This window comes from Panthera pardus, unplaced genomic scaffold (genome assembly GCF_024362965.1).
Source record: "Panthera pardus isolate Hobbes unplaced genomic scaffold, ASM2436296v1 HiC_scaffold_3, whole genome shotgun sequence".
Classification (NCBI taxonomy): Eukaryota; Metazoa; Chordata; class Mammalia; order Carnivora; family Felidae; genus Panthera; species Panthera pardus.
In genome coordinates this window covers 38,752,313-38,874,208 of record NW_026526876.1, presented here as the reverse complement: position 1 = coordinate 38,874,208, position 121,896 = coordinate 38,752,313, and the positions used below count along the sequence as shown (strand labels likewise).

Here is a 121,896-nt window from a genome sequence, read left to right as displayed (position 1 = left end):
GTGGCTTGTCCTCCCCTTTGGTGTTCGTGTGCTCCCAGTAAGGGGTAGGTGAGGTGTGTGAAAAGATGACAACTCAAATCTCGATTTGGAGGAGGAGGAGAACCCCTCTGATGGCTGAGCCACGGAAGGCCTAGGCTGCAGAGGGAAGGGCCCCACTCCACTTTGTCCCGTCGACAAGTACCCGTGTCCCCCCCTTGTTCCTCCTGACTCCAGCCTCTCAGGATGGAAGGCACGAGATGCCAGGGCTTCCCAAACTGGCCTGATCGTTTCAAAAGCGAGCTTCCTGGGCTCCACCTCCCAGAGATTCTGATTCACCTGGTGAGGGTGGGACCAGGCTGAGTCACCGAAGGTGATCTGTGCCACCCCCACCTGGTCCTGGTTCCCGTCCAGGCCCTCTGCATGGGCCTCGTGAGGTGCCCCAGCAAGGCAGGGCCCAGACATCTCAGGTGGCAGGAGCCCTGGCAGCTGGGAGAAACCCGAGTGCACCCAGGTTATCTGATGGCTCACCTGCTCCGGCCCTGTGTTCACTTCTTGAATATCAAGATCAGGGGAAGGCTCTGGAAGACAGGCTTCCCCCCACCCCTCGCACAGGTCACCCCGCAAGCTGCCCCAGGGCCAGAGGAGGTAGTGAAAAAACATATTCCCCCTTCCTGCTCCCAGCCCTTCAGAACCAAATGCACTGTAGGCTTCCACAGCCTGCTGGCACATCTTTACAGATAACCCGGGGATTTATCTCTTGACACATCTATCAACAGGCCAGTGAGTTCCTCGAGGGCTGGGACAGGTCTCACTCCTCCCTGCGTGCCCTGCACAGGGCCAAGGGCCCCATTAGCGCGTGCTGAATATTTCACGAATAAAGGAGAGGTAGTAACACTAACCATGTTACCACAGGGTCACAGAAGGACTGATATTCACACCCACTGGGCACCCAGGGAATGCACGTGCTCACCTCTGAGGGGTGGAGGGAACCCCAACCTTAGTGCCCCAGCTGGAGGCTGAGCTTCCCCTGCCCAGATCTGCAGCAGTAGCTAAATTACTTTTGACATCACAGTACCCTTTGATGTGATAAGGTATGAAAGTTACAGAGCCTCTGTACAGGAAAATGCCCCTTTCTCTCTCTCCCTGTCCCCCACCCCTCTCTGCCTGTCTGTCACAGGCGCACACGCGCACACACACACCCTGCATACAATTTCTAGGTGAAGAGTTTCAACCCTTCAAAAACAGGGAAAGCTGGGACGCCTGGGAGATCAGGTCATGATCTCGTGATTTGTGGGTTCGAGCCCCGTGTCGGGCTCTGTGCTGACAGCTCAGAGCCTGGACCCTGCTTCGGATTCTGTGTCTCCCTCTCTCTCTGCTCCTCCCCCGCTCACACTTTGTGTCTTTCGCGCGCGCTCTCTCTCTCTCTCTCTCAAAAATAAACATTAAAAAGAGAGAGAGAGAGAAAGCTCTTTTTTTAAAATAGATGAATGCCAGTTAATGAATGTCGATAGAATGTTAGAGTCAAAAATGAACACTTTGCATCTCCTACTCTAGTCACTGATTTAGGCAAAGGGTCATTAATGAATGCTAAAATCATTGGGACAATGATTGTCAGAGAACAGGGCATTCATTTGTCTCAAGGTATCACGCTACTGATAAACTATTAACTTCCAAGGTGGGGGGAAATATACTATGGACAGATTGGACATCTGCCACTTTAATCAAGTGGTCAAAATTAGTATTATCGATAGGGGCCTGACCTGGCATTATGTACCTTGAGCTACACAATATCTGTATGTATTCTTGCCAAAAATATTTCACCTAAATCCAATCATTAGCAAAGAGATACACTCAGAATGTGGGACATTCTACAAGACAAGCAGCTTTGATTCTGAAAAACCCAGTGTCATAAAAATAAGCAAAAAGGAAGGGGGCTTTAAAAAAAAAAAAAAAGGAGAAGAAGAACGAGGAGACATAACAGCGAAAGGAAAGCATAAAACTTTATTGGAGTCTGTGTTCTCGACACCCGCCCCCCCCCCCCCCCCCCCCCCCCCCCCCCCCCCCCCCCCCCCGGGCTCCAAAGAGAGTTACAACGTTTTGGAGACATTCGGGAACATTTGAAAATGGACCACACAGTATTGCACGAACATACACTTTCTTAGATTGGTGATATTGCTGTGGCTATATTGGACAATGTTCTTTTTCTTAGGAGATACAAGCTAAAACGTTTGATGTCTACACCCTTCTTTCAAATGGTGCAGCAAAGAAAAAGAAAGAAAGAAAGAGCTAGCTAGCTATTCAAAGGTAAAGTAAATGTGGCCAAAATGTAGGGTGAGCACAAAGTCTGGAAACATGGCTATTTTATTTTTTTACAGGTTGAAGATGTCCTTGATGACATTATGAATCCTTCCTCTTTCCAGACTGTACAGGCACCCTGCAACGAAGGCTATGTAGTTTACATTGAACTACCCTTTTAACTTTCCTGTAGGTTTGAAATCTTTTAAAATGGAATGTACAGTGGGGGAAGGAATCTCGGCTCTAGACTAAGCCTCGAGCCCACCAAATCAGGATTCTACTCTCCAGGGAAGGAACCTAGAAAAAGGAGCTGACGAAGGTCAAGGCGGGCTCCCCTCCCTGGGCTTGTTGGGCTGTTTAAATAAAACCAGGCAATGGTTTGTGCAGGTAAAAGGCCAGGGGAAAATTACCAGGCTCTGGGTTCTTTCCTGAATTCTTTTCCCCTCCCCTTTCCCTGCTTAGCTCCCTGCGACCTTCACTCTGGTGAGAGAAGGGGAGGGGAGGGGAGCCGGGGACGCAGAAGGGTCTGTGTGGCTCTGGGACCCCAGAAATAACCCGGTTGCCAAAAGAGAAAGGGTAAGGCTTGCTCTGATCTTTCCCACTGTCCTCAGAGACCAGCAGGTGGCTGTACTGGGTATGGGCACGGGTCCAGCCGCACAGGTCGGGCGCCCTCTAAGTCCTGCCCTATGTTGGAGGGGCTAGAAGCCTGAGAGCTAGATTTCTCAGAATCTTCTGCCAGCCAGGATTTCCTTTGAAGCCCACTAATGAGAGGCACTTGCAGAAACCATTACTCCTTCTCTGGCAGCGGAAGGCAAACTCAATGCCAGTTTGCAAACCAGCAATGTCCTCTCATGCACCTCATGGTAGCCATACCCCCTGGGGATACCAAGGAAGGGCACTGACTGGAACTGGGACGGCACCTGGCCAGTGGAGAGCGTCAGTCCGGCCCCCAGAGCCCACCTGGCACTGTCCTGGGATCACAGAAACATCTGGTCATCCCCCTTGCCCAGGGGAGGGGCTCTCTGCAGCCAGGCCTCTTGGAGTCGGGGCAGGAGGGTCAGCAACAGAGAGTCTAGTACAGCCAGACCCTCCCAGGAACACCGGAGACCCCTGGAAAACCAAGAAGTCTGGATGTGACTGCCTCAGTTTACCAACTTCAATCTTCACCATCCACCGGTACGAACCCCCCAGCCCCCACAGGCCCCTCCTCATGGGTCTTTTGCGTTTTTCCTGGGGCTATGGATCTGTAGTCAGGGCTCCCGGGGACTCCTGACATGCCCCCCCCCCCCCCCAACATACCTGTGATCCAGCAGCAACAGGCCCTGAACCAGCAAGGCCTTCACCTCCTGGCTTGATCCAAACACGTCCCATAGGCTCAGCTGGGATGCAAACCGCTGCCAGTGCTGGGAAACCAGAAGGGTGAGAGGGACAGGGACCGCAGGGTGGGTGGCTGGCTAGTCTGGGCACATGTCTGGGGGTGTGGTGAAGGGCAAGGGAAGGTCCCGTCCGCACAGGGGTCTCTGCAACGGACTCACGCACACCTAGAGCTGGGGTGGGGGTGGGGGTGCCTGCGGCCCTCATCCAGGGTTCTCACCCACTGCCCCACACTGCCCGCCGCTTCTGCCCATCAGGGCTCGGCTGGGCCAAGGCCAACCTCCAGCTGCCAGCCCCAGAGGAACAGATGTGCGTATGTGTGTCTATGTGTGAGCACAGAAGAGACAGTGATTCCGAAAGACCCAGGAGAAGGAAGTGATGTGCCACAGCCCCCCCCAGCCCTTACCCTGGTGAGTGATCCCCACGTCTGTACGTAGCCCCATGGCCAAAACTTCCTCTAGCCTGGGAGAAAAACCATCAAGGTGTCTTGGAGAGGAGACCTGGCCGGACCCCCATTCTTCAAACCCTATGCTGGGATGTGTGTACGGGGGCTCGTGAGGCCATGCAGGACGGGGAGGGAGGGGGCAAGGCAAGGCAGGAAATTAAGTTGTGCCGGTAGGGATGGCTCTGGGGGTGCAGGCAGAGCCGGGGTGAACAGCCCTGTGCTCTCAGATGCTCACAGCTCCAGCTCCCCCAAGGGAACGCGCTTCCGGGTGCCGTGGCCAAACAGCGTCACCTCCTTCATCCAGTTGTCGGGCTCCAGGGTCTGGATCCGAGCCTCCCGGGTGTGGCCCCCGGCCCCCTGGGGCACAAATCGCCCGTGGGCCCCTGACGACATCAGCAACCTTTAGTGGCAGCTTATTGCTGTGTGTGCTTGCCAGATGTTAAATCGGTGGCTCTCAAAATGCGGTCCCTGGACAATTAGCCTCTAATAGGTTGGAAACGTAAATTCTTGGGCCCTACCCCAACCCACCCTGCCCCACCAAACTCTGGATGCGGGGCTCAGCAATCCGAGTTTTAATTCTGATACACACTAACGAGTGAGCCCTACAGTGCCACAGCCACGATTTCAAGCATCTTGAAATACAAATTCATTAGCTCTACAAAAGTAGTATTTTTTGCTGCACTTCACGTATAAAGAAACAGAGGCTTTGAGAGGTTAATAAGTGGCCCGAGATCACACAGCCGTGACATTCTGCCTCCTGAGTCATCCCTTCTATGGTTCTCGGGGGACTCACCTGGCCCAACGCCAAGGTACTGACCGCACTGCCAGTAAGTCCAATTGTGGGTACTAAGCGCCCCCTGTGGGGAAGGAGGGAATAGCCCGCTCAGCGAGAAAGAAGGTGGGCCCCGCATCTGCTCAGGTAAGGGGCACCTGGCTAGAATGTCCCCTGTCTCAGGCCTCAAGAGCACCTGGCAGCAACCCTCCCACCCCACAATTCTCCACTCCCCGGCTTAGGCTGCCCATCCCCCCACTTCAGCCAGGCAGCCCAAGACTTACATTGCGGGCGAAGTTGGAGACCTCATACTGGCGGAAGCCTGCCTCCCGGAGCACCGCCCGTCCCTCCTGATACATCTCAGCAGCCACCTCGGGGTCAGGGGCGGGAAGGGTGCCCCGCTGCACCTGGGTGAAGAGTGCGGTGCCACCGCTCCAGGGTCAGCTGGTAGAGGGAGATGTGGTCGTCACAGTAGCCCAGCAGTTCCCGCAGCTGCCGGAGCCACGGCCCCGACTTCTGTGCCGGAAGCCCCAACATCAGGTCCACGGATACACGTCCGGGAAAGAGACGTCGGGCCTCTGCCAGTGTCTGAAGCGCATCGCTGGCCGAGTGTGTCCGCCCCAGCAGCTGGAGCTCCTTGTCATCCAGGGACTGAGGAGAGAGGGCCAGGTATAACACGGAGGCCAGCTCAGAGGCAGACGGGAAACAGGTGACCGACCCTTACTGTGGACAGATACACAGGACACAGCAGGGAGCCGCAAGCCAAGGGTACCCACGGGCTCCGCCTCACTATGGTTCGCTATGTGCAAAGCATTTTTAAGTACTATCTAATGCATCCTTATAATCCTCCAACATTAGCTCCATTCTACAGATAAGAAAAACGGAGGTTCAGATATGTTACATAACTTGCTCAAGGCCATACAATGGCAAAGTCAGACCTGGAATTTAGGACTGTCTGACTCCAAAGGCAAGAGTGTTTTTGTTTATTTATCTATTTATATATATTATTTTAAAAGTTTTTTAATAAATGTATTTTATTTTGAAAGAGAGAGATCGAGAGGGTGGGCGGGGGAAGGAGCAGAGAGAGAGGCAGAGGGGGAATCCTAAGCGGGCTCCACGCTGTCAGCGCAGAGCCCGTGTGGGGTTCAGTCTCACGAACCCAACGTGAGATCGTGACCTGAGCCGAAATCAAGAGTTGGGACGCTTAACCGACGGAGCCGCCCAGGTGCCCCCGAGAGTATTTTTCAATTTTACTTTTTTTTTTTAACGTTTTTATTTATTTTTGAGACAGAGAGAGACAGAGCATGAACGGGGGAGGGTCAGAGAGAGGGAGACACAGAATCTGAAACAGGCTCCAGGCTCTGACCTGTCAGCACAGAGCCCGACGCGGGGCTTGAACCCACGGACAGTGAGATCGTGACCTGAGCCGAAGTCGGCCCGCTCCACCGACTGAGCCACCCAGGCGCCCCTAAATTTTACTTTTAAAGATACTTCAAACTCACAGACCGTTTGAAAGCCAAGTACAATAAAACACCTTCATTTAGATTCACCGAAAAACATTTCACCACATCTGCTTTGTCTCTAAATATACGTGTATGTGATTACAATGCTGAGCCACTTGACGGTAAGTTACAGAACAGCACCGACCAAAAGAATTTTCTGGGATGACAGAAATGTTCTCTGTGTGCACTGTCCAATGCGGTAGACACTAGCCACATGTGGCTACTTAATTTCAAGTTAGTTACATTTAAATAATCACATTCCAAGTGTTTACTGACATGTGGTCAGTGGCTACTGTATTATTGGTCACTGCAGATATAGAACGTTTTAGGAGAATATGGTAGCCACTGACCACATGCTAGAGGGCACTCGCGATGTGGTTGCTTAAATGTAATTAACTTAAACGTTATCCCTCAGTATCCCTAAATACTTAAGTGTGCATTTCCTAAGAACAAGGACATTCTCTTACATAACCACAATCCAATTACAGAGTTCAGGAAATGTAACATTGACACAATGCCATTATCTAATACACAGTCAGAGTCAAACTTGTCCCCATAATATCTGTTGGAGTAATTTCCTCTCCCCAGCCAAATCCAGGATCCAACTGGGTCACCCATTACATTCAGCCCTCGTTGTCTCTTTCGTCTCTTAGGCTAGATACACAGCCTTTGTCTTTCAGGCCATGACGTTTTTGATGAATACCGGCTGGTTGTTCTTAAAATGTCTCTTAATAAATTCTAGAGACCTGTCGTACAACACTGTGCATATAGTTACCAACACGGTTCTGTACACTAAAAAATATGTTAAGAGGGTAAACGGATCTCAGGTTATCTGTTCTTACCACACACACAAAAATTGTTTTTTAAGTTTATTTAGTTATTTCAGTAATCTCTACACTCAAGGTGGGGCCTGAACTCACAACCCCGAGACCAAGAGTTGCACGCTCCACCGACTGAGGCAGCCAGGCACCCCCAAAAAGTCTTTAAAAAAGTTTTTTTTTATGTTTATTCATTTTTGAAAGACAGAGAGAGAGAGAGAGCGCACAAGCAGGGGTGGGGCAGAGAGAGAAAGGGACACAGAATCTGAAGCAGGCTCCAGGCTCCGAGCTGTCAGCACAGAGCCCGACACGGGACTCGAAGTCACAAACTGTGAGATCATGACCTGAGCCGAAGTCAGACGCTCAACTGACTGAGCCACCCAGGCGCCCTCCCCCCCCCAACCAAAAGTCTTTTAATTTAGATTTTCGTGATGGTTCCTCACAAGTAGATTTAAGATATACATCTGGGGCCAGAATATCTCAGAAATGATGTGTCTCTTTTGGTATATCCCATCGGGACAAAGCCCCAACCCCAAACTGTATGGTTAAGTGGCAGATGTATTAGAAGGATGGACAATACTGGGTATGGAAGTACCAGGAGTCAACCGGAAAAGAATATGTTTCTCCCCTACCTAAAAACCTTCAACAAGTCCCTTATCACCACCAGGCAAAACCCCAAACTCCCTTGTGTGATGCTCAAGGCTTTGGGGCCCTATCTTGCAGCCTGGCCTCCAGCCTCTCCAATGGCAAGTGACTCACAGCTCTCCAGAACATACAAGGCTCTCCCATTCCTGTGTCTTTTCCTCTCACACCCTCTCTCCTGTGGAACTCCTCCTCCTCAAAGATCACCTCCTCCAGGAAGGTTTCCAGGATTTCATCAGACTGAGACACCCTTCAGGCTGTACTCTGAAAGCTTTTTGCTGAGACTCCCTTTACTGGCAGCCTTTACCATGGTGCAAAGATCTGATGAGCCTTCTGCCTCCTCCTATGTCTCCAATCATGTAACAAAAAATTTTTCTGAGCATCTGCTATGTGCCACGCACTATGGTGGGTGCTTGGAATACTGTGATTAAAAAAAAAAAAAAAAAAAAAAAAAAGGTAGGCATGATCCCTGCCTCATGGAGCTTCTGGTCTAGCACAGCAGCAGACATGCCTCCTGGGCCCTGGCACCCAGAGGAGCCCAGTTAATGAATGTGACCAGAGGAGAGACCGCACGGAGGGTCTGGGTGCCCTGGGATGCGGTGGGTGAGATGGGTTACCTGGAGACCAATGGACAACCTGTTGATCCCTGCTGCCCCAAAAGCTGCCAGCCTAGAGCCTGGGGCCGAAGTGGGGTTGGCCTCCAACGTGACTTCGGAGTCTGCAGGCAGGTGGGCTGCCTGGTCCACCGCCTCCAGGACAGCAGCCACAGTGTTGGGACTGGCCAGACTGGGGGTGCCCCCACCAAAGAACACAGAGTCCACCCTGGGGAGAGAAGATGGAGGAGATGAGACTTGGGGGGAGCCCTCCCGGACGTCTGCACCGGTCCTAGCCGCTCGCCCAATTTCCAAGACCCCGCCTACAGCCCCAGCACCCACCGCCGCACGCCGCTGAGCCCCAGCAGCGTCTGCGCCTCAGTCACCAGACAGCTCCGCATGGCAGCCTCCTCCACGCCGCGGGGGACGTACTTGTTGAAATTGCAGTAGCTACAGCGCTTCTCGCAGTACGGCCACTGGGGGCAGGGGTGGAAGGGCCGGACGAGGTGTGACCCCAGCGGCTCCAGCCACTTGCAGGGTTCCGTCGCACGCATCCCCAACCCAAGGTCGTCAACAGCGGCTCAGCCATCTAAGCCACACAACTCCCCAAGGAAGGTGGGATGGGGGATATTATGCCCCCTTCGTTAGGAGAAAACTGGGGCTCAGCGGGAAATCACTCGGTCAAGGTCACCGAACTGGTGAGCGCACCAAGAGACTTCAGGACTCCGGACCAGGACATTTCCTTGCCAGGGCACCGCGTCCCGTCCCAGACCTCGCCTGGGGGCGGGGAGGGACGGCAGGTGGCTTCACGGCGTGACCAGCCGCCACGTGGACCCAGCCCCGCCGCCGCCACGCCCCGCGAGCCCCGCCCCCGCCCCCGCCCCACTCACGTGCACGTAAAGCGCCGCGCGCGAGCTCGGGGGCGCAGTACTCGGGAATCCCTTGGCGTCCTCCGCATGGCGGCGCCTCTGGGCCATTTTGGTCGCCGCCGCCCAGCCGCGGGCCCGGGCCCCGGGGAGCGCCATGGCGCCCGCTACGGCGGGGAGCGGCCTGGTGCGCCGAGAGATCGGCAGACACGCTCCGGGACGCACGGGAGTGCGCAGAGCCGCGCCAGCCGGGCCGTCCGGGCCGCCCCGGCAGGAGGAAGAGGGACTGCGTGACCGCGCGCCGCGTCCCCGGACGGGCTGGGAGGGCCCCGGGCCTCGCCTCTGCGGCGCCACCTGCTGGGCCCGGACGCGCTCACCGCGCCCGCCCGTCCGTCCTTTCCGGGAGAGGGTTGTGGGCTGAGCCGCCTCGCCTGCCCTTTGGCCCCCTGTCCGAGGCCGAGTTCCCCGCCCCATGCAGGAGCTCTTGGTCCGTTCAGTCCTTCACATTGTATGTGCCTGACTCAAAGCTGGGGACTGGGGACATCTAGATACATAAGATCAGGTCGCAGTACAGGTGCGACAGGAGAGAGACAAACCAACAAGAGACAGCAGGCAATAGATACTAACTCAAAACCTGCTGGATATCAGGGCAGTGTCCTCTGTGCTGTGTGGCTGGTCTGTTTCAAGTGCCGTGGAGTCAGTGGGGAAGGAGAGGGCACCTTGGGCTGGAGTTGAAGGAGCAGAGATTCCCAAGGACAATTAGCTTGGCCAGCAGAGTAAGCTGTCATCTCCTGGGTCAGGCCCGCCTGGGCATCTGCTGGGAGGAAAGTCACAGACGGTGTACTTGGGAGGGACGGGGTGCAGGTGAAGGGCTGGGAAAGCAGGCATCTGAAGAACTCTTTGATAAAGTGGAAAGATCACGGGCTTTGGAGCCAGATATCTGGGTTTTAATTCCAGCTGTGTGGCCTTGGGTAAGACTCTGAACTTCTCTGAGTTTGTTTCACCATTTGTGAAATGGGGCAAGTGCCTATTTGGGAGGGTTGGTGGGAAAATTCCAAGAGAAAATACATATGAAAGCACCTAGCCTAGGGCTGGGCACCCAGAGCACGCTAAACTTAAGTTCGTTTTCTAAAAAGAGGACGCCTCTGCTGCAGGGAGGTAGGTATTCAAAACAGCAGGAAAGTTTCCGCCTCTGTGAACTGGAAAGTGATGTGCCTTTTGGAACACAGCTGTTTTTATTTCTTGGGTCAAGCTACAGCGGCTTGAACTGGCCCAGCCCCTCAAGGAAGCCCCAGCTTCATCTTTTTTTTTGAAATCAAAATTGGGTTGGTTTTGGGGGGGGGGGGTGGGGAACACAGGATGTGGGATGATCCCTAAAGGGTATGGAGTTTCTTTTTAAGGTGATGAAAATGTTTAAAACTGACTTTGGAAAACTCATGTAGCATTTGTGTGTCAACTATATACTTCAATTTAAAAAATAGACTTCAGGGATGACCGCACGTATCTGTGAATATACTGTAAACCATCGATAGGATACTTTAAGTGGGTGAATTGGATGGTATGTGAAATTATATACTAGTAAATCTGTTATCGTTTTAATTTTTTTAAGTATTTTTATTTATTTCAAGGGAGAGAAAGTGCGTGCATGCAAGTCGTGAAGGGGCAGAGAGAGGGAGAGAGAATCCCAAGCAGGCTCTGTACCACCAGTGCAAAGCCTGATATGGGGCTCAAACTCAAGAACTGCAAGATCATGACCTGAGCGGAAGTCGGATGTGTAACTGACTGAGCCACCCAGGCGCCCCAAGCTGTTACTGTTTAAAAAAAAAAAAAATTAACATTTATTTTTTGAGTGACAGACACAGAGCATGAGTGGGAGAGGGGCAGAGAGAGAGAGAGGCAGTCACAGATTCTGAAGCAGGCTCCTGGCTCCAGGGTGTCGGCACAGAACCCGACGTAGGGCTCGAACTCACGAACCTCGAGTTCGTGACCTGAGCCAAAGCCGGGTGCTTAACCGACTGAGCCACCCAGGCGCCCCAAGCTGTTATTGTTTTAAAAAAGGATACTTCTTGCTGGACTAATCTGACAACAAAGTGAAAAAGCAATGATCTGGGTTCATGTCTCAAAGGGATCAAGTGAGGATTAAATGAAATAGATAATGCACACCAAAGTCAGCACCTTCGTGACAAGGAACCGGAGGGTCTGAAAGTGCCCCTCCCTTCTCCATCCCATAGCAGCTGTCAAGAGAGCACACCAGCAAGAGACCAACCAAAGAAAACAGAAGCGCTTTATGCCAAATCACAAAGACCGACAGGGGAATGTGGGAGGAGGGCAGCGAGGGCCTGGGAGGATCCCCCCCCACCCCCCGCCCTTATTCACAGGTTTAGATGTTGTTCCATCTGCTGTCGAAGTTTGAATTTCTGGATCTAGAGGAAAAAGAAAAGAGTGAGAGCCAGGCTCAGGGCCTCTGCCAACCATGGTTCCCAGCTGGCTTGGTTTGCCTGGGACTGAGGTGGTTCTTAGGGTAAAGTCGGGAAAGTTTGTGGCAAGCCAGACTCTTTTGCCCATCACGGAGGGAGGCATAGGTCGAGCCACCTGGCCTTCTGTACCTAGGACCCCAGGCCACCCTGCCCCTCTCTGGTCTCCTTTACTCACCTTTCCTGAGACAGTGAGGGGGTAGTTTGTGACAAACACGACGTATCGGGGAATCTTGAAGTGGGAGATCTGCAGACCAGAGGGAGATAAAGCGTGAGGATGGCGGGGGGGGGGGGGGGCGGGGGGGGAGGAGGAGGGGGCAGTGGGCTGCCTGGCTGGCTGGCAGGGAGAAGGGGTTAAAGCACAAAGCAACATGAGCATGGGGCGGGTTGAGGTTCCCACCTTCCCTTTGCAGAAAGCCTTGATCTCCTCCGCTGTAGTCTTCTCCCCCTTTTTCAGGCGAATGCAGGCACAGATTTCCTCCCCCATCCGGTCGTCCTTCACCCCCACCACCTTGCAGTGCCAGAGACAGATGTCAGACATTGCCATGCCCATCCCTGTTTCCTGCTCCTGGGGGCTCACCTGGGCTCGCCTGGGCTGGGTGCCTCACCTGCACTTCCTGCACCTGCGGGTGTGTGTGAAAGAAATCTTCAAGCTCGGCGGGGTAGATGTTCTCACCGCCCCGGATGATCATATCCTTGGAGCGGCCCACGATCTTGCAGAAGCCCTGATTGTCCATCACGGCGATGTCTCTGTGAGGAAAGCCCAGGGATGACCTCTCACCTCTGCCACTTCTGACTGGCTTAGTCATCAAACATTTATTGAGCACCTATTGTGTGCCTCACACTGCCCTAGACTCTGGGGGATATGGCATAAATAAGACGTTCTGGATATATGCTTTGCGTGGCTAGCTTTTTTTTTCTTTTCTTTTCTTTTTTTTTTTTTTTTTTATCATTCGGGGGTCAGTTTTTTTTTTTAATTTTTTTTTTCAACGTTTTTTATTTATTTTTGGGACAGAGAGAGACAGAGCATGAACGGGGGAGGGTCAGAGAGAGAGGGAGACACAGAATCGGAAACAGGCTCCAGGCTCTGAGCCATCAGCCCAGAGCCTGACGCGGGGCTCGAACTCACGGACCGCGAGATCGTGACCTGGCTGAAGTCAGACGCTTAACCGACTGCACCACCCAGGCGCCCCATCGGGGGTCAGTTTAAACACGTCCACCTTAAAGAAGTTTTCTCTGACCCCCCCAATCTAAGAGAAGCTCCTGTCCCCACCACTGCTGCTTTCTTTTCTCTGACCCTGTTTTACTGTCTTCCTGGCGTTTATCAATGTCTGAACTGATCTCTTTCGTATCTGTCTTCCTCCCCAAGACGTGTGGAAAGTCAGGGCAGGACCCTGTTCATCTTGCCTTCCCTTGGACCACCAGTGTCCAGAACAGTGCTGGCACATCGGAGGTGCACGATAAGAATTTGTTCACTCGAGGGGCGCCCGGGGGGCTCAGTCGGGTAAGGGTCCGATTTCAGCTCAGGTCATGATCTCGCGGTTCAGGAGTTTAAGCCCCACATAGGGCTCTCCGCTGTCAGCATGGAGCCCGCTTCGGATCCCCTGTTCCCTTCTCTCTCTGCCCCTCCCCAAGCTTGTGCTGTCTCTCTCTCTCTCTCTCTCTCTCTCCCCCTCTCAAAAATAAATAAAACGCTAAAAGAAGAAGAAGGAAAAAAAGCTTTGAGAAAAAATTGTTTTTCTCAATTGACAGATGACTCTTGGCTCAGGTTTTACAGACACCCGTATAACGCCCTGTCCTAGGCGCTCTCACCCACGCTGTGTTTGATCTTTTTGGGTGCTCTGTGCAGGGAGCACGATCATCCTCATCTGACACATTTTGGAAATGAAGTCTCCAAGATGTGAAGGAGCCCTCTTGACAAACAAGTTCTCTTTGTGTTAGTTTGATGTTTCCAGCTAAGACTCAGGCCCTCCCCCCACCCCCTCCCCCCACCCCCCCCAGCCTCTCCTCGGCCCCCAGCTGCCTCCTCACCCTGTGTGATACCACTTGTCCTGTCCAATCGCTTCCTCGGTCTTCTGGGGCTCGCCCCAGTAGCCCAGCATGACGCAGTACCCTCGGATGCACAGCTCCCCGGACGTGTTCAGCTCGGCCAGCGTCCCCGTCTTCATGTCCACAATCTGGGCCTGGGACCGGGCAACTTCAGGCTGGGGCCTCCTGCCCTCTCGCCTCAGGATGGGGGGGGGGGGCGCCTCGGGATGGGGGTAGGGGGGAGCTTCGCCTTTCCAGCCCCTGGCTCTGCCCAGCCCAATCAGTGAGAGCTGCTCTGGGTCAGCCCTCAAGGTGCAAGGGGCCCTCAAAGGGACAGGCTGCCTGGGAAACTAAGTGTTTATGCCAAGCAAAAAGACGGGCTCTGTAGAAGGCAGGGGCCGGGGGTATGGGAGAGAAAAAAAACTGTGTAGGAAAAATCTCTGTGCTCTGGCTCCTCTTTGAGGCCATCCTGGCTGCCCCTGAAACAGACAGTGGGGCTTGGCAAAAACACACCTCAGACAGGAAGGGAGGCTGCGGGAGTTCAGCTGGCGGCTGCTCAAGGCCACTGTTCCAGCTCTTTCCTCTCAGGCCTTAGCCTCAGGCTCAGAAAAAGCCCTAGGCCAGGCCTGGGGAGGACCTTGCTGCTGGGGGCTCGGGGTGCTCTTGGCACCTTGAGTGAGCTGTGTGGCTGTCTGATAGAAAGAAATGGGGGTGCCCGGGTGGCTCAGTCAGTTAAGCGTCCGACTTCAGCTCAGGTCATGATCTCACAGCTCGTGGGTTCGAGCCCCGTGTCAGGCTCTGTGCTGACAGCTCAGAGCCCGGAGCCTGCTTCCGATTCTGTGTCTCCCTCCTTCTCTGCCCCTCCCCTGCTCACACTCTGTCTCCCTCTCTCAAAAATAAAGATGAAAAAAAATTTAAGAAAAGAAAAGAAAGAAAGCAATAAACGTCCCCAAGGAATGCGTCCCAGTGGAGTGATAGGAGGTGGGGTCCAAAGGTCTCCGTCTGGGGCTAACCTCTGTGTGAGGCATAATTCTGCCCACACTTTCTGCCTTCTGTTCCACAGTGTCCTCGGCGAAGTTCATGAAGGTCACGGGACTGTTCTCTGTTGTTCCGTAAGCCACCTAGAGGGTTGGGGGAAGGTGTTTGGAGGGAGCACTGGAGCTGCAGTGTGAAGGGTGAGCTACCCGGGGGGGATGTGAAGGAACCCAGGAGAAAGTGGAGGGCAGTGGGGTGATGGGAAAAGAGGCACCTCGGCAGAGGAGACTAGCTCAACTAGCAGGGGCCCCAGGTCTGAAATAAAATTGAGATCAAGGAACATTCTTTTCTAGCCAGGGCTCTCTGTTTCTTGCTTCCTGGAGCAGCCATGTGCCTGAGCCCATGGTTCCCTGCGTTCCCGACGCCCCAGCCTTCTCTCCTTCCTCCCCAGGCTGTCTCAGCACCCCCTCCCTGATTTCAGGCCGCAACATCCCCTCTCCCTCCCTTCCAAACTGAAGGTCCCATAAACTTGATGAGAAAGCCAGCCTGCATTGGCCCAGCTGGAAACTGCACAGACACAACCCACCCACCCACCTGAAACCCCGAGATCAATGCCTGGCCTTGTGGTGGGTGACCCCAAAGCTTTGGAGAGTTTCCTGTAAATGTATTTCCATCACAATTAAAATATAGCCAGAGCAGGGTTTAAAAGCCAGTCACACACACACACACACACACACACACACACACACCCCACTCCCACCCAATACTTCCAGTGGTTGGAACATCCTGAGCAACAGAAAACCAGAAGCCAACCTTGGAGGAACCTAAATACCATCAGGGAATGTTCTGAGCCAACTATGACCCCCGTCTAAGGCAACGGGTGAAAGGGGCTTAGGAGAGGGGCTAGGTACCCTGTAATCTAGGCTCCTGATCAACACAGACAACAGACCTTTGTCCATCCTCCACCCCACCCCACCCCACTCCCCACTTCCTCTGTGGTAGCTGGCACACCGCTGGGGCCCCTCCCCTCCCCCTCTCAAACCCAGACAACAGCCTCTACCAGGCAGCCCAGGGCTCCTACCCTGCCTACCTACCCTCCCCTTTCCGCAGGAATCCGGACACCATGGCTGGCAAATGGACACACAGAGATCTGGTCGGCTGGGGGACGGCTGCCCACAGGACCTAAGCTGTCCAGAGCTGATCGCTGGTAGCCAGGACCTGACCCCCCTCCCCCCCACCTCGCCATAGTCCTGGGGCCACTGCCCAGGTGTGGCCTCTGCCAAGTACACCTTGGCGCCACTCTGGCCGCCACCCTGAGAGACCCCTCAGGCGCAGGTCCTGACCGCCGGCGGTGGGGATGAGGAGATGGAGATATTTTAGGGAAATGAAGGAGGGGGTCGGGGAGAGATGGTGTGACTATGCTGGTTCAGTTGTCCCCGCTCCGCGACTGTGGTCTTCAGGTGTGTTTGCGAGTTCTACGGGTCACCCCCCCTCCCCCACTCCCCGCCCCTGTTCCCACATTTCTGGTTAGCCTTCAGCAGTGGAAAAACGGGATGGGAGTGCAGGGGACAGAAACTCAAGCCCGGGACTGGGCGAGAGGGGACAGAGACCACACCCCAAGGGTGGGGAAGGAGCGCCCGTCGCCTTGGGGTTGGCCGGCCGGAAGGGGGAGCCCGACGCCAGCGCGGCTCGCACGCTCGGCCGGCGCCGCACAAGAGTGCTATTAAAGCGCCGCCGGCCGGCCTGCCGACCGCGGCGAGACTCGCGTCCGGCTGTCCGGCCCCGCTTCCTCCCTCCCCAGGGCCAGGGCTCTGCGCCGAGCGTGTATTGGGGGGGGGGGGGGGCGGCTTTCAGGCGCAAACTTGAGCAAACAAATACGTTCGGGAACGCCTCCACTCTCCGGTGTGAACTTGGGGCTCTGGATGCACTCGTATCCCCCAACCCCCCCAAAGGATGGGGAAAGGAGATGCGGGGCGGGGCGGGGCGGGGGGGGGGGGTGGGCGGGAAGGGTCGGGAGAGAGGCAGGATCTGAGAGAGCAGGGAGAAAGGGGCCAGGGGCCAGGACGAGGCTCTGGGGTCACGGTCCCAGCCCCCGCCCCCCCCCCAACCTCGCACGGTCGCCAGCTGGGGGCAGGGCCCCGCCCCTCCCCGTCGAGGGCGGGGGCGCATCCCTGGGCGGGAGGGAGTTAAGCCCGGTGGCCTGGATGCTCCACGTAGAAGCTGGCTCCGGCTGCAGGCTGCGGTCAGGGCCACCGTATAAATAGGGCGGGAGACCGGAGTGCCCAGGACTTGCCGCTGCCCGCGCCCCGCCGCCGCCGCCGCTGCCCCCCGGCCCCCCGGCCCCCCGGCGTCCGGCCATGGCCCGTCCGTTGCTCTTGCTCAGCCTCGGCCTCCTGGCCGGCCTGCTGCCGGCGCTGGCCGCCTGCCCCCAGAACTGCCATTGCCACGGAGACCTGCAGCACGTCATCTGTGACAAGGTGGGGCTGCAGAAGATCCCCAAGGTGTCAGAGAAGACCAAGCTGCTCAACCTACAACGCAACAACTTCCCGGTGCTGGCCGCCAACTCGTTCCGGGCCATGCCCAACCTCGTGTCGCTGCACCTGCAGCACTGCCAGATCCGCGAGGTGGCCGCCGGCGCCTTCCGAGGCCTCAAGCAGCTCATCTACCTGTACCTGTCCCACAACGACATCCGTGTGCTGCGCGCCGGCGCCTTCGACGACCTGACGGAGCTCACCTACCTCTACCTGGACCACAACAAGGTGACCGAGCTGCCCCGGGGGCTGCTCTCCCCGCTGGTCAACCTCTTCATCCTGCAGCTCAACAACAACAAGATCCGCGAGCTGCGCGCTGGCGCCTTCCAGGGCGCCAAGGACCTGCGCTGGCTCTACCTGTCGGAAAATGCGCTCACTTCGCTGCAGCCCGGCGCTCTGGACGACGTGGAGAACCTCGCCAAGTTCTACCTGGACAGGAACCAGCTGTCCGGCTACCCCTCAGCCGCCCTCAGCAAGCTGCGGGTGGTGGAGGAGCTGAAGCTGTCCCACAACCCCCTGAAAAGCATTCCCGACAATGCCTTCCAGTCTTTCGGCAGATACCTGGAGACCCTCTGGCTGGACAACACCAACCTGGAGAAGGTGAGCTGCCAGCTGCGGAGCTCTGCCCGGGCTCCTTTTCTGCCTCGAGGCCCAGGGATCCAGGGCCACAGCCGGGCACCGTCCCTTCTCCCCTAAAATTGCTTCTGTCTCTCTGGCTGTCTCCAAGGTGAGGAGCTTTGCCACCTCTGTCCCTCATCTTGTCACATCCTCACCCCTGTCCCTAGTCTCAGCCACCGCCCTCCTAGGATTCCTACTTACGGACAGAGTTGGGGCTGCCCTGGCCCCTCGGTTGGCCCCTGGGAGGCACATCCAGTGCTCCCCAACCCCCTGCTGTGGGCAGGAGCCACCTCTTCCTGTTGGGCCCTTCCATCCCTCCTCTGCTGTTTTTTTCCTGTCTCCAGCAGGCCTACCACCCCATAAAGGAAGGTTTGTTTATTGAGAAGGTTTCCAGAGGAGCTGGGCAAATCAGGCCCACAAAGAGACCCTGTTCTTGGTGGGGGGGGGGGGGGGGGGCGGGGGGATTGCATGTGTGCAAAAGTGGGGTGGGGGGCTGGGGGGTGAAGGGAAAGCAAGTAGCTGAGGAAGAAGACCTCCTCCATGCCCCCCAGAGGCCCTGGCGAATGTCCCCCCCCCACCCCGCCCCACCTCCCAGTTCACACACAGACACACTCCGCTGCGTTCTCAGGTTCATTTCAACGGAGGGGGCCCAGGAACTAGGGGTATCCCCAGGTTGCAGGGATGGCCCCATGCGCTCTGCCAAGGGACAGAGGCAAGAGCCCCATGACACTGTCAGCCTTTGGCACAGGACTCCGGGTGTCTCCATACAGGGAAGACTGGCTGGGCCGCACTGTCCCCCAGACCACTGACTGCCCTTTGCCCACCGCAGTCACCAGACCCGTCTCCTGGCTGCATCCTTGCTCAGCCCGTCCTCCCCCGTGATACCCAGGTGGGGTTGCCTTGGGTGGCGGTGGAATCTCTCCGTGGGACTGGAAAATCACTCTGGTACAGGGGCTTCGGCCAGGAGGTTTGGGCAAGGACCAAGGCAAGGTGTAGAAGACCGTCATCAGAACAGTCTGGTTACCAGGGAACTCCGCACCCCTCCCTGAGCCACAGAGATGAGGGCAGAATCATACCTGGATGGCAGCCAACTTTGTCTGGGTGGATGCGGCCCGCCCTTCTTCAGCCCCGGCCCCTGCACACATGAAGTCGGATTTCCCTGTGGGCCACCGGTGCCAGAGTGGCCTTTTAGTGGGTCGCAGAGCAGGGCAGTAGGGGCTGATCTGGGGCGGGGGCGGGGGGGGGGAGGGGGCGGTGCGGCCAGGCAGGACTGTGATGCCTGGGCCAAGATGCGGGCACCAATAGAATGTTTCCTCTGGAGCCGTCCAGCCTGGCCAAAGGCTCCACCAAAGAGGCTCCACAAATAGCATCTGGCAAGCAGTGAGGGAGCAGTGAGGACAGAGCTGGGGGAAGTCCCAGGACCCTGGGGCTGCGGGGAGCCTGGGCCCACTGCCCATCCCACCAAACACTGACCAGCTTCACCGTGTGCCAACGCAGGCCGCTGGAGCCAAACTCTGGCTGCCTCCCCAGGCCCAGTGTTTGTGCAGGGAGTGCGATGCCAGGGGAAGAGGAGCTGGGTGTGGTCCTGCAGCTACTGTTTACTCTCTAGTGTGACCCTGGGCAAGAGGCTTGCCCTCCCCCCCCCCCCCAGGCACGCCCAAACCCGCCCCCCATCTGCATTTTGGAAATAACACCACCTATCTCAATCGGTGGCTGTATGGCTTAGGTCATCTGAGACAGTTTAGCCTCAGGAGCCACCGCTGGGGGACCTTAGAGCTGGGAGAGGCTGGACACCGGGGCTGGGGTCCTCACTCACGTCCACCTCACTCCCCAGTTCTCGGACGGTGCTTTCCTGGGTGTGACCACGCTGAAACACATCCACCTGGAGAACAACCGCCTGAACCAGCTGCCCTCCAACTTCCCCTTTGACAGCCTAGAGACCCTCACCCTCACCAACAACCCCTGGAAGTGCACCTGCCAGCTCCGGGGTCTTCGGAGGTGAGAACACCCCCACGCTACCCGCTGTGACCTGCCCTCATGGGATAGAGTGGAGGCACACTGGCCCTGCAGTACGACGTCTGGGGCACATGTCCTAGATCTGCTACCTAACAGGTGTGGGCCCTAGGCGTTTGTAAAATGAAGATGACAGTTCCAGGCTATCCTAGAGATAAGTTGATCTTGGCCCCCTGGCTCATTGTCCCCTCCCCCCGCACCCCCCCCCCCCGCCCCCTGCCATCTCTCCCCCAATCCCAGCGACTCTCTGTCTCTCTAGGTGGCTGGAAGCCAAGGCTTCCCGCCCTGATGCCACTTGCGCCTCACCCGCCAAGTTCAAAGGCCAGCATATCCGTGACACCGATGCCTTCCGCGGCTGCAAGTTCCCCACTAAGAGGTCCAAGAAAGCCGGCCGCCATTGAACAGGTGGGGCACGGGTGGGCAGCTCCCCTATTCCCCTCTCCGGAGATTCTAGCAAGTGAGGAGGGGGGGTCCCAGGATACTCTGTGCCCACAGAGGGGCATGCATACTCTCCATTTGTGCAGGGAGAGGAGGGGAGGACTGAGGCTCCCCTCTAGAGGAGAAAATGACGCTGCCTGGGACTCCCACCATTCTCTGCAAGCTTTGTCAAGGCTATCGGGCTTCTGACGCTGAACCTTGCCTCACTGCAGGTCCTGACTCAGCCGGTCCTGGTGACTGGCCTCTGCCTCCAGCTGGAGAAACTACTGACCTTCCCATCTCTGATCCCCACCTCTCCCCACAGCCTCTGCTGATGCACAGAGCTGTTCACACCTAGACACGTCCTGGCAGGGGGACTCGGGCACTCCAGCACGAACCCAGCTCCCCCTGACGGTGAGAGCTCCGTCACGCCTGGCCCCACCGCCACGGCTCCTCTCAGAGAAGCTATTGCCAAGACCCCAAGTCCTTCAGAACCAGAACCCGAATCCTCCTTCCCTTTGCTCCCCTGGCCTTGCCCTTTGGAAACGAATACCAGATCTTTGCCCTACTCCTTTCTTCCAGAAAGGGTCTTGAGCCCATACCCCAACTCCGCCAGCCCCCTGCCTGCCAGGACACTCTAGCGGGATAATGGTGCTTTGCCGCATACCCTCCCATGCTGCCCTTCTCTTCCAGATTTCCATAAATATAAATTTATGTATGTGTAATATTTACTCCCCTGTCACCTGTTTCTATGACTCGTCAGCTGCTGATGAGGTCAGACTGCACTTTCTCACATCTGCTTTCTGGAAGGAGGGCCAACCGAGAGGGTCTTCCTTGGAGATCTGGCCCGAGCTCATCCCTACAGACACCAGTCTGTTCTCACCCCGGGCCTGGCCTGCCCCCTGCCCGCAGCCCCAGCCCAGCTGCCACTCACCACCAGCTCCTTCATGTTTAGCTTGTCGATGATGGCTCGGATCAGCTCTGGGGGTGCGGGGGACCCAGCAATCACACCTGAATCAGAGAGAAGACTGACACAGCTCCCTGCTTCTCCAGGCCCTGTGGACCCCCTCACCTACAGCTCCTTCTAGAGCAGAACATTCCCCTCTTGCCCTTGACCCTGGACTTGTTCCTACACCTGGCACTTGGCCTTGGGCTGGTGTCCAAGGACACTGGGGATTTGCCTCCCTCCCACCCGCTTTTCTGCAATGTCTTGTTGCCTCCTAAATAAGAGATTGGGCACATATCTAGCTCATCAGGTCAATCTTGGCTTGGCTACCCTTGGCCCTACCCCACCTCCACACATGGACGAGATGTCGTAACTGGAGAAGTCTGGCTGGTTCAGAATGTCCACGAACATTGTGGGGGTGCCGTACAGGATGGTGCCTCTGTATAAGGTGGGGGGAGTCTCAGAATCAGGCTTGGAAGTAGAAGGGAGCTCCCTCTTCTTACCCACCCCACCCTGAACCCCCCCTCCGCCAGAAAGGGCCAAGGCTGTATATGTGGGAAACAGGAAGGAGAAGCTCTTTGGAGGCAGGAACTCGTCCTCCCCTGGGAGTCCCCCACTACCCCTGTCTCCATTTCTCTGGGCTGAAGCGGGCACACATCTCAGAAAGGGATCAGAGCCCCGGAGTGAGGAATCGGAGGGTCTCATCGGCCCCTGGGGGGCTACCCACTGATGCCCACCTCTCTTTGCTGATGGCCTCCAGCGCCTTCTTGCCATCAAAGGTCGGACAGGGTAGGATGAGGGTAGCACCATACATTAGGCTCACCATCGTGCCCCCCACAGAACCCAGGCAGTGGTACAGGGGGCTGGGCAGGATGATCCGTAACTCCTCTGATGTCTGGAAATGGAGGCAGAAAACTGGTTCTACCCCGGAGCCACAAGTGCCCCCCCAAACCCCACCCCCAGCCAGTTCCACTAGCCAGCAGGGGGAGCCCAACAACCCCACCCCCTGCAGGGCCTGGGCTAGCCCCCTCACCTTTAGGTGCAGCCTCAGCCGATCCCCTATCATGTTGGAGTTGTTGACAATGTTGTAGTGGGAGAGTGTGGCCCCCTTGGGGCTGCCTGTCGTCCCCTGATAAGACAAGCAGGTGACGCTTGGCTCCTGCTCCCCATGTCCTTCCCACCCTGGGCCACCATATGGGAGAGCGCCGGACCAGGAGTCAGGAGACCGGGACCAGTGTCCCTGATCCATCCATTCATTGAACGTGTGTTCACAAAGGTATACCATGTGCCCGCACGGTGCCGGGTGTGATGATCCAGAAATGTGGAAGATAAGGTCTCTGTTCTTATGCCACTCATCAAGTGGCTCAGAGAACTCTGGCCCAGCGGCAGATTCCCTCTCTGGGCCTCAGTTTCCTCATCTACTAAATGAGGAGGCACATCGGTCAGCTCTGGCCTGACGTGGCCCAGTGCACCTGCCTCCGTGCTGAGGAAGAGAGGGCCGGGGTGGGGGCGGGGGGGCATGTGACAAGGACGCCAGTTGGCGATGTTTCCCGGGGCCGAGAGGACAGCTAGGGCCGGCCCCAGAAGAGTGTCCGCGCCCTGGGCCTCTTCTGTCATCTCCTCATTCTTGGGGAAGGGTCACAGGGGCGGGCAGGGGTTAGCAGGCCAGCCGGGGCTTGGGGCCTGGAGACCGCTGCCCTACCGAGGTGAACTGGATGTTGATGGGGTCGTGGCAGGACAGGAACTGCTGGGTGTACCGCAGCCGGGCCAGATGCTGCTCTGTGCTTCCAGCTGCCACCACCTCATCAAGGAGCAGGGTCCCCGGCAGAGGGTCGTCCACCGAGATGACTGTGGTCAGGTCTGGGAGCCTGCGGGGAGGGAGGGTAGTGAGAATCAGGGGCTGAGGGAAGGCCCAGGGAGACACCAGCCTCATCCCTGGGGGGTGGGAGGGGATCAGGGGGCCAGGGGGCCACACCACGCGCCCCCTTCGCAGTGTGGGAAAGCCCCACCTCTGACTCTTCAAGGCCCCCGGCTGGGCCTTCTCCAACTCTGGGCAGATCTGCTTCAGGATGTTGTAGTATTGCTGGGTCTTGAACTGCTTGGGGAATGTGACGGCTTTGCAGCCTACCTGTGGAGGGGGAGCCCCCCGCCCCCCTGGTCAGCTGGGAGCTCCAGGCGGGGGCTCCGGGCTAGTTCTCACTAACAGTGACTCCTTCTCACACACACACGCCACCACCCCGACACACGCAGGTGCCACACACACGCCAGCTCACATGCCTATTGCCTCCAACACACCTGTGCTGACCCCGGGACACACACGCCGGCCTTGGGTCTGACCGACCACCCTCTCCTCCCCCCGCTGCAGACCTGAGGACGGATAGACTCTGGGTGTCGCACACCTGTGCGTGGCCTCTCTGACCGCCCCCGCCCCCCCCCCCCATCATCCCCCTGGTTGGCTGGCTGGCCAGCCCCCTCCCCCAGGAGCGGGTTCTACCTTCTTGAGGGCATACTCCAACTCCATAGCCTGGTAAGCTGGGTTCACAGACACCTAGTGGAGACAGTGAGGGTATGTCAGTGAGTGTCTCAGCCAGACCCTGTCCCTCCCGCTGCCTCTCCACTCTCGGGAGGCACAGAAACACCATGCCGTCAGAGGCAGTGCCCTGCCCGTCCAGGCCTCCTTGGGGGGCTTCGGAAGAAAGCACTACGCGGTCTGAAACCAGTCAGGCACCGGTTCGGTTTGGGGGCCAAGGAGCTGGGGGACTCCCCGTGAATTCTGCACCCCCTACATACCCAGTTGTTCCCGCTCACCAGAATGATGCCTGCCTGAGCGGTGGCCAGCTGCATGAGCACCCACGCATAGGAGTTGGGTCCCCACATGCCCAGCCGGTCGCCCTTGCGGAGGCCGATACTCAGGAGCCCAGAAGCAGCTTTGTCCACCTGGTGTAAATAGAGCACAAGGGGTGAGACGTGGGCGAGCCGGAAGGGGCCCTGACTCCCACCTCAGCCCTTGGCCCGGGGGTTGTCACCGGAACCACCTGGGAGCAAGGGACAGGCAGATTCCCAGGCCTCAGTGGGCCTGGATGGGGCCTGGGAATGTGCACCGTGAACAAGCAGCCCAGGAGTGAGTGATGCAGGTGACCTCGGGCCCCTTCTGCCTCAGCCCTGTCCCCTTCTCCTGCCATCCCTTGGGGTTCTCAGGCAGCCCCCTCACCCTGCCCCATAGCCAGGTGCTGCCCTGAGGGCTCCACCCAGCCAGTGCAGCCTGGGGGGCTAGCACCTGCTGACTTCGAGGGTTCAAGATCAGGACCCACCTCCTCCTTGAGCTGGGCAAAGGTCAGCCTGATGTTCTCCTGCGGGACGACCAAGGCCTCCCGGTCGGGGACCCTCTGTGCTATGGCTTCCAGGCACTGCCCCACAGTCTTGTTGATAAGACGCTGTCTTGTGAGGCCCTGGATGTAGCTGAGGCCTCCGACGGGCAGGGGGACGGTGCGATCTGCCCCTGCGGAGCTGTGGGGAGAGAGGCGATGGGCTCCGCTGTGCCAGGCCAGGCCGCTCTGGCAACAGGGGCTGGCACACCCGGCCGGGAGGTAGGCTGCTCACAGCGTGCACAAGTGCCCGCCCCTGCCCCATCCCCGACCCGATAGAAAGGCTCAGTTATTCTGCAACTCTAAAGCTGTACTCAAAAAAACTCTGAGCGCCTGGGTGGTTCAGTCGGTTAAATGTGGGAGTGTAACAGGTCTCAGACCCTGTTCCCATCAGAGAGGGTGTGGTGTGGGGCCTGAGGGCCGATGTTGGCCAGTTCGGTGCTGCAGGTGCTATGCTAAAAGGACCACGTGTCCCTTTTGTTGATTGACTGCTTGGGTCTTGTAGGGGAGAGTCTGGGGCAAGAACAAGGTATGCAGGATAGAGGGGAGCCACACTGGATTTCCCCATAAATGGGAGAGGAAGTCGCTGCCACCTTGCACGAGGGTGGGTCACGAGGCAGGCGGACTGGGAAGCTGAGGGGACCCGCTGCAGCTCTGTGGGGAGCAAGGGAGCACTAGGCTGGGATCGGGGGTCTGAGGGCTCCTCCCGAGTACGCTGCTGGCTGGGTGGGCAACCGACACAGTCACCTTTGGTGTCCCATGTCACCTCCACGGAGCATCTCTGCTTTCAGCTACTGGGACAGTTCCTTGGGATCCTGTCTGCTCAGGGACTTCAGTTCTCTCCCGTTCTGCAGCTGGACAGAGCTGGGAGGCATCTGTACCTTCTCAGAGGTCCTGGTGGGTAAAGCCCTTGTTGCCTTGGCTGTGACTTGAATAAAACACTCTATGCCAGCTTCTCTTCCTGCCTCTTTCTCCTGCCTCCTGCCTCCTAGCATTACAAACCACCTGCAGCCTTGTTCTCAGGGGCATCAGGAAAAGACGCAGGATTTATCCTCTCTAGGCCTCAGCTTCCCCACCCTAGGAGTAGTCTGAGGCCTGGATCGGTGGTTATTCTCAAGTGAAAGGGGATACTATGTAAATGACCCAGTTAATCTTATCAAAGGATTGTGGCCAGCCACGTAGGCCAAGTGGTTCCTGCAGGTGTACTGGGGGCAGAAAACAGCCCAGACAGCAGGGCTATAAAATCCTATGAGGCCCCACACCCTACTATCCCTAGGTTGACCAACCTAAAATACTGTTGAGCGGGCTCCCAGTGGCCACTATGACACCCCTCAAAAGGGATTACACGCCCCAAATCCCTACGTCACAGGCAAGCGGCGGAGGGCATGCATTTTTGCCCACTGGGAAACAAGTGTGCCTTCTTCCTTTGGGTTTGCCAAAAGTGATAGTTGCAAGAACAAGCATGTGGAGAACTTGCTTAAGAAGAAAACGAACACAGGGTTACTAAGTAGGAAGAGAGAGACAGAGACAGGGAGGCACAGTAACAAACTTCATCTTGAGGTTCTGAATCCCTAGGCCCGGCCACAGGTGATGTCTGCCTTCCTCTGGACTTTCCACTGTCAAAGGGCAATAAATTCCCTCTTTAAATTTAAGCCAGTTTCCGGAAGGGGGGGGGGGGCGGGTAGGGAATGCCAAATTCCATTTGCAACAAGGAGGAAGCTGGAGGACATCATGCTAAGTGAAATAAGCCACACTCAGAAAGACAAACATTGCCCGATCTCACTTATTCGTGGACTCTAATAAATCAGCAAACAAACCAAAATAAACTTAAGCCAGTCTGAGTTGTGTTTCTGTTGCTTATAACGGATACATCCTAATATACCTACAGTTTTCAGGTTCAGTGGATAACCAGTGCCCTTGAAGGCCTGGCAGGCAGCCTCCCACAGCCCAGCATCGGGTTCAGGAGGCAGCCAAGGGAAAATCTCAGGCACTTTAAAGGTTTTGTTGTCAACAAAACATAACAGGTTTCCTCTTATCCTCAAAGTTGACCACTGTCCTTGGTTCGGAACCCGGGTTTCTACTCATTCAACCATAGATTTCAGACCAGAGAGTGGCCTCCTGGAAATTCTAGTTGGCAGATCAACAGGTTGGTTTATGTGCAAAAAATTCCCCCCAAAACTAGGGCTCCTGGGTGGCTCAGCCGGTTAAGTGGCCGACTTCAGCTCAGGTCATGATCTCACGGTCTGTGTGTTCAAGCCCTGCGTCAGACTCTGTGCTGACAGCTCAGAGCTTGGAGCCTGCTTCAGATTCTGTGTCTCCCTCTCTCTCTGCCCCTCCCTCACTTGCACTCTGTCTCTCTCTCAAAAGTAAATCAACATTAAAAAATTAAAAAAAAAAAAAACCCAGAAAAATCCATTTCAATTGTCACATATGTTATATCCTTTATCTTCATAGCAGTGCTGATAAGTGCAAAGGCCCCCAATAGGTCCTTGTCCTTAAGAAACCACCCTCGGGGAGTTTAGTTGGCCATGGCCATGTGGAATAGAAACCACATTCCCAAGTTTCCCTTGCAGGTGGTCTGGCCCAAAGGTGAAGGTGTGGATTTAAAGAGAGGTACTAGGTACAACTTCCCTTAAAGGAAAGGGGCATCTTCTCTTTTCCTTTCCCACCAGCTGGAGTGCCATCTGCAACAGGAAGGGAATGGCAGAGACAAAGAGGCTGGAGCCTTGACAGGGGGGCGTACTGTGCCGCCGAGCCTCCACAAGGTGGCTGTCACACAGGACGCAGAAAAAGAAACTCCCATCTCCTCAAAGCCACAGTGAGAGTGGGTTTCTCTGACATATGCTAAGCAAATCCTAATACGTACAGGTGGGAAGCATGAACTGCCATCCTATAGGTAAAGAGAGTGAAATGCACAGAGCCCAAGTAGCTGAGTCTGCAGCCGGTAAGTCAGCGAAACCGCCCCTGGAACACACATCGGGGAGGAAGGAGTGGGTGGGCAATTCTGTTCTTTAGGCTTTGCATGTGTCCCCCCAGACTGTCTAATCTCCATTTTGTTTTTTTCCACCACTGTTTACTCATTGAACTCAGGAACCTGGGACGGGAGCAGGGCAGAACAGAGGTGGGAACAGGTGCTCCTCCAGAGGACTTAAGAATTCTAGAAACTCGTATGAATGCAGTTTGCTCATAAAGGTAAGAACCACCCAACCTTTCGAAACTCCAAGCGCAAACAATTGATTCTACTCTCCTCCTTCCTCGAACACACCCCAAGGGCCTTGGGCAAAAAGGGGCAGCCACTTCTTTTTCTTTTATTGTTTCTTCTTTAAGTAGGCTCCACACCCCAGCAGAGTCCAACCCAGGGCTTGAATTCACAAACCTGAGATCAAGACCTGAGCTGAGATCAAGAGTAGGACACTTAACTAAATGAACCCCCAGGCACTCCGTCTTTTTCTGTTCTTCTTCTTCTTTTTTTTTTAATGTTTATTTATTCTTGAGAAGGAGACAGAGCATGAGTGGGGAGGGCAGAGAGAGAGAGAGAGAGAGAGAGACAGAATCTGAAGCAGGCTCCAGGCTCTGAGCCGTCAGCACAGAGCCTGACGCAGGGCTCAAACTCAAGAGCCAGGAAATCAAGACCTGAGCCGAAGTTGGACGCTTAACCGACTGAGCCACCCAGGCCCCCCTTTCTTTTTTTGTTCTTTTTTTTTTTTTTAATGTTTATTTATTTCTGAGAGAGAGAGACAGAGCATGGGCAGGGGAGGGGCAAAGAAAGAGCGAGACACAGAATCCGAAGCAGGCTCCAGGCTCCGAGCTGTCAGCACAGAGCCCAACGCAGGGCTAGAACCCACAGACAGTGAGATCATGATCTGAGCCAAAGTCAGACACTCAACCGACTGAGCCACCCAGGTGTCCCTCTTTTTCTGTTCTTAAACAGAGTGGCAGACACACCATCTAAACCTGAAAAAGACAATAGAGATTTGGTTTGAGAAGTTGTGGCTTTTGTTTGTTATTATTATTATTATTTTAAACATTTTTATTTATTTTTGAGAGCCCAAGAGAGACAGAGTGCGAGCGGGGGAGGGGCAGAGAGAGCGGGAGACACAGAATCCGCAGCAGGCTCCAGGCTCCAAGCTGTCAGCACAGAGCCCGATGCGGGGCTCGAACCCACAGACAGTGAGATCATGATCTGAGCCGAAGTCAGACGCTTAACCAACTGAGCCACCCAGACGCCTCTGTTATTAATATTGTTAACGTTTGGGTGGGAAGCTAATGAGTCAGAGGAGGAGAGCCAGCAGTTCCTGTGGCTTCCAACTCAAAGAACTAAAGTCGAATGGTCTCCCCACCATCAGCAGTTACCCATGGCTAAGCAGAGGATCCCCCTTCTGACATATTGTCAGAAGGTCAGTAGTAGTGTCTCATATTTACATCCTTTTACATCATTTTACCATGTCTCATCATCACAAGAATGGTGAGTACAATACAGGGAGATATTTTGAGAGAGACCATCCACGTAATTTTTATTACAGTATATTGTTATAATTGTTCTTTTATTATTATTGTTGTTAATCTCATACATGACTAACTTATAAATTAAACCTTACCATAGGTATGTCTCCATAGGAAAAAAACGTTGTATATATATTTTGGTGCTAGCTGTGGTTTTAGGTGTCCACTGCGGGTCTTGGAACATATCCCCCATGGATAAGGAGAAACTACCGTAAATATTTAGTGAGGCCTTCAGCTACTTGGGTTGGGCGTCCTAAAACACATAAATGAGGCAGGTGGGAGCCGTGAAAAACCGGAGACAAAGCCCCACCTAAAGGTGTCCTTGGAGAGTTGCACTTGAGAATTCAGGTGAGAAATCAGGAAATGAGGATTTTTCTTTTATTCTCTTGACCTTTTATTGTTGGCAACGAACGTGTTCACTGTTTTATCCCCAAGTGCCTCACAGTGCCTGGAATGTAAGAGGTGTTCAACGGAATGACCAAATGAGTGAATTATAAATAATGCTCCTAACAACCCAACGGAAAAAAAAAATGAGTGAAGGACTTGAATGGACGTTTTTCCAAAGAAGATATTTGGCCCACAAGCATGTGAAATGCGAACGAAAAGTGACACACCCTAGGGAGGCGAGAATCAAACAACGCAAAATAACAAGTGATGGCCACATGTGGAGACCCTGGAGGCCTTGTGCACAGCTGGTGGGAATGCAAAATGGTGCAGCCAAGGTGCAAGCCAGCTGGGTGCTTCTCCAAAAAGTTAAACACAGAATTAGCAGATGACCCAGCAATTCCAGTCCTAAGTATCTACCCGGAAGAATTAAAAACGGGGACGCAAACAAACACTTGTACCTAAATGCTCCCAGCAGCACTATTCACAATAGCCAAGGATGCAAACAACCCATTGGTTCCAGCAACGGGATGAATGGATACACGAAACGTGGACGGTCTACCCAATGGAATATTATTTGGCCATAAAAAGGAAACGTATTGATATCCGCTACAACGTGGGTGAACGGTGAAAATATTATAGTAAGCAAAAAAGGCCGGACACAGAAAGCCACATATCGTATAAGTCCGTACATATGACATGTTGAGGAGGAGGAAAGGCAAATCTACAGAGACAGGAAGTAGATTCAGTGGTTGCTTAGGGCTGAGGGGAAGGAAGGGTCCAGAGTTGATAGCGAAGGGAATGGGGTTTCTCTTTGAGGTGAGGGAAATGTTCTAAAATTGACTGTGGTTGGGGTACACATATTCATGACTCTACTAAAAACCGTGGAACTGTATACTTCAAAAAGCAACGTAGAGGGGTGCCTGGGTGTCTCAGTCGGTTAAGCGTCTGACTTCAGCTCAGGTCATGATCTCACGGTCTATGAGTTCGAGCCCCGCGTCGGGCTCTGTGCTGACAGCTCAGAGCCTGGAGCCTGCTTCAGATTCTGTGTCTCCCTCTCTCTCTGCCCCTCCCCTGTTCATGCTCTGTCTCTCTCTGTCTCAAAAATAAATAAACATTAAAAAAAATTTTTAAAAATAAAAAGCAACATAGACACTTCCACTCATAAATACGTATTCAGCAGAATTCATGCGGGTGCTCACCAAACGACAGGTCTGAGGATGTTTGCGTTATCTCCAATATGAAAACTACCTAAATACCCACCAGCCGTGGAACAGATACATAAATGGTGATTTCTTATTTGTGATGTTATATAGTAATGACAGCAAATGAACTATGACTATACCCAGTAATGTGGGTGAAACTCATTTAAGAAAGTTAAAGAAGCCAGATAGAAAAAGGTAAATACTGTCTGATTCCATTTATCTTTTTTTATATTTTGTAAATATAAATTTTATATTTTATATTCTTTATATTTATATTATATTTATATATAAATATATAAAATTTAATATAGATTTATATATTTAATATTAAATTAAATTAAATATATTTAATATATAATATTTATATTGTATTATATTTATATTATATATTTTATATTATATAAATATATTTTATATTTACTTACTTTGCGGGCGGGGAGAGAGAATGAGTGGGGGAGGGGCAGAGAGAGAGGGAGAGAAAGAATCCCACGCAGGCTCTGCACTGGCAGCACGGAGCCCCACTGGGAACTTGAACTCACGAACTGTGAGATTGCGACCTGAGCTGAAATCAAGGGTTGGTCGCTTAACTGACTGAACCACCCACGTGCCCTGGATTCCACGTGTAGGCACAAAACAGGCAAAGCTAATCTAAGCTGCTGGAAATCAGGAGAGCGGCCAAATGGGTGTTGGTTATATGGGTGTGTAGAGTTCATAGAAAATTCGCTAAAGGGAGTGCTTCAAACATGTGTACTTTTCTGAATCTGTGGTATACTTCAATACAAAGTTTGAAAGAAAGCTCTCCTAGGGCTAAAGCTGGTAGTATTGTTATCCTCGAGATTCATAAACTAAATTTAGTGACAGACTATGGCATCTATTTACCATTTTGTCATAAAAATAAAAGCAGCACGTGCAAAACCCATCCATACATTAATAGAAAATGCTGGGCAAGTCAAGCTGACACATGATCTCTGTTCTAGAAATTACTCCAGCAAAGAGAGAATCTCTGTTTTGAACGCGGCAGGATCTTCCGCCCTGAGAACCCCAGTAGATGGTAAAGCAGTTTAGGTGTCCTCTGTGCAGTTCTTGATATACTGGGGCTCCTGGGCCAACCAGACCGTGACACACACGGCCGCATGTTCTCCAGGTTCAAGAGCACAGAGCAGCTCGTGACATATTGCTTGCTGTTCAGAATGTCGCTTACTGGATGCAAAGGCTGTGGAATACTGCTCCAGCGGGAAGCCAGAACCACTGGATGGCTATCTGCTTTACAATATAATATCCAGGGACGTCTGTAGAGACGTTTAGTGACAAGTCGGGAGTGTGAGGGTCCTGATTCACGGAAGAGGTGGGCGCTGTCCGTGAGGAAGGGCAGAGGTGGGTGTATCTCCTGCAGGGGGGTGACCCGAAGGCAGGAAGAGAACGTTCAGCTTCTCCCCTGCAAGGCCGTCATGTGGGTTTTCTCGGGGGAAATCGTCCCAAGTGCTTTTGTCCCTGTCTTACAAATGGAGAAATCGAGGGAGAAGTTAAGCGACTTGTCCAAATGCTGCAGTAAAAGTTGATGAGAACGGCCTCATCATTTGATCGCAAACCGCTTTCCGCAAAAACAGACCAAGCGGCGTCGACCCACGAAACGCAATGGGCCACAGACTCGGGGAGGAAGTCGACAAGTGGCGGGTAGGCATAGGGAAAGATGTCCGCTATGTTGCCCAAGTCAGGGCAAAACAACCGTGAGGCACTTGTTTCTCAAGAGATCAGCAAAGGTGGGAAATACTGATGTCACAACGTCTGCAACTTATTTTCAAGTGGTGGCAAGAACTGTGAGGTGTGTGTGTGTGTGTCTGTGCGTGTGTGTGGTGTGGTGCATGCGTGTGTTGATGTGTGTGTGTGTGGTGTGGTGTGGCACATGCATGTATGTGCAAAGAGAGACAGGGCATGTATGGAGGGAGAGACGTACTCCCCGACACTTTAGCAGCTGGTATTTCAAATTCGGTCTTTTCGGCCATTCATCTGGGTTATGGTAGCACCGGGCCCCAAAAGCTGTTATCCCAAAAATCATATATACATGTATGTATGTATGTATATATGTATGTGTGTATATATGTATGTATATATGTACATATCTTGAAAGTGATTCAGTCTGTCTGATTCTGTAATAAATGAAAAGTCGTTACAGGGGAAAATGTAACAAATCAGTAATCCTCTGCCCAAAGCAAAGATTGCTGTCTTTCTAGAGGAGTCTAAGTCTAATTTGAAAATTCCACACAAGGTGTTCTTGCCAAAGAGTCCCCACAGGCAACACTGGAAAGCATTTTCAGCTCAATGAGAGTTCAGGGTACCCCTGGATACCCAGTCTGTGGCATCCTCGGCTTTGTGCAACCAATATGTGAGCTTATCCCAGGATAGGGAGAAGGACTCAGCAGAGAGCCCATGGATTACAACACTGCCCTCAATATTGCCAAAATAAAGCTCCCCAATTAGAGAAGATTAATAACATGGCTATTAATCTCAACATAAAAACAAGAATGACTGATGACACAGACTGTTGGCAAGGATGTGAAGAAATGGGCCTAAGTGTAAATTGGTACAAGATTTTAACAAGGCAGTAAAGACAGCAGCCATAATGCTGCTTATGTGTCAGGACCCCCCGCCCCACCTCCCAGAGCCGGAACTTCCTGGAAACTCAAGAGGGAGGCTGATTGCAAATTAAGAAACATTTATATGTTGGCGTGCTTGGGTGGCTCGGTTGGTTAAATGTCTGACTCCTGATTTTGGTTCAGGTCATGATCCCATGGTTGGTGAGATCGAGCCCCATGATGGGCTCTGTGCTGACAGCTCGGAGCCTGCTTGGGATTCTGTCTCCCTCTCCCTCTGCCCCTAACCCTGCCCACCCCCCAATAAATAAATAAACTTAAGAAAAAAAGAAGCATTTATATGTCAGCATTTCTGGCAAACAGCATAAGAAATCTCACAAGGACCTGAATATTCAAGGCCCCAGCAATTCCTACGTAGCAAATTCTTTTGTTATGTTAATAGTCAATTTGCATTCAATTTGGTTTTTATAAAGACATATTCAAAATTGTATAAACTTCGGGACCCCCAAATCTGAACCCCTTCTGATTTAGTACTATCTGTTAACATTTGAATACACATGCCCTTCGGCCAGCCATTCTACTTTTAGGAATATATCCTAAAAAACAAGCAACAACAACAACAACAACAACAACAAACTAGCAAATGCCTGAAAGTATGATTAATTGCTGCTTAGCAAAGAATTGAGAAAAATACTTTATTTCTATAAGTAAGGGATTAGATCAGCACATCATGGGGCATCTGTATAATGGAAACCTATGCCATTAAAAAAAAAATGAAGACACTCTATATTTAATGATATGGAAAATGTCTAATACATTTGAGGTGAAAAAGCACATTTCAGAATAATGTGAACAGACATTTACTGATGTGTCCTCATGCTGGTTCTCTTCTAAATACTCCATTATGTTGGATCTCTTATAATCTTCTTAACTGCTCCCGGAGGCAAGATTCATACCTACTTTCACATGGGAATGAAGCCCAAAGAACTGCCAATGAGTAACCAGGCTGGGATTCAAACCCAGGACTTTCAAGGCCTCCATATAACACAAAGTGAATTTATGGCTAAAAGTGCGCTTCCGCATGTGTGTTACATGAACATCAGTCTTGCACCATCTATAACAAGGATTATTCTGTTTTATTAATGAAGAAGAAAGAGGTTGATTTTCTTAGGGTTCCAAATCCGGTGGGTGGCAACTTTGGATCCCTTTCTATGTGTATTGCTCTTTAAACTGCAGCCTGTCCACAGCCTCCTCTGGGGGCCCCTATGGGGTCTGGAGCAGCGAACCTGAGGCTGATGGGGCCCTAGGAATGCCACCAGCCCATTGAGAAATATCTCCACTCGGCCCCTACCTCCCAGACCTCCAGCACACACTGGTCTTTTTCTGGGATTTACTTGTGGAAACTGATTTACCTTCACTGCCTCTGATCTCATTGTCCCGTTCTCATGTTCCGGCTCACCTCTCCTAGCACCAACCACAGTGGCTTTGCCCCATAACTGCATAGCCAGTCCCCCCATTACACCAAGATGGTAAGCCTTGTGCCCCAGTGCTGGCCCTGCCCAGTCCGGCCTGGCCTTCCAGCAGGACCTAGACTGAAAAGAGGGGGCTGGCTGGTTTGGGGAGGTCCCGTGGCATTCTGGACATTCCAGGGCTGGTGGCTAAAGTCAGGGCTGGAGGCCACCATGGGCGCGAAGCATCCCACAGTCCTGACAGGGGCAGAACTGAGCCTGGAAGGAGTCAAGGGAGGCAGGGACCGTCATGACACCTGAGAAAACAGGTCTGTACTGTCTGCTTGGATTAGAAACTCCTTTGACTCTTGCTACACATTACCTGCTGGGAGGAGGCGCTCGGGACAGGGGCCAGAGGCTTGCAGGTGGATCCTGCCCTTGCTGGGGGTTGAAATTACTTAGGACAAAGCTCTTAATCCTTTCAGAAGCCACCAGGCAGGGAGGGTGGCTGGATGCGAGGGCCCCCCGGGAACTGCAGGAATACACCCCATGCTGAGGCAGGCCACTGCTCCCCTGGGCAAGGTGCCATGCCAGCCACCAGCAAGAAGGCTTTAGAAACGAAATTGAAAGCAATAGACTGTTTTGGTTCCAAGTCATGGACTGGCCTCTGCCCTTCCCCCGCCACAGGCATTTGATCCCAGGCTGGTTGGTCCCCGGGCCCTAAGAAAAACATAAATCATCAACAAAGCTAAAAGACAAGCAACTGCCTGGGTTTACAAATTTCATTCTACACGTAAGAGACCAAGGATTCGTATTTCGCTTGTATTTAAAACAAACTCACACATCAATAAGGACAAGGAACCCAACGTAAGAAATGGGCAAAGATTATGAATAGAGATTCACAGAAGACATTTCAAAAGAGCCCAATCTCCCTGCTAATCAGGGAAATGTCCATTCAGACCACAGTGAGATATGCTTGGGCCCTTTCTGGAGGGGCAAACATTTCAATGTTCATTAGGCAATACAAAGCATTTGCAAGAATGTGTGCACACGGGACTCGGGGTTTCTTCTGGTGGTCACAGCAGCAAAGCCTCTCCAGGGCTATTTCCAGAAAAGCTGGAAATGTCCACCCTTTAACACAGCAATTGCACTGCTAGAGGCATAGTCATAAAATGGAAAAAGAATAATCCAGATCTATAGCGTCCATGTAAATAGATCTTAGAAACCTACTGTTGAGAGAAAAAAAAGAATGGCACTCTGGTACAGCTTGTGCTGAAATTATAAAAGCCTAAGCACTGTTTATGAAAACAAAAAATAGGCAAGCTGAAAGCACTGATTACCGGCTTGATATGATTCAAAGTGCTTTCCACGGGATACAATATACTGTTTATGGATTCAGAGACATATTAAAAGCAAAAAACTCACTCCGACACGACATGCATTCAAACTATAGCTCTCAGTGATGGATAGGTTGGAGGACGGCTACGAAAGGGACTTGAACTTGATCCATAATGTTTTATTTCTTTTATTTATAAATTTCTGTACCAAGCATAGCTCTATGTTCATTTGGAGTGGTAGGTACCCAGGTGTTTGTTAATTTAGCTTGTGATCGTGGTTAATTTTTTTTTTCTATGTGAAATATTTAAGAAGGAGAATACCAGAGGTTGATAAACTCCCCAGAAGGGGCACCTAAAACGTTCAAAAGACGGAGCAACTTCCTGGCGTGGAAGGCGTGAGACGCACCGGCCCTGTCATGTGAAGGGCCAGGGCAAGACCAACGTTAATGAAAGAGAAAGAGCCCCAGTCTGTCCATGAAGTTCACGTGCCATACTCACGGGCAAGCCTCAGTCCTCAGTCAACACACTCACTCTTGTGGGAGGCACAGTTGTAGCTAAAAGTGCCCATTGCCTCCTAGTTCGTGGCAGAGAAGAGGCAGATTCTCCTCTTCTCCTATCCCGCTTGGATATGGCCCCAAGATTCATGCCCCTGGACTACACACTGATCCCACCATGGGGCTGTGTCCCGTCCTCCCCCTAAGTTGTACAAAGACACCAGGCTGCTGGTTGACCTGGGAGTGGCACTCGATATGGGAGTAGAGACAGCAGATGCCTGGGCAGGAGGGGACAACGTGGAGGCTGTAATAGCTGTTTTACCCTGAAATAAAGTTCTAGTTGTCATGTATCTGCATAGATGGGCGACACATTTATGACAGCGACAACATACAGCTTTGTTCAAGAAAAGGACAGTGCTGCTGTGACAAAATCCAAACAAGAGCATGACTGAATGGTCGTTTTCTTAATTGACAGCACAGAATGACTGATGTTAAAAAAGGGTCTCGGCAAGAAAGAAAAAAAAAGGAATTTTTACTTAAGTCTCCTAGGAAAAAAAAAACAAACCTCAGACTAAATCAGTCTTACCTGTAAAACATAAAACTTAAAAAACATGGAAGAAAATCTTCAGGATCTAGGGCTAGGCAAAAAGTTTATAGGCTCGATACCACAAGCATGATCCATCAAATTGATAACTGGGCCCCATCAAAATTCAATTTTGGTTAAGAAGATGGAATAATGAGGGGGCGCCTGGGTGGCTCAAGCATCCGACTCTTGATTTTGGCTCAGGTCATGATCTCATGGTTTGTGTGATCGAGCCCCATGTTTGGCTCTCCGCTGACAGTGCGGAACCTGCTTGGGATACTCTCTCCCTCTCTCTGCCCCTCTCATGCACCCTCTCATTCTCTCTCTCTCAAAATTAATAAATAAACATAAAAAAAAGAAGATAAAAAGATGAGGGGCGCCTGGGCGGCTCAGTCGGTTGAGCGTCCGACTTCGGCTCAGGTCATGATCTCACAGTTCGTGGGTTCGAGCCCCGCATCAGGCTCTGTGTTGATGGCTTGCTCAGAGCCTGGAGCCTGCTTCGGATTCTGTGTCTCCTTCTCTTGTTGCCCCTCCCCCGCTCACGCTCTGTCTCACTCTGTTTCTCAAAAATAAGTAAATGTAAAAAAAAAAAAAAAAAGATAAAAAGATGAGCTCCAGAGTGGGAGAAATATTCACGAAACACTTATCTCGACAAAGAACAAGTATCTAGAATACATAAGGCATACTGAAAACTCAATGGTTAAAAATAATCCAACTACAAAATGGGAAAAAGACACAGAGAGACATTTTGCCAAAGAGGACATACAAATGGCAAATAAAGCACATGGAAAGATATTCGACATCATTGGCCATGAGGGAAATTCGTATTAGAGCTGCCATATCATGACATACCTATCAGAATGGCAAAAATAAACAATAGTGACCATAGCAAATGCTGGCGAGGATGCTGATCATTCACACACGGTTGGTGGCATCATTAAATGGTAATGGTCATCCTGGAAAACAGACAGTTTCTTTAAAACCAAACATGCAACTACCATATGAGCCAGCAATTACACATTAGGGGCAATTATCCCAGATAAAGAATTCTACTCCCAGAGAAACAAAGGTTTATGTTCACCCAAAAAGCTGTACACAAATGCTTATAGCAGCCTTATTTGAAAAAACTGGAAACAATCCAAATGTCTTTCAGTGGTGAGTGGGTAAGCCAACTGTAACATTCATATCAAGGAATGTTCTTCTTTTTTAATGTTTTATTGATTTTTGAAAGAGAGAGAGAGCGACCATGCGGGCGTGCAAGTGGGGGGCGGTGCAAAGAGAGAGAGGGACAGAGGATCTCAAGCGGGCTCCGGGCTGAGCAGAGAGCCCGATGTGGGGCTCAAACTCACGAACCTGTGCAATCACGATCTGAGCCAAAGTCAGATGCTCAACCCACTGAGCCAACCGGGCGCCCCTTAAGGACTACTCTTTAGCACTACAAAGAAAGGAACTATTGGTACGCAAAGAAACCTGGATGAATCTCCAGAGAATTAATGTGGAGTGAAAAAATCAATATCAAAAGGTAGCATATGGTATGATTCTATCTACATAATACCTTGAAATTACACAATCACGTAAATTGAGAACCAATACCAGATTGCTAGAGATTAAGCAGGGGCTGGAAGTGGAAGAGAATTGGGTGTGGCTATGAAAAGATCCTTGTGTAGATGGAAATGTTCTGTATCTTGACTATATCAATGTCAGTATCCTGGCTGTGATACTGTACTAGCTTTGCAAAAGGTTACAATTAGGGGAAACTGACTAAAGGGTATATGGGATCTGTTTGCACTATTTCCTTTTTCTTTTTTTTTTTTTTAATGTTTATTTATTATTGACAGACAGAGATGGAGACAGAGCATGAGCATGGGAAGGGCAGAGAGAGAGGGAGACACAGAATCCGAAGCAGGCTCCAGGCTCTGAGCTGTCAGCACAGAGCCCAGTGTGGGACTCGAACCTACGGACCGTGAGATCATGACCTGAGCCGAAGTTGGATGCTTAACCAGTTGAGCCACCCAGGCGCCCCCCCCCCTTTTTTTAATGTTTATTTTTGAGACAGAGAGACAGAGCATGAACAGGGGAGGGGCAGAGAGAGAGGGAGACACAGCTTCCGAAGCAGGCTCCAGGCTCTGAGCTGTCAGCACAGAGCCCGACGCGGGGCTGGAACTCACGGACTGCGAGATCATGACCTGAGTCGAAGTCAGACACTTAACCGACTGAGCCATCCCGGTGCCCCCATTTGCACTATTTCTTACAACTGCATGTGAATGTATAATTATCTCAAAATAAAAAGGTTAACTTAGATTACATAATATTGGGGACCACAAGGCATAACCAGGCTACCCAGCTCAGTGGGTCCAGAAGCCACAGTGTCCCCCCCACTCTCTGCTGGGACGGCCCCTTGACACATCTGAGGCCCCATTTCTCAGTTTGCCTTTCTGTTATCACACCCAAGAGGTAAAATATAGGGCAGTTGAGATCATGTCTGTTTCCCTAGGGTTATCAAGGAAAGCTAACTATTTAAGCTGTTTAATGCATAATACACACATTTTCAAGATTTTTTGTCAAGGTTAACAGGTCCCTCCTCCCAAAAGCACCCCTTGGTTTTTGAGCAAAAGAAGACAGACACAGGAGCATATACTCTAAGATTCAAGAATAGGCCAAATTAACCTATGGAGATTAGAAATCAGAACAGTGGTAGCCTCTGGTGAGGGAAGGAGATCGACTGGAAATGAGCAGAGAGAAAGTTCTAGAGCTATGCTGTCTATATGGTAACTGCTAGTCACATGTGGCTGTGGAACACTTAAAATGTGGCTAGTCTGAATGAAGGTGTTCTGTAAGTGTTAAGTATACATCAGATTGAGAGGCACCTGAGTGGCTCAGTGGGCTAAGCGTCTGGTGGCTCAGTTCATGACCTCACAGTTCATGGGTTCGAGCCCCGCGTCGGGCTCTGTGCTGACAGCTCAGAGCCTGGAGCCTGCTTCAGACTCTGTGTCCCCTCTCTCTCTCTGCTGCTCCCCTGCCCGTGCTCTGTCTCTCAAAAAATAAATAAACATTAAAAAAAATGTTTAATATACAACAGATTTGAAAGACTTTCTTTTTAAAAAAAGGTAAAACATTTTATGAGAAAGTTTTAAAAGGTTGGTTACCTGCTGAAATGACATTTTGGCTATACTAAGTTACAGAAAATACACCATTAAAATTAATGTCACATATTTCTCATTATCTTGTTGATATGGCTACTAGAAAATTTAAAAGTCCACACGGGGCTCATATATTGATTGAAGAGCACTGTTTTACAGTGATAGGCAAGTCCTGTATCTTGGGGGGTTGAGTATATACACACATTTGTTAAAGTGCGTCAAACTGTACAAAGTTTGTGCATTGTAATTATACCACAAAGCTTCCTGATTTTTCCGCCACCCAATATAACCTTCCTGAAGGGGTCTACAGCTTACAAAGGACACAGACTACAAAGAACTCCAGAGTGGCAGGGGCGCCTGGGTGTCTCAGTCGGCTGAACGTCCAACTTCGGCTCAGGTCACAATCTCACAGCTCGGGAGTTCGAGCCCCGCGTCGGGCTCTGTGCTGACAGCTCAGAGCCTGGAGCCTGCTTCGGATTCTGTGTCTCCCTCTCTCTGCCCCTTTCCTGATCGTGCTCTGTCTCTCAAAAAATGAAGAAACGTTAAAAAAAAATTAAAAAAGAAAAAAAAAGAACTCCAGAGTAGTGTGAGCTACAATAAAGATGTGAGCAAGAGGGGTGCCTGGGTGGCTCAGTCGGTTGAGCATCTGACTTTGGCTCAGGTCATGATCTCGCGGCTCATGAGTTCGAGCCCCGCGTCGGGCTCTGTGCTGACAGCTCAGAGCCTGGAGCCTGTTTCAGATTCTGTGTCTCCCTCTCTCTGACCCTCCCCCGTTCATGCTCTGTCTCTCTCTGTCTCAAAAATAAATAAACGTTAAAAAAAAAAGATGTGAGCAAGATACCCTGTATTGGTGGAAGCTTCCATTTTTAGCATCTTGACTAAAACCACTGGCACCTGTGTGTTTACACGTATATAGAAACAAGCAGGAAGTTATTATTTGACTCTAGCAAACCCAAGAAGATGTTTCTGAAAGCCTGAAATTCTCGGCTTCATGCTGTAAGTCTGTGAAGCTTACGTACTGTATGTGAGGCATTCGTACTGTAAGTCTTCCCCTGGGTCACTGGTACAGAGTGGGGGCTGATTCAGAACACTTGCTCCTTGATGGGGTCGCCGAGGTACAGACGAGGTGAGCTTACGACCTTAGATATCTAACAAAACCCTCAATGTTTTCTGTTCACTTGGAGGACCAGAGAGAGTCACAGAGTGTCAGGAGGTTAGGAGGAATTCACTAGGGTTCCCACTTCACCCACAGCCCTCTTGAATTAGGGGACTGGGCTCAAAGCCGAGCCTCCCTAGGAATCACAGAATGTCTCCGGAAATGTAGAGTGCTTCTTGTCCAAGTGGCCTATTTTACAAACAAGGTGCAGGGAGATGGAGTGGCTTGTCCAACGCGATACTGAGTTGGAAGTGACAGGGCTGGGACCTGCTTTCCTGTCATCGAACTCCCAAACTGAGAAACACACACACGCCAACAAGGTCCACAAAACAGGATTTGTGAGCTGGAGACACAACTCGTTTATTTATGTAGGGAGAGGCACCTGGCAGAAATATTGGTACTTGTCATTTATTAGGACACTCCCCTAGCAAGGCCTACTCAAGACATGAAATTACATCCTGTACTGTACTTTGGTTTGCTCAATATATGACACCTCCCCTGCCCCTCCCCCTCCCCCTCTCGCACGCGCGCGCGCGCGCGCGCGCACACACACACACACACACACACACACACACACACAAAGTGTGAGCATGGGCCTGTTATATACCCCGAGCAGCCCAGCTTGGTTTAGGCAGTTGCCCTACCAGAACTGTCTCCCTCTTAACTCTTCAGACAGTTACTAAACTGTGGAACTGTGGGCCTTGAGATCATTATAGGAATGCACTAACCCACTGTTACCAAGCACACTACTTGTATAATAGCTCATCAGTGCAATGGGTTGAAGACGTCTTTAGCATCAGGCTGTGAGTTAAGAATTTTCTCTTCTCTTTTTTTTTTTTTTTAAGTTTTTAAATTTATTTTGAGAGAAAGAGAAAGAGAGGGAGGGGGCGGGGGCAGAGGGAGAGAGGGAGAGAGAGAATCCCAAGCAGGCTTCTCACACTCAGCACAGAGCTCAACTCGGGACTCAAACCCATGACCTCAAGATCATGACCTGAGCCGAAATCAAGAGTTGGACGCTCAGCCAACTGAGCCACCCAGGTGCCCCAAGAATTTTCTTCCCGTGACCTTCTTTAACTCTCAGACAACATTATTTACACATGAGAAAGATCAAGTTCAACTTAGTCCCAAAGCAACCAGCTAAAATGGTTCATTTGAACCCAGATATGCCTGGCTTCAAAGTTTCTGCCTATAGAAATGTGGGGGGTGTTAGGAGAGCTTCATACCCAGGATTCAAAAGAGTTCAAGCACGGGCAAGATTTCACATGAGTATATAGGCTTCATGCTTCGAACTACAGCCCTATCGCCGGAGGGATCAATTTCAAACTTCAGCCTCGCCAGCAAGGCTTCCTCAGTCCCGTTCCCACCAATCAGATTGTTTCCTGCTTTGATCGGCATCTTCCAAGGAACAGCACCCTTTCTGCCTTGAATCAGGGGGGTCTACGGTCTTCCCCTGTAGATCCCTTTTAGGCAAAAAGAACTCAGTGAAAACAAGTTCATCTCTATACTCTCTCTGCACCTTCCACAGTAGATAGCACCTCTCTCTACTGCATGCCAGGCCCAAAAGGGTAACCAAAGCTGATGTGTACCACTCACTGGTTACAACGTCCAAGTTCATAGTTTATTTTATTTTTTTTTTAATTTTTTTTTTAACGTTTATTTATTTTTGAGACAGAGAGAGACAGAGCTTGAACGGGGGAGGGGCAGAGACAGAGGGAGACACAGAATCGGAAGCAGGCTCCAGGCTCTGAGCCATCAGCCCAGAGCCCGACGCGGGGCTCGAACTCAAGGACCGCGAGATCGTGACCTGGGCTGAAGTCGGATGCTTAACCGACTGAGCCACCCAGGCGCCCCCATAGTTTATTTTCTATTGTTACATTTAGAATGGAGGATCCCCAGTGGAATGTGTAGGGAAATCATTACTAGATCACTTGTTAATCATCTTTGGGGAACTATGGGAAGAGTCTAATTTTTTCAACCGTTATGGCTTCCAACCAAAACACTTCCTGACTTAATACAACCGCCTCATATAGGGATGGCGTTTTATAGTTGCTGTTACTGGTCCCACCTGATAACAGCCATCCCCCTAGAGGGTAGTCCATGAAGCTCATGTACCCCTCTGCCCTACTACCAGCATCAAGTCACTGAACATCGTTCCCAATTCTGAAAGGCGTTAAGTCAATGTTCTTTCTGCTTTTCTCAGCTCTGAGTGCCCCAGATGCAACTGCCCCACAGGCAACCCCAGGCCAGCTTTCGAGGTCTATCTGGAGGAAACCTGCTCATCTCAGGTTCATCAAGGAACCTTCCCTCCAAGGCTCCCTGAAGCCCCAGACTAGCCCATCCATCTTCCTTGGGGGAAGGGGATGTGTGGACAAGGGGAAGGAGCTGGTGGTTCAGGAGATCTGGAGAGCAATGGACTGCTTCCTCTTTCCTTCTGGGGAAAAAGGCTCTGAACAACCCCGATTTTGATGGACAGGGAGCATCTGGCAGATCCAAGGGCTGGACTTGTGGCTGGGCAGAGACTACCATCTTGGCAACTGGCAGAAGGAAGAACCAGGTGCAAGAAAGAGGTCACCGATCCCCCCCGCCCTGCCACTTTTAAGTCAGTTGGAATTCCTACCCAGACATCATTTGATGGTCTCAGGGACCAGACCGGTAGCATTAACGACAAACTCACCAGGCTCAGAGGTTAGGTAATGCACTCAAGGTCACGCAGTGAGTAGGTGAAGGAGCCAGGACTGTAACCCAAGGCAGTCTGGCTTCAAAGTTCTTGCTCTTTCCTGACAGGCAAAGCTGGGGATCTGATAAGTAATAGGCCTGGGTGGGTGGTGGTTGGACAGCAGAAAAGCAGGTTTTATGTGTAACTAGGAAGAGCAGAGAATAGAACTCCAGGAGCTTTCCACATATCATTACACCGGAACACTGAGCAGTGATCACCTGACTTAGCTTTTTCTCCACTAAACTGCACACTCCTGGGAGTCCGGGGTTTTTTTCGCTTCTATATCCACAGCGCCCACCAGGTGCTTGACATGACATGACGTATGTACTCGGCAATATCTATTGAATGCTTGAGACTCCTGAGGGTTTCTTTAGGGGAAAGTGAGAGTGAACTTAGGCCAAATCATCATAGTCAACAGAAAACGAGGGGGGAAGGGATGGGAAGGAATTAGACCAAATGCTCAGGAAACCTTCTCTCTCTGGACAGAAGGATCTCCTCCAGGTGCAGGGTCAGAATTTCTCTGAGGCCTGGTGCCCCTACCCTGAGACGGTAGGCCTGGACCAGGTAAGGGTGCTGCTTTGTTTACACATAAAAACATCAAAGGTCAGCAATGTTGCCATGTGAGCCGAAGTGGCCTGATTTAGCATCATGAAACATGTACACTTTGGGGGGTAACTTTCCATAGGGTCCTCACATCCTAAGAGGTGTCCAGGAGTCCAGAGGTGGGGCTTGGAGGCTAGGGGTGTCGATGACAGAATTTGCCTAGGGAGGCACGGTGAGAAAACCCAGCTGTTTTCCTCACAATCCCATCTACCGAGCAGCCTTGAGCCACCGGGTTTTCCCGGAAAACTAGGCATAGCCATCTTAGACCACGGCGTGCTTTCTAGTTGTCGGAACCAGCAAGTGCGAGAGGTTTTGATCTTGAAGTTTCAGCCCAAAGAGGAATTTGCCTCTCCTTCCAATCCCCTCCGCCCCCATCCGATTTTTGTGAAGCAAACAGTTCTCTCAGAGGAGAAGTCCCACTCTTCTCTTCCCTCTTCTTCCCCAAACTTAGTTCTTGGCCCTTCTGGGAGGCAGGGCAGGCTCGGTGGCGCCCAGGCCTCCCGCTTCTGGGTGCTGAAGACAACCACCACCGATAACATCAGTTGGAGCCCAGCTCTGCTTAAGCAGCCAACGCGCGCTCAAACTTCGATCTTACCGGAAAATGGCACGAATTCCTACACGGCTTTGGAGGCAGCGGAGCCACTAGGAGTGGGAACCTGCCAGCCCCCATCCCACCTTTGCACGGAGGACATGAGCAGACAGGCCCAGGAGGCGGTAAGGTGCAACACCGGTGTTTGTCAGCACCGCAGGAGGAGTGGGGACGCGGCTGAGCATAGCGGTCCGGCAAAGACAAGCCAAAGCCCCCCAACCCCTCCCCAAGTTTATCCCTGAAGGGGGTCCAGCTCGGAGACAGCGTTCTGAAGACAGAGCCCTGCCCCTGCCCCTCCTTCTCAGGCTAGATCGCCAAAGGCCCACACGCCTGGCCCTCTGTGCTCACGAACGGAAACAACCTAGAGTCCTGGACCAGAACTCAGAGTCAGTGCAGGGTCGCTGGCAGCCACCAGCCGCAGCCCGGGTCTGCGCGGGCCAGGCCAGCATTTCCTGTTGCCTAGGCGCTGAGCACGGGCTACCTGCTCCCCAGCGGGTGCCATCCAGAGGTGCGGCAGCCCAGCCGCGGGCCTGCCAGCCGGGGTGGGCTCGGCCCCCCAGAAAAGCTCTGCAGGAACCCCCAATCTCCCTCCCTCCCGGGGGCCCGTGCCGCCCCCTTCTCCCCCAGCCCCCCCTTCCCCCCCTCCCCCCAGGGGCCGAGTACCTGAGGGGGCGGGCGCCCTGCAGTCTCGCTTCCTGCCATGCCCGGGCGAGGACGGCCCGGGTCCCCGGCACCCCCGGGCTCCCGGCGCACAGCCTCCCGAGGCGCAGCCCCCAGGGGTAGATGGCCATGGCTCTCTGCGCCCGCGTCCCGGCCCCAGGAAACTTTTAAAGTGAGCCGAGGCGGGGCGAGCGCGGAGCGGGCGGGGAGGCGGGGAGGGTCGCCTCTGCCTATGGGGCGCGGAGGACTCGGTCCCGCCGGGGCGGGGGGCGGGGCGAGGCGTGGAGGAAGCTGCGGCGCGCGGGGCCACCTTCCCCTCGGACCCGCGGCCCTCCCCGCCCACCTCGAAGACGTGCCCGGGTTTCCCTGCGGATCCCAAGGCCCCGGCCACAGCCCGAGGCCAGGCTCCCCTGCCGACCACCGGCGGCCTAAGTTTGGGGGCTCAAGAGCTTGTTGATTTTGTAGAGGGGGAGCCCGCGGGGCGCGAGTGTGGGCCGGGCGGCGAGGCCCAGACGCGTCCGTGCCCCCACCCCGCCCCAGCTCGGTTTAGAGAGCGGGTCATAGGCTGCCAGCTCCCCTCCGGGGTGCGAGCCAGAGGCGCCTCCGAGAAGCGCCCCGAGGCGTGCCAGCTGGAGCAGAGGGCTCGCGGGGGTGGGTTGCTGGGGGGGTGGGGGGAGGGAAGTGGCCCGGACAAAGGGTGCCGTGGGCGATCCCCCTCTCAGTCGACTCCAGGTGGAAGCCAGAAGTCAGCTTCAGAACGGACACCAGTTGGTACCCCCTTCTCCCACAGGCAGCCTCCCACCCTGGGCCTCTGCCTCGACTCCCCCCGCCCCGGGTCGCAGTGCGCCGTGTAAGGTGGCATCAGGGATTGAAACCTGGGCTTCTCACCGCCATCTGCCAACCCCAGCTCGGGCCCAGGGCCCCATTCCGTGCCCTGTCCGAGGCGTGAATGGAAAGCAGCAGTGGACAGAGGTTCAGCCCACCGCACCTGTTCCATCTCTGGTCCTGGCTGGGAAAGGCGGCACCGGGCACCTGAGTGGCACAAGTGCCAGGTCCACACTGTCTCGACCCTTTCTCCAGAGGAGGAGGACAGCAATGGGGGAAAGGCCCTGGCAGGGTGACCTCCCCGCTCCTGCCCCAGAGGAAGCAGTGAAAATCTGGGCCAAGCAGAAAGGTTAGTTAGGGGTGGGGCCTGGCCTGAGAAGACCTTTGCCCTTATCTGGGGACTTGGCCTCCAACTGAGGTCCTGAGCAGTCTCTGCTGCATCCGTCCTCATGATGGGAGTGGCCTCAGATCCTCCAGAAACCCTGGCTCCTGGGGGGACAGTCTCCACACTTCAGAGCGTGTGGGGATGGGGCAGGAAGACAGGGGAGCAGAGAAATTATGACCAGTTGAGCTGGCAAGGACACACCTTTCTAATGACGCTAACTCTCCGACTCTGGCAGCCTGGCCCAGGGACGGAGTGCCCCGGAGCATAGCCCAAGTCCAGGGTATCAGCTCTGCAGGTAACTGGCTGTGTGGTCCTGGTAGTTACCTTGCTAGTTTGAGGGTAGCCCCGGGGCAAGAGAAGGATGGGTTCCTCCTCGAACTTTTTCTCCAGCCTCAGCTCTCCATCCGCAGGCTTTCCTGACTTCCCGGACACGAGTGCCATGGAATAACAGTCACCGATTTCAGGATAACTTCCTCAAGCCATACTCTCAAGAGACATTATCTCCCTTCACAATCACCCCGCAAGGAACAGACATGCCTTGGAATATGTCTCTGGTGTTATGGATGAAGAAACTGAAAGACGCCTGGCTGGCTCAGTTACTAACGCACGTGACTCTTGATCTTGGGGTTGTAAGTTCGAGCCCCACGCTGGGAGCAGAGATTGCTTACAAATAAAATCTTTGCAAAAATAGAAGAAAGAAAAAGAAACCGAGCCCCAGGGAGGTTCCGCTACTTGCCCAAGGTCAAGATGAGCACAGTGAGTGCAGGCCAAGGCTCAGCCTGTTCTCACTTGGTGGCTTTGGACGAGTCACAGGGCCTCTCCGGGCCTCAAGTCGTTATGTTTAAAATTGAGATAATAGGGGCACCTGGGTGGCTCAGTCAGTTAAACGTCTGACTCTTGATTTCGGCTCAGGTCATGATCCCAGGGTGGTGAGGTTGAGCTCTGCGTTGAGCCCCAAGTTGGGCTCCCAGTTGAGTCGCGCATCCGGCTCTGGCTCCACGCTGACAGTGCACAGCCTGCTTGGGATTCTCTCTCTCTCCCTCTCTCTCTGGCCCTCCCCTGCTTGCACTCTTGTGCATGTGCTCTCTTTCAACATAAATAATATAATAAAATGGGGACGGGGCACTTGAGTGGCTTAGTCGGTTAAGCGTCCGACTTCAGCTCAGTGATTCACGAGTGATTCAAAAAACCTGGAGATAACACCAGCCTCATGCAGAGGGTTGGGGTAAGGATTGGGTGTGGTGGCAGAGAACTAGCACTTGACCCTTTTTCAGTGATTGTTACTTTCTTTCTCTATCCTCTCCTTCTTCCTGTTGTCTACACTCCGAGACTTTCCTCTGTGTTCAGTGTTGCAAACCTTTTTTTAGCAGGAGGAATTGTTTTTCATCTCTGCAAAGCCTTGAAAGATGTGGTAGGCACTGGTTCTGTAAAAGGGGAGAACGGTTGGGAGGAAAGAAAATGCTAGTGCCTAATGAGGGAGGGAGCCCCTGAGTCTGTTGACCAGAATTCTTGGGTCTCTTTGAGGGAGTGGTGAGCAGGGCATATTGCCATCCAGTCCCTGCAACCAACTCAGTTCCTCACGGCTTCCCAAGGGGCTTTCTGCCCGAGCCCAGCATGCCTGCTGAGTGCTGCACCTGACTTGGATGGTTTATGGTGCCTTGGTTTTGCTCAGGCCCCTGGCGACCCTGAGAAAGCCCTTAGTCCGCCCCCTTTGCCAAAATCCTTCCCTTTGTGCTTCAAAAATGGGCTCAAAATGTAAACGTCGCTGGGGCGCCTGGGTGGCTCAGACGGCTGAGCGTCCGACTCTTGATTTCGGCTCAGGTCATGATCTTGCGGTTCGTGAGTTCAAGCCCCACGTGGGGGCTCTGTGCCGACAGCTCGGAGCCTGGAGCCTGCTTCGGATTCTGTGTCTCCTTCTCTCTCTGCCCCTCTGTCTTGTGCTCTGTCTCTCTGTCTCTGTCTCTCTCTCAAAAAATAAACATAAAAAAAATAAATAAAGTGGCACAGGCAACCAGTCTGTGTTCGAAAATAACAATACAACTGTATTAGGAGGATTTGGGGAGGAGACACGGCAGTGAGTACAAATCCTCCCCTGTCAAACAGAAGATCAAGAAATGGCTGTATAAGTATAATATTTCGAGGCAAATAACAGAAGATAAAACACACGTGGTTAAAATAGTTCAGATCTGAACAGACATTTCTTTTATTTATTTATTTAAAAAATTTTTTTTTCATGTTTATTTTTGAGAGACAGAGAGACAGTGTGAGCTGGGGAGGGGCAGAGAGAGAGGGAGACACAAAATCCGAAGCAGACTCCAGGCTCCGAGCCGTCAGCCCAGAGCCCGACGCGGGGCTCGAACTCAGCCCGCGAGATTATGACCTGAGCCGAAGTTGGCCGCTTAACTGGCTGAGCCACCCAGACGCCCCTCTCCAAAGAAGACATACAATGGCCAATAAGCACATGAAAACGATACTCGGTACAAAAATACAGGCATAAAGGTGGTCAACATCAGTAGTCATTGGGGAAACGCAAATCAAAACCACACGCTACCACCTCACACCCGTGAGGGTGGCTATGACAAAAAAGAAATAAAATAAAACAGAAAACGCTAAGTGTTGGTGAGGAGGCGGAGAAATTGGAAGCCACGTGTGCTGCGGTGGGAATGTAAAATGGGGAAGCCATTGTGGAAAACAGCATGGCAGCTCCTCAAAGAGTTGAAAGCAATCACCCCATGATCTAGTAACGCCACTTCCGGGTTTGTGCCCAAAAGAAGTGCAGGTAGGAACCTGGACAGACATTTGTACACACAAGTTCATAGCAGCATTCTTCACAATCGTCAAAAGGCACAAACAACCCAAATGCCCATTGGCCGGTGGTTGAGTGGATAAACAACGTTGTGGTATGTCCATACAACGGAGTATTATTCAGGCTTCTGAAGGAGGGAAACTCTCACCCGTGCTGCCTTGAGGACATTGTGCTGAGTAAAAGAAGCCAAACGCAGAAGAACAGACGCTGACCTGAGGTACCTAAGGTGGTCAAATTCCTCAGGAACAAGAACGGTAGTTGCCAGGGGCAGGGGATTGGGGGAGTGAGGAATTAGCGTTCAATGGGTTTAGTTCGGGAAGATGGAAACGTTCTGGAGATGGATGGTGGGGAGGGCTGCACAACAGCGTGACTGTACCTAATGCCACTGGACCGTCCACTTCAAAATGGTACACTGGTGTATTTTATTTATGTCGATTTTGCTGCTAAGAAAACAAAGTTCTCTTTGGAGCATGGGACTAGAAGGAGGGGTGGGACAGAGAACCGATGCTTATTTGTTAACAAGCCTTTTTCTCATTTTATTTTCCTAAAACATCTTTCTAGGTTTTATTTTCAAGTAATCTCTATACCCAACATGGGGCTCGAACTTACAACCCCGCGATCAACATGCTCTACCAACTGAGCCAGCCAGGCGCCTCCTACATGTTTTATCTTTAATATGTATATATATTTTTACTAGCAGGCCAAGGAAGGCTTCTTGATGAGTGCCGTTGATCATGTACAGGGACTAGCATGTCTGGTGAGGTTTTTCACTAGACGCCAATGAGTGCAAAGGGGTTGCTCTGGCTCGTCGTCAGCCTCAGAGTCAGATCTGGGAAGAAATCCAGCTCTACTGCCTTTTTTCTCAATGACCTTGGACAAAATTTCTTTCCTCTGGGGTAATTTTTCATCGCTCTCTGTTGTAATCGCCTGCTTCCAAGGAGTATATGAAAGACATCCCCTTTAAAGAATCTTCTTCGCGGCATGTCTGGTTAGGAATGCAGTGCTCATGAAGGAGAGGTGGGAAGTTGAGAGGCTGGCAACGCCGGTGGAGAAAAAGGGAGAGAAGGGTGAGCAAGAGCGCTCATGAAAGACGAGGCGACGGTCCCCTGGGACACCATAATGCCCACACTCTGCCCATCAGACCTGGTAGCCAGCACCGAAGATAAAAGAACAAGGCTGATAACAATAGTTGTAGGAATGGCTGTGTCTGACATTCAGACTGAAAGTGAAATTTGGGAACTTGTTCCAAACTGCTCTGAAGAGTAAACTTATTTTGGTCACAACTAATAGTTGATAGCGGACACAGGCAGATATGACCTTAAAACATTCCCTGTTTTCTTGCCCACAGCTCAAAATTGGAAAAACCAAACAAGCCGCGATCCTCGCAGCTGCCAAAGGTTGTGAAAGCCTTGCTTTCGTAAAGAGTTTTTAGGGCGAAAATCTTTTCTGGATGATGTAATTGTTAACTTTTCCTGGGTCAAAGTCAGGAGGAAGGTCAGCTGGGAAGTCTTGGGTAAAGACCCAGTGTTATTAGATCAAATCAAAGTTATCTTCCTTTACTCACTCATTGGCTCTGCAGACATTCATTGAGTCCTTTTTGGGTCCCAGGCACAGCCTTGGGTCCTCAAGCTGGAGATATGAATGAGGCAGGACATCTGCCTTCAGAGAACTCACTGTCTAGCAAAGAACACTCGCCCTGAGACAGACGCTGGCATGCGATGTGGCCAGTGCTGTGGGAGAGGGGGCACAGGGGACAGGCACCTACCCTGGGCATGTCGCAGAAGGTCTCCTAGATATCTGAGCTGAGTCCTTGGAAAACGAGTGTGTGCTTGTTTCCTATTAGGGCTGGAATTAATTACACAAATGTAGTGGCTTCAGAACAACAGAACCATATTCTCTTATATTTCTGGAGGCCAGAAGTCTGAGGTGAGTCTTATGGGACTAAAATCAAGGTAATTGGGGGGCTGGTTCCATGATAGGAAAAGATAGGATTCAGGAGGCAGAGAGGGAAAGGGGAAAGGTTAGGACCTGAGATCCCTGTGTTGAGGGAGCCTAGGGACAAGCTGAAGGCAAAGTACAGGCTAACCTCAGTAATAAATGGCATTTTCCTAACACAGCTAGCCCCTCAAGGTCCTGGAAACCTTGCTTCCAAAATTCCTTAGAGACTTGAGCTGGCCCTGAGCCCCTCCCAATCTGAGGGTATATAATCAGTTACCCGTCACAACCCCAGTGCAACTCTATCTGTCCACAGGCCCTGTCCCTGTGCTTTTTTTTTTCTTTATTTTTTGTTTATTTATTTTTTTTAATATATGAAATTTATTGTCAAATTGGTTTCCATACAACACCCAGTGCTCATCCCAAAAGGTGCCCTCCTCATTACCCATCACCCACCCTCCCCTCCCTCCCACCCCCCATCAACCCTCAGTTTGTTCTCAGTTTTTAAGAGTCTCTTATGCTTTGGCTCTCTCCCACTCTAACCTCTTTTTTTTTTTTTTTTCCCTTCCCCTCCCCCATGGGTTTCTGTTAAGTTTCTCAGGATCCACATAAGAGTGAAACCATATGGTATCTGTCTTTCTCTGTATGGCTTATTTCACTTAGCATCACACTCTCCAGTTCCATCCATGTTGCTACAAAAGGCCATATTTCATTTTTTCTCATTGCCACATAGTATTCCATTGTGTATATAAACCACAATTTCTTTATCCATTCATCAGTTGATGGACATTTAGGCTCTTTCCATAATTTGGCTATTGTTGAGAGGTCCCTGTGCTTTAATGAAATCACCTATTTGCGCCAAGACCTTTCCTAGAATTCTTTCTTGGCTATCGGCTCCAAACCCCACCATCACCCCGAAACCCCATCACCTGGGCTGGGGAAAAACACATATTTTGGAACAATGCCGGGAGTGTCTGACCACAGCAAACCCCCCTCGAGCATAAGGTTCCTCTTAAGAACGTAACACTTGGGGTGCTTGGGTGGCTCAGTCGGTTAAGCATCCGACTTCAGCTCAGGTCATGATCTCGCAGTTTGTGAGTTCGAGCCCCACGACGGGCTCTGTGCTGACAGCTCGGAGCCTGGAGCCTGCTTTGGATTCTGTGTCTCCCTCTCCCCCTCACATTCTGTCTCTTTCTCTCAAAAATAAATAAACATAAAAAAAAAAAAAGAATGTAACAGACACCACCTACTCCCCTCAGATTTTCCTCAGGAATTTGAAAGAAGACCTAACGATATGGTAGTAGACTGACCATAAAACACATGACCCACAAGAAATGATATGGCCATAGATCACCCCTCATACAATGGAATCGAGCCAATCAGGAATGGACAACCCAGCACCCAGAGCTATCAAGCCAGTAAGGGCAGAACCTGAGAAGGAACGAGGGGGAAGGGAAGGGAGGGTGACGATCAGAACCTTACAAAGCAAAGGCTCGTGCCTGGAGACGGGGACATTCACTTCTGCAGGTCCCCTCTCTGTAAAGAGAGCTTTCATACTATTCTTCCTTTCTAATCTTCTACTCTAAGATTATAGAGTATAATGCTGGTCATTTTGTGTCTGCCTTTTCATTCTTCGAAGAGGCGAGAGAACAAATTCTGGGTATTGAGGTAAAAAAGTCCTGCAACGGTTCTTGCTAGAGGCTCCAGGGGAGAATTGTTCCTTGTCTCTTCCAGCTCTGGTGGCTCCAGGCCGTCCTTGCTAACTTGATCACACTTGAAAAGTCCCTCTTGCCATGGAAAGTAACAGATTCCCAGGTTCTGGGGATTAGGATGTGGACATCACCGCGGACCATCACGCAGCCACCACAGGCAGGTTGGGAGGAGAAACTGTGGACAGCCAATGGGATGTTCTAGGGGGAATACATATGAAGGGAATATGGAGGAAATGTATGTGAAGACAGAGAGCATGTGCACTTTGGAAGTTGCTAGTGGTTTTGTTAGGGGAGCAAAGAGCGCTTTTTTGGGAGGAGTGGGAGATAAGGTAAAGTCTTATGGGAGAGACAGTCAGGGCATATATTACAATGATTGTGGATTTTATTCCCAGGGAGCCCGTAGCTAGAGTGTGGCATGTGATAAGTATTCAATATACTTCTGCTGATTTGGGTCAAATGAATGACTCAGACAAATAATATTCATAGAATGCCTCCTGTACATTTGTTGGAGGTGGAAATATACAAAGGATCTCCAGGGATACCTGGCTGGTGCAGCCAGGAGAGCATGTGACACTTGATCTCAAGGCTGGTTGGGAGTTCAAGCCCCACATTGGGCTTACTTAAAAAAAATAAAATAGGGGCGCCTGGGTGGCTTGGTCGGTTAAGCGTCCGACTTCGGCTCAGGTCTTGATCTCACGGTCCGTGAGTTCGAGCCCCCCGTCGGGCTCTGTGCTGACAGCTCAGAGCCCGGAGCCCGTTTCAGATTCTGTGTCTCCCTCTCTCTCTGCCCCTCCCCTGTTCATGCTCTGTCTCTCTGTCTCAAAAATAAATAAACGTTAAAAAAAAATCAAATCAAATAAAAAGGATCCCCTTTGGTGGGATTCAAACCCTATGATCAAGAAGTGAGGCCTTTCAGGCCTTCGTCGTTGTGTCAGGATGCTTCCAGAGCTGGTACAATGACCCGAGCTAACCCTTCTTGCCACTTTGCTATTTTCGGTGTGCAGGTAGTGTCTTCCCTTACGGTTTCAAGATGGCAGTTCCAGGCATCACACAAGAAAGAACCAGCAAATAGGCATGGCAGCCTTTGATGAGCAAGGAAGGCCTCTCCCTAGGGCCACCCACCACGCTCCCCTGGGGTTCCATTGCCATCATTGTTATTCCTATGAACAACGCCAGTGCAGAGCAAGCCACAGTACTGTGGGCACAGGGTAGCCATTGAACATCTGCAGAAACGGCTCACTTTTGGTAATCAGGGGAGTGTTTCTGGAGGAGGTGGCATCTAGATAGGGCCTTGAAGGATGAAAGGATGGTGACCCTTCCAGGAAAGGGCATTCCAAACAGAATGGCATGGCACAGAGGAGAAGGTGGGAACACACGAGGTATTTCAGCAGATTAAAGGAATCATTTTTAAAACATTTTTTAATGTTTATTTTTTTTAATTTTTTTTAACGTTTATTTATTTTTGAGACAGAGAGAGACAGAGCATGAACGAGGGAGGGGCAAAGAGAGAGGGAGACACAGAATTGGAAGCAGGCTCCAGGCTCTGAGCCATCAGCCCAGAGCCTGATGCGGGGCTCTAACTCACGGACCGTGAGATCATGACCTGAGCAGAGTTCGGACGCTTAACCGACTGAGCCACCCAGGCGCCCCAGTTTCTACGTTAATATATTACAAAAGTAATACCTGCGCCTTGTGGCAAATACTCAACCCACATTAAAAGGATAGATATTCTTTCAAACCTTTCCTAAGCTCATACAAACATGTAGACATATATATAAGTGTTTCTCCAATGACTTCCCTTTATATATATATTTTTCCAAAAAATGAGACCATGTTGGACATTTGATGAAATGTGAATTAAGTCCATGGATTATATAGTAGTATTGATCTGTGTTAATTCGTTGACTTTTATAATTGTCCTGTAGTTATATAAGAGATTTCCTCATACTTGGGAGACAACACACTGATGTGTTTACAAATAAAGAGGCATCATGTCTGCAGCATACTTCTATTTTGCAATTTTATTTTATTTTTTTTATTTTTTGAGAGAGAGTACGAGTCGGGGGAGAGGGGGCAGAGGGAGAGAGAGAATCTAAAGCAGGTTCCACGCCAAGCACAGAGCCCGATGTGGGGCTTGATCTCGTGAACCATGAGATCATGACCTGAGCTGAAATTGAGAGTCAGATGCTTAACCAACGGAGCCACCCAGGCGCCCCTCCAGCATACTCTTAAATAGATTAGAAATATACATCTGTTTCTGTAGCAAAATGTTGACAGTTGGCAAATCTGGGTAGAAGGTATCCAAGAATTCTTTCTTCTATCCTTGCAACTTTTCTGGAAGTCTGAAATAATGTCAAAGTCAATTTTTTTTTTTTTTTTTGAGGGGAGAGAAATAGGCAGAGGGAGAAGGAGAGAGGGAATCTCAAGCAGGCTCCAAGCCTAGAGCAAAGCCTGACACGGGCTCAATCTCATGACCCTGAGATCATGACCTGAGCTGAAGTCAAGTTTTGGATGCTTAACTGACTGAGCTACCCAGGTGCCCCTAAAAAAATTTTTTTTAATGAGATCGTGCCTTGCATCTATCTTACTCAGTGACTTGCATCTTTTTACTTGACCATATACAATATTTTTTTGCAGGTCAACACATATAGTTCTACTCATTCTCTTTCATGCTGCAGAATGTTGTGCAGTAATGTTCCATTGCATAAATGCACTCTGCTGTATTCAACCACTCCCCTTTTGATGGCTTTGACTTTTTTTTTTTAAATTTTTTTTAACGTTTATTTATTTTTGGGACAGAGAGAGACAGAGCATGAATGGGGGAGGGGCAGAGAGAGAGGGAGACACAGAATCGGAAACAGGCTCCGGGCTCTGAGCCATCAGCCCAGAGCCCGATGCGGGGCTCGAACTCACGGACCGCGAGATCGTGACCTGAGCTGAAGTCGGACGCTCAACCGACTGAGCCACCCAGGCGCCCCTTGATGGCTTTGACTTTAAATGTGATCTCAGTTATATATTAAGGACCTATATGCATTTGTATTTGTTTCCAGATTCTCTATGCTGTTCCACTGGTACCTACCCATGACCATGTTATACTCTTTTGAGCTATACTACGAGGTCTACCGTCTGGTTGGCAGGATCCTTGTGGTATTTTTTTTTTTTTTTTATTCCACGAAGTGTTCTTGGCAATTCTTGTACGTCCATCCCTCCAGATGAATTTGATCTTACAGTGAACATGGCATACCTCTCTATTTGCGTAAGTGTTTAAAGCAAGTCTATGTAAAGAAATAAACCATAGAGAGAGATCACTTGCATTAAAAAGTACTTTGGGGGCTCCCATCCTCAAGGGCTATTTGAGTCTCTTTTTTTCAAAGAAGAAACTTCGTGGGGACAAGCTGCTGTCAAAGTGCTCGCTCTTCCGCCCTGCTTTGCCTGTTTGAACCTGACCCATTCTTCCAAGCCACCTCCTCTGTGGTGCCTTTTCTGCTGTCTTCCCTTCCTCCAGGCTCCTGTCCCCCTCTGTGCTGGGCATGACCCACCTTCCCCCGAATACATTCACTGACTTGCTGTGACTGTCCTTCGATAGCTAAGTAGCTGACTTGTCTGAGCTTCAATTACTGTCTTTGGAAAACCGAAAGAGTATCTGCCGTTGTGAGTTAAAAGAGATAATGTATGAAAATCATGGTCATAGTCACACAGAATGCCCTCAAATACTTTAGTCTGACGTTATCACGCTCTAACACATACCCGCACAGCTCTGCACCTCTCCACAGATTTTATCCGTATGTATTAGGGCCCTTATCCTTTCTACCTTCTAGAATAATTATTTGCGTAGACTGTAGGCTCCTTGGGGATAGGGATGATAGGGTGGAGTGAAAAGAAACAGGATTTGGAATCAAAAGATTCGGGTCTGCCCCTAAGTGACCGAGGACCAGTTGCTTCTCCCCGAGTTTCTTCCTTAAGAAGAGAGAGAGAACAACAAAACGTGCCCTATCATCTCTTCGTGTACTTGATCAGAATGAGATAATGGATGCTCAGCGGCTTTAGAGATTGCCAAATGCTAATGTATTCTTATCCAACCGTCCTGCCTGGCTCCCAGAAGCCCAGCACGGCGCCTTGTTGGGGACAGGAGGCGTGTGCGCAAGGATTTGCACGCGGACTTCACCTGGTCGTCACAGTTGCCCTCTGAGATAAGCTTCAGTATCCCCACTTCCAAGATGAGCAAACGGAGGTGGGAAGCGGGTGAAGCGCTTCACTCGTTCATTCATTCATTCAGCCACCTTTGAATGAGCAACTGTGGTGCCTCTGACACCCAGACACTGGGGATACAAAGACCATATCCCTCGCTCACGGTCCAGAGTGGAGGACAGACACCTAAAGATAACACAAGGCAGATTATGAATTAAGGCAAATATTTATCAGGTACTCACTGAGTGCCACTCACTGTGGCAAGCTCTTGGTGTGTTTCGCTCATTCAGTCCTCCCCGCCGCTACCAGTGGGTATCATTATTATGCACATTTCTCATCTATCCATAAGTAAGGCACGGCTATCGCTTAAGGTTTCATGAACAGCAACTGGCAGAGCCAGAGGCCCCACTGTAGCCAAACTCTGCCACTCCTGATAATAAGGCAGCACATAGGACATTGCCAGAGTCCCAAGGAGGGACCCCTAACTCAGTCTGCGGTTCATGGTGGACAGGGAGGCTTCCCGGAGGTCTAGAAATTAGCCAGGCGGAGGGGCGTTGGGAAGCAAGGCCATCCCAGGACAGGGAAAGGTGTGGAGGCCACCTAATGGCAGTCTACACAGCACCCCCGGCAGGAAGGGACTGGGGTTTGTGAGAAGACTGCAGAAGCAGGCAAGGACCGGTCTAGAAAAGAGAGGGTTCATATCCTAGAGGTAGCCAAGGTTGGAGGGGTTTTAGGCAGAGGAAAGACTTGGCTAGATTTTTAGCAAGATCTGGGCAGCTGGGTAGAGGTGGAGGGGAGAGAGACTCAAGAGAAATCCAGGCACGAGCTAACGGCGGCCTAGACAAGGACTGGGGCAGGGAAGAGGAGAGAAGAGAGATTCCGAGGCTCGAATTTTCCGAGTGATAATGATTTGGGGATTAAGTTAAAGAGGGCAGGGAGCAATTTTGAAGGACATGAGGTTTCAGCTCCTAATCCAGGGGAACGGGGGTGACTTGGTGAGGTCAGTTTGGGATGCAACCCAGGTCTTCTGGCACCCAGGCCCGTGCCCTTTCGCCTCCTGGCGTTGCCAGCGACAGTGGCCTACCAAGGGCCCCGGGGATGGGGGGGTGGGGGGGGTGGGGAAAAGCGGCGGCTTCGCCCGGCAGCATAACTCAAGGCTTTGAACCCCACCCTTCCGGACGTGGAGGCGACTGCAGTGCGCTCTCCTAAGCGCCAGAGGGCGGTCTCGCGCACACTCGGGCCGCTCTGGCCCCGCCCGTCTCAGTGGCCGCGGAAGGTGACGTGGACACGGAAGTGGTCGTCGTCGCGGCGGCACCGGTGGGAGCGGGGCGCGGGGCTCAGAGTGCAGCGGGCGGTCGGGCGGACGGCGGCGTCTCGCACCTGCGGCGGCGGCGGACGCAGGCGTTGTCGGTTGGGTGCGAGTCCGCTGAACCGACGAGCGGCTTCTCAACGCCTCTCCTGCCCGTCGGAGCCCCGGAGCCGGCACCGCTCAGCCGGCGTCACCATGACCAAGGCCGGCAGCAAGGGCGGGAACCTCCGCGACAAGCTGGACGGCAACGAGCTGGACCTGAGCCTCAGCGACCTGAATGAGGTTCCCATCAAGGAGCTGGTCAGTACAGTCCCGCGGGGCACAGGTGCCCACCCGAGACTGGCGCTGGCCCCTGCGCGGGCCGCCTCCTTTCCCACGCCTCAGTTTCCAGGTCTTAAAACCAGGTGGGAGGAGTGGGACTCGGTCCTCGGGCGCCCACCTCTGCCCCCAGTTTTCTTCCTTGGATGTACACGTGTCACTTTGGCGCAGTTCCAGAAGATGAGAAGGAGCTGCTTGTTCGGCCCTGAGCTTTTTACGGGTCGGGAGTGAATCTCCCCTCGTCTGGGGGCTTTCGCAGCGCTCAGCTCCGTGCTTGACTCAAAGTAGGCGCCCACGGTGTGGTGGCTGGCTGCATTGGGAGAATGAATGAACAAATGAATGAATGACTCGGCCGAGAAGTAGGCCTCTGGGTAGACCTGGGTGTGGCCCAGAACCGTGCATTTCTAGGAAGCCGGCCATCCCAGCCGGCTGTCCCAGCCCTGAGGCGTCCTTCCTTGAACTCTGCGAAGTGTCACTGCGGGGTCGGCGAGGGCTCTTCCCAAATTCCAGCTTAAACTGGCTGGAATCCCGGCGCTGCCGCCCACCCCACCACCCCGCTCCTCCCAGGCTCCCACTCCGGAAACTGAGGCCTGAGGTCCCAGAAGGTTACACGGCTGGATTGTTGCCAGGGTAGAGTTAGATCTTAGTCCCCGCTTTTCCCGCCGGGTTTCCTACCTGCACCCCCCACCCTAGCATTACTTGGGATGACCTACGTTTTCCCCACTGCCTTTAACGAATTGCACTTGGCTCTGTAGTGCGGAAGTTAGAACAGATTTCCAGTTTCATTGCTTAATCTCTTGAGTGCCCTTGGCAAGCTAGTTAATCTTTATGCCTAGACCTCCTCATTTATCAAATGGTGATAATAGTTCCCATCTTCTAGGGTTATGAGGATTAAGACTGTAATGTAAAATAACTCACTAGGTAGCAAGTGCTGATGCACGCAGCTGTTGCTCTTACTACGTTATATTTCAGTGCCGATTTTTAAAGGCCTTTCCTAGTTGTGGGAATTTTCTCTGGAAATTGCCTCATTAGCAGATGTCACTGAATCATTCCATGTGCTGGTCTGACATTTTGTTCTTGTTCCTTTTCCTAGGTTGCCCTCCCAAAGGCCACCATACTGGATCTGTCCTGCAATAAACTGACTAGTCTACCGGTAAGAGCGGCAAGCAAGCACAGTTCCTTCTAGATCCCTGATGCCGCTTCTCCTTCTTGTTTTTTTTTTTTTTTTTTTTCATTTCTTTAATGTTTATTTATTTTTGAGAGAGAGAGAGGGAGAGAGACAGTGCAAGTGGGGGAGGGGCAGAGAGAGAGGGAGACACAGAATCTGAAGCAGGCTCCAGGCTCTGAGCTGTCAGCACAGAGCCTGACGCGGGGCTCGAACTCGTGAACTGTGAGATCGTGACCTGAGCCGAAGTCAGATGCTCAACTGACTGAGCCACCCAGGCACCCCTCTCCTTCTTGTTTAGAGGAGTTAGGTCATAAGGCGCAATTTCAGGACAGGCCCTGCAGACAGGCTGTGACTGAATCGGGGCATGCTGGGGGGTGGGTGAGGTGGGGTGGATTGTCTCAGCAAGAAGGGAAGCAAGGCTTCATTCTTCAGAACAGTGGGAAAGTCAGGCCACGAAACACTAAAGGCAGCAGAGTGCTGGCTGAATCACTTATTGGGCTCATCTTTTTTTCTGCCTTATTGTATTCCTTTGAAGAACAGTTTACCTCTCTATTGGGTAGAGGAGATTAGAAGCCATTCCAGAAGTTGCTGTGCAGCGCAGGGAGAAAGCTGTTTATGAACAGCCTCCTTTTGCTGGGGAACAGGAAAAAAGTGTGGTTTTGGGGGACTACCATATTATTCTCCCAACCCTTGAATTACTCGAGACACTTTTTTTGTTCAACACAGCCAGTCTGTGGTCAGATCCTTTTGATTTTTCTTGCACAACTTCTCCCAGTTCTCCTCTTTCATATGCTTCGAGATTTTTTCAGTTCACCATTCTTTATCCCCGTCTAGGCCCTGGAGTGGTTCAGCCCTTCAGCCTCTCCGGGGTGATAGCCATTCTCCTCCAGAGCAGTGCTCCTTCCTCGTTGCCTTTTCCATCCATCACTCTGGCCGTGTCACTCCCTGACGTACTCCACTGGGCTCCGGCTCAGGGACCGAGTCTCAGAAGTTGGCAGGTTATTCATCGGATCATTAGTCTGTTCCCCTCTCAGTATTCTCCCGGGCCTCGCTCATTATCCGCAGCGTCTTCCTGCGGCTCATCGGGAACCGTTTTTTCACACTGAAAAAGCAGCTGAGGTCCCGCTGCCCCTAGGAAGTATTCCATGTCTAATGACAGGATGGTGGCAGTTCCGTGCAGCCTGATGCTGCTGCACACTTTGCCGGGAGTCACTCCAGCAGCCCCTGGTGCTCTTTTCGGTCTGAACTCAGTTGTTTGTGCCTTCCTCGGCAGTGCAGAATCACTGGCGGTTTCAGGTCCCCGGAGAGCATGAGTAGTGTCTCTTAGCCGAGGCCGGAGCTTGATTTCAGGTGGGTACTGTGCTAGGTGCCGTGAAGAACAAAGAGTGACACTGAGTGCTTAAGGGGCGCATCATCTTTCCAGGAAGGCGGACGGTTCCGTTGTGTTTCGACAGCTCCTGTGAAAGGAGAACACAGGGTGCTGTGAGGGCACAGGAGGGACCCCCCTCATGGCTCCAGTCGCAGCGAGAACAGAGCATGACGGAACACACTTATTTTGTGCCCGCTTTGTGCTACGTCCTTTTCCACGTACTTCTCACTGCTTGGCACCAGAGGGGCTGAGTGTTAGCCGCACTTCATCCAGGGTGGAACAGCCGGTGGCAGGTGGGGTCAGGGTTTACACGTCGGTGCCTCTGGCTCGCGGGCTTCTGCAGTGGCTACACCAGAGTGTGCGCCCGAGGCTTAGGCGCTGTCTCTTCGGGTCCTAGTCGGATTTCTGTGGCCTCACACACCTGGTGAAGCTGGACCTGAGTAAGAACAGACTGCAGCAGCTGCCGGCAGACTTTGGCCGTCTGGTCAACCTCCAGCACCTGGATCTCCTCAACAACAAGCTGGTGACCCTGCCCGTCAGCTTTGCCCAGCTCAAGGTAACGGTTCACGAAGCAGCGTTCCACGGTCGGGTGAGGCACGGGGCTCGGGGGCCGACGGAGCATGGCTGTGAGCAAGGCTGGCGGAAATGCCACCTTGTTGGTGCTGCCTCGCACGGCTTTCCCTGCAGCTGGAACACACAGGGGCTTTCTTCCTGCTCATTTTGCTCGCCTTGAGGGACTCTCTTGTGAACTTGGGCTTAGCCAGCCTCTCTGTTCTATCCCTTCAGAGCCTGAAGTGGCTGGACCTGAAGGATAACCCCCTGGATCCTGTCCTGGCCAAAGTGGCAGGGGATTGCTTGGATGAGAAGCAGTGTAAGCAGTGTGCCAACAAGGTAAGCACGAAGCTCCCCCGGGTCCCCTCTGCCATTCCCCGGGGACTAGCCTCTGCCTCCTCTTGTTTTTCCCTCCCAGGGCACCTGTAGCCGTGTGTTGATTCGAGCACTGAGGTCCCAGTGAAATATGTCTGCTATGAGCCTGTCAGGCAGAGGGACCTTTGTTTCTATGTTGACGTTACAAGTAGCAGAACAAGACTGTCTTCTCTGCTGCAAAACTTCCGTTCTTAAGAAACCAGGACCTTGGGGCGCCTGGGTGGCTCAGTCAGTTAAGCATCCGACTCTTGATTTTGGCTCAGGTTATGATTTCTTGGTTTGTGAGATCGAGCCCCATGTGTCAGCGCAGCGCCTGCTTGGGATTCTCTCACTCCCTCTCTGCTCCTCCCCCACTCGCTCACGCACTTGCTCTCTCGTGCGTTCTCTTTCTGTCTCTCTCTCTCTGTCTCTCTCAAAATAAATAAACGTTTAAGAAACCAGGACCTTGCCCGATCCCACATTACACTATTGACAGTTGTTCAAATGGGACAAGAAGGGTAGGGGCTGTGGCCTTTCTAAGTCGCGGTGGTTATAGGAATTTTGATAACGGTGTCAACATTTGGGTGCTGTACCGATAGGCAGACACGTCCTGGGCAGATCTGATTTATTTCAGTCAAGTCATCTGATAGAGGAGCGAGGAACCAAAGGCGGCACGGAAGCAGACACAGCCAGCAACCCTGAGGGGGCCTTGTGCTGCTTCTTAAGAACGACACCACGCATCTCTCACACTCCAGCCACAGTCCCTCTTCCCTCCAGCTTTAGAACAGATTGCTGCTGCTTCAGCTGAGCACCAGATGACTTACTTGGGCATGTTGAGGAGGCTTGATGAACAGAATAGACTTTAAACGCTTTAGATTTAAATCCTAGAATTGATGTCAGTGAGATGTGGGCACGGTGGGGGGGTGGGGGGTGTGGGTCTCTAGGTGAGGCTCAAGAATAATGGCCTTGTCTTGTCATTAGCTCAGGGCTTCTGAGAGAGTCTCATCATCTCTGTCATCCACTGGCACAGGAGATCCAAGTACAAGGTCAGTGCAGCCAGGTAGCCACGGCAACAGCTTGCCCTTAGCTGAGAACAGTACAAGTGATCGGTGAACTCCCGGCGCTTTAGGAGTGATGTGTGTTCTGAGGAAGAACGATAGCTGTAAGGGATGACTCTCCCTTTGTCCTGCATGCTTTGTATTTCACCTCATGCTCCTCATAACCCCGGGAAGTAGATATGACTTCCATTTCTCTGACCCGAGAAATGCCCAGTACGCACACGTTTCATTTCTCCCTTTATTCATTCAACTAGTAATATGTGAAACCTCGTGAAATTGCTCGTACTCTACAAGGATAACTTCTGTTGAGCACAGAGGTCTTTAGTGTTAGCACATACCTTCCAGACGGAGCTCCAGGTAGCACATTGCGTTGTGGATGTGGTAACTAGAGCCACGCTCCCCGGCACTGCTGCCCAGAGCAGTCTCTGGCACACCTTTAGGCGTTGTAGTAGCGTGGCTTGGGCCAGCCAGAACGAGGTCAGTTGTCCCCGGGAGATAGCGTAGATCTCACCAGCCCTGACCTTGTGGCTGCATGGGTCAGCTGTAGTCACTGATAAGCCTGGTGCGTAGTACAGCACCTTTTAAAAATAATTTGTTAGCTGGAAAGCATTCATCAAGTGCTTATCAGAAAACGTGGACTGGGACCGGTGGACAAAATCCACCCTCGGGGCTCACGGTCTGCACCAGAGGAGTCACTCCTTTTTCTGAACTGGCTGTTTTCAGCTAACTCCTGATGTATTAGGGCCCGGGGAAAAAGGGAGGTCTCTTAAACCTCTCAGCTCTTTATTTAGCGACCTGTACACCCCTTAAAACCCCCTGAATGGTTGGTGCTTACTTAGTATTTGGAATTCAGAGTGAGACAGGGACTTTGAACTTGGGCTGCCTCTCACCATCAGGCTTGACCTTCCTGCAGATCCTGCACTCCTTGTTGAGTGGCCATTTTTTTTTAGTAAGACTGACTCCCTTCTGAGAGGTTGTAGCAGGTTCAAGGCCTGGGTTGCTCAGGACAGGGTTCCTTGTGGCTTCAAAGCAGGCTCTTGCAGGGAGCCTGAGAGGTTGAGTCACTTGCTAAGGTCACAGGGTCCATAAGTGGTAGCGTTAGGATTGTGCCGGGCTCTAAGCTTTCACTCTCCTCTACAAACAAGGGATAGCTTCTAAAAACACAGCCTGAAAAAATAAAGTCTTTTACCTCCTCCCCTAACCATGCCCGTAGTGAGAATCTCTGGGGCTGTTTTTGTCAGGGGCTGTCCACGACTGACTGGACGAGGATTTGAGGGGCTCTGGGAGCCACGGCTTTGAGCAGTGTATGGGCCAAATGGCTCTTGGCTTCCTCCTAGAGGCTTCCTTAGTTTGTGTGCTGCCCTGAGTGGGACAAGCTCTGGCCCAGGAGCTCAGAAGACCAGTCCTCTGAGCTGTGCTACCTTCCAGCCACGCGAGGTGGACAGATCACCCCCCGTCAGCCTTGGCTTTCTTCCTTTTGAGGTGGGGATCCAGTCAGTCGTTCATCAAACACATACTGAGTGTCTAGCCCGCAGATGGGACGGTAGTCGCCACCCTTAGGGAAACTAGCGTTACGCCTGACGTAGGTAAGAGGCCTCCCGAGGACTGGGAAGAGCGGAACTTTGTAAGGTGGCCGAGGGAGGGAGGTCAGGAAGTCAGAAAGTCTCGGTGGAAGTGCCGTCCTGCCCACCACCAAGAGTTGCCTGGGGCACACGTGAGATCGTGCGTGTGACAGGGACTGTAAAGAGCAGGACTCCTTCCACGCTCCAGTCGGCAGTGGGTTTCACAAACGTGTTTGCTCACAGCTTTCGTGGCCTGGGCTCAGCTGGCCCTTCTCCAGCTAAGGCCGGCTTAGTAAGGTAGGAGACGAAGACAGGATGGCCTCCGTTAGCTCCGCGCTGCCGCGGGGCTGTGCTCACCTAAAAGGAGCCGTCGTGCTTTTGAGCCTCCTGAGCAGACGTGTGTGCCGTGGAGCCCCCGGCTTGGGCTAGTTCAGATCTCCGCTCCCCCTTTGCAGGTGTTACAGCACATGAAGGCCGTGCAGGCTGACCAGGAGCGAGAGAGGCAGCGGCGGCTGGAAGTAGAACGAGGTAGGTGCCGTCCCTCCGCCAGCCATCTTCCCGTCCTCGCCCTGCCGCTGGCTCCCACGGGTCAGGAGCCGGGGTCCGTGGAAGCATCGTGAGGAGTAGCATGGTGGTGTATGGTGTCATCTGTGTCCAGTCCTGGCTTCTCCGCTGAGCTCGAGAGTCCGGCAGCCGGCTGGGAGAGTTAAGAGGCAGCTCAACTTAAGCGTGGCCGAGACGGTCAGTCCCCTGCGAGCCCTCCCGGGGGTCCCCTGGACTAGACTGTCACCTTCCTGTAGTTACTCAAGCCTGAAACTGGAAAGATGTCCGGACGTCTGTCTTCAGTTCCCCAGCATCCAGTGTGTCAGCAAGGCCCGTGTGTGATGGTTCCTCCACCCCCGGGCCGTACTGTAATTCAGCCTCCGCGCTGTAGACCCCTCCCAGCTCTGTGGCCTGTCTCCACGCTGGTGCCCCTTCCGCACGGCAGCCACAGGGATCCGTTTACGACATAAGTCGGTGATGCTGCTATTTGCTTAAGACACTCTAATGGCTCCTGATTGAATTTAGGATGAAATTCAAACTTAGCTCCACAGACGACCGGGCCCGCCATGGCCCCAGGCCTGCTTGCTTCTCCAGCTGTGTCCGGCACCCAGGGGAGAGAACGCTGTTAACTTCAGCCACACGAGCCTCTGCTGTTGCTCGAACACGCTAAGTCCGGTCTTACTGCAGGGGCTGTGCCTGGTTTCTTCTTCGGGTCTTTACGCGGCTGGGTTCATGTCCTTGTCTGCTCAGATGTTGCCGTAGCTTTACCGTAACCCCTTCCGAACCACCCAGACTTGGGCAGCATCCCTCCCGTCACTCCATCACAGTCTCTGTTACTCTCTTTGAGGCGCATGTCATTGTCTTTTTTCTGTTTGTTCACTCGTTTGTCTCCGTCTCTAGAAGGTCTTAGGTGCAGGAACCCGATTTGTCTTCACTGCTGTATCTCAAGCACTTAGCACAAGGTTTGGCGCACAGCGGGCGCTCCGTTGACTGGCAGATGTCTGAGCCCCCTTACTGGAGGATTCCGTGGTTGGTGGGGGGAGGACGTGCTTAGTACTGGTCATGGGCAGATCCTGAAAGAGCCTGAGTGACACCGGGCCTTCTCACATGCGTGGCTGCTGTGATGCTGTATTTCCTTGGACCACTGCTGCTTGACTTCCTGCCTCCACATGTTCTCTCCGGGTGGGGTAGAATGTGCTCTTGGCATTGTCGTTGCCCAGCTGGAACTTGGAGCTTGTTTGTACACAGAAAAGCAGTGGAAAGCTCCAGTACTTCGCACACTACAATTCAGCTACATTATGGGTCAGATGGGCTTTTAAGCCCAGAAAGACATTTAACTCCCTAATTTGTGGCATTCTGGCTTTGGAAAAATGTACTTCAGGCTTCCAAATAACTAATCTGGAAGTGCATTTTTAGAACCCAGTAATTTGTAAGCTGGGCATTGGATGTAAACGTACTTGAACCGTGAAGTAAATCAGAATGTGTCACAGATTCCTGAGTGGGAGCCTAGAGGTTCCCTCTGACAAATGATTAGTCTTGCTTTCTCAGGAAAACATTTCCATCGTGTCTAACTGTGAACTTGAGTGCTCACTTTGTCTTCTTACTTGCCCTTCCCATGCTACGTTCCCTTCTGAAGCTTGGGAAGACAGGAATCCCATAGAATCATGGCTTCTTCTCTTGACAGCCAAGTTGTATAATAAGGGTGTCCCTCTGTGCTTTCTGAATCACCAGGCTCGTCACCCGTGCCTTCCTCATGTACCCTTGTTACATTCCCCTAATCTCTCCACTGCACGGGGCTGGGAACCTTTCAATAATCCATCCAGCAAACCCTGAGAGCAGTTTACTGTATTTGAGGGAGGGCTTACTTCCTGGAGAGCAGGAAGACGGCTGTCTCCTTAGGACTGCTTCAGTGACCTGTGGCATAAGGGAAAGGCCAAGCCCGTGCTTTTAGTCACTCAGGAAAGCACTCTTGCAGGTTTGTGGGTGAGAAGTCATCTTGGGGTGGATTTTCCTGCAGAGGCCGAGAAGAAGCGGGAGGCCAAGCAGCGAGCTAAGGAGGCGCAGGAGCGGGAGCTGCGGAAGCGGGAGAAGGCGGAAGAGAAGGAGCGCCGGAGAAAGGAGTACGACGCCCTCAAAGCAGCCAAGCGGGAGCAGGAGAAGAAGCCGAAGAAGGAAGCAAATCAGGCTCCGAGTATGTTTTCGCAGTTGCAGGGTTCCGGCGGGGGTGCCGCGGGGGCACTGAGGGGGCAGTGAGCGAGGCTGCAGACCTGGTCAGATCCAGCATGCTCTCAGTCCTGGGAGTCACGTGGAGGGTTTGCCTACGGGGGGTGGGGGGGCTGTCCTGGGGAGCAGGTGCTTACGTGCAGGTGTTTGGTGAGCCATGGCTTAGAGCGTTCCCAGAATAGGGAGCTGCCCTTCCTTCTTGTAAGGGTTGGATGGCAAAATCGCCATAAAGCGAAGATTGCGTGTGGTCACACTGCCCTTAAAAGTCCCTCGCATCATCTGTGAAGTGCACTTGGGCATTCTGAGTGCAGGTACTGTCTCAGAGATGCCAGCACTACCTCTGGTTTTCTCTCCAAGTCGGAACAGAGCGCCCTCTTTTTGCTTGAACACCAGAGGAATCGTTTTGCTGCCTTCAGGGAGCCATGCTATATAAAAAACACAGTGTTTTGCCTGAATACTTCCAGTTGGATTTGTGTAGGGACATGGCTCCATATATAGGGGAGGATTGTACACCTTCTGGGCCAATGGGGCCTGTGAGGGAGAGGCCCCTGAGCCGGGGAAGGAATTCTGTAGGGAGGGTGAAGGCGTGGGGCCCGGCTGCGGCTCTCCCTCGCTGGCCTGGAGCAGGTTGCCTGGCCCCCGTTCTGTTTCCTTGTGTAAAACGAGGATTCCACCTCCTCACAGGGTAGCGACAGCATTAAGCAAGAAAACCTATGTGACGGGATCATGCAGTTCTTGGCATGTGGGTGCTCAGTCAAGTTTTTAAAAGTTTTGGCTAAAAATCTCAAAACCAGGGGCGCCTGAGTGGCTCAGTCGATTAAGTGGCCGACTTCGGCTCAGGTCACGGTCTCACCTCGTGAGTTCAAGCGCCGCACCGGGCTCTGTGCTGACAGCTCAGAGCCTGGAGCCTACTTCGGATTCTGTCTCTCTCCCTGCCCCTCCCCCGCGCGTGTGCGTGTTGTCTCTCTTTTTCAAAGATAAACACTAAAAAAATTTTTTTTTAATCTCAAAAACGGTTTTTATTTTATTGTATTTATTTTTTTAAAGCGTTTCAAAAATTTTATTATTTTTTAAAATGTTTATTTTTGAGGGGCGCCTGGGTGGCTCAGTCGGTTGAGTGTTCGACTTCAGCTCAGGTCACGATCTCACGGTCCGTGAGTTCGAGCCCCACGTCGGGCCTGGGCTGATGGCCCAGAGCCTGGAGCCTGCTTCCGATTCTGTGTCTCCCTCTCTCTCTGCTCCTCCCCCGTTCATGCTCTGTCTCAAAAATAAATAAACGTTAAAAAAAATTAAAAAAAAAAAATGTTTATTTTTGAGAGAAACAGAGACAGAGCATGAATGGGGGAGGGGCAGAGAGAGAGCAAGACACAGAATCCGAAGCAGGCTCCAGGCTCCGAGCTGTCAGCTCAGACCCCGATGTGGGGCTTGAACTCACAAACCATGAGATCATGACCTGAGCCGAAGTCAGACACTCACCCGACTGAGCTCCTCAAGCACCCCTCAAAACCAATTTTTAAAAAAAAATTAGAAATGTAATATATATACTCACTCTAGCATTGAAGCAGCATTCTAACTGTGCTTGTTGCCCCCTGAAAAGCCCCTCCCCTGATCCCGAGGGACCCTGGGGACTGAGCTCCGTGTGGCGCCCGGAATAACTCCTCGTTCTGAGTGTATCCTCTTGAGATCCACTGGAGGAGGACTTCTGTTTCGGGCTCTGCATAAGCAGAGGGTTTCAAGAACTCAGATGGCCTTAAAAAGTCCTCTCGTCAGGGCCTGGGAGTTTGCCTTTGAGGAGGGGGTTCTGGCGGATCTGCCTCAATGGGGAGAGTACGGGTCGTCTCCCACTGACCGAACGTTCTTGTCCGCTGTGACTCTGTCCCTCCAGAATCGAAGTCCGGCTCTCGCCCCCGCAAGCCGCCCCCCCGGAAACACACCAGGTCCTGGGCCGTGCTGAAGCTGCTGCTGCTGCTGCTCCTGTGTGTGGCCGGCGGGCTGGTCGCCTGTCGGGTGACAGAGCTGCAGCGGCAGCCCCTGTGCACCAGCGTGAACACCATCTACGACAACGCGGTCCGGGGTCTGCGCAGCCACGACATCCTGCAGTGGGTGCTGCAGGCCGATTCTCAGCAGTGAGCCTGTCCTCCACACCTGCTGCCTCCCAGCCTTGGAGCTTGGATTCCTATGGAATTGGGTTCTGCTGGACACAACCTCTTTTTAGCGTCCGACCTACCTGCCATCATCAAATGGCTGCCGATTGGTACTTGAGATCCCCTCTTTGTAGGACTTCTCCGTTCCTTGGTCAGGGTCCCCTGGCGGAATAAGAAGTGAGACGTGGGGACAGTTACCTGCATGCCTAAAGGAATAGGCTTGGGGTGGGGAGAGGGAAAAACGGCCTTTTCTAGTTGTTCTACAAAGCTGTGTAAAGGCAAGGCTCGTTTCTACTAAACGGTCAGGTCAGCTGTCACTACATTTATACTTTTGTATGTCACAAACCCTTTCTTTCATTCCTCCCTGGGCAGCCAGGGCAGATCAGGAGGCAGTGTGATTGGGGACTACGGGAACACCATACTCGGCAAATCTAGCCTAAATTGGGAGGGGGGGGGGGGTGGGGATACCTATTTTCTTAAGGACCTCAGACATTTTTAATGACCATATAAAACCTCAGGCTGTGAAAGGGACTTCAGGACCACCCAGTCCAATAGAACACTTGCAGACAGGGAAACTGAGGCCTTCGGTGACTTGCCTATGGTCTCCCAGCTAGTTGAGGCAGAACTGAACTCCTGCTCCAGTATTCTCTCTTGTCATTTTGCTTCCATAATAATGTCAGGAGAGAACAGAAGTCACACCAGAACTGAGTGTCTCTCAGCTGGGGTGTAAAACCTTTGACGGTAGGCAAGCTTCATGTCCCACAAATAGAAATCTCATAGCCACGAGGGTCCTGGCAGCTCCTGTAGAGCCCTGCCCCCGGCTCATGTGGCTTTCGCAAAATGGGGACGGCCCAGGCTCCTTGCCTCAATTTTAGAGCATTAACTCCCTGATTGCCAGTAAACAACGAGGTGGACCATTGCAAAGCCATATTGTCTCGGGCAGCTGTTGGTAGTTGGTGCGACCAAGTAAGTCAAAGTCAACCTGAAAATTCCAAAGTTTCATGGAGATGGACGTCTAGAATTGTTTGGGTCGAGACCTAGAACCACCTCCGCAATGAAGGGAAGCGAGTGGCACCACGGAGTTTAAAAGTGGTGCACTTCCTAATGACCGGCACAGACGGGCAGGACTGTCCATGCTCTTGTCTCCCAGATTATGCCTCTGCTTGCTCTGTGGCCTCCTTGGCCTCTCTTTTTCACAAAAGCCGGATGAAGGAAAAAGAAATGGTCATCATGGTGCTCATTCACTGAAAGGTCCCAGTTACCAGCTTCTTGTCTCTCCCTCAGGGGAACAAGAACCTGTCATGGTTCAGAGACAGAGTGAGGTCCAGGGTTTTTAGCCTTAGTGGCTCATTTGGATAGGATGGCCACTTATGACCGTCCTATTGGAAGAAGTGACTTGTTCCTTTCTCCCTCCCCAGATAGCTCTGCTGCAAAAGCCCATACCTTACTCAGAATCACTACACATTCCTTAGTCTTCCTCCAAGCTCCAGAGCCATTGGTACAAATGCTTTATTGAAACTAAATAGTACGTGACATGAGATTAAGAGGATATGGAAGTCCCCACACAGGGGCTGGTTGAGGCGGCTTCAGTGGGTGTAGGAAGGCAGGGCACACCCGGCCCTAGTCAAGTCAACCCGCTGAGGGAAGTTCACTCATGATCTCGAGATTTGATGCTGAGGTTCTTCTGGATTTCTACAATTATTAAATATGTGTCTGAGTGGTCTGTCTTTGTTTCTTTGTGTTTTGAGGGTTGAGGGCTGGGTGGGGGAGGGGGGAGGGGTGATTTGTGCACGGCAGCTGGGTTTTTGCTAGGAGAGGAAAATTAAAGGCTTGTGAAGGGAAACACAAGTATCTCAGCCATCTGTCCCAAGCTGACAGGGAGACTTCTGCAGATAAGGGCGCCCAGGGAACAGCCTGTGGTCCGACCCAGGCTTGTGCTTCAAGGAGGCGTGTCCGGTCTCTTCCTGTGGCCAAAGGCGGAGGAGATGCAAACTTTCTTTGTCATCCTTGTCCCCGAGGGCTGGCGTCAGTCTGCACTGTCTAAAGAGAGAGCTGGCTGCAGAGTGGTCATCTGAAGGTAGATCCGCCTGGAGAGCTCTGGTCCAACACGGCGGGAGGTGGAGGTCACACCTTCCCCACGGCGAACCTGTATGTCCGCAAGCAAATTCTGGCGCTCTTGCTCCGAAAAACACCGCCTGTAAGCCTGCAAGTGGCAAGTGACCTCTCAATACCGTACCATCCAGTCACCCTTGTGCATCCATAAGGGGGCAGTAAGCTAGGGTGTTGGGGAGGAGAACCTGTCCTCCCCGGGTCAGTGTTAACTGCTTTTAGCAGGCCCACACTGTGGACCACCGGTGTGCCCCAAGGAAGCCGCCTGGGAGTCCACCGAGGCCACGGGGTGCCAGGTGGGGGGTGACCCCTGCAGCAGCATACCTGGACCAGACGCTGCGGGGAGGGATAGGTGTCCACAATGGCACTGGCCATGTCCAGGCTGACTCTGTTCAGCTGCTGAATCTGTCTCCTCCAGACCAGCGCGAGCCCCCTGCCAGCTCGGTCAACCTTTGCCCCTCCCGCCCAGTCACTCTCCAGGCAGAAAGAGAAACTGGTTTGATCTCGAAGCTTCCTGTGAATAGCAGTTGAAGAGTCATGAGTCAGTCACTCCACCTGTCCCCTCGGCTGGGAACTTAAAAACCCTCCCTCCTTCCACTGACCCCCCCCAAGAGGCAGGCACAATGTCGTATCTGGCCTATTTGAGTGCTTTGTTCCCAAACACACCGCTAGTTGCTGGTTCCCTTAAAAACAACACCTAGTCCTTTCCATTAAGAGAGAAAGCACCAGGAAAGCACCAGATTGTTTCACATGCTGAAATTGGGTTGTGTTGACCAGATAGCAGTGTCCACAAGGACAGACAGACACAAGGGACCGGGTGTCAGGCAATCGGGGAACCTGGTCCAGTTCTAACTTGCTAGGAGCTTAGACAAGGCACTCTCTTAAGGCCTCACTTCCCTCAGGTATAGAATGAGGAGGGACTTGGCCTGAATTGTCTCTGAGGTCTTTTACTAACTCTAAATTCCGACCATGAACACTCCTAGAACTAAGTAGGCTAAAAGTTTGTTTCATGAGGGCTTATTACACTGTGACCTGCCATGTAATGAAACCTGGCAACTTGGCTTACTGGTGACCCAGGGCAGCCTGCAGGCCACGAACTTACACATGAGTTAAAGCAGAACATTTTACAGGCGCTAGGCTTGAGGGCTCCTCATGAGAATCCCCAGCACGAGGTCTGCTCCTTCCACCGCCAGCTTGACCGACAATAAGCCGGCAGCAGACCCCGGGGGAAGAGGACATCCGCACAGAACCAGGCCCAGCGGTGGGGCAGAGACTTGCTGGGGGCACTCACTTGAAGGGCGCCTCGGCCACAGCCTTTGTAAATGCGCAGGCGAAGTCGGCCAGCTCTTTCCAGCTCTGCACGATTCGGGCCTGGGCTTCGGTGTATAGCTGCAGATCCACCAATGCCTAGACACCCAAAAGCGGGACGGGCTGGAAGGGCAGAGGGACTCGGCCTCGTCGAAGTTGCCCTCTCACACCCGCCGAAGCTGCACCCCAGCGCCTTGGCTCCCTGTTTTAGCCCCTTCTCTCCTACTCGGTGCCAAGGCAGAGAGTCGTGTCCAGCAGGCACTTTGTTCCTTATCCACAGCAAACTGGGTTAGGGGAGAGTGAGAGCCCAGCCCGACTCGGGCAACACCGAGTTCTTACCTCTTCCACGTCTACCCTGGACACCATTTGCCCTGCGCTGGCCTCTGGTTGTCTCCGCTTCTTCTCCTTGGCCTGTTCTCTGTTTGCCACTCCCGGTTTCCTTCTTCTCGGAAGATGGGGAGCGCTGGAATGGGGGGGGGGGGAGGTCAAAGAGCAGCAGCTCCAGGCTGAGCTCAGGCAGGAAAGGGGTGAAAAGACCAGACCAGAGGGTCCCACAGGGCTTGCCAGGGAGGACCCAGATCTGGGATGAGTAAGTGCACCCTGACGGCCCAAGAGCTGACCCTTTTCAGGCTGTCTCGAGGACAAATTCAAACCTGAAGCATTTCTCCTGGTCCACAATCACCAGGGACAGAGCCTTCCCAGCTGTCCTCGCTGCGGTATCAGTTACGAAGCTCCGGAGTGTTTCCTTCCCTTTCTCAGAGTCACCCAGGCTTCCCTGCGCGAAGGCAGACGCTGTGTTAACGTCTGTTCCCTAGAGTCGGCCCTCCGTCCCGTGCCTCGCGGGACACTCTTCTCTGCCCACCTGCTTGAACTTGTAGACCATGGACACAAACGCCTCTGCCAGGAGCAGCACCAGGACCATCGGTTCCTCCACCCAGCCTTCCTCTCCATCCTGCCAAAGGACCCGGGACCCAGCAGAGAGGGGCAGCTCAGCAGGCGCTCAGCACCCGTGAGAGAGACCCAGGCCTTCTGGGTGATGAACTTATTCCCATCAGCCGAGCCCACTTGTGCAGTATTCTTCTGGAATGAAGCCGTGGTGGCCAGAAACGGTAACCCGTGATCCTGTCCCTCCCAGTCCTCCCCTGCTCGACCTTGGCATACTGCATCTCAGAGGCGGTGAGTAAAAGGTGTGGAAATGCTGAGAACTGCCAATGTTTCTGGGCGCTTTGGATAGGGGGGTGGAGGGGAAGGAAACTCTTCCAGAGGGGTTGGTACAAATAAGTAACTTGGCCCTTGAGGGTAGATGCTGACTGGGAGCTGAGTGGCCCTTACACACACACAGGTTTTGTGTGACAGAGGTAAGAACCACAGGGGAACTTCCGCCTGGGAGAGCACCTTCTCTTCACCAGGGCCAACAATGCAGTGTCACACAGTGACCGGGAGCGGGGCCAGTGCAGTTTTCTGACTGGGTCCCTGGAAACAAAAGCCAAGGCCTAGAACAGAGCAAAGTGCAGTGGGAGGAGCTGTGGGTTCTAGTTCCCGCTCAGCTGTGCTCCTCTGACCTGCCTCCCCCCGCCTGTGATGTGGGGGTAAGAACGCCCTCTGTGCGGGGTGACTGGGGTGACCGCGACTGACACACGAGGGAGAATGTGGAAGTGCCTTGAAAGGTTAAGCTGCGACATGGATATAAAGATTTGCTAACAACCCAAATTAAAAAGTGTGCAATTAGGGGCGCCTGGGTGGCTCAGTCGGTTAAGCGTCTGAACCTTGATTTCAGCTCAAGTCACAATCTCACGGTTCGTGAGTCCGAGTCCTGGGTCAGCCTCTGTACGGACAGTGCGGAGCCTGCTTGGGATTCTCTCTTTCTCTCTGCCCCTCCTGTGTGTGCTCTCTCTCTCTCAAAAGAAATAAAATCAATTAAGAAAAAAAAAGTATGCAATTGCCCTAAATTATTGAGCAAATGAGAGCCAAATGCGAGGAAAAATATTTTTAAGCAGGCTCCACACCCTAAGTGGGGCTTGAACTCATGACCCCAAGATCAAGAGTCAAGTGCTCTACTGACTGAGCCAGCCAGGTGCCCCAAGAGGAAAAAATCTTAACGTTTTCATCTAGAAACTCTTAAATGAGGGGTGGAGTATTGTGGATTCACAGACCAGATGAGTGGAAGGCACAGCAGCTGTAGTAACCTGGGAGCCCGGGCCAAGGAAGGAACATTTGCTGTGTGCCTGCTACGGGCCGGTGCTTGGTTATCTTAGTCCCCACGACACGGGGCACCCAAAAGGATGTAACAGTGTCCTCGTTTTACACATGAGGCACAAGAAGATGAAATAATTTGCCTAGGCTCATAGCCATAAAGGCCTGGGGCTGAGATTCAAGCACAAGCCCACCCATTCCCAAAGCCCAGCTAGAGAGAAGTAGAAATCCTGTGAGAATTACCTTCTCTCTGCCCCCCACGGATCCCCTCTCCCTCCTTCCCCACTCTGCTCCCTGCAGGAGGCCGCATCACCAGGCTGTCTGGTGCAAAGGTTGGCGGGGAACCCAGGAGGAGATTGGAGGGAGGGAGGGAGGGAGGAGCGAAGTCGAGATATTTCCCTGGCTCCCTCGAGATGGGGTCACTTAGGGTTTGCTACCTTCCCCTACTGGAGGTCAAGCCTCTCTCAAGGTGGGTGCTGTCTACATTTCTCTCTCCTGGATTCTGATAACCACTTCTCCCCTTCATCCATTCAGGCCGAGGTATGGTAAGAAACATGTCAGTGGTTCTCAACCAGGGGTGAGTTTTTCCCACAAGGGATGTTTGGCACCATCTAGAGACGTTTTTGATTGTCATGCCCGGGAGTATGCTAACTGGCATCTGGTGGATAGAGGCCAGGGATGCCGTTCAACGTTCTACAGTGCACAGGACAGCCCCCACAACAGAGAATTATCCGACCTGAAATGCCGACCATACCTGAGGTGGAGAAATCCTGAGTTAACGGTGTTATTATTACCTTGAGGTACTGTGTCGTCCCTTGTCATTTCCTTGTAGCCTGCCCACGCTTTAAAAAACAGATCGTTTATTATTAAATCTTCCTCAAATTACCCTAAGTTGAGTGTGCCTTCTGTTTTCCTGCTGGGACCTTGCCTAATATTCTTAACAATAAAAGCACAAGTATCGGGTGGCTCGAAGAGGGGAGGAGAGACGTCAGCCAGAAAGCTGCTACCTCAGCTAGCCCGGCCCTTCTCCTCCAGGTGATGCTGCAAGGCACGGCCTGTGCCTCAATCACACAGCGGCACTCCATGGACTGCAGCGCCCCGAGGAGCTGGCCTCCGCCTTCCATCTGTAAGAGCACTGCAACAGACGACAGGAAAGGCGCTATCAGTGGGTGGCCCAGGAGCAGGAAGGGCCCAGCACAGGATGAAGACAGTTGCCAGGAGCACCTGGATCCAGCCCCACAATGATGTGCCTTAAACATTCCTCGGGCCTCTGAGCTTTCAGCCTGTTCACCGGGGCCGCGTTCTTCTGCCTTTCCGGTTGTCTCAGGGTGCTCTCCTTCTGGCTTGCTTGTCCCCGCGGCTGGCATCCCCGTGAGCCTCTCCTCTGGACCTTCTGACCATGCTTCGTTCTCTTCTGAAGTGGGGGGGCTTCAGCATTTGTTTTGGTCGCTGTCAAGCTGTCGCTCCACACAGGGCAGGTGGCTTGGAAGGCTGGAAGCTGATGGCACAGACGGTCTCCCACAGGGTCCCTGTTACTTGATGAACGTCTCTCTGAGGTGTCACGGAAGGAGGCACCAGGGACCTTTGGAAAGGACTGTTTTTTCCAGCCGCATGATGCTCCTTCAGTACTCCGATGACCCCACACAGTTTGAATCGGGGAGCTAGCGTCCTCAGGGCTCAGCTGCTTGCGGGTCAGAAACTTACATGTAAGCCTCTGGGCCAGGGGGATCAATTCTTCCTCATCCTCACTTCCACTGCTTAGCACCCTGACTGGCTCCGTTTGTGGGACAGGTTCCGCTATGTCTGGGACAGGTGGTGTATCTTTCAACTTTGGTGATGGAGGACGGGAGGCCTCAGAATCCGAGGTATCAACCATAACAATCTTCTCCCTCTGAGGCTGCCCCCTCTTCGTTGAAGACGCTTCCTGCTTCAGAAAGGCAAACGTTGGCAACTCTTCAGAGTCACTCTCACTGGACTCCAGCGACAGTGATGACTTCATTAGAGCCATCGATAGGCGCTATCAAATTAATTCCCTAAAAGGAAAAAAAGAGATGAGACACAGACTAGCACCGAATTCAGTCCATTGGACACGTTCTGTGGCCCAACTTTACGGAAATACGCACGGTATCTAGAGAAACAGAAAAGACAGGATGCGGTCCCAACACATTCAACCTGGAACTCAGCTGTCTGTAGCCGAACGGGACGCCTCAAATCCCTTCTAGGTCAAGGCGACCTATAAACAAAGTGGAGATTACCATGAGAAAAAAAATTTTTTTTTAATTTTTTTTTCAACGCTTTTTTTATTTACTTTTGAGACAGAGAGAGACAGAACATGAACGGGGGAGGGTCAGAGAGAGAGAGAGGGAGACACAGAATCTGAAACAGGCTCCAGGCTCTGAGCTGTCAGCACAGAGCCTGACGCGGGGCTTGAACTCACGAACTGCAAGATCATGACCCGCAAGATCATGACCCCAACCGAAGTCGGACGCTTAACCGACTGAGCCACCCAGGCGCCCCTACCATGAGAAAATTTTAACGCCAAGACTCAACACCACCCCTGGTTGATCTCTGCGTTTGACATGCAGGTTATCAAGGCATCCTTTCTTGGATATTTGGTTCGCTTCTGGGTTTTGCCCATTATGAACAATGCTGCCGCGAACATCCATCTCCACGTTTTCGTGGGGGCGTGTTTTCAACCCTCTTGCACATACACCTAGGAGTGCAACTGTTGGGTCGGGTACAAGAATCCGTATCTTTGAATAAACACTCACTAACACTGTAGGTGTGACCCCCGAATGAGCCACCTAACCTTCCCCAGCCTCGCTTTCCAATGTAGCAAAATAGGGATGATAACAATACCTACGTGGTAACATTGTTGAGGAGTAAAATCGTGCGTCTACAGCGTTCGGTACAGCACGAGGCACACACGCTAAGCACTCAGTAAACACGCTGAATGCCTCCAGAGGGACCTCCTCCCGGTCCCCTCCCTGGGTCTCGCATTCGTCCGGCAAAACGAGGCTGCCTGCCAGACGCGCCCGGCTCGTCCGCACCGCGCGGCACAGCCCCCGATGCCCTGGTCACCCAGGCCCTGCAGAGCGGTGCTCAGGAGGCAGGCCCCCACTCGCCGCCCGCCGCGCCAGCACAGCGACACTCCCCCGCCACTCCTCGCGCCACTTTTTCAACGGCCGCGAAGACCCCGGAAGTAGATCGCCCGGTAGCGGAAGCAGGTCTCTGAGACCGGAAGCGAATGTACGGCAAATATGGCGTCGGCGGCGCTGGCGCTGAGGACGCGGGCGGCCGGTAACGGGACGCCGCGGCTGTTGCGGGGCGAGGGGTGCCGGCGGAGCGGGGGCCCTGCAGGGAGCCTGGGGGTGGAGGCCGTTCTCTGCGGAGGACACTGGGCGCGGAGTCGGGCGTGTGGGAGGGCCCACGAGCTTCGAGGGGCGACTGTCACCGGTCACGTGACACGTCTCGGGCGGCCGGCAGTGGTTGGTGGATGGTTTGGGGGAGCACGTGTTCTTCCTTTGCCGGGCGCGCCAGTACAGCTTCCCTGGCGCTTGGTGACTTGGGCACCTCGCTTCCACTCCCTGGTGTATTTGGATCCCTTCATCTATAAATACTGTACATTGGTCCCCCCCCCCCCCAATAACCCGCTCGGTCTCTGTGCTAGACTGTGGTTCGGTGTTGGGGATCTCAGCGGAGAAGATGAAGACAGTCTCTGTCCCCCGGACCGGTTCTTTCTAGTGGAGAAGCCAATACATAATAAGCACGTACACAAAATGGCTTTAAATTGTGACACGTGCTGTTAAGGAAAGCAAAAATATGTGTGTGGGGGGTGTCTTTTCTGGGCGCGGGGGGTTGGTGATTAGGGAAGGCCTTTCAGGAGGTGACATCTAAGTTAAGACCCAAAGCACGATAGGAGGCCTAGCCCTGGCAGAGAATGAGGGGCAGGAGAGTGACTCACGCCAGTGTTACTTTTTGAGAAGCAAACAGCTGCTCTTACGTGAATTTAAAGAGGGTTAAGAGTGGAAATGAGGAAACCAGATGGGAAGCTGAAATGGGAGCCTTGATGAGAGAGGATTTCCCCAAGATGCTAGTGTCAGTGAACTTGGAGGGAAATGGTGGGTGGTTTTTAAGATCTGTTTGGGAGATAGAGCCCAGAGTTTGCTGGTGAGCTGGATATGTGAGATGAGCCAAGGGAAGCGATCTGCAAGGTCTTGATTTCTTCCTGAGCAACTGCATAGGTAGTCGCATCATTTACTTTGAGGTGAAGGATGGGGAGTAGGCTGAAAGGCAAAGATTTAGGAAAGAGAAAATGTAGGTAAAACAAAAGCCCCATTCTTCAGCTTAATAAGAGGATGAATAAACAAATAGGTTTAAAGGTAGATAGATCCCGATGCTGGGTATTATAACATGTCTTTCTGAGTATTTATATCTGGTCCTTTGCCCCAGCTACTCTCTGTGCTCGTTAAAACTTCAGAAACCTGGTTTCAGGAACACTGAACTTGAAGGCTCCGGGGACTCACAAGACTTCACTAAAGACTCTGGCATAGCCCTGGCTGTGTCCGGAGACCTGAGAGCAAGGACTGCCAGCCCTGTGCTTGTCATATAGCAAGGGGCTTCTAGCTTGGTTAGTGTGAATTTTAGTTCACTTCCTTTTGCAAAAGTAAATGCCGTTGAGCATTTCGGAATGCGTATGGGGAGGTCAGGTTGTCAAGGGCAGGGTGTCAGTCTTGGCTAGGACCTGTGTTGGATAGGCTTGCCCAAGAGAATCTAGCCTTCTGAAATGGCTGGGAGCCTGTGGGAGCCACCCTCAGAGAAGCTGCCCTTTTTTGTTTACGCGTATCTGGTGTGCAGTAGATGGGTGGATGGCTGAGAAAGTGGTGGGTGAGGCCAAAGCAGGACCCTCTGTCTGGGTGTCCTGTTGCTGGGCCCTGTGGTCTGGCCCCTCCACAGTGCCTGGAGCTTTGACGACATGTGGTGAGTGAGGCTGAAGCCAGCAGCTCTGTGGTGTCCTCTTGATGGCTTACGTTTCTGTGGTGTTTGTCTCTCCTCAACAGGACTGAATGTGTCAGGACCCAGGGCACATGGTGTTTATTTATCTTCCGTGAATATTTCACTACCCACCACCTCCCCTGGCCACACACACTCTTCGCATGAGTGCATACACCCTGGACAATACAAGGAACGACTTGTCCCCTGCCGTGGGAGAAGGCCAAGGACTTGCAGACACTCCCTGAAAACCAACACAGTCAAGTGGCATTTCTGCTCCCCTCCCCTGCCACTGCCCCCCTGTCACCTCTCAGCTTAGCAGATGGCCCATTGAGGCAGAGGAGGAGTGATTGGGAGCCTCTCTGAACAACTTTTCTGTTCTGTCTGCAGTTACAACCCTGCTGGGCCCCCCTCAGACTGCGTCTCTTGCCGTCAGACATGCATCCAAGAAGACAGGCGGCAGCTCCAAAAACCTGGGTGGAAAGTCACCAGGCAAACGCTTTGGCCTCAAGAAAATGGAGGGTGAGGGTGTGCCTTGGCTTCCACTTCCCACCTGCCCCCTCCCGTGCTGTCCCCAGCATTCCTTTGCAGAACAGGAAAACCACGCACACTCCTGGTCCTCTGCTCTGCACTTAGCTCACCAGACCACTTGATTCCAGATTCCAGATGCAGAGAAGACCTGGGGCGGGGAGGGGGTCCTGAGGAAGAGCAGATAGCTGTGAACCTGGGCCACGTGACTGGAGAGAGAAAACTGGCAGAGGGAGACCCGGGGCTGCTGCTACATGAAGAAATTGACTTTGTCCAGGGTCAGGCTTAGAGGTCGGCGTGCGGCACTTGGTCCAGGAAAGCGAGGGCTGGTGTGTTTTCCCAGCAGTTAGCTGTGCTGCCCCAGCACTGGGGCCCAGAGTCAGTGTGCTTGTGGACTTCTCTTTTAGATCACTACGTTCATGCCGGCAACATCCTTGCAACTCAGCGCCACTTCCGTTGGCACCCGGGCGCCCATGTGAGTTGCTCTGTTGCCCTTTCCCCTTTTTTCTTTCCCAAGACCACCTCTCTGTGCTCCTAAGCATGATAGTAAATAACAAAACAGTTGCGTTCATTGGGTACTTATCAAATGCCAATCATCATTTTGCTTCCTGGGCCTGCATTATCTCGTTTCACCCTTAGCCCATCCCTGTGATACGGTATATGGCACCTCCATTGTCCAGGTAAGATGCCAGAGACTTAGAGGGTGGAGGGGCCCACGTGACAGAGCTGGGGTTCATGCCAGGGATGCCTGACTCCCAGTCACTGTGCCTTGCCTTGTGTAGCAGCAGCCTGGTTCTCTCGGGTCTCCTTTCTAACCCCCACCTGTTAGAGGAGGAGACGCTTAGTGATTTGAGATATTTTTTGAATCTGGGGAAGCTAATTCCAGTGTATTCCTTTTTCTTTCTTTCTAACCGCTCTTTTGCACGAAGTTAATAGATGGCTGAAAAAGATAGTTTGGATTTAATAAATACAGCGGACGTGCAAGAAATCAGGTCTACAGCAGGCAGGGATTTCAGCTTCAGCAAGCTGGGATTACTTTCTGACGTAGGAAAGATCTTTGTCAACGCAGATCGGTACGAGACTCTTCACGTTATCTTAAATGTTGGTTTGGTTTCCTTTGGAATCCGTTTCCCCTACCGCCCCTTTTTTGGCAATTTTAGGAGGCGCCGAAAGACTGATAGTAGCCAATACTTACGTCAGAAATGCTAATTTGTATGTGAATTGATTGTCTTTGCAGTAGCTTTGTCTTTTAGAACTTGAGACATTGGCTGTGTGGCTGTGTTAACTCTTGGGACTTGCCAAAGTAATAACAGCGACAATAACAAAAGCTAATGTGTTTTGAGCTAGGCAGTATTCTGAGCTCTTAATGATGAACTCATTTAATTCCTCGAGTTGACCCCATAAAGCAGTTAACATCACCCCCGTTTTGCAGATGAGAAAACCCAGACACAGTGAAGTAACACAGCTCGTCCGGGTCACACGATAGTAGGTAGTTGTGCTGGGATTTGAACCAGGCACTCTCGCTCCAGGGCTCATTCCTTTAATCAGAGAAGTACTGAGTACCGTGTTGCCAATCTCAAGCTCTAAAAGAAAAATGCCGAAATACATACAGTTTACAAACCGTGTATGCAACTCGTAGTTTATTTAGTTTATTCTCTGCTCATAGTCTTCGCCCAAAGAACAGCTAGAAATAAACAGCTGCCCCGGCAGGTGAGGGTTAACCGAGTTGATGCACATATCAGCGGATACCAATGGTACTGCTGTTTTGTTAGTGTACGTGTTGCCATAGATATGGCCTTGCTCCGTCCTTCCCGTAAAGCCTGAACTTTAGAGATCACTGTTTGGATGAAAATATGGCAAACGTGTGTTTACTCTGACAACTCCAGTGCTTTTTCATTTTAAGCGAGGCAAGCTCCCAGGGGCAGTGATTAGGGGCAGTTTCCCCGGGCCTGGGGTTCGGGGATTTGTCTGGTGTGGCTTCTGGCCAGCTGCACAGACACGGGTCCAGATACCAGCCTTCGGGGACGGAGCAACCCCGTGGATTGGCTGTCGGAGTTTTCGTTTTCCCCCTTCTGTCCCAGGGTCGGTAAAGAAGTAGAAGTCAAGGAAGTGCCAAGCAGTAGGAAAGGGAACCCAGGATAGAGCTTTCTGATCTCCCGTTTGGGCCCAGGGCCTGAATCCTTACGAGAAGTTTGTTCTGAAGCCCTGGGATGGACCACCTGGCCGTTGGTCCAGCTGACTGGGTCTTTGTGTTGCAGGTGGGGCTGGGGAAGAAGAAGTACCTCTATGCCCTGGAGGAGGGGATAGTCCGCTACACTAAGGAGGTCTATGTGCCCAGTCCCAGCAACGCGGAGGCTGTGGACCTGGTCACCAGGCTGCCCAAGGGTGCTGTGCTCTATAAGACTTTTGTCCATGTGGTTCCTACCAAGCCTGAGGGCACCTTCAAACTGGTGGCTATGCTTTGAACTCCTGGTCGAGGCCGCCGGACAGAGACTGGAGCCCAGGTGACAGGAGAGGATGGCAGCGGCAGAAGTCAAGGGTTGGCACGACAAGGTCTGCTGAGGACGTCTGTTTGGTGGTGATTGCAGAAGACTCTGAAGTGACTGGCTCTTGGGGGACCTGACCTGGGGCCAGAAATAAAGTGTGCTGGAGTCATGAGTCTGTGCTGTGTGGGGATAAACCTGGATGGCGCTGCTTACTGGTTTTTTGGCCCTTACCCACGTTCTGTAGTGTGCACCATGGAGCACCCTGAAAGCAGAGAAGCGGCCTGCCAGAGTGAGGAAAAGAGAAGAGGGGAGTGTGTTTGAGAAGGGATTGCTTTAGAGCCATCTCCCCGAGGGGAAGGAGGAGGAGAGCTTGTGCTTGAGGGTGTTACTGCTCCTTCTCCCCCAGGAACCCATCCCAGGCCGGATCCTGGGGGGAGTGGGGGTGTGGGGGAGGGGCTGTAAAGGAAGCAACATGGTCATGTCCTCTCCTGGAGCCATATTTGGAGGGAGCTGGGGCTGCAGCCCCAGGAGTGGCCACATGGCCAACCCCTGTCTGACTCTGTGGGTCCAGCGTAGAAAGTCCCCATCTACCCTGGAATACCCAGGTCCTTTCAGTGATGAGGCAGAATGGGTGACAAATGGGCTGCTTTCCATCTCCTGGGGAAAGACACGCCCACCTCACATCGTTTTCTGGTTCTTGATCTATCACAAACCATAAACAGCAAAGGATCTGGCTTTAGGAACTCAATCTGGGCCTGGACTGGGCTGGGGCCTTCACTGTCAGTCCAGCCCAAGACCTTAGACGCTTGGCTTCGAGTGGCAAGGCCAGGAAGAGTCTCAGCCGGGGCAGAGGGCTGTCTTGGCTGTTGGGGGTGGGCAGTTTGAGCTGCAGCCCCAGCAGGGCCTGTAGAGTCCAGTGGCTTCCTTCCAAGGACTCTCAGCCCTGCAGGCAGGAGCTTCAGGGACCGGGGCACAGAAGCCTCCCAACCTAAGAAGGTCTGCCTTGAACTTGTCACCTTATTTTCTCAGGACACGACCCCAGATTCTCCACCTCCTGCAGATCCTTGGCAGAGGTGGCCTAGGGTTTGTTGAGGTTCACTTTGGCTTCCTTCTTGTGGGGGTCACGTACCAAGGCCCAGCTAGGGGAGATGGCTGGAGGTGTCTCTGTAGGCTCAGCACCGTCCCTGCCAGTCCTCTGGAAAAGCAGAAAGGGGCAGGATGGAAGAGGGTGTTCCTCCTACACCTCCTACACAGGGAAACAGTGGTGTTTCCCTGAGCAGAGCAGGTGTCGCTTCATGGGGTGGATGAGCAGAGCCGCAGTTCGGTCGTGGTGCGGGCAGTGACCTGAGAGCCTCGCCTCCTCAGCTTGGTGACAGCTGAGGGATAGGAGAGTAAAGGCTTTAGCCATTCCCTGACACACCGGCCTCTCCGCCCGCCTGTACACACGTCCTTTCTTTTGGCTTCAGCTTTCTGTGTCTCCTCTCCCCTAGCGATGTTCCTTCCTGGAGACAAGCTGAGTCGTGGAGCTGTTGGCTGCACAGAATCCCTTCCGCAGGAGCCTGTTCTGAATCCCAGGGCAGACCCCCCCCCCCCCCCCCCGGGCTGGGTTCTGCCATCCTTCCCTCCACCTGAAGAGGTGAAGTGGGGCCTCCTCTCAAAGCCTGGGGCTCTCCACCAGTGACCCCTTCCTCATCCTGGGCTCTAACTGGGCATTATGTATCAGAGTAATATGAACTAAAGCTCAGTTGTCCAAGGTGCCCAAGGTTAGGAATGCCGAACATTCGCCTCTCTGCAGGCCCAGATCCCGAAGCGCCGTGCAATCAGCTGGTGAACCTGCTGCTGCTGGGTCTTCTCTCTAATACTCTCATAGCTGGGCAGGCGAGCCAGCTGCCACAGGGGCAGCTGGTAGCTGCTGGGAAGCCACGCACAGAATAGCCCTGTGACCAAGAAAAGCTGAAGGGGGGCAGGCAGGCACACATGACCCTTTAGCTTCCATCCAGACCTTCTTCCCCAGGGTGAGTCTGAGATTGGGGTACCACTCGGCCTACGCTCCCAGAAGTCTCTAGGCATCATCCCATCCCTAGCCACCCTAAGCCCCTGGCCTGACTTCAGCCTCCCTTCCCTTTCCCTCCCTCGCCCCCCCCCCCCGCCCCCCGCAACATCTCCTTGCTGACTCCCGGGTGACAGCCCCAAGGATCCTCCCTCACGTGTGTCCCCTGGGAATCTCAGCAGCTTCCCACTGCCTGGACTTCGCTAGGGTGTCCCGTGGTATGGAAGCAGGGAGGGTGGCCGTCCTGGGGAGCATGAAGGATAACTGAGTAAATTCAGGATTTGGGGTCAGCAAGCAAGAGAGCAGAGCCCAACCCCTTCTGTCCCTATGGCTCTTTCCCCTCTAGTTGTCTCCAGGCCAAGGCACAGAGCTCAATCCTCTGCATTTCGGAGATGCACCCGGTGTAGAGATCCCAGTCCTCTCTGACCACTAGCTCATTCTCACATGGTCTGGCAGCCGGCTCTGATGACCTGTGAGAGTCAGAGAAAGCCTCCTCCTCCTGCCCTGGGGAGGTTGCAGGTCAGACAATTCCTTTTGCTCTCTGTACCTAGGCTCCCATACGGTATCCTGTCCCTGGGGAGCAGCCTGACTGTAGTCACCACCTCTCTCCAGTGAAGGCAGCGCTCTGGGCTTTCCCCTGGGAACTAGGGAGAGGGTGGGCCTCCAGTTGCTTGTAGAGCTGGGATGAGACCATTGTCCTCACCAGCAGCTCCCAGCACTGGGTCCCAGTTAACAATAACCAGGCAGGATGCTGACAACGTTATTAACCTTTTCCATGCTGATGCTCTGGCCCCAAGGGAACCCAGGCTGGGAGTGCAGAGTCCATAACGCTACCTCTCCCCCCGTCCCCAGGGGCACAGGTCAAGGGTCCAGCCTGGACCTGGCACGCACAGGCCCACCTCACCTCCTCACATTGGAATCCCGCTCCAGAAGTTTAGTAGGGTTGAGCTGGCCAGTCTGACATCAGCTTGACAGGCAGGGGAGACTGGGGTGCGGGCAGCTCCCTTTTTGCTGCCGCATCAACCCCCTGCGGGCAGAGATTTATTTAGGAGAGCGATGTAGCTTTATCCCGTCTCTTTCTTCAGTTCGGAGAAGTGATGTGTGTAAGGAGTTTAGAGAGGGACAAACTTGAGGAGAAGGAACTTGTGGCACCCTTAGAAGCTGTGAGTCTGAAGGGAAAGGGGAGGACTCCAGAGCCTGAACTCTGACCCCAGTGCCCAGCCCCTTCTCCACTATGGCAGACTGTGGCATCTCAGAACTCGGCAGGGAAGGGACTAGCCATACGCAGCATTCTTCCCAAGTGGCTTGCCCTAGGTGACCCTATAGATGAAGAGGCTGGGCTTCTGGCCTACGGTGAGGGGTCAAGGGTACATCTGATCCAACCCTGGGACTCAGGACAGTAGTAGGTACTCACCAGTGGCCACAACTAGGACGAGGAAGGAGGCTAGTGCCCATGGTGGTCTCTGCATGCAGAACAGCAGTGGCAGAGGGGTGCCAAGACAGGGCGTCGGCCTTGAGCCACCTTGAAGACAGTCGGCAGGGCCACAGGACTGCTCTGTCACCAGGCCACCCCCAGCCCGGGAACTCTGGCCCAGAGGAGCAACTGCATTCGAGGCAGGGTATCTGTGAGCAGGTCTGCCCCTGCTGGTCCTGCCAGTACGGTGCCAGGACCTCCTGTCCCACAGAGGGCGCTCCCCTCTGTGGACCTGGCAGCCACCAAGTCCCCCTCTACAACCTTCAGAAGGGGTTTTGGCAGGAATGGGCTCAGCTTCTTCTACACCCCATGGCCAGCCAGGGGAGCTCCAACTGGCCCAGACCTCTGTACTCCTCCGTTCCAGATCGCCTCGCAGGAACTCTGGCCCGCCACTTCCCATTGGCCCAGGTAACTGGGCTCCGGATGCCAACTGGCTGTCCTCTGGTCTCTGCTCCTGCCTCTAAGGGAACCGAGGCGTCCACGGTTGCTCTGGAAACCGGGCATGGGCCACAAAATACAAAAGCCTCTCTGCGAGGGATCTCCCCCCTCCTTCCAAAGGAATTATCCCAGCAGCCTAGGGGTCCAGCCTGCCCCAGAAGACCCCCACCCCCACCCCGTCCACATCCTGCCTGCTCTGAATCCTGATCTTGACCCCAGGGGCCCCACCAGGAGAGAATTTCAAAGAAGCCTCAAAAAGCCCAAGCCTCCAGGTTGAGCTCACCCTACAGACAGATGGGGGTGAGGAACACGGCGGAGAAGCTGCACTCGCTCTTGCCTCAGTGGTTTGCACAGCAGAGAGGACAGGAGAGGAGAGCTGCCTTCTGAACCAGCCCAGGTCCTGCAATGCTTCCAGCTCAGGAGGCCAAAGCAGGCCCGCCAGAGCAGTGCGGGTGGAGCTGGCCTGCACGTTAGAGTCTCCTGGGGGAGGGGCGACTGCTCAGGTCAGGATCTTAGGGTTCATGAGTTTGAGCCCCGCATTGGTCTCTGCATCGGTCTCTGCTCTGAAGGTGTGGAGCCTGCTTGGGATTCTGTCTCTCCTTCTCTCTGACCTTCCCCCGCCTGTGCACACAGGCACAGTCTCTCGCGCTCTCTCTCAAAATAAACAATCTCCTGGGGGAGCTTTGGGCCCATACTTTCCCTGGGTTCCCTCCTCACACCAATGAACTCTGAACCCTCAGTCAGGATGCCAGGCCACTAGGCTAAAAGTGCAAACTCAGAACGCCCACACCCAGGGACAGTCCGGAGTAATAAGTAACAGAGGGCCTGGTGTGATGGGGTGAGTGTGGCAGGGGCCGAGATGGCGCTCACGCCCCACCAAGTTAAAGAGACAAGACTTTGGAAACTGTTGCACTAAGCCTAACAGCAGCACAGCCCGGGTGAAACCTACCCGCTGGACGGCAAGTCCTCAACCAGCAGAGTCTCGTGTTCTGACCCTTACTGCCTGTGTGTAACAGGCTGGGCCCAGTTAGCAATTTTTCTTTTTATCGACCTGAGAGTCGATGTGAAAAGAAAAAAAAAAAATTTCTAGAGAATCGGAGGGGAGTTTCAGATGTTCACAAAAAAAGCAGCCGGAAAGAAAGTCATCCTAGCCCCTAACCCCAGCACTATTTCCTGGGGGATCCTACTATGGGCTCCTTCCTGGTTCGCCGCCCTAAGGACAGCAGGGTGTAGTGAGTGGTTCGGAGGCAGGAGGCAGGAGTCTGTGAGGCTTGCTGCCACCACCTGATAGCTGTGGGCTCGTCATTCCAGTTTCCTAATGTGCTACATGCTACATGCTGGTACTAAAAGTTCCTGCCTCACAGGTTGGGAGGATGCCACGGGACGCCACCTGCAGGGTCAGCACGCGGGCTGCAAGCACAACCCCAGGGCTGTTCCTGGCAGGCAGGGGTGCCCTCTTCTGGCAACTAGGAAAACTGGGCGTGAGGCCGCCTAGGCAGGAACTGAGCCCTTTGTCCCCAGGCGTGATGTTACGACGGTTTTAAAGGTCTGAGAAACCCTCGCGCCTGCATTAAGTAAGGTGTGAGGGGCTGATACGGAGCCCTTGCTGACAACGGAGGGAGAGTTGGAGGGAGAAAAGCCTTGGGCAGAGGAGGGAGGCTGGACAGACCTTTCCAGCCTGGCCCTCCCAGGTCTTAGGGCCGTGGCTCTTGCCCCTAAAGCTCCAACAGTAACGATCAGGCGTGGCTGGGGCTGCCTCCATTCTCAAGGATGCTCCATAACTCAGAGCTGGGCAGGAGAGTGAGGAGGGCTTGTGGGATGGGCCCTCATTATGCCAACGGCAAAGAAGCCAGCATCTGCAGGGAAGCGCTGGGTCAGGACCCATGAGAACTGAACTGGCTTTTGTGCCGGCCTACTGGGTGGCAATGTGCAAGTCTCCCAAGCCTCTCTGGGCCTGCTTAGCCCCCAGAAAAAGAGGGAGCTGCTTCAGATGGGTTCTTGTATCCCTTCTGGCTCTTGGATTCTAAAACCGTTCCCACTCTAGGCAAATGGGACCTCCACCTTCTCACGGCTGCCAAGATATACCAGCGAAGACGTTTCCAAGGCCCGACAGTGATGGCTTCCCGACACCCAGGAGGAAAAACACAGAGGCTCGACTTAGAGAGATAGAGATATATTTCTTCTGTTGCATATTTCAGACTTCACACTGAGCGTCAGGCACAATGCTGTTCTAGGTTCTTCTGAGAGCCCTGACAGAGCCTTCTTCCCACACTGCTTGTGAGGGCTCGCCCTCCCGGGCGGGAGCCCAGGCCCTGCTTGCAGTTCTGGGTACCTGGGAGACTTTGCATTGGTCTCAGCAGGCCCTGGTGCCCTGTGTTGCCCATCAAGGGGCAGGACATGCTGGAAAGCCCTAGAACCAGCCCCACCCCTTCTTCCACGGTCCCCTGGCTACAAGAGGAGAGGCTGTCCCGCTAGAGTCCAGCTCTGCAGCGCTCCCCCGAATCACCTGTTCTCCGGGCCTCAGAGCCTGGCATGGCACTTGCACCCCTGTAGAGCCTCAGCCACGAGCACCACAGGCCTCGGCTGGGAGACGACGCCCTGGAGAGTGAGGCAGGCCCAGCCTCCTCCAGAACAACAGATGGGCTCGTCAGGCCCCTGCTCCCCAGAGCCATGGCCCACTTCCTGGAGCTGCCCTGAGCCCTATTGCACAATTTCGTTTCCAGTTCCTCCCCCTACCACCCGTTAAAAACAAAAACAAAAACAAAAACACACACAAAAAAACCCAAGAAACCTAGAAGGAAAAGTGAGGAAGAGTGGGGCGTGGAAGCTGGAGCCCTTCTCCCCACACTCCTGCCAACCTCTGGTCCCCAGCAAAACCATTAGCAGGAAGTATGATGCCCACCTTCGCTGCCGCCCGCGCGGGTTCGTGATGGCTGGCGTGGGTGTGCTGCCTGGGCCTCTGGTTCTTGCCTGTAGGGAGGGGACATCCCTCCGCTGTCTGTAAGGTGCAATTTCCCCCGGGGTCATCCGGAGGTGCTGGCTGGGGCCCTGCTACCTGAGTCGCCCGTCTGCTTTGACGGGCCCCAGCTCTGATTTGGGGTCGGGGAAAACAGAACTCCAGCTGGTCAGTCTGCAGAGCTCCAGGGAGGGGCAGGTGGAGGGGCCCATGGCACACAGTCCGGCCACAGACCAGAAGCCGCTCAGCTCCCCATCTGTCCAGGCCTCGAGTGCCGGGCCCGTGAGCTCCGCGTGCCGGCGGGCGGCCTCCTCCGCGGGCTCTGGCTGAGGCAGGTTCAGGATGCCGCTGAGGCCCTGGAAACTCTGCTCCATATACTCGTTGTGAGGTGGCCCGGCGTGCAGCCAGCTGGCGTCATCTGGTGGAGGGGGGACACAGAATAGGTGGTAAGCATGCCCCGCCCAACTGAGGCCACGAAGGCCAGACTCTTGAGATTCAGGTCTGGGCACCCCCACTTCTGTCCCAACTCTACCACTGAGTCACGTACGGCTGAGTGACCTATGACCTCGGGCTCATCTGCCGAACCTTCTGTGCCTGTAAAACTGTTAGTTTGAAAAAATCACGGCGGTCATCTCTGAATCCCCGACTTGGGGATTAAGTAGAACGGTGGGTTCAAGGCACGACGGATGATAAGGTGACGTTCCTGTAGTGGTCTGGTCTGTGTCCCCTGTGCCCCTTCTCAACCACCTCCAGTGGCTCCCAGAGCCATGAACGGCCCCCCACTCAGGCCCTCAGCTCTGGGGCCCAGCTCGCTTGTCCAGCCTCCCTTCCCACCGCTCCTTACATCCTACTCCTGCGACTCTCTGTTCCCCTTGTGCACCAGACACCTCAGCTTAGGACAGCCCTTCTCTATGAAATTCCAGTCCATCAAGGCTCAGCTCCAACAGCGGCCTCCATCTGTCCCCATCTCCTGCATCAGGCTGGGAGTCCCAGGAGAGCAGGGGTGCGGCTTGTCTGCTCTGGATCTGCCACAGCGCCCCCCACCCTTCCTTCTCTAGATTACCCCTGCTCTGACCCACTTTCTCTGTGATAAGATATAGCCGGAGGAAGGGAACCTCTACCTACCCATTGGGCACCTGCTCACCTACTGGATACGGGCTATTTTCACCCACATACTCATCCCTCACATCTCCCGAGCGGTGGCTGTACTAGGCCCCTCTCGAGGGAACCTGCAGTCTCTGCCTGTGTTCAGAGCCTGCTCGCTTAGCCTCAGCCAAGTGGGGGGTGGGCCACGTGACCCTGCCCACCCAGCCACACAACGGACTGAGGGCCAATCGGATCTGCCGTCCCAAGAATGAGGAGCGGGGGCCCCAAGAGGCCCTGGTTAGTTTCTGCTGCGCTGAGAGGCCACGTATCATGTACTGAGAAGCCAGAGCCTGAGGCTGCCACACAGACGGGACAGGATGAGGGACAAGATGGCCCCACAGAGACAGACAAAGCACCTCCGGTTCCCGGTGAAACCCGAGACGTTTCCTGGGTTCTGGGGGACCGCCCTGCATTCTTCCAACAATTTTCCCTTTGTACTTGAGCTAGTTTGAGGGGACTTGTGTTGCACACACCCAGGAGGTCTCCAATAGTTGTACCACTCCTACCTTACACGTAGTAAGACTGGGGCTCAGGAGGCCAAATAATTCGCCAAGGATAAAGGACCAAGTAAAGTGTCAGCTACACCTCACAGCCAAGTCTGCCTGACTCCAAAGCTTGCCTCTCTACCCTACCTCAGTGCAGAGACACTGAGGGCCAGACCATCAGGGCCCCAACCCTGCCTCTTTCCCTACTCGAGGGTCAGCTCTGATGGTCAGCTTTTCGGGGTCACCTGCCAGGCAAATCCTATTCTATCCGGCTTCTGGGCCTAGATCCTTACCTTTCCTGAGAGGTAGTTTGCGGTTGAAGGTCAAGGGCAGCACGAGGAAGCGGGTCTCGCCCAGGGGTTCCCAGAATTGAAGCAGTCGAACAGTCCAGGCCCCTGGCCGCAGGGGCCGGCTCAGTGGGGGCTTGTACTGCGTGACCTCGGTGTCCGCGTCTACCGCGATGTCGTAAGATGTGGCCACCACGTAGGTGGGGTCAATCCACACCACGGTGGCCGTGAGGTTGGGGCCCCGGGCCCAGCGCTGCATGGCCACAGGCTCGTCCAGCGGCCCCAGCAACCCCCCAAAGTTCCGGAAAAGACGCTCCTTGGGGTCCCACTCGGTGCCGACCTGTAGGGAGGGAGGCAGCTGGGCAGGAGCCTGGGGAGCAAGTCCTCTCTACTCTGATGCTGCCTCTAACTCTCTGTGTGACCTCAGGCCAGGCACTGTATCTTTCTGGGCCTCAGTTTCCCCATTTGCAAAACGAAGGGCTTGGACTAGGATTTCCTCAGTATCTTTCTCAGCTCTCGGATTTGTTCTACACTCCTGTCCTGGCTTGCTCTGCAGTGGTGGGGGCGGTAAGGCAGAGATGAAGTTTGAGGTCCTGCCCAGAGACCATCTCCACACAAAGCCAAGGCCTCTAAGAGCAAGAGGACACTCAAACGTCTAACGGAATATCAAAGTCCCTCCAGAAGAAAATCACTGTAGTTTCTGAAGCCTGGGCTCGTGTCGTAGAGCAGCTACGGTCCCCTCCCTGCTCACTGCACGTCCTCGGCGCACCCCAAGTGGGGAGGTGCTTCTCAGTGTGCGCATGCGGGGGAGACACAGGCATGAGCGCAGGGCATCACCAGGGTTCCATCACAGGGAAAGAGCCCATGGACTCAGTCCTGAGAGGCCCAGCCCAGTCCTTCTCCCTCCCTTGAGGTCTGTCCCTCTCTTCCCACTACCCTGAGTCTTGCTGGGGGTCGGGAGAAAGCAAGGGGGAGGACCTGTCCCACCTCCAAACTCTGGAGCCGGCTGGCCTGGTCACTGCGCCCCAACAGCTTCAGCGACCCCTGGGGCATCAGCCACATCTCAAGCGTCTCTGCCGGCCCCTGGGCTGAGGGTTGCACCGGCTGCGTCACCAGGTAGCCCTGGAAATGGTCGTCATAGAAATACAGGTGCACGCTGGACGGCAAGCCCCTGGGCTCAAACCTAAGAAGGTTCCAGCAGGGAGAAAGGGAGATGCCATCAGCACACCCGACTGGCCTGGAGTCCCAGGGAGGGGGCTCTGGGGAGTCCCGTCCCCAGGCGCTTCCTTCACCCCAAATCTCACGCCCCCAGCACCTGCACGCCTGGCTCTTGCCTTTCTCCCTGCCTCAGACTGGGGGCTCCCTGGGGCGGGGGCTGTCGCTTTCTGACTGACCTCCCCACGGGGCACCCTGAGGACCTGAGCTATGTCAAAAGGAGGCCTCACCTGCAGAGGGGGGTGGCCAGCGGGGGTGCAGCGGCGGCAGCATGGCGCAGGCTGAGGCGGACAAAGGCGTTGTAAGCGGTGAGCATCACATCGCTGAGCCCACTGGGGCCGTCGGCCGCGTCGTACGTGTTCTCCCAGTAGGCCTTGAGGGCCGGCGTGCCCGGGGGGTAGCTGCCATACAGGTGGAAGTCCAGGATTTCCAGTACCTCCTGGTTCACAGTCGACTCAAACTTCCGGGCGAAGAAGGTGGGTCTGGAGACTTGCTGCAGCGGGAGAGGTAAGGAGGGTGAAGGGGTCCAGAGGCCCCTTCAGATGGCGTGGCTGGAGTGGGGGCCCTCCCCGGCCTCTTGGGGCCCTTCCTGCTGCCGCGGGAAGCCCCCTGGAGCCCCAGGCGCTGCTCCAGGGGAGGCCCCCCCCAGATGCTCGGGTGGGCTCACCCTGAATCCCTTCCGACCCTGGGAAGCGCGCAGAGAGGCTGGGGCGGGGGCCACGGGGAAGCACCTGCAGCCGGAGGAAGTCCTGTGGCTTGAAGTCGTTGGGGGAGCAGCCGCACCAGTCCACGATGTGCTTGTACTGGCACTTGCAGCCCAGCCTGCGGTTCCAGTTGGTGACCCGCAGGTTGTTGTCCACGAGGCTCTCGCAGGCTGGGCTGTTCTCCAGCACCGTGTGGAAGAAGGACTGTGGGGGGGGGGGGAGGTGGGCAGGGCAGGGTGGAGGGTGAGCCTCGGGCACCCCGTCACGCAGCCTCCCTGGCCTCGCCGGGGACCTGGGCCACCCACCTCCGCAGGGAGCAGCGTGTAGGTGTAGAACTGGCGCAACTGGGCCACCAGCGGGTCGTCCGTGTATACCACGTACTCCACAAAGCCGCGCGTCAGCACGAACCAGTCGGAGCCGCCATCCACCACGATGCCCGCCGGGATCTGCCGCTCGCCCAGGCGCCACATGTGCGAGTCACATTCATGGAAGAGCCGGTCTAGGCCCTGTTTCTTGATGAACCTGCGGGTGGCAGACGAGCTCGCTCGGGCACCTTGGGACCAGTGGGCCTCAGTCTGTGGTTGGTTTGCAGGCTTTGCAAACCGGCCGTGTGTGGGAGGGGCTCTGACGAGCCCCCTGGCCGGGCACCCCCCCCCCGCCGCCCCGCCCCCTCACCTGGAGTTGTCCCGGCCATGTGACTTGAGGAAGTTCTTGTCCCGGTTCTTAGACAGGAAAGCCACCAGCTCCTCGTTTGTCCTAGAGAAGGGAAGGGGTGTGGGTGGTGTGGGTAGGGGGCCTGGCTCAGGCCCGGGGCACAGCCCCCTCAGCACCCTCTGCCTTCCCTCCCCACCCCTGCCTGCCTCATGGAGAGCTATCCTAGCCACTGGCCCTGCCCCCGGATGATGCTCCGGGGTGGGGGCACCCACAGCCTCCCTCCGCCCCTTGCCCTCTCAGCTAGCACCCAGGTCCGGGCCTCTGCCTGCTCCCTGGTCCCTTGTCACTCTCAGTCCTGACATCACCTTTCACCAGCCCCTCTCCGAACACATGGCTGTGGTCCAGGGACCGGAATGAGGCTGGGTGTGGGGGGGGGGGGGGGGGAAGGGAAGGAGTCTATCAGGCCCCTCCCACCCCAAGCACCCCCAAGGGCCGCCCTCTGCTCTGCGGGATTCAGAGCACTGCCCCACACCTGGTCGGGTAGTCGGTGGCACTGAGGTTGATGAAGAAGTCCCAGGCCCAGCCGGGCACCTCCAGCAGGTCCCGCATGCTGCGCAGATACATCCTCAGCAGGCTGGCCCCGCCCCAAATGGTGACCATGCGCCAGGGCGTCACCCGCACATTATCGTACCGCCGGGCCAGCTCCACCACCTCGCGGTGCAGGTAGTTGGAACGCTGGGGGCAGGTGGGCGAGACTCAGTAGCCATAGGGGACCCCCGGTATCACAGCCTCCCCCACCCCACCCCACCCCACCCCCGGGGACAAGTGACGTGGAATGGAGAGAGCACCGGGCAGGACTCAGCTCCTAACTGGCTATGTCGCCTTGTGCTGGCCATTCCCCATGTTCTAGGCCTGCTCGCCTCTCTCCGGGCCACCTGAGCAGATCAGAGACCCTGTCCATCTGTGACCTTCTGGGTCTTGGTGCCGCTCGCTCAGATGCCTGTGTGGTTACCCCCCGCCCCCCCCCCCCAACAGTACCTTGTCTACGTGGATGTAAAAGAAATGCTGCTCATGGTAGACAGCCTTGAGGAGACGCTTTAGCTGGCGGATGGCACGGCCGTGAACCACCAGCATGTAGGCGATTCGGACCGGGGGGCCGTCCACGGGCTGCTGGGCCCGGACTTCGTCCCACTGGATGCCGGGGCTCATCTTCCCTGAGAGGAGAGACCAGGGGCATCAGTGAGGCCCCTCCCCAGGCCACGGGGCGGGGGCGAGATGGGAAGAGGGACCGCCCGCCCGACGCTCCCTGGTCCCAGCGCCGCCTCTGCCACTCAGCACAGGTTGTCACCGGCTTAGCCAGGGAGGTGAGCCCCTCTGAGCCTTCTTCCTCTGAGAAATGAGGTGAAGACCCTGCCACCCCTGCGCCCGTGCCTGTCTCGTACTCTTACCAGCCAGCTGGCAGTGCCGGGGCACAGCCTTGGGCATGAGGCTCCCGGCCTGGTGCAGGCACACCACATTGGCGATCTCCTGCTGGCACTGCTTGGAGCTGGCCCGGGCCAGGGCAGACAGCGCGTCCTTGCCCACAATCTCACACTTGGGGGTGAAGCCGTTGTCCGTGGGCTGGGAGGCGCCCTCCACGCTCCCCGTGTCTCCGTGCGGCGGGAAACCAGCTGCCCCGACCAGCGCCTCCCCGGCTGCTGCCCCACTGAGGTTCTGGCGGCCTGGGGCCTCCGGGGGTGGGGCTGGCGGGACCCGGCGGTTGGCTCTGTGCCGGCTGGTCACGGCCCGTACCACCTTGGCCACGGGCATGCCGGGGCTCTCAGCGCGACCCCGCCAGCGCCCATGTCTTCTGCCCGCGCTGCCCCGCCGCCCAGCTGAACTGTCTGTGTCCTTGGAGCCCTCGCTGGGGTCCAGCGGCCGCGGCTTTCTCTGCCTTCCTTTCTGTAAGAGACAGGCAAACACAGGTCACAGGGACGGTCACCCTCCTCCTGCTCCCTTAGCTCCCTGCTGGCCCCTGCCACCCTGCACCCAGTGAGTGCTCCTCATGGGAGGACTCTGCACGAGCAACAATGTCCGCCGAGGGGCTTCTCCAACCAGCTGGCCGAAGAAGTGCCATCCTACGTCCACGGCACCACTGCACCCCTGTCCCCACATGCCCAGACCACAGGGCACCTGTGCGTCCCCCCTGTGCTTGGGCATCAAATACCACCCTCTTTCCCAGCAAATACGATGTCCGCGTATGTCACAAAAGAAGGGTGGGTGGGCCCGGCCGAGGACGCCAGGGTCACACCCAGGCCTGGCTCGGAAGAGACAGGAAGAAAGCATCCCGCCAACTACAGCGTTTCCACGTGGGAGTGTGGAGGCCGTGCGAGTGAATGGACCGTGCCTGGTGGGGGGCGGGGGGGGAGACACCGTATTCGTTGGGCTCTCTGGGAGGCAGAGACCAAGAGGGAGTCAGAGTGTGTGACATTCCCTGGGGGGTAAGACCCGTGGGTGATGCGGGGGCGGGAGCCGGAGCTGGGCCGGCAAAGCCGTCAGACCACCGAGCAGGCCTGACTCCGGTGTTAGGAGGGGGGCAGAAGGAAGGGCTTCAGGCAACGGCGCAGCTCGGAGGGAGCCGTGGCCAGCTAATGTGAATGGCGTGGACCACTGCCGCATGCCGTCACTGGCCGGAGGGCTGAGGCCGAGCCTCAAGGCGCCCGCAGCTGGAGGCCGGCCCCTCACCGCTCCTCTCGGTGGGTTCTCTCCCGGAGGGAAATCTGTCCCGGCCACCTCACCCTGCTTCCTGGCTCCCCTGCCTCTTCTCAAACCGGCACTCTCTTCCCAGCTCCCTCTGTCCCCTCCTCCACCCCCCCATCCCACCCATCCTTCATGATCCAGCTCCAAGCCCCCTCGTGCAAACACCCCATTTGCCCCCGAGGGCGCAGGCAGAGCTCCCAGGTGAGAGACTGTCACACCAGCCCCACCTCCCAGCGTCTGGTGGAGTAGGACACCTGGCTGCTGTCTGGCGGCTGAGACGTGGGAAGAGCAGGAGGCACTGTGTGACTGTCCCCCTGGCCACCTACCTCCTCTGAGCAGGTCCCTCAGCTCTAAAGGGGGGACGGAGGTGTGAGCGTAAGTGAGATAGAGCACAAGAGAGTGTGCTGGAAGGAGCCGTCTCCACCGGCCCTCCGCTGCTCCCTTGTGACCCCTCTGTGGGTCCCCCCAGCCCCCAGGAGTACCGCACAGGCCACAGGCCTTTTCTGGCCTGGCCTTTCAGCAGCATCACCTGCTGGTCCACAGCACCCTCCCTACTCAGCCGCCGGGTGCCCTCCCGGGGTTTCCACGGCCTCCCTGGCCGGTGTCCCTGGTCCCCCTGCTCCTACTCTGGTTTCCCGATGGTCTGTTCCCATCGCAGTAGTAGCCAGTGTTCCTGTTAAAACAAGCCCCGTCTCGCCAACCCCTGCTCCAAACCACCCCTGGCCTCCCCACCGAGCGTGAAACCCCAAAGCCCCTCCAGGAGCCCACAGAGGCCACAAGAGCTGCGGTCTGGCTGTCCCTCCCACCACCCTCCCCCTCTGACCTCATCTCCTACTAACCTCTCTTCACGCCCACTCTCCTCCTTCCCGCTGTCCCTCCACGCCACTGGCCACACACTGTCCCCTGTGCCTGGAATGCCCCCCCCCCCACAGATGTCACCATAGCTCATGCCTTGCCCCCTTCAATTCTTTGCTCAGATGGCATCTTCTCAGCAAGGCCCATCCTGACCGCTGCATTTCAACTCCAGCTCTCCCTCAGCCTCCACTTTACCTTCCCCACAGCACTTACTTCCTTCTCTTATCCTATAATGTATCCATATTGTGTTTTCCCGTGTCTCTCCGCTCATAGGAACACAACCTCCACGAGGACAGGGCTTTCGCTGTTTCCTCAACCAGTGCCTTCCAGCGCCCAGAAGCATGTCTGGCAAAGGCAGACACTCCCAAAATATTTGTCGAATGGAGGAATGAATGAATATAAAGTTCTTGAGACAGGCTCAGCGTTCAGTAGCTCCTGACATCCTTATTATTACCGCTGTTACTATCACTGGAGGAAGTCAGGAGAGGCGCAAAGGCGCTCAGACATTTTGGACGCTGGGTTGAGTGAGTGTTCCCTGCCCCTCCCCTCCCTAGGCCCTTTCTCCCCTCCCCTGTCAAAACACGGCAGGCACCTCGCATGGCAGGGTCCGCGCCCCGCTCCTCCACCCAGGCGCCCGCACTCTCCGTGCACGGCACCCAGCCGGCCCTCTGATCTCTTGAGAGGTGCCCCATGAGAGCTCCGGGCGTCTGTCCCCGTCTGAGGAGACGCTACAAGAGCGACGGGTAGGGTGGGGAGGGCGCCCTGGCCTGGGCAGCCCCCAGGAAAGGAGAAAGCAGCTCCGTGGCGCTGAGTGTATGTCGACCCGGTGATGGGTGGCCTGGCGGCACGGTGGGCAGAAGTCAGGTGGACAGAGACGGAAGAGCAGCTGTGGGCTCTCGGGGTGGAAGCCAGCACCAGCGAGGCAGGAAGTTGGTCAAGAGGGCAGGGCACGGGGCACACGGCCAGGCTGGCTGCGGTGGGGGACGGGATGTGGGAGGAGATGGGCGGGCTGGTGCCCTGCACTGCAGCAGGGAGCTGGCTGACCCTGAGAAGGTCAATCCCAGAGGAAGCTGGGGGCCCTAGAGGCAGCAGTGAGGACCGGGAGGGGGCCCCTGCTGGGCAGCCAGCCCCCACCTCTGCTCCCTCCCACCAGCGTTCATGGGGGCATCAGCGGGGCCCCTACTTGTGCCCCCAAAGGGACGATCCTCAGTAGCCCGGAGGTCAGGGTCCCCTCTGATTACTGAGGGGGAGGGACTCGCCCTCTGACCTGGATGCATTCTGGCCTCCGAGGTGCCTCCTCCCCACTGAGGAGGCATTCAAAGTCCTCTGCCATTTCCTGGCCCTGCAGTCCTGCTTGGCATCCTTCTCTGAGCCTGGGAGGCAGACAACGCAGAATGGCTTACCCCACATCCTACCACCTTCAGACTTCTCAGACGGTGTTTAAAGTTAAGTGGTGAGACCATGTTTGTGAAAGCTTTTAAAGCCGTAAAGTGGCTCTTTGGATGGTAATGGTCAGCCTTGGTCTGCCTTCTAGCCCCTCCACAGATGGACAGAGTGTGCGTCTGAAAGGCACCATCTGACCCCAACGCCGCTGCAACCCCTCCGATACCTTCCCACTTCACTTACAGCAAAACCCCGAGCCCTCCCTAAGGGTCTCTAGGATGTGCCCCAGACTAACTCTTGAACCTTCCTCCAGGGAGCAGGCCACACCCTTCTTCCCATTCCTCGAAGGCACCCAGCTAAGCCCATTCTCCTCGGGGCCTCTGCCCAAACTCGGATGACTGGCTTCTTGAGCTCACATACCACTTCCTGCCAAAGCCTTCCCTCACCAAGCTCCACCAACCCCTTTGCCACTGAGTTGCCTTTCTGCTGTCAGTCTCTCCCTGCACTCTGTCAGCCCTTCAGGGCCCAGGCCTTGTCCCTTTCTTTCTTTCTTTCTTTTTTTTTTTTAATTTTTTTTTAATGTTTTATTTATTTTTGAGAGAGAGAGAGAGAGAGAGAGAGAGAGAGAGTGGGGGAAGGGCAGAGGGAAAGGGAGAAACAGAATCTGAAGCAGGCTCTAGGCTCCGAGCTGTCAGCACAGAGCCTGACGCAGGGCTCGAACTCACGAACCGTGAGATCATGACTTGAGCTGAAGTCGGATGCTTAAGCGACTGAGCCACCCAGGCGCCCCTGCTTTATTTTTGTAGCCCCAGTATTAGCACAGCACCTGCTGCTACTAAGGAGGAGTGAACAAGTGTTTGTTGACTGACTGACTGAATGGCTGGCTGGCTAATGAATCCCTATTCCCAGTGTGTAGCACTGAGATAATAGCAAGAGTTACTTCCTGACGGCTTAGCTTGTGCCAGGAACTCCTGCAAGTTCTTCCCAGGTATCATTTTCATTTTCATTTTTAGTCTTCATAATCACCCAATGAGAGAGGGGCTATTATTACCCCCTCCCGAGAGGGAGCACTGATGAGGACACGGAAAGAGGTTAGGTGATTGGCCCGGGGTCTCCCTGCCACTTAGCAGCAAGGCTGGAAACACACACAGGATGTGGAGGAGCTGGGGCGGTACAACTTCAGCACCCACCTTCCTAAGCTCTATGCTAGGCTGCCTGGAAAGCCTTGAGCTCTAGCGAGGTGGCCGCTGAAGGGGTCCAAGCACCAATGGCTGCCTGGACCGCCCGACGTTTAGGTCATCGGGCATCGTTTCTGTTCCAGTCCAGTCCAGCCCTGTCAGCTTCTACCAGGAACCTGGGAGAAGGAGGTGGGGTGGTGGGACCCCAACTGCTCTACTCCCCAGTTCTCCGCCCCAGGCTATGGGCAGGGCAGCCGGGATTTGAGGCCTGGACAATCTCTTAGCCCATTGGGAGACTCACGGAGCCACGCAGCTCAGGGCCATTTGTTTCTGAGAAGCTTCCGATGCTGTGCCACAGCCCTCCCCACAGTGGTCACTGGCGTCTACTCACAGACTCCAGGATCAGAGGGTTCCCTAACTGCCTCAGCAGCCTAGGGCGCCTGGGAACATCTCATCTGCCCAGTCTCCTCACACTGACCCCCAAACACTCTTCGTCTTCCTCCTACTTATGGGTCCACACAGAACAAGCTCACTCCCTTTGGGTGTCACAGAGCCAGCCTCCCCCCCCCCACCCCCCTCTGCTCCTCTTGGAGTTGTGGTCTCACCTGACTCTGTTCCAGCTCCTTCACCCTCCCAGCCTCTTGGTTCTCCCCAGAAAGGCAAGGGCAGCCCTTCTCCCAGTCTCCATACCAGGCCTTCCTGACCACTGAGATGCCGTAAGGGGAAGTGAACATGGAGCCTCTCTTGGCCTTCTGACTGCCAGGTGGAGAGGCCCAAGAGGAGATGCCAAGCAGAGTGTCTGACTCAGAGCCCTAGAGGCACCAGAACCGACGGGGTGGGGGTAGGGGCAGGGAAGCCTTGTCCTCTGGTCCACAGCTTAGGACCAGGGTTTGGACCCTCTAGAATGGCCTCAGACCCCACTGGACCCTTCCTGAACACCCTGGGAGGGGACGTGTATGGGCCTCCAGCTGAACCCAGCCACGAGTGAGTGACACCCTCAAGGCAGGGACCTGGGTACTGAGCTGGACAGGTTTGTCCCTGCTCCCGGGCCTGAGTCTCTGCTGAACCAGCTGATGCCGTCCCCATTCCCTAAGGGCTAGAGGCCCCCCTCACTCCCCCCACCCCCATTCCCTAATGTCCTGAGGCCACTCACCGGCTCACTTCTCCCGACCATCTCCTCCTGAAGACCCACGACTTTTCTTCAGACCCCAGGCTAAGAAAACCACACCTGGGGGACACACTCCCAGTTCTCTTCCTCGGGGTCACTCCCTGTTCCCTCAGTTGCTGTACTGAGTTCCAGCCCAGGGCTCCACCTCCCCATTGGCGGCAGCCCGTCAGGCGCAGCTGGGCGCCGATGCCCGGGGTCCCTCGGCCCCGCTCCTCCGCCTACGACACGCACACCCCCGCCCCCTCCCAACTTCAGAAAGTTTGGCCTGGGGCTCCCCACCTCCGAGCAGGCTCGGGCCCGGCCCCGCCTCCCGGTCCTGCTCCCCGCGCCTGACCTTCATAGCTCCCCGGGACGGAGACCACCCCACCGATACCCGCTCCTCCCGCCCCGGCCCCCTGCCCGCCCGAGGCCCGGGCCTCCGGGTCACGCACCGCCTCCGCGCGCAGTCCCTGGGGCCCTCCTGGGAAAGGGGCACCAGGGGTCTGATGTCCTGCTCCCCGCGGCCGCCCGCGCCAGCACGCACGCGGCCGGTGCCCCACTTCCCTGGCCCGGGCCGCCCGCAGCCCCGCCAGGACCCCGCGCGCCCCCGCGCCCGGCCTGCCCGCCTGCCCGCCCGGCCGTCGGAGCACCTCGCCCGGCTCGTCTTCCTCCAGGCCGCTGAAGCTCCACACCACCAGGCCCTGCAGCAGCAGGATGGCCAGCGCCGTGGCGATCGCCAGCTTGTAGCGCCGCACCAGCTTCTGCACCCGCGCGCTCGCCACCATCTTCCTGCCCGGGACGCGGGGCGCGCGCCCAGCCCTGCAACCCGGCCGCGGGCGCGCGCCTGGGCGCGGACGGAGCCGGTGGGCCCCCCCATAGGAGGCGGGCCTGGCGCGCGCCGGGGCGGGGCGGGGCAGGGGGCGGGGTCCACGGGCCAGAAATGCCGCGCCCCGCAGGCCAGGGGCGGAGCCTGGGGTCGCAGAGCCGCGGGCCCGGCCCGTGCGGGGTCCGCCTCCCTGGTGGTGCCTCCCCGGTCTTCGTCCGTGGCCCGGTCCCCGTGGGCGCACACCTGCTCCAGGATGGCAAGCCGGCTTGCGGAGAGGTCTGCGGCCCGACCTCTGTCTTGCTCGCCGCCTGGTGTCGCGGGAGGTGGGGCAACTCAGCCCCCTGCTGATCAGCTCTCCGCCCTGGGCGCGCAGAGAATGCTAAAGCTCCCAGAAATGCCGAGTTGAGAGAGTGTATAAACGCCACAGGCCCCTGCTTAGAAACCCTGGAGGGCCGCGCCCACGGGGCAAAGTCTAACCCCCTTGACTGGCACCCGAGGCTTTGCACAGAGCCTCGTTTCCTCTTGCCTCTTATTTTCATCCTAAGGATCTTAAGGCCTCTACTGGAGCCGGGGGTTCTCAAATTCTAGGGTTCATCGGATGCTCCTGGAGGACCATGATAGGTTCCCACCCCAAAATTTCTGCTTTGGTAGGTCGGGAGTGGGGCCCCGAGATTTAGAATTTTCAACAAGTTCCCGGGTGATGCCGATGCTGCTAGTCTGGGGTTACACCTGGAGAACCATTAGACCTTTGCATATCTGATCTCTTTGCCAAGTGCTAGCAGATGTTGCCTGCCTCCTTCCGCCTCCCCATCAGTGACATCCCTCCCACCAAGTGCTTCCCCAACACTGTGCAGTTGAGCACTAACTACATAGCGGGTCGTGATTTCTCTGGGATCCTGCCTCATTCACCTTTGAATTCTTGGCTTGACATTGGACACCTAGCAGTGCTCAAGAAATGTTTCAAAAGAAAGAGGAGGCGAAGCCCAACTTGCTGTTTAACCAGCTGACCCTAACAGTTTTTGAGAGTCTGGCATGTTCAAGCACAGTGTAGACAAGGTCTAAACACCCACAGCCCTCCCCTGAACCTGGCATGTCCACAGAGAGAGGGCCAAGAGGAGGGAAAGCAGTGCCCACCGAAAAGTGCATGCCCAGCCAATGCCAAACACCGTGGGGAAAAAGCAATAAAAAGAGCAAAACCAAATTGGAGGATTGAAAATAAAGACTTTAAGATCCACTACAGAGTGGTCTGGAAAAAGAAATCGTTAATATATGCATATATATATATATATATATATATATATATATATATATATATATTTGAACGTTTATTTATTTTTGAGAGAGAGAGAGAGACAGAGTGCAAGAGGGGAAGAAGCAGAGAGAAGGAGACACAGAATCCAAGGCAGGCTCCAGGCTCCGAGCTGTCAGCACAGAGCCCGATGCGGGGCTGGAACTCACCAGCCCTGAGATTATGACCTGAGCCGAAGTCCGATGCTCAACCCACTGAGCCACCCAGGTGCCCCTATATATATTTTTTAAAGCAATGTAAATGTTGCAAGTGGCCAGGAGATAAACCTGATGAGGAAATTCTAAGCTGTGTTGAGTACAGGAGATCCAGTATTTGATGGCACTTAAATTTAAGACCTACTTTAATCATCTCCTGCCCCTTTGGTATTTGTAATCATTCCATTCTTCAGTGTTAGTTAAGTGGGAGAATTGTAAACAATGTTTCAGATGACAGTTTGACTACTTAAGAGAACCTATACCTCAAGGATTTTGGAAAACATCAGTTGACACGCCAGCAATTGATATGTTAATTAAATATTGATCTTGTGTGCTCATTAAATCAGGTCCCCTAGGGACTTCTACCTGCCAATACTGCCCACCCCCCCCCCCACACACTGTGAAAATAGCTTTATTTTCCACTGATTATTTAAATAATATATACTCATCGTATGACATTTAAAACACAGAAAAAATATAATAAAGTAAAAGTCACCTGCAATCCCATCCCTCAAGATAATCATCATTAATATTTTGGTGACCCTCTTTTCTGCCATCTCTTTATGTGTACATAACTTTGCACAGATGGGGTCATATTACATGGTTTTCAAATATTTTCAAGGGTTTTTCTTACTTTCCCACCATGTTAACAGCTTGGTTTACTTCCTTGCTTCTTTCTTTCTTTCCTAATTTCCTTCCTTTCATCTTTCTCCTAATAATACACACACACACACACACACACACACACACACACACACACACAGACTTTTTTGGTGGGGGAGGGAGGAGTGTCATTATATTTAAAAAATTCAATCATATTACACTCACTTCTCTGTATTTTGCTTCTTTCCCTTAACCATAAATACATAGTAGAAAGTCCCCCAAGTCGGATGAGACAGGTGTAAACCATTCTTTTTTTATTTAATTCTTATTTTTAAACGTTTTATTTGTTTGTGAGAGAGAGCTAGCGGGGGAGGGGCAGGGAGAGGGGGACAGAGGATATGAAGCAGGCTCTGTGCTGACAGCAGCGAGTCTGATGTGGGGCTCAAACTCACGAATTGCGAGATCATGACCTGAGCTGAAGTCAAGACTCAAACGACTGAGCCGTTCAGGTGCCCTAACCCATTATTTTTTTAAATGACTACATAATATCCCATCCCTTCTTTTTTTTTTTTTTTTAAGGGCCATCTTTTTTTTTTTTTAAGTTTATTTATTTTTGAGAGAGATGGAGAGAGTGTGAGCGAGGGAGGGGCAGAGAGAGACAGAGAATCCCAAGCAGGCTTCATGTTCAGTGCAGAGCCCAGCTCAGGGATCGATGCCCTGACTGCAAGATCATGATCTGAACCAAAACCAAGAGGCAGACACTCAACCAACTGAGCCACCAAGGCACCCCTCCATCTGCCCCCCCCTTTTTTAAATTTTTTAATGTTTATTTTTAAGAGAGACAGACACACAGAGTGCACGTGGGGGAGGGGTAGAGAGAGGGAGACACAATTTGAAGCAGGCTCCAGGCTCTGAGCTGTCAGCACAGAGCCCATGCGGGGCTTGAACGCGTGAATGGTGAGATCAGGTCTGAGTCGAAGTCGGATGCTTAACCGACTGAGCCACCCAGGCGCCCTTATCTTACTCCATCGCTTCTTGAATGGGCATTCACTTGGTTTATAGCTTTTACCACTACCAACAAGGCTTTGGTAAACCTGGTTCTGTGCATATCCCTATGCACTGACACTTTTATTTCTATGGTAGAGTTTCCCAGAAATGGCTTGGGGGGGGAGGGGGGAAGGAATTTTAAATCTTTTTTTTTTTTTAATGTTTATTCATTTTCAAGAGAGAGAGAGAGAGGAGGGGAGGGGCAGAGAGAGAGAGAGAATCTGAAGCAGGCTCCAGGCTCCAAGCTCTCAGCACAGAGCCCGATGGGGGGCTCGAACCCACAAACCACGAGATCGTGACCTGAGCTGAAGTCAGACGCTTAACCGACTGAGCCACCCAGGCACCCCAAGAATTTAAAATCTTAATAGCATTGCCAACTTGCTTTCCCCAAATGCTGTGACAATTCACATTTCCAGCAGCACTGTCCGAGAGTGTTAATTTTCCTTTCAGCGGCAGACTTTTATCTTTTTTTTAATGTTTCTTTATTTTTGAGAGGGAGGGGAGGGGCAGAGAGAGAGGGAGACAGAGGATCTGAAGCAGCCTCCATGCTGACAGCAGGGAGTCCCATGCAAGGTTCAAACTCATGGCACCGTGAGATCATGACCTGAGCTGAGTCAGACACTTAACTGACTGAGCCACCCAGGAGCTCTGTTTTTAATTTTTGCTAATCTGATAACTGAGAAGTGACCTCCTTGGTTTTTTTAATTTTCAGTTCTCTGCTGCGGGGATGCGTATTAATTGGTTTCTTGACTGTTTGGGTTTGCTCCTCCCAAAACAGCCTCTTCACCGTCTTCCTGAGTTTATTTATTGCAATTGCATTATTTACCTTTTTCTTATCCATTTTAAGGGGTTTTCATCATTTTAAAAATTGAAAGTGTCCCTCAATTTATCACAGCACTTGGACTTCTTCAGACCTTTCTAAAAATATTTAACTTTTTGGAGGATCAAGTATGTTTCTCTCGTTTTATGGCTTCTCGTTTTCCGTTCTGGTGTAGCAGATGTCTCCTGTCCTTCGTGAGGAATTCGGTGTCATACATTTTCTCCTCCGATTTTTATCTTACATTTTTACATTTACGTCCTAACCCACCTGGAATTTGTTTTGTGTTATGGTATGAGGCAGAGGTGCAGAAGTCTTTATTTAGCATTTCTTTTCAGTTACTCTCTCAATACCCGTTTAGATTTTACTGATTTTTCTAAGACACTTCCTACTGAGCTATAACATGCATAGATTGATTTAGATTTGACCATAGAAAATGCGAGGTTCGTTGTTCCCCACGGTCTCCTCGTTTCTTCCGGTTCCCCTATAACTTCCATCCTTTTATTTTTCCTTTTATTGTAGAGAATTCTTGAAAATACAAAATGGCTCCTTAAAACTCAGAACAGGAAAAACATTTTTTACGTTTGTTTTTTTAACACATTTTTTACATTTTAAGTGGACTGCTTGTATGACATAGTCTTTCTTGTGTGAAGGCTTTCTCCCTAGTCTCGGTTTTAGGAGCTATTTATAAGACCTGGATGTTGAATGTTTTCAAATGCATTTTCAACAGCTAGCGTCCAAACTTGGCTCAGGACCAGAGGGTGTACAGGGCCCTGCAGTGAAGCCTGGAGGCCGTGCCTCCCAGCATCTGCCCAAGCTCTGTCTTCTGGCCTTCTTCTGGTTTCCACTTCTCCGTCTGGTTCTCTTGGATGGACACTTCACTGGGCTGTCTGTTGGGCCCGGTGCTGGCTTCATCCCGCGATGCTACCTTTGGGACACCTTCTGCCAACCCACGGCCAACGCAGCTCTGGGTCCCAGGGCTTCTGCTTGTCAGGAAATAAGTTCCAGCATCTATTGAAATGATCCTGTGGGTTTTTCTTAGGCGACCTGTTGAGATAATGGGTTATTTAAAAAACAAAAAACAATTTCCACATATTAAAACATTTTTTTACATCTCTTAGGGTAAAGGTAACTTGGTCTTATCAGATTTTTTTTTTAATTGTAGTATAGGTTGAATTGGATTTGCTAGTATTTGATTTTAGAATTTTGGCATCTGTGGTTACAACATAGCCCGACCTACACCAGAGGCTGCAGACTGGTGATTCATGGGACTTGTTTGTTTCAGCAGCCCAGGGCTTTGAATTTCTTTTTTGAGTTTGTTTATTTATTTAAGTCATTTCTACACCCAACGCGGGGCTCGAACTCACGACCCTGAGATGAAGGGTCATACGCTCTTCCGACCGAGCCAGCCAGGTGCCCCTGAGGTGTCTGGATTTGAATTTCTCTCTAGTTCCAGCACCCCCCACTTTCCCCTGTCATTTCACACCTAAGCAACTTCACCCATTTATACTCCTTTCTGGCTTATAGACACTTGTATTTGAAAACCCTAGTCGATGGTTTTCTTTGTTCTTTTTATTTTTTGGTAAATCTGAGAGTTAGATCAGTTTACAACACAAATCGAGGAACATTCTTTCCTTATTCTGTGTTTGAAATAATTTATACAACAATAGACACTGCTGTTCCTTAAATGTTAGAAAAGCCTTGTCAGGAAAAAAAAAAAAAAAAACACCCAAAAAAACCATGTAAACCAAGAGTCTTCAAGGAGCTAATTCTCTGATAACTTCTTTATTTCCCACCTCTTGGTTATTGGTCTGTTCAGAATTTTGTGCTGAAATTTTGGGCCGGTCCTGAAATTCGTGAATCTCTTTTCTGGAGAAGGATTTAAACACTCCACTATGTCTCTTTTGTTTTTCGTTCTCAGTTATTTTGTTTATAGTGTATGTCAACGGTATGAATTGTTCCAAAAATGAAAGGGTCAGATCGCTTATCTTTCTGTTTAACCAGTTGAGGGCCCATATGCAGGATTAGCTTTTTCTTGGTCTTCTGAGTTGTCTAAAAAGCCCGTGCTGGGCACATGCAGTTCACAAAAGGGGTGGGGGGTGGGCAGCTGGGTTTCCACCCCCAAACAGGAGAGCACTTTGGTTGGAACCTTCTGCTCCTGCAAATCATTTTGCTGCCACGTGGAGGCGCTGTACGAAGCTGGTCAGTAATTAAAAGGTGCCCAGAAGGGCTTTTCCTAGTTTGACCCACAGCCCTGCCCAGCCCACTAAACCCACAAGAAAGCCCATTACTTGTACTTCCATGGTTGTGGTTTCAACACCCATCTCTTTAATCCCCAAACGCTACCTGCCAGCACGTTTTCACTGTGAGAAGCAGAAACTCCATCTCCAAGTGACTTAAACAAAAATGTTAACGGGAGGAACGTTGGAGAGTTCAGGCTTTGACATACTCTCTATGTTCCAAACGCATGCAAGAGACAAAAAGGATAAACAGACTAACACAAACAAACCAACAAAAACAAAACAAAACACCAGGATAAACATCTCACTGGAAACCAAGATGGCAAGTAGAGCCAAAGTCAAGGGCCTACGGAGTAATGGAAGCTAAAATGTTGCACATTAAATAGAGGATAAAGCCAGACTCTCTGGCTAAAGCCAGGGACTGGAGTAAGGCCCCTGATTTGTGAAAAAGCAGCTGAAAAGTATGGCAACTGGGGCGCCTGGGTGGTTGAGCATCTGAATCTTGATTTCAGCTCAGATCATGACCCTAGGGTCATAGGAAAGAACCCCGAGTCAGGCTCCCCACTGAGCGTGGAGCCTATTTAAGTCTCTCTGTCTCTCTCTCTGTCTCTCTGTCTCTCTCTCTCTCCCTCTGCCCCCTCTCCCCGGCTTGTGCACACACACTCTCTCTCTTTAAAAAAAATAAATAAATAAAAAATAAAAAAAGAAGGATGGCAACTGGGGCGCCTGGGTGGCTCAGTCCGTGGAGCGTCTGACTTCGGCTCAGGTCATGATCTCGCAGTCCGTGGGTTTGAGCCCCGCGTCGGGCTCTGTGCTGACAGTTCGGAGCCTGGAGCCTGCTTCTGATTCTGTGTCTCCCTCTCTCTCTGCCCCTTTCCTGCTCACGCTCTGTCTCTCTCTGTCTCAAAAATAGATAAACACATAAGAAGAAAAAAAAAAAAAAAGGATGGCAACTGACCAGCTCTTAGGGGCTTTGGCCGAAACTGCAGGCCTGAGGAAGCAGCATAGCAAAGACAGCTTCACGGCCAATAATTGGGTAAGCCCTCCTCTAAGCCCATGACTGAGTTTGCAAGACCCCCAAGTCGGTGAAAAGCACAAGTTCGCAGCTGCCGTCACAAGACCAGTTCTGGAATCATCTTGTGGATGCAGTCACAAAACTAAAACCACCAGACAAGAAAGAAGAGAGAGAGAAAAACATAGCATAAAGTCAAAGCAAAAACTCCCAGCCATAATGAGCCTATAAACTAAAATTCCAAAGCACATGAAGAAATCAAATGCTAAATAAACCAGCCAACTCAACAACTGAAATATGCACTCACAGATGAGATTCATTTTCGGACTAATCTGGCAAAGACTTGAAAATAAGGATGCTCAGAGAGATAAATGAGGACATCATTTGACAAACAAGAAATTATGAAACAATGCAGATGAAAATAAACTGAACATACAGAAATGAAATATAAGTGGGGCACCTGGCTGGCTCAGTCGGGAGACTACGTGACTCTTGACCTTGGGGTTGTAAGTTCAAGCCCCACATTGAGTAGAGGTTACCTAAAAAAATCCTAAAAAAAAAAAAAAATGAAATGAAATATAAGCAACTATAAGTCTCAGAAATAGGGGCACCTGGGTGGCTCAGTTGGTTGATTTTGGCTCAGGTCATGATCCCATGGTTAGATTCTCTCTCTCCCTTTGCCCCTCTTGCCTGCTTGCTTTCACTCTCTCTTTCTCTCTCTTTTTAAAAGAAATTTTTTTTTAACGTTTATTTATTTTTGAGACAGAGAGAGACAGAGCATGAACGGGGGAGGGGCAGAGAGAGAGGGAGACACAGAATCGGAAGCAGGCTCCAGGCTCTGAGCAGTCAGCCCAGAGCCCGACGCGGGGCTCGAACTCACAGACCGCGAGATCATGACCTGAGTTGAAGTCGGACGCCTAACCGACTGAGCCACCCAGGCGCCTCGCTCTTTCTCTCTCTTAAACAACAAAACATGAGCGTTACTGGAGGGGTTGTGGGAGAGGGGACAGGCTAAATAGGTAAGGGGCACTAAGGAATCTACTCCTGAAATCATTGTTGCACTATATGCTAATTTGGATGTAAATTTTAAAAAATAAAAAATAAACAAAAACAACAAAAAAAACTCAGAGATAAAATTTAGTCATGAAATAAAAAAAATATCTCAAAAGATGGGATGAATTTTAGACTGGATATAGCTAACAATAAAATTAGTGAATTGGATGATAGTTTGGAAGGATATACATAGAATTCAGCAAGAAGAAATAGAGAGATTCAAAAGAAAAGAGTTCAAAGAACAGGAGAATAGATCTAGAGCCTCTAATAGGATTTACAAAGGAAAAGAATGAAGAAAATGGCAGGGAAATAGTATTGAAGGTTTGATAGCTGAGATTATTCCAGAGTTGGAGAAAAAACTCGTAACATACAATAGAGATTTTATTTTTTATCCAATCTCATAAGCCATATCTTCCTAAGTGTGTTTAATCCATTCATATGTATTGCTGTGAGTGATTTATTTGAACTTTCTTCCGTTATTATGCTATATTTTCTCCTCACCTTCCATTTTCTCCACATTTTTTTCCTCCTTTCCTACCTTCTTTTGAATTGAGAAAGTCTATTTTCCTTTTCTCTCCTAGCAGTACCAGGATTGATATTGTTTTTGTCAACTTATTTGAGCTTTCTGGGTTTTGTTTGTTTGTTTGTTTTTATATCTTCTTGTGTTTTAATTGCCTTCTATTCACCTCTTTGGTGAAGGAGGGATTCCTTCCCTAGGGTTATTGGGATGGCCGAACACATGATGCCCAATTCTGGGCAGTTTGTTAGTCACATATACTCACTGCCCAGGGGAGGGGGAAACAGTACCCTGTGCAGGGTCATAGGAGGTTTGTGTTCAGGAACAGAGTGTACCAACAGGCCGTGCAAGGCAGGCTTTACACTATCAAAGGGGTGTGATAACCCCTGGTTTTCATGGGAGAACATTATTGGCTTGTTTGAATAATTATGCAGGCTAGCAGGGAACTGAAACTTGTTCCTCAGGAATAAGCCGCACCTGCTCTTGGTACCCCTGATAAGGAGAGTTCTTTGGCTGGGGGACCTTATTTGAGGAGCAAAGTGGGGAGGGCAACTCGGCGGTCAGGCCATTCAAGGTCCTCCTCATTTCACCACATGCCAAAGCAGAGCTTACAATTGTTGTTAATTTCCTTTCTAGTGCTGTGTAGACTGTTTACTGTAATGCTCAATAATTTAGAAGGAAAGAATTAGAGTTCTTTGTTCATTCTACTTGCGTTTACCTTGAAGGTTTTCAGATGTTGTGGATGTGATATTTAATGATCATAGTCTGCAGGGAACTATGATTTTAACTCCCTGTTGTGGAAAATCAGTTTGCCCCCATTCACTCCCACCTTTTCTTCTTTCTTTTTTTTCTTTTTTTAAAAAATGTTTATTTATTTTTGGGGCGCCTGGGTGGCGCAGTCGGTTAAGCGTCCGACTTCAGCCAGGTCACGATCTCGCGGTCCGTGAGTTCGAGCCCCGCGTCAGGCTCTGGGCTGATGGCTCGGAGCCTGGAGCCTGTTTCCGATTCTGTGTCTCCCTCTCTCTCTGCCCCTCCCCCGTTCATGCTCTGTCTCTCTCTGTCCCAAAAATAAATAAAAAAAAAAAAAGTTAAAAAAAAAAATGTTTATTTATTTTTGAGAGGGGGAGACAGTATGAGTTGGGGAGGGACAGAGAGAGAGGGAGACACAGAATCCGAAGCAGGCTCCAGGCTCTGAGCTGTCAGCACACAGCCCGATGCGGGGCTTGAACTCATGAACCATGAGTTTGTGACCTGAGCTGAAGTCGGATGCTCAACCAACTGAATTACCCAGGCGCCCCTCTTTTCTTTCTTTTTTTTTTTTTTTTTTTAAGTTTAAAAAAACTTAGAGAGAGAGGGAGAGGGAATCCCAAGCAGGCTCTGCACTGCCAGCGAGGAGCCAGCCTCGGGGCTGGATCTTACAACCCTGAGATCATGACCTGAGCCAAAATCAAGAGTCAGAGCCTTCATTGACTGAGCCACCCAGGCAGCCCTTGTTTATTTGTTTAAATTTCAGTTAGTTAACGTGCAGTATTACATTAGTTTCAGGTGTACAATATAGTGATTCAACATCCATCACCTGGTGCTCAGGTGCTCATCCCGACAGGTGCCTTCCTTAATCCGCATCACCTGGTTCACCCATCCCCCCCCACCCACCTCCCCTCTCGTAACCATCAGTTTGTTCTCAATGCTTAAGAGTCTGTTTCTTGGTTTCTCTCTCTTTTTTCCCCTCTGCTCACTTGTTTTCTTTCTTAAATTCCACATATGAGCAGAATCATATGGTATTTGTCTCTCTCTGAGTTATTTTGCTTAGCATGATACCCTCTGACTCCATTCACGTAGTTGCAAACGGCGAGATTTCTTTCTTTTTTTTTTTTTTTATGGCTGAATAATAGAGAATTAACCAGCTTTGACAGTTTGTTTTCTTCCCTCCACATTTTTCTCTCTGCTCTCGTAAATACATGCAGATGTAAGCCCTGAATAGGTCCCCCTCTACGTTTTACAGAAATGGGATCACGCAGAAATGATTCAACTCCTTGCTTGTTAACATCATTGTATCCCAGACACTGTTCTAGGTTTATTTCATCACAGACACTCTTCCAGGTTAATGTATACATAGCTAATTTATTACAAACAGCTACGCGATGTATACTACTTTAGTATGGATATACCGTCACTTATTAAACCATGAACTAGCTATTGGACATGTTGATCATTGCTAATTACTTTGCCGTTACACACATTGCTCTAAGAACCATCTTAATTCATCTTTCCTCCTATACTGCTGTCTTTAATTTTGTATATAGATTTGCAAGAGTGAAATGAGTGTGTACATTTCAATTTTTGAAAAAGACATTACCAGAAGATTGCAGTATCTGAATCCTTCTGAGAACATATGAAAGTTGTCCTTTCCCTAGACCTCGAAGCAAGGGCTTCCAGGTGGATTTTTTTTCTCATTCACGAGTTCCTGCATCTGATTTTTTCCTGTAGTTTCCTACCAGACATTTTCAAGAGGAGTTTTTGATTTATTCAAGGAAAGTACTCGGGAGGGATTATTTTTTAAACAACTTCCGCACCTAAGAAGGTCTTTCTGTTGGCCTTCATTCATGAATGACAGCATGGCTTTTCCTTTAGGTTTTCTACATCAGTGGATTTCCAACCCGGGTCACAACGCACTCAACTTAATACATTGCGATGGCATTTGAAAAAGCATAGAAGGACAGAGACAAGAATAGAAAATATTGAAGTGCACTGAAGGTAACTTTTGCATCATGAATGTCTGAAGATCTAAGTAAGAGGTAGATTTAGAATTTTTGTATCTTTTGTCCATACTTATCTATGGTTTACAAAGCACAATGTATTTCTTTTTTCATATTTTTTTTGAAAGAGAGAGAAAGGGGGGTGGGGGAGAGGAGCATGAGTGGGGGAGGGGCAGAGAGAGAGGAAGACACAGAATCCGAAGCAGGCTCCAGGCTCTGAGCTGTCAGCACAGAGGCCGACACAGGCAGGGCTCGAGCTCACAAACCCCGAGGTCATGACCTGAGCCAAAGTTGGACACCTAATCGACTGAGCTACCCAGGCCCCCCAAAAGTAAAAACTGTATTTCTAGCAATGAGTTTAGGTAAGAAAAGATATTGACATTTACTTCTCTGGATGACGTGAGAACTTTGAGATCATTGTAATTTAGGCTTTTATTTTTTCTTCTCCCCTTTTGTCTGTAAGATCCTAATTTATTGCCCCTCCCCCATCTAAGCTTATTTTTTAAAATATAAAAGAAATACATGCATGTGGTGTTTCTTAAGCTTTTTTTTGATGTTTGTTTTATTTTTGAGAAAGAAAGAGAGACAGAGTGAGAGTGGGGGAGGGGCAGAGAGAGAGGGAGACACAGCATCCGAAGCAGGATCCAGGCTCTGAGCTGTCGGCACAGAGCCTGACGCGGGGCTCGAACTCACAGACCACAAGACCATGATCTGAGCTGAAGTCAGACGCTTAACTGACTGAACCACCTGGGCATCCCTGCATGTGGTGTTTTTTAAACCGCCCCCCCCCACACACACACAACATACCCCAGAACAACGGATTCTCAGAAGAAAAGTAAAATCTGTCTTTAATTTCATTCCAAGGGCGGTGTGCGTGTGCCTGTGTTCTAGAAATTTTAACTTTTATTTTTCACTTTGAGAATGCCACCATAGTGTGTCTAAATGTGGCCTTCTTCTTCTTGTCAACTGTGCTCGGGACTCCGAACATATGCTCAGCTTCCAACTGAGTTCTTTCTGTATATCAGCAACGTTTTCTCCTGCCAGGTCTTTGATCACTACTTTTGTTGTACGCATTCTTTTCTCTCCAGAATTCCTATTATTCCAGGTTGTATCCCCTGTGCCTGACTGCTTGCCCCTTTCCTTTTCATCTCTTTATCGTCTGACCCTGGACCATGTTAATTGTATTGTCTCCAGTGTCTCATCTATTTACAGCCTCCATCACGGGTTTTAACCCAGCTATTGTGGTTTCTGTCTCCCTGCTTTACTTCCTGCTCTTAGATTTCTGCCTCGTTATTATGACCTTTTCTAGTTTCTAGATCTTTTCCAGAGCCCCCGTAATCTTTTTTTATTTTTATTTCTTTAATGTTTATTTATTCTTAAGAGAGAGAGAGAGAGAGAGACAGAGTGCGAGCAGGGGAGGGGCAGAGAGAGAGGGAGACACAGAATCCGAAGCAGGTTCCAGGCTCTGAGCCGTCAGCACAGAGCCCGATGCAGGGCTTGAACTCACCAACTGGGAGATCACGACCCGAGCCGAAGTCTGACACTTAACTGACTGAGCCACCCAGGTGCCCAGCCCTGGAATCTTATTGAAAATTCAAATCAGATATTCAGATATATTTTTTCATTTTTTATTATTTTTTCTCGTTTTCAGATATATATATTTTTGAACCTGTGCTGCAGTAAAAAATTTTCCCCCCAGGGAGGCAGCTTCTACAGAACCCTTCCGGGGATATTTATCTTTTGAGTTGCAGAAACTTCCCAGATCCTATGAGCTTTCATTTGCCTCATCCTCACAGAGGGAAGTCTGCCCGGTATGGATGTCAGGGTAGAATACTTATTCCCCAGTTTCATTTTCCACGTGGGGGTGAGATTAGGGGTGGTGACAAGGGGAGGCGTCTGTCCCATTCTTCAGAGGAGTGTCTTCTCTGATTGGTGACTGCGGCTCAGCTCCTTCTCAGTGTTTCCTGGGCTGCTCTGTGCCTGCAATAGCAGGCTTAGCCCTGCAGGGGGCAGTGTCAGGGGCTGCCTGCCAAGTCCGTCCAGGTCAAGCGTCAATGACTAGGGAGCCTATGTGTCTAAGGAGCCAAAGCCACACTCTGTAGTCCCCTTCGTCAGTGATAAACCTGGGGTTTTGATCTTCAGTTGTCTAATTCCTGTAACCTTTGTCTCCGATGAGGGGAGGGAAAGAAAGGGATACCTTTTTTTTTTTTTTTTTTTTTTTGGCCTATCCAACAATGACTCAAGTCAAGGAACCAAGACACATTCAGTGGGAGGTTGGTAAGAGTTCCTGCCTGAATCTCTCTCAGAGGGTCACCAGGTTCAGGCCACAGGAATTGAGGAAAATAGAACAGAGGGGGAATGATCATGTCGGACATGGTGCAGCCCAGGAGGTGTGAGAGAAAGGAGGTAAGCGGCCACTTCTGGTTGAGTTTGTGCCACCTCTATGGATGCATTCTCAGAAAAGGGGGAAAAAAATGGGCTGGTATTATTTTTAAATTCTCAAGAAGCCATTAACCATTGCAAATGAGTTCATCAAAGGTTCGGGGGAATTCCTGGCAACAGGAAGAAAAGGAACAGAAAAGGAGGCTTTTCTGCTTCGGAGAACTACCTACCAGTAGCTTCTCAGGGCTTCTCCGTGGCTGTGCCCAGGTGCGACCAGCCCAGGCACGCAAAGTACACTCGGGGTGGTCAGAAAGCTGCAGGCGTGCAGAGGTAGGAGGGAAGCTTAGGGGTGACCCTCTCCCCCCCCACCTCTCGGGCCACCCTGCCTGCTGAGTGAGGGCACTTCCTGGGTGGCCAGCGTCCCCTACTTTGTCCTGGACACGTGGCCTCTGTGCAATGGGGTAGCAGCCTGCCTTCTCTCAAGATGCCTTCTATTTGGCCCTGACAGAAAGTTCTGGTTTCCTCCGCGTGGATGGCTAGTTCCCGGGGCCGACGCACATCTTCCCCTTTCTCTGGTGGCCATTTCGGGAGTGTTCTGTCGGGACGGGAGGAGGGAAGGCTGAGAGCGATATCCAGGGAGCAGTGTCCACGCCACCCTCCTGCCAGGAATTCCCGGCCAAGTTTTACTCACTTCCTCACAATTCTTAGATCTGTTTGAACATTTGAAAACAAGAAACCTCCATGTTTTCTCACTCTTAACATTCGATGTTTCGGGGGTTTGGATCCCTTCCCCCTGACGGTGATGGGATTTTTTCATGCGCACAGGCACTGAGGACAGAGGCCTGGTTGGCCCCTGGACAGCTGGCTGGCTGTGACCTGGTGAACGCCACGTCATCTTTAAGTGCCGTTTAAAAACTTTTTTTTTTAATTTATTTTTGAGACAGAGAGACAGAACATGAACGGGGGAGGGTCAGAGAGAGGGAGACACAGAATCTGAAACAGGCCCCAGGCTCTGAGCGGTCAGCACAGAGCCTGAGGCGGGGCTCGAACTCACGGACCGTGAGATCATGACCTGAGCCGAAGTCGGACGCTCAACCGACAGAGCCACCCAGGCGCCCCTTAAGTGCCGTTTAAAGTCTTCCTTCTGTCCTTCTCTTCCTGGGCCCTCCTTCCCCAAGCAGAAGTGGCCACATGTTCCCCTGCACCCCGAACCCCGTGCACGTATCCCCTCCCATCAGTGTGCGCTCATGCATTTTGGGGGGCATGTGATCCACTCCTGGCATATTCTGATTATTATCTTTTATTTAGTTAAAAAAATGTTTCAGTGTTTATTTATTTTGGGGAGATAGAGAGGCAGGGTGCAAGCAGGGGAGGGGCAGAGAGAGAGAGACAGAATCTAAAGCAGGCTCCAGGCTCCGAGCTGTCAGCAGAGAGCCGAATGCGGGGCTCAAACTCACCAACCCTCGAGATCGTGACCTGAGCACTGTCTGAAGCTTAACAGACTGAACCACCCAGGCGCCCCCAGGCCTGTTCTGATTTCAAAAGGTTTCCTCCTCCCCTTTGATTTCTGATTGCAAAAGCACTTAAAGGAGTCATCTTCTGAGCTTTTAACATTTTAAATGTTCTCAGGGAGAGGCTGGTACAGCTAAAGCCATTCCCCGTGAACCAAGCCTCCTGGGTATTTGTGCCGCAGAGGAGATAACGCAAGTGAGGTGCACTTTAGGGACAGGGAGGGCGGTGCTGTGGTGGGTGGCGTGGAAGGCTGGAAGCCTCCCGAAACCTTGCTGGCTGGGCCTGGGGGAAAAAAACCGCCGTCTGCAAATTAGAAGCAGTTGTGGAGGACATTCGAATTCCCCTTGCTCCAAGGCTCGTTCTTATTCTGGGCCAAACACCAGGAGACACGAGTTACCTGGCTGACCCGCAGGTTCCCACTTGTCCCTCCTGGGGAGGACCCTTGAGTCACTGACCACACCGACCCCGAGCACAATGCGAGCGGTCTGCTTCCAAATGTCAATGCGGTGCGTTTGTGCAGAACTGGACCTCGGTTTACAGACTCAGAAGCTTCTCAGAACGGATTTCAATGGTCTGTGTCGCCTGTGTGTGTGTGTGTGTGTGTGTGTGTGTGTGTTCATACACTCATGGATCAGGGGCCCTGAAACTCTGGGGAAACTCACACAGGCCTGACCCTGATGGACTCTGACTTAAAAGAATCTGGCCTGGATCTGGCAGGACTTAATTCTGACCAGACTGCTGGTGTCTCAGACAGCGGTCTTCAACCCTAAGTGATGACCGGGTGCCCCAGTCGGTTAAGCGTCTGACTCTGGCTCAGGTCATGATCTCACGGTTTGTGGGTTCGAGCCCCGCGTCAGGCTCTGGGCTGACGGCTCAGAGCCTGGAGCCTGCTTCGGATTCTGTGTCTCCCTCTCTCTCTGCCCCTCCCCTGCTCGCACTCTGTGTGTCTCTCTCAAAAATAAACATTAAAAGAACTATTTAGAAAGTGTCTCTCTTCTGCTGGCCTCCTCTCCCCTCACACTTGCAGCAGGGTCTTTACAAGGTAGAACCCAGTCTCCTACTATCGCGTCAAACTCCCGGGAGCGCCTGGGCCAGTCCTGGGGATGAGGAGGGTCACCCTGACGGGGGGCCGGGGATGGGCTGTGACACAGTGGGCAGGGGATGGGTGGCGAAAGCAGAGCCATGGTAGGGGCAGAAGGCTGGGAAAGGCCGGGTGTCCCACAGCTGATGGGAGGGGAGCGGGAGCCCAGGCTGCTGAGGCCAGGGCCTGCCAATAACCCTGAGGGCTGGGGATCCTCGCTGAGCCTCGCTGAGCTGCAGGATTGGAGGAACTGGGGGCCCTGTGGGCTCTTCTGTCTGAAATGATACACATGGGGGCATGGGCTCTTGTGCTGAAGGAGGAGGCAGGAGGGATTCACTTTTTTTTCTTGTTCTATCTACAGAGTTTCTTGAGCATCCGTTAGGCGCTAAGCACTGTTCCGAGCACTGAAGAGCCGATGGTGAAGAACACGGGCAAAAAAAATACCTGCGCTCATGGAGCTTACATTCACGTGTGTGTGTGTCTGTGTGCGTATGCATATGTGTGCACGTGTGCACGCACACACATGCACAGCGTGTGGAAGGAGATCCAGGAGAGGGAGGAAGTGAGAGTGGAGAAGGGAAGGAATGGAATGGCCCATGCGTCCTGGCCCAGCCTGCAGAACTGGTTTAGAACCTCCACGGTGACAGGTGCGGGGGCCAGAAGCTGAAGGATGTGGGGAGACTGCACACGCCCCTGTCCCTCTGGAGCCCAGGTGACAGGATGCGGTGTGGAGCTGCGGAGGGGCCGTCCTCCCTCTCCCCTTCCCCTTCCAGGTCTCCACGGGCAGGCGTCAGCAGCTTCCCAGCGGGAGGGCTCTGGGTGTCCCAGCAAAGACTAGCAGGCATCAGGAGAGGCCTTGGTCGCTGCAAAGCTCCCGGAGCAGAGACGGTGCTGGAACCGTCTTCGAGGAGACATGCGGGCAGTGGCTGGCTGGGGAAGAGGCTCAGACGGGGAGGCTTGTCCTAGGGCACAGAGAGGTCCCTCATTCGGACATGCTGTGGAGGGGGTGGCCGGCCATCTGGGGTGCTGCAGGCCAGAGCAAAGAGCTTTTGTGTTTGGGGCATTAATGATGATGTGTCTGTCCTCACTTGGACCCACAGGCTATTGAGGCCAGGGGCCAGGGGGACTGAGAGACCTAGGTGCCCCTTGAAACCGACATTACCCAAACACATTAGTTCTAGATGGGGAGAAACAGGTGCTCTGTCAATAAAACCTGTATATAAATTCCTTTGCGTTAAAAATGAGGGACTTATTGGGGCGCCTGGGTGGCTCAGTTGGTTGAGCGTCCAACTTCGGCGCAGGTCATGATCTCACAATTGTTGGGTTCGAACCCCATGTCGGGCTCTGTGCTGACAGCTCAGAGCCTGGAGCCTGCTTCGGATTCTGTATCTCCCTTTCTCTCTGCCCTTCCTCCACTCATGCTTGTCTCTCTCTCTCAAAAATAAATAAATATGTTAAAAAATTTTTTTTAATAGGGGCACCTGGGTGGCTCAGTTGGTTGGGCGACCGACTTCGGCTCAGGTCGTGATCTCTCGGTTCGTGAGTTTGAGCCCCGCGTCGGGCTCTGTGCTGATGGCTCAGAGCCTGGAGCCTCCTTCGGATTCTGTGTCTCCCTTTCTTCTGCCCTTTCTCCACTCATGTTCTGTCTCTCTGTCTCTCAAAAATAAACTAAAAGGTTAAAAAAAATTTTTTTAATAAAAAAATGAG

General features: G+C 52.8%; 7 protein-coding genes and 2 long non-coding RNA genes across 12 annotated transcripts; 4 read left to right on the top strand and 5 right to left on the bottom strand.

The window, feature by feature from the left end:
* Positions 1-2,310: 2,310 nt before the first annotated feature.
* Positions 2,311-10,603, bottom strand: RSAD1 (radical S-adenosyl methionine domain containing 1). The gene is given in 10 exon segments (XM_053893495.1): positions 2,311-3,384; positions 3,574-3,681; positions 4,060-4,110; positions 4,329-4,476; positions 4,887-4,950; positions 5,150-5,293; positions 5,295-5,516; positions 8,445-8,649; positions 8,763-8,896; positions 9,311-10,603. Coding segments are annotated over 10 exon segments (1,659 nt in total). The 5' UTR covers positions 9,761-10,603; the 3' UTR covers positions 2,311-3,251.
* A 949-nt stretch (positions 10,604-11,552) lies between these two features.
* Positions 11,553-46,500, bottom strand: ACSF2 (acyl-CoA synthetase family member 2). The gene is made up of 16 exons (XM_053893494.1): positions 46,066-46,500; positions 24,600-24,795; positions 24,097-24,225; positions 23,783-23,836; positions 23,298-23,416; positions 22,991-23,156; positions 22,322-22,417; positions 22,026-22,183; positions 21,636-21,727; positions 21,277-21,353; positions 14,802-14,909; positions 13,792-13,943; positions 12,369-12,510; positions 12,161-12,271; positions 11,939-12,007; positions 11,553-11,709 (listed from the first exon to the last, which is right to left on the bottom strand). Exons 1-16 carry the CDS (start codon positions 46,191-46,193, stop codon positions 11,659-11,661), a joined length of 1,848 nt encoding a protein of 615 aa, XP_053749469.1. The 5' UTR covers positions 46,194-46,500; the 3' UTR covers positions 11,553-11,658.
* CHAD (chondroadherin) lies at positions 17,057-21,073 on the top strand. Of its 2 annotated transcripts, none has more exons than XM_019415788.2 (4): positions 17,057-17,894; positions 19,747-19,910; positions 20,185-20,330; positions 20,668-21,073. In XM_019415788.2, exons 1-3 carry the CDS (start codon positions 17,121-17,123, stop codon positions 20,324-20,326), a joined length of 1,080 nt encoding a protein of 359 aa, XP_019271333.1. In that variant the 5' UTR covers positions 17,057-17,120; the 3' UTR covers positions 20,327-20,330; positions 20,668-21,073. The 2 variants fall into 2 exon arrangements, with proteins under 2 accessions (XP_019271333.1, XP_019271332.1); XM_019415787.2 differs by having other exon boundaries at positions 17,058-17,894; positions 20,576-21,073.
* A 3,890-nt stretch (positions 46,501-50,390) lies between the features above and the next one.
* Positions 50,391-52,875, top strand: LOC109247290 (uncharacterized). The gene is made up of 2 exons (XR_002071678.2): positions 50,391-52,334; positions 52,839-52,875. It is a non-coding gene; the product is annotated as an uncharacterized LOC109247290 (long non-coding RNA).
* A 6,321-nt stretch (positions 52,876-59,196) lies between these two features.
* LRRC59 (leucine rich repeat containing 59) lies at positions 59,197-72,236 on the top strand. The gene is made up of 7 exons (XM_019415793.2): positions 59,197-59,522; positions 60,634-60,693; positions 62,475-62,633; positions 62,864-62,968; positions 66,059-66,131; positions 68,164-68,337; positions 70,255-72,236. The coding sequence occupies exons 1-7, from the start codon at positions 59,418-59,420 to the stop codon at positions 70,497-70,499; spliced, it is 921 nt and encodes a 306-aa protein (XP_019271338.1). The 5' UTR covers positions 59,197-59,417; the 3' UTR covers positions 70,500-72,236.
* On the bottom strand, positions 72,005-79,245 carry EME1 (essential meiotic structure-specific endonuclease 1). 2 transcript variants are annotated; one of them, XM_019415791.2, is made up of 9 exons: positions 78,987-79,244; positions 77,348-78,156; positions 77,131-77,258; positions 74,793-74,882; positions 74,584-74,705; positions 74,270-74,393; positions 73,914-74,029; positions 72,947-73,136; positions 72,005-72,716 (listed from the first exon to the last, which is right to left on the bottom strand). In XM_019415791.2, exons 2-9 carry the CDS (start codon positions 78,129-78,131, stop codon positions 72,540-72,542), a joined length of 1,731 nt encoding a protein of 576 aa, XP_019271336.2. In that variant the 5' UTR covers positions 78,132-78,156; positions 78,987-79,244; the 3' UTR covers positions 72,005-72,539. The 2 variants fall into 2 exon arrangements, with proteins under 2 accessions (XP_019271336.2, XP_019271337.2); XM_019415792.2 differs by lacking the exon at positions 74,793-74,882 and having other exon boundaries at positions 78,987-79,245.
* A 51-nt stretch (positions 79,246-79,296) lies between these two features.
* Positions 79,297-84,301, top strand: MRPL27 (mitochondrial ribosomal protein L27). Of its 2 annotated transcripts, none has more exons than XM_019415795.2 (4): positions 79,297-79,423; positions 81,506-81,637; positions 82,051-82,118; positions 83,902-84,301. In XM_019415795.2, exons 1-4 carry the CDS (start codon positions 79,384-79,386, stop codon positions 84,106-84,108), a joined length of 447 nt encoding a protein of 148 aa, XP_019271340.2. In that variant the 5' UTR covers positions 79,297-79,383; the 3' UTR covers positions 84,109-84,301. The 2 variants fall into 2 exon arrangements, with proteins under 2 accessions (XP_019271340.2, XP_019271339.1); XM_019415794.2 differs by lacking the exon at positions 79,297-79,423 and adding an exon at positions 79,617-81,103.
* A 119-nt stretch (positions 84,302-84,420) lies between these two features.
* Positions 84,421-87,567, bottom strand: LOC109247295 (uncharacterized). The gene is made up of 3 exons (XR_008418806.1): positions 87,084-87,567; positions 86,337-86,423; positions 84,421-86,066 (listed from the first exon to the last, which is right to left on the bottom strand). It is a non-coding gene; the product is annotated as an uncharacterized LOC109247295 (long non-coding RNA).
* A 2,681-nt stretch (positions 87,568-90,248) lies between these two features.
* Positions 90,249-103,695, bottom strand: XYLT2 (xylosyltransferase 2). The gene is made up of 11 exons (XM_019415800.2): positions 103,491-103,695; positions 96,987-97,479; positions 96,577-96,752; positions 96,071-96,273; positions 95,560-95,640; positions 95,190-95,406; positions 94,912-95,088; positions 94,411-94,673; positions 93,953-94,148; positions 92,972-93,305; positions 90,249-91,465 (listed from the first exon to the last, which is right to left on the bottom strand). Exons 1-11 carry the CDS (start codon positions 103,623-103,625, stop codon positions 91,143-91,145), a joined length of 2,598 nt encoding a protein of 865 aa, XP_019271345.2. The 5' UTR covers positions 103,626-103,695; the 3' UTR covers positions 90,249-91,142.
* Positions 103,696-121,896: the final 18,201 nt, after the last annotated feature.

Bases quoted from the DNA above. Each gene is read 5' to 3' on its own strand.
- EME1 (XM_019415791.2), bottom strand. From the start codon at position 78,131: ATGGCTCTAATGAAGTCATCACTGTCGCTGGAGTCCAGTGAGAGTGAC. The intron at 74,706-74,792 runs GTGGGCAGAGAA...GCCTTCGCGCAG, and splicing joins TGGTCTACAAGTTCAAGCAG to GGAAGCCTGGGTGACTCTGA. The intron at 74,394-74,583 runs GTTTGAATTTGT...CCCCCATTCCAG, and splicing joins GACCAGGAGAAATGCTTCAG to CGCTCCCCATCTTCCGAGAA.
- ACSF2 (XM_053893494.1), bottom strand. From the start codon at position 46,193: ATGGCCATCTACCCCTGGGGGCTGCGCCTCGGGAGGCTGTGCGCCGGG. The intron at 23,837-24,096 runs GTGAGCGGGAAC...TGTCTCCACTAG, and splicing joins CTCAGGCAGGCATCATTCTG to GTGTCTGTGAACCCAGCTTA. The intron at 12,272-12,368 runs GTGAGGCACCCA...TGGCACTGCAAG, and splicing joins CGCAGGTGCAGGAAGTGCAG to GTGGTGGGGGTGAAGGACGA.
- CHAD (XM_019415788.2), top strand. From the start codon at position 17,121: ATGGCCCGTCCGTTGCTCTTGCTCAGCCTCGGCCTCCTGGCCGGCCTG. The intron at 17,895-19,746 runs GTGAGCTGCCAG...CTCACTCCCCAG, and splicing joins ACAACACCAACCTGGAGAAG to TTCTCGGACGGTGCTTTCCT. The intron at 19,911-20,184 runs GTGAGAACACCC...CTGTCTCTCTAG, and splicing joins CAGCTCCGGGGTCTTCGGAG to GTGGCTGGAAGCCAAGGCTT.
- MRPL27 (XM_019415794.2), top strand. From the start codon at position 80,992: ATGGCTGAGAAAGTGGTGGGTGAGGCCAAAGCAGGACCCTCTGTCTGG. The intron at 81,104-81,505 runs GTGAGTGAGGCT...TTCTGTCTGCAG, and splicing joins TGGAGCTTTGACGACATGTG to TTACAACCCTGCTGGGCCCC. The intron at 81,638-82,050 runs GTGAGGGTGTGC...CTTCTCTTTTAG, and splicing joins TGGCCTCAAGAAAATGGAGG to ATCACTACGTTCATGCCGGC.
- LRRC59 (XM_019415793.2), top strand. From the start codon at position 59,418: ATGACCAAGGCCGGCAGCAAGGGCGGGAACCTCCGCGACAAGCTGGAC. The intron at 59,523-60,633 runs GTCAGTACAGTC...TCCTTTTCCTAG, and splicing joins AGGTTCCCATCAAGGAGCTG to GTTGCCCTCCCAAAGGCCAC. The intron at 62,969-66,058 runs GTAAGCACGAAG...CCCCCTTTGCAG, and splicing joins GTAAGCAGTGTGCCAACAAG to GTGTTACAGCACATGAAGGC.
- XYLT2 (XM_019415800.2), bottom strand. From the start codon at position 103,625: ATGGTGGCGAGCGCGCGGGTGCAGAAGCTGGTGCGGCGCTACAAGCTG. The intron at 95,089-95,189 runs GTGGGTGGCCCA...CCCCCCCCACAG, and splicing joins ACACGCTGCTCCCTGCGGAG to TCCTTCTTCCACACGGTGCT. The intron at 94,149-94,410 runs GTGAGGCCTCCT...GAACCTTCTTAG, and splicing joins CTGGCCACCCCCCTCTGCAG to GTTTGAGCCCAGGGGCTTGC.